Raw genomic sequence first — 140,087 nt, 5'->3', positions numbered from 1 at the left:
AACAATGAATTCTGTCTCGCATGAACATAAGCAGATAGCTCATCCCTGGATAATGGCCAAGGCAAGTCATTTTGCGGCTCAGCTCTGTCAAAGCATTTCAGGACATTGCACATGTAAAAGCAGGTTTAAATTCTTTGCAGGAGAGCCCTGTTTCAAATAAAGGTTTGTCTGACTGATAGTTTTACATTTAGATGCCTGCTTTGGGAGTCAACCATTAAGCCACCTAACTTCTACACACAAGAGCAGAAAGCACTAGATTGGCACACACAGCATGGAATGACACCATATGGGATAAGGTTTCTTACGTACAGCTCCTTCGACGCTTTCCACTATAGGGGTCATGATTTTTGCCTGAACAGAGATATACCGTGGGGCATCACACAGATCTCCCATTGTGCCAGAAGTCTTAGAACCAGTTCAAAGTTTTCCCATTTTTCCCACCTTAAGTGGTCAAAGGGGAATGAAAACTCCAAGATGAATATATCTGGGAGAAAAACAATGCAATGAAAAAAAGTACTGCTGAAAGTGACAGAAGAGTGGATGGATAATAAGCCCAAATAGACCTTTAAACAACTTCCCTGAAGGCAGACTCTGACAAATACAGCATTGTATCAGTCCAGGGGTAGTAATCAAAAAACTCCAGGACGGGTTTGATTACTTCAAAAGGAGCTAAACGAGCCTCTCCTGTGGAGAACCAGACACAGGTCCACATTTTGGAAATGTAAAGAAAAACAGAAACAAAAAAAACCCCAAACTTACAACAACAGTTAGATTTGGGTATCCAGACAATTGCAAATAATGAGGTGCCAAGCTAGGATGAAGGGGTAGCAAGAGAGTGAATACATCTAGGCCAGCCCTTCAACTAAAAGACATCTGACAGCTAGACTGAGACTAGAGAGACTACTGAGCTGCTTGTTCTCATGTAACTGGGAGCCACAAACTGTACGCAGATGGTACTTGACTCCAGCTGGGATGCAACACACATTTTTTAAGTGATATCTTATGCCAGAGACATTCCAGAGAGATTTCTTTTTCTGTATGTGGTGTGGTCCAACACCCAAACATTCTAGAGAGAAGTGAGCAGCATGGACCCTTTCATGAAGGTTGGAGTGCATCCCTGTAGAGCCACTGGTTCCCCTAATTAGTGCCACGTGCCTGTATATCTGTCTCTATGTATATTCCTGCTTCTGTCTGCTGGTCTGTGCACTGTACTTGTGTGGGAGCAAATGTTTATACTCCTGTCCTGTTGTCCCTCCTTCTCTTGCTGCTCCACTGAATATGTGGAACATGGTGGGGGAGAAAGTATTGCACCATATTGGATTGCTTAGATAGAGGAGGAGGTGTTCAAAATCTATAAGCCCTAAGTTCCTAGTCAGATTCTCTGAGAACTACTTCTTAAATTAAGACCATTTTGCTCGTATGTTTCTCATTCACTATATTCTACATAAGCTTAGTTTTGGGGTTTTTTTAATTGACCAAATAATGAAAGGAATACTGGCCTTAAAATCATCAGAAAGTTATTATGAGATTATAAAATGAATCATGCTTTATCATTTTCAAACTATTTACCACAGCAGATCTGTAACATCTTAAAATGATCTAATACCATGAAGTCTTATTTTTCCACACTCAGTTGTAGTAATGCTAATCTTAAGGGCTCAGTGTAATTTTATAGCTGAAATGTAATGAGTTAGATACACATACAGTATTTCCAGCTACTCATCATAACATATGAATGAACAGTAAATGTTAAAATCTATGGCCAGCCTTGCATATTAAATCTGCAGAAGCCTAAATGAATGCTAATTAACTCCTTGACAAATGCTCTCTTATTGCAGTACTGTGGTTGATCACAAACACTGTTAATTTACATAATCACTTTTGTCTCTTTTGTGGCTCATTTTACTTTTTTATTGTTTTGAAATTTCATAACCTTTCAGACTGGTATAAAACTGAGTTCTGACAAGACTCTGTGCTAAATTATCAATAACAGGTAATTTTTCCCTGCTGTATATTAAATATTTTCCCTCGCTTGAAATTTCCTTCCATTTTGCTGCCATTACTTTATGAGATCATCAGGAATTGTTTACTACATCTTAATGAAATATATTCAAGATATCTGTGTAACATTTTAGCCATGTACAAACCTTCTACTGCAGCTTGCTCTAGATGTACAGCCTGCATAGGAGTAGTTTTTAATTAGGACTGCATGCTCGGGTTCCAAGGTGACTCCCTTCAGAAAGAGGCACTATTTCCACTCTCCACTTCTGTATCTAAACCCAGATGGAATCCACTGTCAGCACATGTGGAAGGAGAGGGCGTCTGCTTTATTAACGTCATCAGATCCAGGACCTTGTCAAGTGGGATGACAAGGAGAATGGGGAAAGCGAAACGTTCGGACAGACAAACTTAATCAAACAACACTGACAGGGACAACAGCAGGGAACAGCTCTGGTCAGCCAGACTGATTGGTAAGGGTATGTGGAGTGGGAGGATGCATGTTTCAGCAAGATGAGCTGGACGAGGATCTTGTCAAAATGTATTGAGCACCAAGCTGGACCAGGTGGCAAGTCAGGGGCCATGGAGCAGGTAAGGGGTCCTGGGATCTGGGCAGAGGTGTCAGACAGCCAGGGAGGCTGCGCCGGTACTCGGCCAGGTACGCTTCTGCGTGTGTGCTTGTGAACACAGGGAGGTGGGTGGGAGTGTGCTTTCTCTATTGAACCTCAGCCTCGACAGCCAAAGGGGGAGAAGGAGACTTTGTGTGAGTCCTATACGTAGGTGCTGTTGAAATTGCTACTGGTTGAGCAGCTGCTTCACCAGGCTGGGACAGAGACACTGGGTCTCAGGCTGGGTTCCACCATCAAGGGAGGAGGACACCCAGCCCCAGAGCTGCTGGTGGTAGCCCCTTCTTATAACATCTCTTCACACTGCCCAAGTTGCACAACCTGATACAGAGAACAGTAAGACATGGTAATGTTAAAAATGTATTCCAGAAGACACACTTTTAAAAATATCCACCAGCAATACCTTGCATATACCTTGCCTGAGGGGAAAAGCTGAGTGGTATCACTTATGACAAGAACATTTTGTTTCAATTTGCTAAACACACAAGCCTCTTCCACAAACCCCAGCTACCTTCAATCCAGCTCCTTACACAAAGACAGTATGCCTTCATTTCCTCTATCTTTTCCTTGTAAACATTTCATACAAGCATCAATAAACTGCACCCCAAGTAACCTCTCATTGTAGACAAGAGGCTGCCTGAGTGCAGTCGTTTGGGAAACCTGTTCATGAATACCTAATGGTTTAAGATTATCCCAGGACTTACTTTTGCCAGACTGCAATGCTTCTTTGAATACGCCCACTCTTGCTTTGTTCTGCCACTCCCTAAGATTTCTGCTGGTCATATCACAGAGAGAGGAGGAGGACGAAAGCAAGATAAAAGGTCTCTCATGACCCCTCTGGAGAGTGATGAGAGTCATGAAGAGAACAGAAAGAAGCTGTGGGCATGAAGCAGAGCTAGAGAGCCCATGTCCTTGGGAAGAAGCCCTGAACACAATGAGGATAGGAGAGAGGGATCCTTTACAGCTCTCTGACCCAAGAATGCTCCAAGGTAACTGGGACGATAGTCAAAGCAGGCTTTTCTTTCAAAGCAGGCTGGCTCTTTATTTCACTAAGTGGGGTAACTTTGAACCAGAATGACCATGATTTTGGAGCTCAGGTAAAGATTATGCTATAATAATTATTATTAATGTTGTTATTAGCATACTAAATAATAAAATTCTGATTATTGTGAAATTTGAGCAGTGAGAAGACAGTGGTAGTTACCATGGAGAAGTGAAAAAGCTGGACTACAGAAGCCTACTTCCATGAAGGGAGAGTAAAAAGCCTCTGATCAGAAATTGTATGATATCATTTAACGTCTTTGTAACACGTCATCTTTTTATTCCAACATCTCTGGCAAACTTCCACCTCTCTATATACATAATTTTGTACAATAACTATTATCTCAAAGAATTAATTGCTTGTGAAAAGATCTTCTCTACTGTGTACAATGTTTCCCTGGCATGTGTTGTTGCTAATAAGCCCCATATCATAGACACTATTTTTAAATGGTTTATAGGAGAAAGCTTTTCGTAGCCCCCAAGTATGATGCAAAAACTAATTCACCTTTATGCCTACAGTTTCCAGCTGCTGACTTCCCAGCTGTCACACTTTGTGTAACAGTCATGTGTCACATGAAACATACAACACAGTGGATGCATGATCCCTTGTACCTGAAGGAAGGCACTGTCAGGTATTCCCAAATAAGCGTAAAAAGCTGTCAAACTAATTTAAATCCCTTCATTTCCTTTAACTTTTGCCATTTCTTCTAACTTTTTAACTAACACCTTCAAGCAGTAGAAATTTTGTTCCTTCTACTTTAAAAATCTGTTTTGAATAACGATGGGTATTTTCGTTAAAAGTACTAAAAATCGTTTAAATGTTCTATTAAAACATCTGCCTTGGTGATGGCTTGCATAATTAGTTACAGGTAAAATAAAGTGGGTTTGTTGTTTATGTCTTGTTGGGTTTAGTCCCTTTTCTAGTTTTGTGAAATACAATATTCAGGAGTATCATATCTGGTTTTTCTGTACCATTCACTATATTTCTGCCCTTTTAATAATAATACATAATTGCCCATTATGCAGAATCTTTTCTTAAGTTATTTTATTCCAGTCTTTCAACAGCATCGTATCTTATTAATTTCTCTTCAACAATGACTATACATTGCAGAGATGGTTTCACTGAGCCATTCGAAGTGATCCATGAGTCTTTTTTCTGACTAGGCAAAGATAATTTACTGCCATGGGATATGTAATATTCCTCTCAATACATCATTTTGATTTGCTCACTCACCCAGTTCACTGTGGCTAAGTGGAATTCCTTAGCCTAATCTTACAATTGCAAGGGAAGCATGATTTTGAATTACATAAAACCACTGCAGCCATATGGTCAACTTCTTTTTCTGCTTTTTCAACAAACACATTAGCAAGTCTATTTCATACTGTGGAACGTGGCAGCACACCTACTATTGTCATATTTTCTCTATTACTTTTTTTTCTCTTTGCAGCCTGTTTCTTAATCAAAGGCAGTTGTATGCCTTCCAGATTGTGATTACTAAGCTTCACGCGTACTCTCCTGTGTGTCATTATACAAGCCTTTTTTTCCAGTCCAAACACATTTTAATCAACCAGCTCTTTCCTACCTACCGTGCTGCCTGTGCTCTGAGAGATTCTAGCAGATTGCAGAAATACTACGGGCCGTGCTTGGCATTTCTAATTCTGGAATGATAATTCAGCAACAATTTGGGTGCACATACTGCAGCACAGTCTGAGTTTACTATGACATTTCTCAGCCGCTTCATTACGATGGCCTTAACGTAAAGCCTTTTTGGGAAAGAATGAGTCAGCATAACCCTTATCCAGACATCCACCAAGCACAGAGCTGGCCACCGTGGCCTCCCACAGCCTCTTCCTGGCTGTGACACTGCAGCAGGAATGCTTGTTCTTTATTGTATGTTACTTCAGAACATTATTTGCAAACAAAGCAGCCCTTTCCATAACCAAGTGTTTTACGGTATTTCCAAAGGCAGTTTAGTGTCATAGAATCATCATTGAATGATAGAATCATAGAATGTCCAGAGTTGAAAGGGACCCACAAGGATCATCGAGTCCAGCTCCTGTCCCTGCAGAGGACAAGCCTAACATTCACACCATGTGTCTGAGGGTGTTGCCCAAATGCTTCTTGTCTTCTACCAGGTGTCTTACCTGGCACCACAACTCTAGACCTGAGGCTGAAGCCATGGGCTGGCGAAGGCAAACATTCCAGATGCTGGCTTTGCGCTGCAAAGCCAAACCAGCACCAATCTTGCAAGCAACACATTGCCTGTCCTTTGTCCTTAGAGGCTACGGAGTTCATTCACTGCAGACCATCCATAGAATGGTTTGGGTTGGAAGGGACCTTAAAGTCATCCAGTACCACTCCCCTGCCATGGGCAGGGACAACTCCCACTGGATCAGGTCACTCAAAGACTCATCCAACCTGGCCTTAAACATCTCCAGGGATGGGCCATCCATGACTTCTCTGGGCAACCTCTGCCAGTGCCTCACCAGCATCACATGAAAAAATCCCTTCCTAATGCCTCATCTAAATCTCCCCTCTTTCAGCTTAAACCCCTTATCCCTCAGCCCATACCCGCACTCCACTCCCTCACAGCTTTCCTATAGCCCCTTTAGACACCGGAAGGTCGCTCAAGTTCTCCCTGGAGCCTTCTCTTCTTCAGGCTGAACAACCCCAACCCTCTGTTTTCCTCCAATGGGAAGTGCTCCAGGCCTCAGATCATCTTCGTGGTCTCCTCTGGATCACAGAATCGTGGAATCACAGAATCATAGAATACTTTGGGTTGGAAGGGACCTTAAAGATCATCCAGTTCCAACCCTCCTGCAATGGGCAGGGGCATCCCACTAGACCAGGCTGCTCAATGCCCCATCCAACCTGGCCTTGAACACCTCCAGGGATGGGGCAGCCACAGCTTCTCTGGGCAACCTGTTCCAGTGCCTCAAGACTTTCATGGTGAAGGGATTCCTGCTTATGTCTAGTCTAAATCTGTCCCTCTCCAGTTTACACCCACTGCCCCTCGTCCTATCTCTACAAGTCTTTGTAAACAGTCCCTCCCCAGCTTTCCTGTAGCTCCTTCAGGTACTGGAAGGTCGCTATAAGGTCTCCTCGGAGCATTCCCTTCTCCAGGCTGAGCAACCCCAACTCTCTCAGCCTGTCCTATGTGAGATGCTCCAGCCTAACAGACCCACGCCCTTCCTACTCCTCCCGCTCCCCTCATCCGGCGGGTTCGGAGTGGGGAGTGGGGGCGCCACCGGCTGCCCCCGCCCCGAGCCTCCGGGAGGGGCCCGGCGGTGGGAGGGGCGGCCCCGGGGCGGGGCGGGGCCGGGGCAAGCGGCCGGGATGCGGTGCGGGAAGATGGCGGCGCCGCCGCCTCCTGCAGCCGGGGCGGGGGACGCCTGGGGTGGCGTGCGGCGGCGCTGCCAGCGGCTGCTCTACTGGGTGCCGGTGCTCTTCATCTCCAGCATCCTCTGCTGGTCCTACTACGCCTATGTCACCCAGCTCTGCCTGCGTGAGTGCCGCCGCGGCGGGCGGGGGGGCTCCCGCGGGACGAGGGGTGCAGCCTGGGGATCCCACGGGACGGCAATGGGCGTCGCTGCCCGGGGAGAGAAGCCTGGAAATGCCGCGGGACGTGGAGCATCCCTGTCCGGGGAGAGCAGCCTGGAGATGCCGCGGGACGGGGATGGGCGTCCCTGCCCGGGTAGCGCAGCCCTGAGGTTCCTTCGGGACGAGATGGGCATCCCTGCCCGGGAACAGCAGCCTGGATATCCCGCGGGGCGGGGCGGGCATTCCTGTCCAGGGCGAGCAGCCTGGGAATCCTGCAGGACGGGAATGGGCATCCCTGCCCGGGGAGAGCAGCCTGGAGATGCCGCGGGACGGGGCCGGGGGTGCCGGCGCTCCCTCTCGTTTGCCGGGACCGGGTCTGGAGACCGCGCGGCGGCCCCGTCCCTGCCCGGCGGCCCCGTCCTGCCCTCCCGCCGCCGTGGGCTCCTCTCCCACGCGAGGCGGGTCCGGTTGCACGGGGCGATTCGCGGCCGTGAAGTTCCCCGTCCAGGGGCAGTGGGAACAGGTAACACAACATCCCGGAGTCCCCCTGTGCCGCTCTTCAGCCATCTAGAAAATGCCTGGTTGTTACAACTCCTCGCTCTGCCTTTGGCATCGGCAGCCTGCAGTTTGCTCACAGGTCCCCGTGCATCTCGGCTCCTCCTTAGCGTTAGGCCAGTAATTAATCGCATACTGGAGGCTTGAGTGTGATCCGGCTCTCTGTGTGAATTTGAGTAGACGAGCCCAAAGGTTTTATTAAAAGACCGACTCGCTCGGCTCACTTGAATTAATTCCAGGTTCTCTTGCGGTATATCTTATAGAAAACAGTTTAATCTTTGAATTTTAGAGGCTAATGCATGGCGCACAGATGTTTCATGAACAGTATTATAGCCACGATGCTAAACAATACAAATTAGCTGCTGTTTCCCCCTTCCCCTGCACTGTAGGTGAAGTTCATAGTGACCGTTTGTCATTTAGCATCTGCTTAAGGGATGGCAGTGAAGAGAAAATACCCATCTCAAACTGAGTGGATTCAGGTGTCTGTATAGTTTTACCAGACTTTAGCTGCTCGTTTTAAGAATCTCGGCTCTCTGGTACCTAATTTTGGATTTTATTTATTTTTTTTTAACAGAAGACTGCGATAAAATTATGTCCTACAGATGATTGGCTGAGCAGTTGAGACATTAAGCAAAAAAATGACTGCCAGACCTAGCACCTGTGTTTTGGAGGGAGGTATCAAGATTTGGTGTGCTTCCTGTATTAGAGCTGGGCTTTTTACGTCTTTTTTTTTTCCACTAACGACACTCAGATGTGTTAGTTTTAAGTGCAGTTCTTCACCTCGAAATTGAGACGTGAGTTGCTGTGCCCTCAGGAGAGAAAGGTTGAAGTATCTCCCTCCAGCACAAGGAAGCAAATTGTCTGGAAATTTGTGGGAGAAGTTGACTGAGCAAGCCTGGAAGGGGAGATGAAAGCTGACAGGAGGAGGGCAAGGCTATAGTTAACATCTGTCCTAGTGTACACAGCCCCATGATGCTTACACAGATAGGCTTGATTCCAGCACTACTGTTTGAATCATCTACTGTACTTTTTATTCTGTTTAGTTCTCTGTAACAGATGAAGACTGGGTTTTAGCTTACCTGGCAACGGGTACTTAAGGAAATGGAATGGTTGAAACTAGCTTCAAACTATAAACTATGGTACCGTAATTCCTTGAGAACTGCTCAGAGAAAAAAGGCCTCTTATGGGAGGGGAGGAAGAGGGAATCCTGGGGCTCTGCTAAGACATCTTCTACTGGATTATTTTCCATTGTCAAAGGTTCCCTACCACTGCCTATCTCACCAGTTTTTGAATTCAGCATAATAGTTGTCTGCAACTTCCACTAATTCCATCTTTTATTTATGTCTGGATGTTTTCCCTTGGTTTTGGCATGTTAAAATAAACTTATGTCTTGTCTTACTAATGAATATTTAGTGTAAACAACAGAAGGAATAGCTAACAAATGTGAGAACGAAAGCCAATGGAAGGAATAGACTGTAAGCATTTCAGTGCTTTGAAGCCAGCCTGTCTGCTCAGTGCATCTCATATTCCTGTAGCACTGGCTGCCAAAGAGGATGTGTGTAGCTGCTTATTTTATTGCAGCTTACTGGCATTGATGCTGACAACAAAGTATGGTGAACAGTGTTAACCATTACTCAGCAAGGGCTTTGCACAATTGTAATGTAAATGGTTTCTTTGAGCTTTTAGTAATGAGAAAATATTTCAAATGTCGTATTTTTGAATGGTTTTTGCAATTTCAGTTAAGTGTTGTAGGGGAGACAGTAAATTTTTTTAAAAACAGAAAGAAGTAGTCTAAGATAATTCCTTTAATCCCTAAGGCTGGGTAGTTGCAGTATTGAGTATAATTTTAGAAACAGAAAAAGGAATCCACAACTTTTAGCTGTGGCATTACCACATCTAGAGATCTGTCTCTTTTCTTAGTGGTTTCATCTAAATGCTCATGCTGTTTTAATCTTTAAGGAAAAGGAGAAGAGTAGTGAGCACTAGCAAAAGATTATCTTCTTCCTGCAGATTATAGAATACTGGAATTAAATGTGTAAATGAATTGGTTTTAAAACAACTGACTAAGGCTTGCTTCTCTATTATCCAGTTCCATTAATTTGATTTTGCTAGCATTTTTATCTCACAATCCCTGTCCGGCAGTAGTAGTAGTAGTCTTTTTTCCCTCCATGTAACCTCCTTTTTGGTTAAAATTATTGGGCCTTTAAATATTCGTTCCTTTAAAAAAAAGTGAGTATGTTTTTAAAAACTTGAGGTTACAGATTTATTGTTCTTCCTCTAAAAAAGGATGAGGGAGTAAAGGCGATGTACAACAAGTATACTGAGCTTTCAATAGCTGAAGCTACTAAAAAATCAACCTAGGATATATGGAACAACAACAACAACATGAAGAGCAAACAGATTTTTGTCCGCTGCCCTGTGCATCCTTGCATCTGTACTCTGAAAATGCCTATTGAATTCAGTAAGCTCTACAAATGAAAGAAAAACAATTTTTCTTATGCTTTCTTTCTATGGTGTGTCTCTAATTCAGGTTAGTAGAAATATAAATAATTATCCACTTCATGCATTGGGTAAGGCAGAACCAGTAGTTGTTTGCACTGTTTCTGATAGCTGTTTGCCGGATGTGCTTTTGGCAAACTGGAATGTTGAGATCCGGTTTTGGGTTTGTTTTTTTGTTTTCCTTCCAGTTTGTAATTTGGAGTTGCATGTAACAAGGAAAATGTGAAAACTTGGCAGTGCTGTAGTAGATGTTTTTAGTGAAATTGATCAAGTGTGCTGATGAGAGGATTATGCAGTAAATATAAATCGGTTCTGTGTATTCAATTTTGATCAATTTTTATGTATCACTGATTTTAATTCTGAGGATAATTTGCTTGCTTAGGGAATCCTGTCTGAAAATGCAGCTTAAATTTGTAATTTTCAAGAAAGAAGGTAGATTTGCTGTGAAACAGAAACAAGCAATAAGCATTTCCTGATTACTGGAGTGCAGGGAAAGGGAGGAAATATTCCTGCTTGGTGAGTTAATTGGCTGACTTGGTAAAGCGTAGCTGAAGAGAGGAGTGGCAAGACATTGACAATACAGTTAGGAAAGCTCATAAGCCGCATCCTAGTTTTTGGAGTAGAATGTGTAACTGGGATCTGTCCACAGTATGGAATGGAAAAATGTGAAATGACACCCATGTTAATGATTGTGAAAGATTTTTGCTAACCAGATTGGTTAGTGCTGCATTGAGGTTTTTGACTCAATGTAACATAAATTGAATGGAATTGTAGCAAGATTAAAAACTGCTTAAGTCATCACAGTTTAGAGGCAGAATTAATGCATGCCCTGTAGGCATGGCATAGTGCGATCAGGGTATCAGAAGCGGCAGAGCAGCAGAAAATACGGAGGTAGAAGCTGATAGGGGGGACAAAAGAAAAAAAAGGTTGGTCTCAAGATTTCATCATGAGAATTTGAGCTCTTTGCTCAGTATGTTCTCCAAATGGATCAAAGGATTTGTGGTACTTAACTGCTCATGTCTTGTAATTATCTAGAGGTTACATTTGGCTGTAGAAATACAAATGCATTGTAGCACAGCAGTTGGATGTTGTGAAATACGGGTTAAATATCCAGTCTGTACATTGGCTGCTAAGGTAGCAAAGGAATTTGGTCAAAGCATGTTTGGGGTTTTTTTACTATGTTTTGGAAACACCACAGTTTTTATCATCTTATCCCTGGCTACTTTTATATAAGTTACAGAACTGACCGCTGCAGTAAATTGGGCTTCTGAATTTTATCCAGCAGAACTGCTAGGCATTTCTCAAATTTCATTTGATTGCTTTCTCAGACTTTCAAAGACAGCTGCCATTCCTCACTTCTGAAATGGAACTGAAGTCTGTGTTAAGTATGACTGGTTATCTCTCCATGTAGTGTCTAGCGTACTGCTGATAGGCGTTGTTCCTTGACATTTAAAACATGAATTTAAGTTGAAAACCTGAGGTCTGTGGTAAAGGTTAGATTATTAGATGATATTGTGTTTTCTGTTGAAGATTTAACACTGCTTGATATATAGCAGCTTGGATAAATTTATTTGTCAGGGTATACTCTTTGTTTGCTAAAAGGGATCTTACATACAAAAGGTCATACAACTTCTCTAGAAGTGATCTTCACTCTTCAGCTAGTCCTTGTGACTTAGAAAGTAAATGGGAAGTTTGTAAGGGTGAAAGTTAGATCAGTTCTTGGGCATACTCAATTCAAAAGCAGTCTGTTTGTGACCTTATCTAAAAAGGTGTCACGTAGCCCGTTGCGGCTGAGTAGGTGGGCATCGATGCACTTTCATGAACACATCACTAGGGGTTAAAATGAATTTGCTAACACATTCACAAATACTGTCAAATCCAAATGTATGGGTTAATTATGATGAGTATTTATGCTTACATTAAATCTCCCAGAAATAATTCTGTTACTTTTGTCCTGAAGCAAAGCATCAGTGGCCAAGTCTCCATCCTGTCACTCTGAATCAATGCAAATCACTGCTCTGTCTAGCAGAGGGGTAGATCTTTATTCTAAGTGTGGCTTTTTTTCTTCTGAAGGGCTACTGCAGACAAGAATAGCACACTTGTCACAACTATAAAACATTTCTGTGTGTACAGAGGGCTGAGTTAAACTGTGTCTATAGATCAGTGTTGTACAGCTTCAAATACGCTGTAAAGATAGAATGCATACTTAGTTCTGTGAATCAGATCCATAGTGTTAAACTGTGAAAAACACCTGTTTATTTATAGATGTGGCTGGAGAGTTTCTAAATCAGATGTATCTTACTTTCCCATTCCAAAGTTCTAAATACTAAAAAAAAAAGTATGTAAAATATGGAAGATTTTGCATATTCACTTCCATCAAAGCTTTAAAAATTAATTGCTTTCTCCAGTTTTGAGGGGAGATCACTGTGTTTTGTGTGTTTTGTGGTTTGTTTGTTTTGTTTTGTTTAAATCTAACCGTTACATCTGCTGTTCAGGAACTTTGATTTTGGATTTAGAAGTCAAGTAAAATTTAGTGTTAGAAAACCAAAGCAAATTTTTTACATTAATTTTATCTTCCAAAATAGCTTGGGTTAAGTGATGGCAATGTGCCTTGCCATGTCTGTAGCTACATGGAGATGGATGCCTACTTAATTTTTCCACAGATGAGTAAGAATAAGATTTTAAGAGACAGTGAGCTATAATTCAAGAAATAGGAAATCCCTTTCTATCACTGAATTAAGGTCTGACCCTGTGCAAGGTGCCTGACAATGTGCTTTCTCTTCTTAGCATACTAATTCACTACTGGGAGTTGTAGCAGGCAGTTTTGAGATAACTCTGGTGCCTTTTTGCTTGCCAAGGCAGCATTCCTAACACTACATGTCTTTCTCCCAGTGAGGAAGACTGCCTGTAAGTGTGGGGTGAATTCCCTAGGCTTCTCCAGATGTCCTTCCATCCCGGACTCTTTCCTGTCTTTTGTAACACAACTTTCTGTCCTCAGTCACTGTTGTTTTTCGCAAGCTCAGGCTGTTTAGCATCATTGACTTGTGAACGTGCTGTCCCTGTTTCTGGCTGCCTGTGGCTCAGGGCAAGCAGAGAACAATGTTTCTGGCTCAGGAAATTGGCATCTGTGTTGGCCAAAGTCCTGCATATGTCCCAACCTGATTCCTAATTCTGATGAGCAGAGTCTGCAAGCTGCATAATGAAACAGAGAGGCTCTAATTATGTGATAGGCTGCTAGTGCTGAACTGTAAACGGCATGCTGACGCTTTAGCACTGGAAGGCTTGATGAAATTGGCCCCTGCAGTATCTTAGGCGAACAGAGCTATAACTTTTTAATGACTTCTTGAAGACAGGTCATGGTTTTATAATTATCTCTGTCTCTGAATATAGTGGAGTATCATTCTGTTCCTCTCCCAGACTGCAGAAATTGCTTAACAGTTTGGATCGATGTGTTTATTCTTGTTATTGTAGACATAAATGCTTTTTACCCTTATTATTTGTATGCTATTTGACTACAGTAACTGAATTTCCGACATTTAGGCTGGTATTTATTAATGATGGGATGCACAGTCTGACCTACTTTTCTGTGCATTACCAAGCAGTCAATGTAACCCCTTGGCAGAGAAATGAGAAAACTGTTACAAAGACTGGTATAAAAGATTCACAGAAGACTATATGGTCAAATACTGTTGAATAATATTGCAAAGCTGTATCACTGAATCTACTGGAAAATATAAAGTTTGATTTAAATAAATATATCATGTGCTGTTCAGAAGGTGGTGAAAATAGCAAACATTTCTTGGATCATGTCCAAAATTAGAGGATTTTTTTTGTCTTAGAAAATTATTTTCCATGCACATAAATAGTGTAATTTTAGATTTATAAGCATCTTGTTGTTACCTTAAGGAATATTTGTATCATGGTAATTCTACAAACAGAGGAAGTTTAATTTTTAAGAGAAATTTAAGAATTAGTTTGATTTGTAAGGGCTTGCTTTATTTATCCGCCCCACCAATTCTGCCACATTTGTGCAAAAAAAACCCCAACTAAACAAAAAAAAAACAAACCCACCTTTATTTCCTTTCTAGTACTGTAGTATTGCAAATGCCTGTCCATTACCTTCCCGCACATTATGCTTTCTTCAGGGAGCCTTTCTCCAAGGTGATCTAAAAAGGCACAAGCAGAGTGAGTAGTACTTCACTTTGTGAAAAGATGCGTGTTATGGGATATCTTGCATATTCCTTTGTGTCACTGTCTGAGGGAATGTTTGTTAAGCAGTGTAGCCAGTCTTCTAGTAAACACCAGTTGCAGTAAGCATGGAGAAAAAAGACTGTAAGGTTGAAGATGGTGGCATCTCCCTTCAGCCTTGTCTCTTCTACTTCCATCTCTTACAGTGATTGCAACTCTGAAGCTTTTTAAATAACTCTGAGTTATACTTAGGTGGTAAATGAGATTGAAATGACAAGATGTATCAAAAAACCTGGTTCTCACTCTGCTGGGATTAACTGGACATCTTTGGGAACTTATGTTTTAGCCTTTGTGATCTGCTGTTCCTGACTGGCAGGAACATCTGGCTTCCAAGCTAGACACCACAGAAGATGAAAAGATGGTCCACTGAGCAGGTGTAGACTCTGAAGAGTGCATTTCATCCTGGAAGTGGACTGAAATTTTGAAAGTCTGTAGGCTTGCAGTCAGGTAGAAATTATTAAATTTGTATTTATTAGTTGTAATCGTCCTTTTACCTACAGACATGTGAAAAAGTTAAAAGTCTCAAACACATAAATTAATACATTTTATCCAAGGTAGCAATGTTCCATGCCATTCACTTGCGAGGAGAGAAAAATACCACAAATCGTTGTGAAAGATTGGTTAAGTAGATTTTAGTTTGAAATTGATGAGTCTGCAATCTATGCTTGGCTTTTTAATCGGCAGAGAGTAGTTATTCCAAGAAGACTTGCAAAACTTTTGCACACCAAGTGGAGAAAGAAAATCAGAATTTGATTAGGGCTGGTTATTCCTAATCTGAGAGTTTCGGCACTTTTCAATTTGACATCAGCTCTAAAGATGTCTTTTGTTTATGCTTCTTTTCTGGTGGATGACTGTTTAGTTATAATTTTACATTTCTTTTGCTTTAGTGTACTGTGGCATCTCTGCTCCTCAGAGTCAAGTGTGTATACATGTTCCCTCTGTCTCTAGCAGTTGTCTAAAGGAATATTTAGCTTATCAAGCTCTAAAGACTTCTCTTAGCTGAACTAGAAAACTGAGGACAGAACAGACTTTTCTTTATAGTTCTTATCTAATTTCTGTGGTGGATTTTTGTGAAGGACTTCATAAATGTGGTTATGTACAGTTTTCTGTCATGTAAGGGAAACTTGCTTCAATGGTGAACTGTTCTCGTGGTGGAAAAGTTTTTTCTTGCATCAAATCTGATTCTCTCAATTTATACCTACTGGTATATATACTATATTTGTCCTCCCATCCTCCAGCACTATGAAGAGCCCAGTTCCACCTCCTCAGTGTCTCCCTGGAGGTCCTGTTATGTCCTCCCAAAGTCATGTCTTCTCCAATCTGAACAAGCTCCAGCTGTGTAGGCTCTGCTCAGAGGATGAGGGATGTGGTCCCTGCCAGCGTGGTTGCTCTCCCCTGGACTTGTGGTTTTTGTTGTACTGGGGGCAAAATTCTGGGTGTAGTCTAATGTGTGCTGCATAGAGGGGGATAATTCCCTTCCCTTGACTGACCAGCCATGTCCCTAATAATACCACCCATGAGACCAACGGACGTTGCTGCTGCCTGAGTGCTGCTGCCTCGCATTCAGCTCGCTGCCCGCCAGCACCACCATGGCCTCTTCCACAGAGCTGCTCCAACCACAGTCCCCAGGTTGTATTGTTGCAGGGAGTTGGTTTTTTACAGGTGCAGGACTTTGACTTTGCCCGCAATGAATTCCGTAAGGGTCCTGTTGGCCATTCCTCCAGCCTTTCTGGGTCCCTCTGGATGCCAGTCCAGCACACGAGCATAGCAGCTGGTGTCCCTGGGGTGGTGTCATATGTAAACTTGATGAGTCTTCACAGTTCCAGAGCATTAGTTAAAGTGCTGAGCAGGACTGGCCCTAAGGTACCTCCTTGCATTGTGCAATATATATTGAAATGGTGACTTTCACTCTGTTGACAAAGCTAAGTTTGGTACATCAAATTAGGATGAAATTACTTGCTTTGTGCCTGCTGTTTGAAGACCAGCACTGTGCAGCCATTCTTGCTAGTGGAATAGAAATGCCTATAGCCACTGTCCTCTCACTCACACTTGTAGGTGCCAGTATATTCCACTTTGTAGACTGCTTAATTGCTATGGATAAATATGTGGTGAAGTGGTTTGAGTGGAAGGGGAAAAGTACTGTGAGGTTTTAATCACTTGGGAATTTCTGATCTCTCTCACAAACCTCTTGTTGGGTGGTTAATTTTTTTTTTAATAATGTGACTGAAAATGGAGTATAGCTGTGAGAAAAAAAATTATTCTCTTCAATAAATGTGGTGATACATGATACCAGTGTACTCTACTCCATGCCTGACATACTTTTGCCTTTCTCAGTTTTTTACTCTCCCCAAATCTTATAACCCATGGGCAGTTATTTAAAGAAAGTGTGATTTTTGTTTACTTCTTTCTTTTATGCCTTGGAGATTTAAGGTATCACTGAGTATTGCTGGCAAAGCCGGTTCTGGAGTCTGACACCTCCACCTCAAGAACAAAATATATGTAAACAGTAAAACCTGTACAACCGCAGCTAGATAACTGTTTTTTGGAGGTGGCTTTTCTTGGGTTAAACATGGACAACTTCAGATAGGTGGAGTTACCAGTTCTCAGGAGCTGAGCCTGGGAATGGGAGCAAAAAAAAAAGCCTTATAAGCAACAGGCATTGTCTCCCTGTTCTTGGGATGAGTGTAGGAATCGTAAAACCTTGATAGTGTGGGGTTTTAAGTTTGTATCGTTTGATGAATACTCTTCCCCCTTTGGTTGAAAAAGAGAATTTTAAAAAATTCAGTTACATAATTTTCTATTTAAACATAATGTCTACTCTTTCCTTTCTTCTCATTTTTCAGTGACAATGACAAATATTGGAGAAAAAGGTAAGATTTTTTTATTAGCTGTTTATAAGGGGAATTTATATATCAGGGTAGTATAGTAGTTTACTAGTAGAATTGAGATACAGACCTAACCTGTTTTAAATAAATGTGGAGTTTTGTGTTCCTCAGCTCCTTTTATTTTTCTGCTGTTCCAAAATATTGCTTTAACCATTCCAAATAGAGATGAGAAAAATTAGAAATTTCTACTCTTCTTACTGGCTTTTTGAAGTGTCAACAAAATAATCTTTATATTCTGTTTTTTAAAAATTTTATTTGTAACAAGGAAAGCTCTTGTAAAGCTGAGGCTTCTGAAGATGAGCAAGATGTTTGTGCAGAGTGCAACTTACTTAAATGGGAGGTGATTTTTTTCTGCAGTTTCTTTTTTAGCCAGTGTCTTTGAAGAAACAGAATCCTTCAGATATGTAACGTTTTCAGAAGGTAATAAAACTGCCTGATTAGTTGTCATTAGAGTTCCTACCCTGTGGCTGTAGCATGTTTAGATTGCTTTTCCAGATGCTATTTTAATAATACAGCACAATATGGAAGTGTAAAGTGTGAGGCTGCAGAGCTTTTAGGGGAAGGGTTTGGAGGTTAGGAGACAAACTAAATGCTTTTTATGTTTGTGTAATTCCAGCAGGTTTTATTAAGTCATTGGCAGCTCCTTTACTTTTTCTAAAATGTTAGCCATTTAAGAAACATTTGCTTGAAAAATTTTTTTTCATTTCAGTGATTTCTTCCCTCATATGAGGCATAAGCGTAACTGTGTACTTCAGCACCTGCAGACTTTGAAATAAGTCCAGTTTTTTGCGCTTCCATAGTGTATCAGAGGGAGATGAGTGTGTTGTTGCTCACTGAGTTGTTGTTGCTCACTGAGTACATTGGAATTATCAGCAAAATGCATTGGGGAACATTACATTTCCTTCTGTTTCGCTTCTTAAAGCCTTGGTGAGCTTCAGCCAGTCGGGAGAGATATACCATGGCTGCACTTCTGGCCTGAACATTTTCCCAGGGAAAACTGTGCAAATGGGGCTCAGCCCCATTACAAATGGGGCAAATATCCAGGTGAATCTAGCTATACTAGTTAGTTTTAAATGGGTTGCCTTCAAGCAAGGGGTATGGCATTTGAGGAATTTTTCAGAAGAAGCATAAAACAGAAGGATTTCTGCCCAGGGACCTGCGGGCAACTTTTCTTTTTTCTTTCTTAAGGGAATTGAGATTCTTTAATTGCACTCTCAACACCCACAGACCCAGTGGAGCAGATGGGTAGCCCAGGGTCTCCACTGCAGTGCAGGGATCCTGGTGGATAGGTAATGTGGGAGAATTGACCAGCTGGGACCTGGGACAGATTGGAGGTGGAAGAGTGAACAAGATGACTAAGTCTTGTGCAGACTTTAAAGGGGAAACATGGGGTAATGTCTTTAGGCTAAAATTTATCTGTCTTCCTCCAGTAGTCTGTTTTTATTTTTTAACGTATGAAAAGGGAATTTTCTAACCAGTCACAGTTACCATTATTCTCACAACAATAAAATATAGATGCACATTAGTAAGCGCATAGTGTACAGAACTGATGTAACATGCCCTGTCTTGCCCTCACTTTATGCCATGAATGTGCTGTTGTTTAAAAAAAGATGCTGATTTTGTTCGAGTAGATCAAGGCTTTTTAGAGTTGATAGAAATGTTCTGGTGAAAAAGGGGACCTTTCCTCGCAGATGCTTTTGCAATAACAAGATGTTTTTTCAGTGTGTTGTGCTTGATGTGGAATCCAGTTCTATCACTTACACTGATGAGTTTTTCTTCAGTTTATAGACACGGCATATGGCTCTTCCCTCCTGTGATACCAAAGCTCCTCAGATTTTCTTAGCTTTTGTTTATTATTTTTTAATTGCCTAGTGAACAAGAATAAATATTTACTATGTTGCTGATTGTTGAGAAAACATAAAGCTTTTCTTTTGAGGCAAAATTGCAAAAAAAGCAAGAACATGTTGGGCTACTGTTCCTGCATTTGTACACACCGTCATGCATGTGTCATGGAAAATCTAGCACTGAATAGCATTTTATACATATATAAACATGGGCTAGCCATACGAGGACAGTATTTCAGATTGTGTAGTAAAAATGCACAAGTTTCCCTTTATGATGTTTTTTGGTGATTTTATGAATTTGCAGAAGTTGTGTAAAGACAATTAGACTATGTAGCTTCCATAAAACCTTGAGCTATCTGTGATCTCAGTTCATCTATATAGGAAGGAAATATTTTCCACTGTTGCTGTCCTACCTGTCCTTTATTTGCTGCTTCTCTGCCTGAGGAATAAAAATCCAAGGAAATACTCTTTTCCTGTGCGTTAGATCAAGTTAATCTGGGGATTCAAGTTTTGGGTTTAGTATTTCCTGTAGTGAATTGCTTAGTACAGTGAGAGTTGGGAACATCCTAAGCAGGACTTAAAAAATGCGTAAAGGCAGAGTGCTTGCTAAATAATTATCATAGAATCACCAGGTTGGAAAAGACCCATCGGATCATCGAGTCCAACCATGGGGCTCTAATGGGCTATTAACTGTTCCCCTCAAACTTTCGTAATATATGTAGCCTGTAACACAACTTTCCCCACACAGTCTGTATTTGTTTCACATAATGTTACAGTACAGTATTTTTGTTGCAAAGCTTTTGCAGAGCCTCTGTATTTACATTTGTTAGACAAACTATCTGTGATATGTACAGTATCTGTGTGTAAGTACTATAGTATCACTGGTCTGTTTGTATTAATTCTGTTCCTTTCTTTATTTTAGTTGTGTGCCTGGTTGCGTACCACATATTTTTCATGCTGTTCGTCTGGTCATATTGGAAAACAATCTTTACACTACCAATGAATCCTTCAAAAGAAGTAAGATAAATGTCACTTTTGTTTCTGACGTAGCCTAGTCAAATGCCTGATTTTGTAGTATTTAAATAATTTAAACTCTGATCTGATGCAGATTTACACTGTATGGAAAAATACAGATGGTAGTTGCAGCTTTTTAATAGGAGTAAGAGGTCAGATTGCAAACAGTGTAATGGTGAAGGCAAAAAAATTACACCTTCTCGAAGCTTTAAAGGCTTTTTAAATAGATTTTTTTTAATTAGATTATATTAATATTACTAAGAAGAAAAAAACTCTCCCCTTGAAAAATACGAGTTATTTAAAGTAGCAGCTTAAATCTTTGCATGGGACTATGGTATTTTTATGTGGGAAAATAAATTATTTCCCTCTATGTAAGACTTCTGTCACCTCTTAGCATCTGTCTGTTGTCCTCTGAACTAAAGCTTCTTCCCCATCTGTTTTGGTATGAAGGAACTTGAGAGTTCTGGCATGAGGGCATGACAGATGAGCTGATGCTGGGAAACCACAGTTGGCTAGTCAGGAAGGCAGCTGGTATAGAACAGCTGCATGGAAAAGAGGTCTAAGTAAATATTTACCCCAAGTCGAAATCTGTCTAGTACAGAAATATTAAAGAAGAAGGGTCTATTTGTTTTGCAGAATATTAAGATACAAAACCTTGTTCAGCATAATGTAGCCTGATGATAATTCAGTTCTTGGGGTTTTATATTGTTTTAATTTCACACTCTTTCTAACACATAAAAGAAAAAAAACAAACATAAAAATTGTCAATGGCCTTTTTGACAATCATCCATGTGCAGCTTGGTACAACCAGCACACCTTTTGGCCTCTTCCAACATATGTTTGTACAGAAACCCCACAGTCCTCAGTAGGTCCTATATCATACAGCCTCTGAGGTCAAAAGGAATCATGCTTTGACTGCTCTGAAGTTTGACATATCTGCAAAGCCAATACTTATTTCGGCATGGACTCATGACTCTAGTTCTGTAACCACCATGCCAAAGCAAAACAAATAGCTTGTGGTTTCTACTCTCTGTTGTGCAGAGGATATTTTCTGAATAGTTTTCATTCACTAATAAGATATCTAGTTGTGAAAACAAGTAGATAATTCAAAGTAATTGTCATCTCCCATGAATTTCACACTGCAGTCTTTGCTACAGCCTGGGACAGAGAGGAGGAGAATAAATTAAGAACCTATTTCATTTGGTAATTACATTGCAAAATATATGCGTATATGTATTGTAACTGTAGCAATAATTAGAAGGGTTTTCAAATCCTTGGACTGATGCCAATAAAAGACTTCCAAAACATTTTAACAAATCCTTAGTAATTATCGTGGGATTCCAAAGCCATCATACAATGCTACTGGAGGACTTCAAATGGGATATCAGAAGTATTGCAGTTGAGTGATAGAAAGTAATGTGTTTCTGTGCTCTTTGGATTTACACAGTGTTGCTGGCAGTAAGTGACATTTTGCTGTTACGTGTCTTTTTCCTAATCTACTGGAGCAGTATTTTTAAAATTTAATTAGAGTGTTTTGTAATGTTAAGTAACTGTTTGGCTTCGAGTTTGTAGGTTGACGTCTGTAAATATAAAAGGATGCATTTTCAACTTAATTGAGCTGACTTATCAACTATAGCAAATACTCATTTGAAGACTGAAAAAGAGATAAAAGCTTTTGCACTTTGTTTTCATGAATTACTGCAGCTGGTGCAAACTACACAGCCTATTTATTTCTTTTTGTAAGCTTATTTCAACTTTTTGCATGTATGAAAAGCACTAAAGTTCCAGTTGCAATTTCTCTTCAAGAGATTTTGAGGGACTTGACTTTAGTGTGTGGCGTTCTGTAACTGTGTGTATATACAAGCATTGCATGGAGGTGTGAGAGACGATGGTTTCCCAGGCAGGAAGGTTTTGTAGTATTAGGACTACTCTGAGAATTAATACAAAATGATGGAGCAATAGCTCTGTGTACCTCAAACAGGAAGCATTAAAAAAAAAAAAAAAAAAAAGTATTGTGTACCAAGTTTCTGCAGTGAGAAATCTTGTGAAACCCAATATAAATCAGTTCAGGTGTTGGCAAGAGTGTATTCTTGCTTGGGTAAAAATGAAAGCTGACCTGAGAAGCTCATGCTAAACAGTGAGCCTCCACGTTCTGCTGGAAGATTGTGAGCCTTGTCAGGAAGCTAGAGTAATGCCTTCTCTCTGGAGATGAGTATGGGCTCCTAACTGTATGTTGCTGTCTGCTTTCTTAGTTTTACATGCATGACTTTCACTTAGGAAAAAAAAATATTATCATAATGACTCACCTTTCTGTAGACGTCACCTTTTTGCAGAAGGTTTCTGTTTCTGGTACAGGTTAGAGACAGCCATTATTCCTGCCAAATACAGATTTCTGTTTGTATTTTATCAATTTTGTTTCCTATTTCTCTGATAGAGATAGAGGCTTCAGCATCTTCCTATTTCTAGAAGCTACAGCAACAAAGCTGACTATGTTGCTGTGCTGCAGAAGAGTACAGGAAATTGGACTGCTTCATGTATACCAAGCATCTCTCGGTAGTTTTTACCCTCTCAGGCTCATTACTAGAGCAGTGTTTGTTATTGCCATTTTGGGCAGTGACATAAGTTACCCTTTTATGCAGGAAGATGCTAAAACATAGTCATTCTGTCGTACAGAATGCTCATTTCTTCCTTCTCTCAACTGGTCTCTGAAATAAAAACACATTCTAGTACCTGAATGAAGAGAACAGCAATTCTCCCATGGCAAAGAATAAAGGGGGAAATGCCAGACAGCAGAAGAGAGATAAAGCTGTCTTTTCTGCTATACCAGTGGCATATTTTCTTCCAGCTGAAGACTGACATTTCTAGCTTAGATTCACTAGCTAATATTTGGTATTACAAAAGTAAGTTAACTGCCTTTTCAAGGGAATGGCAAGCTCTTGATCCTCCTCTTGAAGAGTGTCACTTATTACTTCTGGAAGCATTCAGCACTGCATCAATACCAAATCAGAAATAACTTCAATTTTGTCTTCAGTTGCTATAAATTAAATTAGTGGTTTTAGGAACGCTGGATTATTTGCTGTGATAGTTTGTACGTGCTGCTAATCCATCTTTATATAGTGAATACTTGTTTCTCTTTACATCTCTACGGATACTTATTTAATTTGAAATTTGCTAACATAACTTTGATGTTAAAAATTATTCCAGTTTCATCTATCATATTCAGACAAGGAATCCCTACAGAGGGAGCCTAGAGGTGAATCCCAGCAAGAAGTCTTAAGACGGGCAGCCAAGGATCTTCCTATCTATACACGGACAATGTCTGGAGGTAAATAGGTGTTCAGGAGACCAGTGAAGGCAGGTGTCTTGATGTACTACCTCAACTAATAAAAAAGTAAATTTCAAGGGTTTGGGTTGTAGGGAAGAACTGCTTTTCATTCTTCATAAAATAGCAAAGTGACCCAGAAACTGAACTTTAATGTAGCTTTATGCAGCTACATTTATTCAGTGGAGAGAATGTTGGAAAGAAAATTGCTGCATGCAATTTAGGGTTTTAAAATTGATTGACAGTGCCTTGCTAAATGTTTGCAAACTGATGTTAACAAATAGCAGAAGAGGTTGTAACAGTCTTTAACTGCATGGATTTCTTCTTTCATAGGATAAAAAGAAATTAAAAATAATGGATTAATAGTTATCTGCTTGTCATGTTTAACTAGATAGATCATAGAATGAATCTGTTACTGGTCTACTTGTTGGTTGTTCAGTTGCAAGAACAAAAGTTCTCCCAAATTAAACTTACCATACTGATACTCTTAAGTTCATGAGTGATGGCTAGCTAAGCAAATCTGAGAGATAACCTCATGTAGTAAATGAAAGCTGATAAAGTAATAGCTTAAAATAGTTATATTGTTGAACAGTCTTTAAATTTTTCCAGTCTAGTGAGGGTTTTGTTCTTTCATTGATTGTTTTGCAGAGCTGATGGGTTTGAAAGAAAAGCCCCTGATTAGTGCAATTAGCAGAGATTGCAAAAACTGAACTTTTTTGGGTTCGCTTTGCTAGATTCAGCATTCCGAGTGCTTATAGAATGTTTCACTATTTGCAGCTACTTCTGATCATGCTGAAATGCTTTCCTGGGGGCTCTACTGGGCTGAGCTGCTAGTTTATGCAGACTTTGGGAATCCAAATATATAACTACATTGAGATCTAATCTTGGAACTTTTTTCTTTAGCAATCAGATACTGTGACAGATGCCATCTTGTAAAGCCAGATCGTTGCCATCACTGTTCTGTATGCGACAAGTAAGAAAATATTTTAAATAAGTGGTTTTCTGAATAAATTGATACTTTATTAATGACACAAAAGCTTTTAATTTTTATGCATAGATTTTTCAGGTTAATGTTTTGTCAGAGGGGTTTTTATTATTGCTTAGATTGTTTTAGGTTTAGGTTTATTTATTTATTTATTTATTTCTAAGGAAGTCTAACTTATTCTAATTATTTTGATGGCTTTCTTGATGCCAACATGGATTATGTGGTCTTACAAATTCTTTACAAAATGATTAAAAATTATGAATATTAATGAAGAACTTTCCTTAAGAATGTGACCAAAAGTAGCTGATGAACAAAAATTTGCTTCTTTTGTTAGAGTCTGAATAAAGACCACTACCCATCTCAATCTAGTCATGATGTCACTTACATCTTATGCGAGGTAATAACCTTAATATCCTATTTTTCATTGGATAACTTCTAGGTTTTTTTTAAAGAAAGAAACAGCCAAGTTTCCCTATTTTTCTCACCAAAGCTGTAAAATTAGGGTTTTGTTTGTTTAACACACAATGAAGTTCATCTTCATATTCCCCAGAAATCTCATTGCTTTCTAATTTGATCTTTCAGCTGTTCTCTCTGACCTTTCTCTAGTTAGCTTGGATATCTGTGTGTTTCTCCACTCTTGCCCCCAGTGATTTAAATTTCCAACTTTAAGAGAAGGGGCTTCCTCAAAGGTTGATTTACTCTTAGCTCTATGGCTGTTGCAATTAGTCTTCAGCTCATGATTGTGAGGCGGTGATGACTTTCCATTTTGTTCCACAAAACAATAGAGGCACTGAAACAGTAACTGAGCTGAAGCAGTTAGAGAATCTTGATTGTGTTTTATGGGATGGTGGTTGCGTTGAGAGATAGGAACATTCCCATTATTTGATCAGGGAAGAGAAAAAGGGTGAACCGTGTTATCAAATAAAATATGAGTGAAAATTGCAGAATGCCATTAATTCATATGCCTTGCAGGATACCTTAATTTTGTCCTTACCTTGTCAAAATTCACGTGCTTCAATTATATCTGATTTTCTTTTGCGTGTTTTATTACTGATGGTGAATAATTGCAAAAATATTTAGGATTTTTCATACAAGGTAAGTCCTTGAAAACTTCCTGTGCATCTGCATATATTTTATAAAAGCAAAGAATGTATTTAGAAATATACTTAGGTGCATTGCCGAGTATATAATAATTGAAATACCCCAGTTTCTAAGTCTCTGTCAGAGGATAAACAGTAGTTGAAAAACCTATTCAGAATAAGAACCAAATCCTAAAGCTGAAGTAGTAGATTGCATTTTCTTAAATCACTCAGCTCTTGACAGAACAGGCATTTTAAGTTTGGGCTACCTACAGTTTACTCGTAGGTTAACTGTATCATGGGAATTTAAATAGACCTCTTTGTGAAATAAATTAGTTAAACAACTGTAAGTATAGGTATTTCTTTCTATGTGAATAATTTGTATGTGAATAAGTCTGACATGTAACTGTGTTCTGACTCTTGTTTTTCTTTTGCCTTTTGTGGTTCTTGGAATTCTGTTTGGTTTCTTTTTAAGATGCATTTTGAAGATGGACCATCATTGCCCTTGGTGAGTGTACTATTGGTTTTATTTTTTTTCTTTCTGATTTGGTAAAATAAACTTATGAGGGTCCTGTTAGGTAGGTGATACTTAACTATTCCTAGAGTTAGATGCTTACATGAAGTTACTGGTCTTGCAGGACCACTGGAATTAATTACGTTGTGCCCTCTTTTCCTGGTTTTGAGGTATGGAAAGAAAGTTGTCTACAATCTTTCTTAGACCTTTGAGTTAGATGACTCAATATTTTTACAGTTATGATGAGGTAAACTTCTGGTCAGTAAGAAAACTTCTTTTAAGAATTGCATCTTTTCTTCATGCACTCCACTGTTACTGTGGCTCAGTTGCATTGAATGGTGAAATACTACCCTAGGATAAAAACCACATGGAAGGGCTATACTTTGTTCCCCTTACTGAAGCTCCCAGGGCAGCTTGAGAGGGCTTGTTGAAAACAGCAAGTTAGCTCTTTGAGTTTTATGGGCTCATTGTTTCCTTCCTTTTTTTTTTTTTTTCCCCTCCCCTCTCCTCTCCACCCTCCCTCCTTTTGCTGCCATGTTAGCCTGCAAAGTGGTTTTGTTTTCCTGTATTTTTTTCAGCAGCCTTTGAAACCAGTAGACAGACAGGATGGGTATTTAATTTTATGTCAGTTTGGCAGGTATCTTGTGGAAATAAAGGTAATAGTTTATTAAGGTCCAAGTTAAGAGGATAGAGCAGTAGATGGCAGTTCTTCACCACGTGAAACCAATCAGAAAAGAACAATCTCCTCCATTGGACAAACTGAATGGTAGATGGTTATAAGCAGCTGGTTTGATGTTTCTAAATCAAATTTCTGTATGGAGGAGACTCTGTCTTGGAGGAGGAAGGAGTGCTGGGCTCCCCCTGTTTGTCTTGGTCCTGGCTACAGCCTCTGACATATTGTAGTATGATTTAAGAATCTCCCTTTAATTTGCAGCTGCATGGTAGACACAATTGAAATAAATATTTAGTAATAGAAGGTAGAGTTACTTCATACAGATTTTTTTTTGCTGTAGGGGTATCAGCGTGTGAAACTTGATGATGCTTAATGTTAGTAGTGTGCTTCTTAAAAATAAACAAAACCAAACTAAACACAGACATCAATGGTTGAATGCAGAGTAAATTTCTTCTAAGAAAAAAGGCAATTTCCTTTTATAAGCGTGTCATGTAGAAAGCTACAAGAAAAACAGCTGTCAGGCAATTCCTGTCAGAATATTACTGGAAAGTCTCCGTATTACTATTATGATTCAGTATCACACACACTTCTCATAAGCTTTATGCTCTGTTTTGGATTTTTTTAGTTGTCCTTCCTCAGGATAGTATGTGAAAATGTCCTTCATGTAAACTTCAATTAAAGAATAAAAATTGGTTGTATCAAATAACAATTCATAAACTGAGTACTTCAGTGTTTTGTGAAGGGGCAGTGAAACTAGGATATAGACTTCTAGAAATACAAAGTCCATTATCCTTTCATTAGCATTTGCTTATTTTGCCTGTTGGGAGACTCTTCATATCCAAACAACATAACTATACGCAGCTTGAGAGAGTATTTAGATTGTTCATTGTTTTTCATCTAATAACTAAAGGTTCATAAAGGAAAGCTAGAAATGGAGAAGGTATTTGAAAGACATGTCACGCTTCTTGGTGGAGAATTGTCCCTTTTGTTCTCCAAGTAACAGAAATGCACCAGAAGAAGAGGTGTATTATCTTGTTTTATCTTTCCTGAGTTGAGTGGACATCCACAGTTCCTTGCTCACCCTGAAAAAATTAAGTATGTTGGAAGGGACAAGAAAGTTTTGAAGTGTTGCACAGATGCTGATCAAACTTTAAAGATTCCTTTAAAGACCCATGTTCAAGGGGGCTTTGGGAAATATCACATGGCTATTTTACCAACAAAGCTAAGGGTGCACGTCAGTATAATGGGTCAGGCTTAGCTCCCCTGAAAGCATCATTAGGTCCTGCTTTGCTTTTAGTGCTGGGATTTTTTGGTGGGAGCAAGTTTGGTTGGAAAAAAGTGGGAAAGAACTTATGTGATGCTTAAGGGAGAGTAATGGGAATTATTAATCTAATAATCTGCTAGGAGAAGGATTTCTGGGGAGAGGACAGGTAAAAATAACCTAGGGAAAGTAAGATGAAGAGTTTGCAAGGCAGGGGCAGTAAGATGGTAGTCATAAGCTAGCCCCCGGTAAGATATTTTCTGCTTTTTGGGAGGGTTTATTTTAGCTGTCACTCCTGCAGTAATGCTGTGACAAACAGAAATATTTAATGCTAATTGCCCTCTAGTGACTCCAAAAAGTTTAAGTGATGCGGAACTAAAAGCTAAGCAATGCAGAAATAAAAGCATTAGCAATTTGTATGCTAGTGCTCCTGCTACTGATACTATAGATGGAGCCTCAGGCAGGAATGTGGTGGCTTGAGGTACCAAAAATAGAAATGTGCAATTCTAATATTAACAAGGCGCATGAAGTGCAACACCTCAGGGACCATTTGAAACATATCTTTTGTATTGTGAGTAATTTGAAAATAGTTCAGCTTCTCCTTAATTCTGTGATGCATTTTGTTAGCTGAGCTGCAGCTCTCCTTCAGCACTTTTTAATTTTTATTTTTGCCTAGCATTTTCAGCAAACTAACTCTTAAGATAGAAAGGAAATTTCTGCTTTAATTGTTTTTAATGCTATCTGTAATCCAGATTTTAACCTGGGACGTTCTTTAGCATGTGTGTTCTCTGCAGTAGCACACCGTTATTTAGCAAGTTTTCTGTATGTGTATCAGTCTTACTCCTCCTCAAACTGTAAGGCTTTAAATGTAACCACCATTCTTGTGTCTTATCATTTGATATGGCATGTTCAAATAGCATAATTACAAAAACTTGGTGTTTATTTTACCTTCAGTCCTTCGATGAACCATTCTCTTCCAGTAAGAAGTCCTCAGTCTGAGGCTTTGTTATAACTATGAGGAGTACAGTAATTTATGAAAGTTTTTGTTATTTTTATATCATGTGCAAAAGAACAATGAGAAAAAAAGCTGTCTTTGATTCAAGAATAACATTTCACTTTTATTTCTTTTCTCACTAAACAGTGTCATAAAGCAAAAACTTTCCTAAAAGGAATACCATGAAAGTGAAGTAGGGTTATGGTATGAACCTTGCAGCTACATTGCTTGAAATTTGTCATGGAATTGCTGACTTTGACATATTTAATGAAGGGGACGCTTCATCCTGGAGAGCTGTAAATTTACTTTCCAATAAGAAACATGATGAGCTTAGAAACATATATTCTATTTCTTGGTGGGATGGAGCATTGTTTGGTGGAGTTTATTTTTAAGTAGAACAATCTCTTGTGAGTCCTTCTTAATTGTAGTTAATATAGATGCTTAGCTATTGCTGCATGTTTCAGTGGCAGTGCTATATTTAATGTTTAGCCAAGGTGGCATGTTTTCTAAAAACAAACTCAATAACAAAACAAATAAACCCCCTATCCACTCTGAGGATGTATAGCAGCAGCGTACTGTGAAAGCTTATTTGGTATTTTAAGATTTTATTCTGTTCACTGTGTATCCAGCCATTACCATCACTGTCTCCCTGAAGGAAAGAATAGTTGCAGTAAATTGCCCTGTACTTCTAGAAGAAGCTGAAGTTGAGACTTGCCACGCTGTCTTATTTTTTCAGTTATTTTTCAACATATAAATGGATATAGTCTTGTCTTACTTAGCTGATCTTTCTGACAGCAATGTAGATTATTTAAAGAAGATTTAAGGAATTTTTTTCTTTTAACTCAGTGGAATTATGTCAAAGCTAGCAGTGCAATGACAGCTTTGGTTTGTTTCTTAATGCAACTGAATAAAAGAAAAAAGAAGCTGCTTACCAGTAAACTGTCCGTGGGCAGCATTCCAGTGTTTTTCATTTGATGGATGTAACATCATTACGTATTTAATAGAGCTCTAAAATTCATAATACTTAGTAAATTGCCTCTAACAGGAAGCTGCTGTGGTACCAAATGTCCCCTCATCCTGTCTCTCTGATGGTAGTGTATAATAGTTCCTCATTATGGATAAATTCTTAAAAAGTGGGAAGAGGTAAAGTTGAAGCCTGTAAGTAAAAATGTTAAAATGAGGTTTACTTTAACATTTGGATGTGGATTTAAATGTTCCTTATCTTTTTTATTTGCTGTCCTGTTGTCACTGATACAGAAGCAAAACTTTGTTTACATACTGATAGTAACATTTTAGACTAAATGGATTTATTTCTGAATTGGATGAAAGCGAAGTATATAACTTCCTTTACATTCCATTTTTATTTTTACTTCTTTTTTTATCAGGGTGAACAACTGTGTAGGATTCTCCAATTACAAGTTTTTTCTTCTCTTCTTGGCTTACTCTCTTCTATATTGCCTTTTCATTGCTGCAACAGATTTACAGTATTTTATCAAGTTTTGGACAGTAAGTACACTAACATACGTACCGTCTTTTAAGTGTGTGAAGTTACCGCTGTGCAAGAAGTCTTAAGATTCAAGGCTTTACATTGTAGTCTGCTATCTCCAAACAAGAGCTACAAAAGTTTATCTAATAATCACAGCTCTCGCTTTTTTCTGTTTATGATAGGAATAAGTGAAATGTCATAAACTACATTATTTTAAAGCTGCATAGAACAAGTGTGCAATTGTTAATTATTTAGAAAATAGTTTACAAGGGAATTTATATCATATATAGGTTTTCTTAACTTTTTTTAATGCTATGCTACAAAAAGGCTTCAGAGTAATTTTCTAGTATTTTAATTATGATTATCTGCATTCACAACTTAGTCTCTTGTATTTGCAATATTTGTGCCATAATATAACTATTCTGAAAAGGCTAATTGAACAATTTTTGTGACGATAAATTGCTCTTCTCTAAAAGACACTTCAGTGTTCAGATCTAAAGTACAGATTCTTGTGGTCAGTATTTATACTTCCTCCAGAAAGGTCCTGTTTCTTTAACTTAGATGCTGTGAACAACCTAAATGCATCATTATCTGTACCTAAAAAGTGTATAATTCATTTATTTAGACTCCTGTTGTGTGGTATGTTTGTGTCTGCGCTGAATTTGATTTGTCTGAATAAAGAATTATTAATAATCAAATTAAGCAGCTATTTCCTCAATTTTAATAGCATATTTTTTTTATTATTATTTTTAGAATGGTCTTCCTGATACCCAAGCCAAGTTCCACATCATGTTTTTATTCTTTGCTGCAGCTATGTTTTCTGTCAGTCTGTCTTCTCTCTTTGGGTATCACTGTTGGCTTGTCAGCAAGAATAAGTCTACATTAGGTAAGTGGATTTAATGTTTTTCCATTTGACAGCAAAAAATAATTAATAGATGTACACGTGTCACACCCCGACAGTGACAGAGTTGGACACAGAACTGCACTTCGACAGTTAGCTTATTACCTGTAATGTTACAATTCTAGGAGTATAAGCATAAGTCTAGACCAGTATTAGTATCCTATAGGGTTTTTGTGAGGGACTGTACGACCTGTCTGGAGTCCAGTGACAAAGTCTTTATAGATGTTCCCACAAGGTTGCTGCAGGTGAAGTTCTTGCAGACGCTCTGGTGGTCGTAGGGATCAGATGCGTGAAGTGATGTTGATGTCATGGTGGATCTCGGGCCAGCTGAGAGGGAACTTAGTTACGAGCTCCTCTCATCCTTTTATAGTCCATTCACCAGTGATCTGGAGTGATAACATCCAGGGTGTCAGTTGGCCCAGCTCCTTATCTTCTTCAGCTCTGGGACATGACAGGCTGCTTCGCCCCCCGCTGCCGCTAGTGCAACCCCCACCAACATGTGGGGATCTGAAAAATACCTCTAGGGCCACACATCAAGCCACCTCTTAACACTCAAAGCTTATAGTTGCTATAAGTCATCTAAGTGTAATATATATTGGTTTCAATTCATAAATCTTATTAATGCTTATGCTTTCAGGATCACTTCTGATTCTTTGTTCTATGGCTATGGTGTCATGTTAGTGTAACTGCTCTATGTGCGTATTTGCTGTAGTATGCAGGACGGCGACCATGGGCCAGTCTGGTAGGCAAAGGAGTAGCAGAGGCATAACAGCTCCCCACTTGTCATAGAATCATAAAATCGCCAGGTTGGAAAAGACCCATCAGATCATCGAGTTCAACCATTCTTATCAACCACTAAGCGATGCCCCTCAGCACCTTGTCCACCCATCCTTTAAAACACCTCCAGGGAAGGTGACTCAACCACCTCCCTGGGCAGCCTGTTCCAGTGCCCAATGACCCTTTCCATAAAAATTTTTTTCCTAATGTCCAGCCTAAACCTCCCCTGGTGGAGTTTGAGGCCATTCCCTCTTGTCCTGTCCCCTGTCACTTGGGAGAAGAGTCTGGGCTTTGATGTGGCTGCTGACGTAGAGTGGCCACCAGACCTCCATCTTGCTCCTCTCCACCCCGCGAATCAGCAAAGCAGTAGCCATCCTCAGCAGCTCAGAGTGGAGCTCTGTCAATACAGTATGTCAATACAATATGTATGGGGTTACTGGAGAAGGTGGACAGTCCTGTACAGGGTCTGGTAAGAAGTGCCCAGGTCTGACAATGTCCAGTACTGACTCCCCTGTTTTGCTGCTCCCCAGAAATTGTGACCCCAAGAGGCCAAGCTGTTAATGAGTTTATCTTCTTCCTCTCACTTCCTCCAATCCACAGCTTGTTAATAGAAGCTGAATACATTTAAAAAAAAAAAAAAAAAAAAAAAAGAGATAACTTTATAATAAATGCTAGACACACTAATGCATGCTTGCACGAGTGCTTCCTGTTTGGCAGTTCCAGCCCCAGCTCAGAGTCCTTTGATGTGAGGTGTCACCCAGAGCAGTGGCTCCAGCACTTCGTTCCCACCTGTGCCCTCTGCAGAGCCAAAGTTCCTTTGTTCAGTTTGAGTACCCTTTTGTTTCAAAGCTCTGAAAGGCATAGTTATTAATTCCAAGACTTTATCTGCACTGAAGGCAAGGAGAGGCCAAAAAAAAAATCTGAAGGTAGGCTGACTGTGGCCATACTGGTGTTAGTTTTGATCAACATGAATGAGCACAAAGAGCCAATGTCAGAGAGTGATCTGATACAGAAGAACAGGCTTTAAGGCAGTGCTGCTATATTTAGTAGTAAAAAAATACAGAGATCTGAACTGTGGTTTCACAGTTGTGAGTCCTGTCTGCCACATAATCATAGATGCATAGAAAGGACTCTGCGTTACTAGTTAATTTTAAAAGCCTCAGAGAAGGTGGTCTTTGCCTCTAGTATGGAATTGTATTTGTAACTGTATTGAATATCAGTGTTAAAACAGTATTTGCCACCACTTGGGTGCATAGTTGTCTGGTTACAAATCTTAAAAAAATAAGTAAAAGAAGATCTGAGTGCCTGTTCTATACTATATCCTGGACTGTAATAATACTAATTTTCAATACATTCATTACAGTTTCTAAATCTCAAAATGCTTTTCTGTGGACATAAGCTGAATTAGAGTAAGCCTATGAATTGATCTGTTTTTCCCAGTTCTTTTCAGATTTACTAATATGTTGCTGATTAATGAAAAAGTTCGAATACACATCATTAGAAAAAAAGCTTTTTTACTTCAAGATTTTTCTGGGTGTTTTGGGTTTCTTCAGTTTCCTGAAAAATCATCTCTGTAGAAGTTCATATTGGGGAAAAAAATTGGTCAACCTAGTTTAAGTGGAGAAAAGTTTTATTAATGGTGCTTAAATGAACATAAATAAGCGATCTGTTTATGAACTGCTTATATCATTTTTAATGCGAAAAAAATTATTCAAAGGTAACCATAATGCAGTACACTTCTAATTCAATATTCCATGTTTTTAAAACAATCTGAATTACATGCAGGTAATACACCATATTTCCTTTCCACTTGAACCAGTCAGATCACTTTTTCTCTTCATCACATTTTACTTTGGGAAATTGCTTGATAGATGAAACTCTAAACATGTAATTGTTTGGTGATGAAGCCACGACTGCTTTAAGTGTGATTGTGTGTAAGTCATCCTGGGAGCTGTCTTCCTAGCTTAATATGGTTGTCTAAAAGGTTATTGCTGTTTTCCTTCTCTAAAACACCTTGTAATGAATGCACACTACAAGTTGAAGGTTATTTCCAGGAATTTGTAACTAAGGATTTACTGCAGAAGGATGATCTCTGCATGATTCCAGCATGGTTTGTGTCAGCTGTGCTGCCAGGACATAGTTTGCCTACTATATATAGCCAATTAAGAGAATTAAATGGCTGTCGGTCACTTGGTGGAAAGTGAATGATGTTTCTGCTTCAGGCACTTTGCAATATTTGAAGCTATACATAGGTCTGTTCTCCGCAAATTTAGGTTGGACGTCCATGAGGAATAATCTGGGTCTACAAGTGAAGTGCTTTCTTTATGCAGCTGTAAAAACACGCAATATTTTCATACCCTAGGGTTTGAAAAGCTAGTCTTACTACTGAAGTGTGTTAAACTTTTCTTCTTTTCCATTACTCTGTCTCTAGTTTGTTTAGGTTTCTCTTTCTTGAAAACTCTCTGTGGTATAGTCACATGCTGAAATCTTCACATGGCATATCACTCCTTTGTAAAAATGAGTTTCGCACTCTTCCTTGCCTCAATTAGGGAGCAGGCTGGAGGAGAGTTTCACCCTTCCTCTGTGAGCACAGTGACTGTGTAACACTGACTTTAGCTTTCATGGGTGGATTAGTTTTCTCAGTCATTTGGGCAGTACAGCCTTTCTTCTTGAATGCCGGTGTCATCGGTGCAATTGCCTAAACACCGTTGTGAAACTTAAATGTGCTGTTCCTGTGAAGAAATCTAATAGCTTTTTTTCTTTTAAGAGGTATTCAGAGCTCCCATATTTCGTCATAGAACTGACAAGAATGGCTTTAGCTTGGGCTTCAGTAAAAACCTAAGGCAAGTGTTCGGTGATGAGAAGAAGTACTGGTTGCTGCCTGTGTTTTCAAGGTATGCTCAGTTTTTAATGCTTCATGTGTTGAAACTGTTGAATAAGCAGATCCACAGGGTTTCTGGGTGGGTGTTAGTTTTTTGAAGTAAGATAGTAATATTCACTTCAGAAAAAAACAGTTCTTCAAAGTTTTTTTTTGTATGTATGTCACTAATTCTGAATTTTCAGTCTAGGGGATGGTTGTTCCTTCCCAACTTGCCTTGTTAATCAGGATCCTGAGCAAGCTTCCACACCGGGCGGTCTTAATTCTACATCCAAAAAGTAATCTACTTTTTGTTACTCATTTCAAATAGTTGCTATTGTGTTTTTTCTTATGTACATATAAATACAGGCATGTAGAAGATCCTTAGAAGTGGTAAACAAATGAAGCATATCATATTAATAAATACAAGTCAAATTTTAAACATCTAAGTTTTAATTCAGCCAATCCTCAGATTTAAAATTAAATTTAATGGAAATAAGCTTGTCACAGTTCGGTGGCATCCCAGGACCTGAATTTTCCACAGTATCTGTAACGTTCTGTTTGGCATACATGTAAGACAGTTGCCCTGCCTGTGATACAGATGGTTTACCTTGCAAGGCTTTTGGGGAAGCCTGCTTCTTTGTATTTGGTGAAAAGATGCTTCACATAAGGGGTCCCAGCTATCAACACTTGTGCTGAAGCACAAGAAGCTGCATATTAAATGCACTTGCTTTATTTCTGCTGATAATAGGAGTCATTTTCTTAATTCTTATCCTTCATGGCAATGACATCTTTAAAGAGTGAAAAGCGTGCACGTGTTCCTTAAATTAAATAAATATTATAGCTTAGTATTTCATATTGTAACTCTTCAGCGACATTTGTGTAATGAAGTGTGTGATAATGTAGTAGACTTGAATATGTGACTAAGGAATGATAACAGAATTGTATTGATAATCCTCTGTTCATGAAAGAAGTAAATTACGTTTCAGCTCCGTGCTTATTGATGTTTTACATCTCACCCCAGAGATCCATATCTAAAATTAGGCGAGATTTTTTGGAGATGTTCTCTCCATTATTTATCATGTCAGGTTTGTTCTAGTGAATATGGATAGAGTGCATTTGGAACTGAAGTACATGTATTAATGTATGATATCTGTCAAAAAATCAGAACATTTCCCTGTTCTGTGCTAGGGAGCTGATTTTTAGATTGTGCTTGCATCTGTGACAACTACAGGGTAATGCGTATAATGAAAACAGTGTAGTGATTCATCAGAAAAGATGCAAGGTACGGTAGGAAAAATACTGTGCATGACAAACTGGAAGTAAAGTGTGGTGAGATACTGAAAATTTACTGCAGTTTACTACAATGTTTTTATTGGCATTACAGTGAGAACCACCTATTTCCTGCAAAGCCATTGCGCGATTCCCAGAGCCACCTTCTTACAGACACACTGTCTTGGTCAGAAACCAGTGGAAAAGCTGAAAAGGGCAAAGTTGGTAAGGAGTTGATTTATGCTGTGATGATTTGTTTTGGAGGAAATACTGTAAAAATGACCAAGGTCACTTGGGTTTTGTATTCGTGAACCAAAATTCATGAAGCTTATTTTAAACGCATGTTTATAGGCAGTTCTGTTTATGGAGCTGCTGTGCCCTTCCCAATTAAACCTGACCAAGAGATACTGAGAACACTAAGACTAGTATGTGCTAATTACCTTTTAGGCTGAGCCTGATAATTGAGAACAAATTGCTTGTTTTGGAATCTGACATCTTGCTGTAACCGGTGAAAAGCTGTGTAATGGCCATAGGACAGGAATAGACTTGGTAATAGTGGAATGATGTTAAGAGAATTGATAATTAATAATGTAATATTTGCTGAAAGAGATATGAGACCTTTTCCTTTGGAAATACAACCTTTTTTTTTTTAAAGGTATGACCAATCCTGCATTAACCATGGAAAATGAAACCTAGTTCCCCTTAAAAGAAACATCTGAATATATAAGGAAAGGTATGTTAATGTTCTGTGAACTTAATAATGCTATTCCATGATTCTTTAGCACTTGAAGAATGCACAAAAGAAAATTACTAAAGCAATTCCTATTTCTTTTAATTTCTTTAGTGTTTTTTAGTAGTAGCACACGCATTCATAGTTTTAAACTAAACTACTGATTTCTTGATGTGTCATGTTTGTAAAATATTGTTTAACCTTTATACGAATTTCTTTTAGGTAGTATTCCAAAATATTATTCCCTTTCTCTAGAAAGGTAATGAAATTGTGACTATTCGAGCTGTCCAGCAGATCTTTGTAAAGTTGAGTTTGAGAATGAAGTTAATTGTAAACACTGAACACAAAGATCACAGCTTGGTCTACTAAAGCAGGTAAAGGTCCATTAGATAATTGAAGAAAGAGAGATTTATTCTAATATATAGAGCTACTAGGACCTTGTTCTTCTATGCCAGGTACTGGGCATCCCATTAAATAATTTGAAAAGTTCTGCCTACTGAAGACAAAAGGTGTCCATGTGATGCCCTCAGCATTTAGTCACCTCTTGTCAAAAACAGCCGAGTTGTTTTTTGTTTTTGTTTTTGTTTTTTTTTTAGTATTTCTCACATTGATATCTTGCAGCATACGTATAGACTTATGAGAAACATTTAGTAAATCCTGTTAGGTACATAAGAGGAGGAGGAGACCTTAATAATTGGGTTGGGAGAAATGAACACAATTCGTCATCGTATTCATTTTAGTATTTGAAGGTTTCTAACCCCACCAAATCTTACAGAAACCCAACTATGTCATATTTAATGCTGGATAAAAAAATTAACTCCGTCTCTAAGAATTAAATCATAATCAGTGATTTATCATTTTCTAACAACTTTGGAGGAGTCATTCTGGCAAGGTCATTTCCATCTCTGCTGTTGGAAGCACCCTTTTTGTCATCCTGAGAAAGTGTCTTAAGTGGATGTCCCTGATTTGTATGTGACTTGACTTCTGGACATGCTGTCATGGCGGTCAGGCTGCTCTCTGTCACTCCTGGAGGAAGTGTAAGGCATGGAAAGCCATCAGAGAAATGTGATGATTGTTACTAGATCCATCACTCATGGCATTGTGCAAAGCAGATTATGAAAATGGTAGGTCTGCAGGTACAACAAGTGGCCTGTAGCTTGTAGCGAAAAGGTCCCAGAAGTTCAGTTGGATTCATAAGAGAAACCAGAAAATTCTTGACCACTACATTCTGGTTTTGTGTTAGGTGGTGAATGAACACACAGATGGTTCCAGATATAGGTACATCTGAAAACTTAATGATAGTGTGAAGTGTTGAAGTGTTGAAAATGTGGGTGTCAGATGTAAGAGATGAGCAAGTGAAACTCAGCCGTTGTCTCTATTTTGACTGCTGTATGTAGATTTCTTATTTTAATAGACTCTAAAAATCTCATTTCTAACCCTTCATTCAAAATGTAAAATGATGTGCTTCTGCCCTGTTTAATCCAGCAGTTTATAAACAACAAAACAAAAGCTTCTGGAAAAGAATAAGTTGTTCAACTTCAGTTAGTTTAATGTCTTACATGTCATCGCTACTCAAGAGTAAAGCATTGGAGACAAGCTTTAACGAAATAGATTTTTGATTATGTAGCAGAAATGTCATTAATGACAACAGGTTTTGTCAGGTTGGAGTCGTACTTTCAAAAGTTCTAATGCTTTATTTACTTAAGGAATAACTTTTAAACTTTAATCTTTGAACAGTGTGTAGTCTTTATTGGAACTTTGTCATTCACATTAGTCTGAATGTCAGGCATTGTCTTATTGTCCTCAAGGTGCTGAAGGTGATTTTCTTCAAGCTGTTTAGCTTGATAAAAATCTCATGCTCCTTTTTTTGGCTGAGTGGCTGTTTTGGTTTTTTTTTCTTGTAGTCCAGTCTGAGAAAGTAACAATTAGATTTGTTTTTTCAATCTGATTACCCCAGCCCCTGGGTTTTGGGGGGTTGGTTTGTTTGTTTGTTTAGGTTTATTTTTGTTTCTTCTTTTTGTGGGCATCCATTTTGAAGTGCAGCTTTTAAAAGAGAAACCTCCTTCAGCAGGGGTTATGTTCCGAGGAGTATGTGTAAAGGCACTTATAGGGGCTCCTGGAAGTCAGTTTTGCCTCAGACCAGTGCAGGCACATCTCAAAAGGGCAGTAGCTAAGGACTAATGATTTCCTTGGCATGAGTGTAAGTACCAGTTTGGTTGTTCCCTTAGCTGTATCTGAGGTATTTCTATGTGGCACTTAAAAGACTTTCTGGAGATGTAGCAAAAAAGCTGGATTACACTCTGTGTGTATACATGGCTGACATTGAGTTGCTGGAATAAGAGCCCTTATATAAAAACATTTTTGTATTAATTTTTAAAGTACTTTGCATTTAATTTCATTCATTTATTGTCAGTATTTCATTTATATTTGTTCCGAGGGAGTGAATAGGATACCACAACAAAACGAGCTAATTTAATTTTGACATGAAAAATACAGCCCATAGCCCCTGCCAGTGTGTCAGTAATCAGTACTTCTGTCCCAGCTAAGGTTATGTTCAATATCCTGTGTCCTGTAATCCTTTATAGTTAATCAGAGCACCAAATGCTGAGAGTGCCAGATGTGTTTTGCGCTAACGTAATAGAGAATTGCTTTTTCAATGATACTGGTACCTGGAGATACTCGAAAGATAGGTCACTTAATTTCATAAACTGGTAGCCTGCTTGCCATGTGGTCAGTTTTTAATCAGTATCACCATGAAGTTAGTTAATAGCGTAACTGTGAACAGTCTTACTGTGTTCCTCTTCACAGTTGTTCACTTTCCACTTTGAGTTGATGAGACCTGTTGCAATAACCTAACTGTTAGATCTTCTTCAGTTCTAATAATGTATTTTGTGATTAATGTTCTGTTCCAGTTCAAGAAAATGCTGTCGTTGGAAGGAAGATGTATTCTTCCAAATATCAGCCCTGTGGCCAGCTGCTCCTGTCTGCTGTGTGGATGTGCTCAGAAAACAAACTGACAGATGTCTACCTGTCTCCATATTACTGCTTGAAATATGAAACTAAACATACTACTTCTGAACCATGTAAAGAATGTTTCAACTTAAAATTACTGGGGTTTAATGGTCAAGGATGTTTCTGAGTATTAGGAAATGAAAAAAAAAAAAAAAAAAGGGAGCCAGAGTTTACTGTTGTAAAAATTGAGTAGCTGTGTATATGTGGATATTCAGCACAAGAAAAATGTGACCTCCTTATATATCAGTCCATGTTGTTGCCTTGGTTTTGCCAACTCACCTGTTAATTCAAATTGCTTTAAGTAGTTGACCCTAAAATCAAATTGTTGCATTGCTGGCTTTACAAATTGGGAGAACAGCCAGTGTTGTTTACAAATAATTTAGCGACTGGTGGACTATATTTTCTTGAGTGTTTGATAAGCAATTTTTGAACATAAGGAGACCAAAATGTAGCATCTGGGTATTTTTGGAACACATTATTGCAAAAGCTCTGTTTCAAAACAATAGTTTGAAAAGTTGCAGAGGGGGGAAGAAAATTCCTTTGTTAATCGAATGCTACAGTGGGTCACCAGTAAGTGGAGCGATAAAAAGCCTACATTCAGATGCCTCGTAGATAAATGAAGCTGGCCAGCTGGGGATTTTGATGGAAGCTGCACGGGACAGTGCTATAAATTGGGGATTTTATTGTCCCATCTGAAGTTGTTATCCTTTGGGATATCAACTAGTTGTTGTTTTCCTTCACAAAACAAATAATATTGGCACTTAACTTTGATCCAAAAGGCTTTTTACCAACCTGTGTTCCTGAGGGCCACTGTGTTTCAAAATCCTAGCTTCTTATTAATCAGTAGCTGTCTCGTTTCTATTTTCACTTGTTATTTAAGACACTGCCTTTCTTACTGCATAACTTAACACATATGTAGAATCAAGGAAACTTGCTGTTATAACTTATGATATTTGCATTTACTGGACAAGGGATGTTTGATTGCAATACCAAAAAGCCAAGCTGCTGCATGTAGGAAACCCCCCTGGAATGAAGTTAGGAGCTAGCAGATCAGATGATCTTAGGATCAGAGTTGACCTACCAGATAACAAAAGACGCATTATTAACTTTCAAAGTCAAGGAAGTTTCAGCAACATAAATCTGTCTTGTGCCTTTTGTATACACTACATTTAGGGTATCAGTGTTTACATTTAAATGAAAATTGAAAACAACTTCAGGAGGAACTTAGTTTTGCTTTCTAGGTGGCTGGATAAAAAGACTAGTCTGGGGGAAAAAAAAGTGAAAATCTCTCAGACTTAAGCGCAGTTCGGTTGAAGCAGAAAAGAATTTCTGTTATCAAACCTGCATCACCTGGGAGGTCGATTCACAGCAGAAAGATGCCAGTTTATTTTTTAGAAAACTGGCAGCGGACTAAGTGACAGAGTTCTGAAAGCAAAAATCTTACTAACTCTTCTACAGGCAGGTAGCTTTAAAATTTGTTTTTCCTGCATTTACAACCTAAGTGATAGCTGTTGGAGCACAAATGTGGCTTTTGTTTTCTAGTGAGGAAAAATGTATTTATTTTACCTCTCATTTTTTTTTTCCATCTCAAAAATTTTACCAGCCTGAAAACACCTGTTTCTTGCCAGAAGTGCCAGAGTATGGATCCCTTGATGTAGAACACCTTTTTTTTTTTTTAACTAGCATGAAGGTAGCATACAGTTTACATGATGCCTGCAGAAATCTAGCAACCAAAAGTTTTTTGCAGCTATTTATTCAGTGTTGTTCTGTCAGCTTACCTCGTATTTGTGTTTGTTTAAAGGGTAATTTGTCAAGGGATAAGGGGGAGAGGGGAAAATATATTTTTTAACACTAAAAGTTCTCTAGCTGTATAGTCTTGTTTTTTACGCAGTTACTTGCAGGGTGATTTGCCATGGAGCATGCACTTGAAAATACTGAGTAAAAAGTTGAAATTCAGCTTCATTGTAACTTGCTCCATGTTTTTATGTTGTAGAGATTTCACTCCCAGCAAAACTCAATGGGAATGGGTCTCTAATACAGACATTGCAGTCCCTGACCATGTCCAGGTTCTGAGAGTTCTCAGTAAGCCTGGGGATCAATGTAGAGGAAAGGACAGGGATAAGAGATTGAGAAATGCCTGGCTTCTCCATGTCTCAGAAGTCATGTTTAGAAAGCACAACACCTTAAATAATCTGCAGCTTTGATGTAGTCAGAGGCTGTCCCTTTACCAGAAAACCGATGGAGGCATGGAAAACATGCTGATGATGAGAGAAGGAGGAGGGGTAATGATGGTTGCTCAGAGGAAAATGTTCAGCAGATCTGAGCCAGAGAGCTGTAGCCACACAACTTCTCAGGATGGGTATGAGCCGTGCCTCCATGAACAGCACTGTCAGCAGGCTTTTGAGGATTCCTGGCTGTTCACACAGTAAAGAGTATGGACAGAAGTGAGCTAATCATGCTTCAAAGTGTAATTTTTGATATGACTATATTCTTGGCTTTTGGCTCTCTTAATACTTTCTATAGTGAAGTGAAATGGGTAGTTTTTGACATACTGTCAGTGAGCATTGATGCTCTTACAATGCGTGCAGGAGGATTTGTGAATAGGTAAGGGGAGTGAGGAAGCACTGTTGTTTGTCTGCTTACACTGATTCTCCTGTTCTTTGTATTCTTGCTAGGCACTTTACTACAGCCTTTTGTGTAATTTCTGTATTTTTTTCAAAGACTGCTTTTTACCTACTGTACAGTTACTAATCTACTTTTTTGCTAAAAAGAAAATAATAGCCCTGATATTTGTCTAGCAGTATGACTGCATTTCAAGCTTCAGAGGAAGTTGGATGAGTTCTGCAGACTTCCAGATGGGCTTGAGTCCCTAATGACAACAGAGTTAAATTTATTTTCTATATATGTAAACAGTCATATGAATCATAGCCCCCCACATGCATAAGAAGCTTCCTTAATTTCTAGGTTAGACAAATCTGATACATGTCTGCACCAGAAGTGTTTCACACATAGTCTGCATCAGCTGATGTACTGGGAATGGAGTGCTCCAGGGCTTCACAGAGAACTGTTTTTCTTAAGAAAATGGAAAACCTAGATACTGATGAGCTCTTCCCACTGAGCACTTAGGTATGACTGCTGCTATGCACTTTAATTCTTTAATGTGAGAGGAAAAAAAAAATGACCAGTTTAAGTTACAGATGGAAAGCTTTTTAGTGTGGGCAGGGAATGAATGAAACACTGGTACCTATTTTAAACTGTTTGTGTACTTAAAAATCAGGGCCTTCAATCAAGATTTCAGAAAGGTTGCAGGAAGCAAGTTCAGTTTAAGTGCACAATGGTACGTGGAGTTGTTAATCATCATTTGGACTGAGAGTTCTTGCCCTGATTCAGCTGACTGGTGTGCTGGGGGGCAGTATATTTCTATGTAGATTTAGCATATTACTTTGCCACTTGTTCATGTATTGCTCAGATAAATAAATGCTTCATGTTCAGCAAGTCATGTATGCAGTAGTCATTGACACACTACCCTCACTTTTACTGAGTGTACGTGAACAACAGAACAGCCCTCATCTCCACTGCAGCTCCATTAACAACAGAGTTGCTGTAAATGTTCTCCATTGCTGGGGATCTTTGACTTTCACGTATGATTTCTTTCCCTGGTTTAAGTGGTAGAGCCATAGTGGCTCACAAAGCATCTGTACTGAAACAGGGTAACAGGGAACCAAATCTTTTTTTGGTCTTTCACGGGTCTTTCTTTGCTCTCTATAACTACCTGAAAGGAGGTTGTAGAGAGGAGGGTGTTGGCCTCTTCTCCCAAGTGACAGGGGACAGGACAAGAGGGAATGGCCTCAAGCTTCGCCAGGGGAGGTTCAGGCTGGACATTAGGAAAAAATTTTCACAGAAATGGTCATTGGGCACTGGAACAGGCTGCCCAGGGAGGTGGTTGATTCACCTTCCCTGGAGGTGTTTAAGGCACGGGTGGACGAGGTGCTGAGGGACATGGTTTAGTGTTTGATAGGAATGATTGGACTCGATGATCTGGTGGGTCTCTTCCAACCTGGTTATTCTATGATTCTATGAAATGTTCCATGCCTTCATACTGGCAGCGCAGGTACAGCTGCACTCCTTTGGATGCTGTCAAAGGTTAAAAAGGCAGGATTCTTCCCTAAAAGAGGGGTTCTTAAACCCTCCTTACTTTATAGAACTGAGGAGGTGCAAGGACAGGAAGTATGTGACTCACTGGGATGGTCAGCCAGAGTATGGATGACAATTGGTTTCATGAGGGCTCTCTGCTCCCTCCCATGCCGCATTCTTCCAACCTGCTTGCCTTTCCACTCCTTGATAACAGTCTCCCTATGAAAAGCGTTAGATCCACCTCTGGTGCAGAGCGGAATGAGTCTGTCTACACCGAGCCTCTAAAAAACGCAGGAACAGTTATGGAAAGGTGAAAGCAGCTTTTACTTGTTCCAGTTTGGATAAAGCCTGCAGTATATGCTCCAAACTTACCCCATTTTTTTTATTATAAACCCCTTCCATAAATAGCTGCGCTGAACCATATACATTCTCATCCAGATCAAGATAAGGAAAACAACAGGCTGCTGTACTGTATGGGTGTGCAGGGGGTGTCTCTGCTGCCACTTCACTTGTAGGTATCACTTGTTCATCAGTGACATGGTAACAAGACAGGAAAAGCCTTCTGGGGTGATATTCTGAAATACGCATCTGACATAACTTAAGGAAAGATTTGCTTTTTTCTCCCTCTGTAGTTTTTCAGTTGTTCCCTTTTGAAATTTTGATGATCACTCTTTCTCCCCTCCCCTGTCATGTAAGTCTAGATTGAAAAGTCTCATTTGACATCACAGAACGGTTTGGGCAGGAAGGGATCATCTAAAGATCAAAAGATGAGCTGGATGTAACCCTACTGTAAAGATCTACATCCTCTTGATCCCTCTCCCTTACAAGGTTTATTCTTAATAAATAATTCCTTCATTTCTTCAAGTTTTCCTTACAGTGCCCATCACTGGAATACAGCAGCTCAGTCATCCTGAAATCTGACTTTATAGTTTCCAGTATTTGGGGCAGTGCTTACGTGCATCAGCCTAGATCACTGTAATCTCAAGCAGATGGGCCCAACAGTTTGACTGCAGCAGTTGGAGGAGCACGTTGTGAGCCATGATCCCTTTCCCACCTCCTGCATTCTCACAGATTAACTGATTGGCATAACTGGAACAGACCCAGCACTTCCTGGCAGTCACCATTTTATGAAGTCATTTTCCTTTTTTTTTCTTCTGAAAACAGAGTAATTCTTAATTCACCTAAGGTGGCTCTGTTATAAAGACAGAATAAATGATGCATACAGACTGTGCTACAGCCTGAACAACAACTAATCTCTGATACGATAGGGAAAATAACTGGAAATAACCTGGCCAACAGTTCAAAAAGATACAAGTACAAAGTAGCCTAGTGATAAGCACAGTAACAATTAGCCTTCATATAAAGCACTACCATAAATACTACAGGTAAGCTCCAGAGCATGCAAAGGGGGATGAGTGAAAAGCTCAGCTCTTACATGATGAAAGGTAAATAAAAAATTCTTTACTGTGAGGGTGACAGCACTGGACCAGGCTCCCTGGGGAGGTTAGAGAGTCTTTCTCTGGAGCTACACTGAATCTGCCTGGACATGCTCCCGTGCAGCCTGTTGTAGGTAAACCTGCTTTAGCAGACGAGTTGGACTGGATAATCTCCAGAGGTCCCTTCCAACCCCATCCACTCTGTGGGTCTGTAACTGCAACTATGGCTCTGATTTGCTACCCTGTAAAACAGAAAGCACATGCTCTGTAATGCAACTCAAAAAGTTTAGCTGTTGCCATCTCCTTTCTCCATCTCTTTCCCTGGCATTACCCAACACAGTTAATTGAGGCAAGTATCTCCTGGGTGCAGGAAAGACCACACTTGGGCAAGATGATTCTCCTGCTTCAGCAGAGGCAGATAAAGAACCCTCTTCTCTGTGCTGCCAGAAGGAGGAGGAGACAAGCCTTTGCAGAAATCAGATCTTCAAAGCTGGCATCAATGAGTACATTTTATTCCCAACACTGCTAAAATAATGCAGGAGAATCCTCCTCACTTCTCTACCTAGTAAGGCAAAAGAAAAGAAAATAGCAGAACAATATCCTATAAACCAACCAAGGTCCACTGAAGTTCAGATACACCAGGAAATGAACGTCATGGTGTGAATGGGTAAGTACACCAAGACAACCTCTGTGTTTTTATTATTAGTGATGTTTTGTTGAACCTCTACAAACAATTTGGTAGTCAAATACCACCAGTTCTACTGGAGTCTTTTGGTTTTTTTTTTTCACTTGTGGTGTTAATTAAAAAACAATGTTTATTTTATTTAAAAATTCACTACTTAAAGTAATTAATTTATGAGTTAATGTACTGCAATGAACCCACACTATCCTAATCCTTTGGCATTAAGTGAATATTACACTTCTAGGGAAGTTCTAAAAACTGATTCACTACAGAAGAAATCTCTTCCTTTCAGGAATACTCAGCTAGTTTAGGTGGGTTATTAGTTAAGTCAAGATTGAGAAACCAATTGGGAGTTTAAAACAGAGGGACACAAACACATGCTCTCAAGTAAAAATGTCACTTGAGAAAATGGGACGAAAAAATAATTAAAAAACATGTCAGCAAAACAAACCCAGATATACCATTTGGAAGCCTAAATAAAAATGTAGGGGCTTGTTTGTGGGTTTTGTCCTTTCTTTGAATAGCATATTTATTAATATGTAGCACATTTAAAACATACAGCCAGCAACATTTGGCCTTGCACAGCTGTAGCTGTGCAAGGCCAAATGTTGCTGGCTGTATGTTTTACACTTTCAGCTGCCTTCAGTGAAAGAAGGCTCAAAGACGAGCAGCAAGGATTCTGTGCTCACAAAGCTCAGAAAAGCATGTAGAAAGTGAGCACAGCTATCAAAGAAGCTGAACTGATCTCAACACTGAGGGGACCAGAGATGGCCTTTGCTGTAAACAGCTCTATCAATTGAGTTGGTCAGCTGGTGAAACAATGAGTTGAAAGCCTTATCTTCCCAAGCCAGCCACATCATCATGGGAATGTGTCTCTGTGGCTCAGCCTAACACAGAATTTAAAAACTGAGCACCCAGCAAAACTAACTTTAAGGAGAGCAACAAGCTTGACCTGGCTTCAGCAGATGTGTTCCTTCCTGGCAACCAGGCCAACCCACCACCTAGAGGGTAAGCATGCTCTAGAGTAAAGGGAACGATGTTCATATTGCAATTCAACTGTACATACAACTGTTATATTGTGCTTTTGTTGTGATTTCAGTATATTGCTGTATCACTTTTCTACGTAAAAATCATTAAAAAGGTTAAGTTTGGCACTGGAGCATTAAGTCTTCCTCATGCAGAATACCTAGCACCTGGTCAGAGTACTAGCTCTTCACCTGTTTTTCTAAGTGACTGCAAAGAAGGACTACGCAGAGGAGTTTTATAGAGCTGAACAAGTACTACCACTCAAGAATACTCACCCAGCACAACCAAATGCAAGATTTCTTAAGCACGAATACTTATAATCTAGGATATTTTTTCTTGGAACTATTGAAGGAAAATACAATAAAGCTGTACTACAGAATCATAGAATAACCAGGTTGGAAGAGACCCACCAGATCATCGAGTCCAACCATTCCTATCAAACACTAAACCATTCCCTTAGCACCTCGTCCACCCGTGCCTTAAACACCTCCAGGGAAGGTGACTCAACCACCTCCCTGGGCAGCCTGTTCCAGTGACGCTTTCTGTGAAAATCCTCTTCCTAATGTCCAGCCTAAATCTCCCCTGGCAGAGCTTGAGGCCAATCCCTCTCGTCCTGTCCCCTGTCACTTGGGAGAAGAGGCCAGCACCCTCCTCTCTACAACCTCCTTTCAGGTAGTTGCAGAGAGCAATGAGGTCACCCCTCAGCCTCCTCTTCTCCAGGCTAAACAACCCCAGCTCTCCCAGCCACTCCTTGTAAGGCCTGCTCTCCAGCCCCCTCACCAGCTTTGTTGCTCTTCTCTGGACTCGCTCCAGAGCCTCAACGTCCTTCTTGTGGTGAGGGGCCCAGAACTGAACACAGGATTCGAGGAGCGGTCTCACCAGTGCCGAGTACAGAGGGAGGATAACCTCCCTGGACCTGCTGGTCACGCCGTTTCTGATACAAGCCAAGATGCCATTGGCCTTCTTGGCCACCTGGGCACACTGCTGGCTCATATTCAGTCAGCTGTCAACCAACACCCCCAGGTCCCTCTCCTCCAGGCAGCTTTCCAGACAGACTTCTCCTAGTCTGTAGCACTGCATAGGGTTGTTGTGCCCCAAGTGCAGGACCCGGCATTTGGCCTTGTTAAACCTCATGCCATTGGACTCAGCCCAGCGGTCCAGCCTGTTCAGATCCCTTTGCAGAGCCTCCCTACCCTCCAGCAGATCAACACTTCCACCCAGCTTAGTGTCGTCCGCAAACTTGCTATCTGCCACATCAGTTTCTATGACAAGAACACCTCAGAAGATGGGTTTGATTATGTAACTATTTCTGAAGTACCCTGTCACTTAAGGCACTGTTTAAGGTTAGTCCTCCAGCATGAAAATTAATACCATCAGTGCTGTGCAATTAACAGAAACACAAGTTGTAACCCAGCAGAAATAATTCTCAGCTGGATTTTGAGTTAAAACTCAAAACAAAGAAGGCATCAAGTATCTTGGCTTTTTGCATGTCCTTTGTCACTGGGTCTTCTGACCCCAGTCAGCAGTGATCTCACATTTTCGCTAATCTTTCTTTGCTCCTAGTATCCCTGTAGAACCATTTCTTGCTCCTCATCAGATTCAACTCCAGATAGACTTTGCTTAAGCTAAGCCCTACACATTTAAGACAATGTCACCTGTCCCTACTTCTACCTTTTGTATACTTTTTCTAGGTTTGAACTTAGTCAGAAGCTCCTCATTCACCGATGCAGGCTTCCTACTATTGGCGTTTGATTTGCTCCATGAAAGAATGAAACATTCTTGAGTTTGAAGTAACAAGTTAGGTATGGTAACAGCAAGTTCTTGGATGTCAGAGGTTATAGGTCATCCCCAAATTCATATGGGGAAACCTCAAATACTCTGAATATGTTCCCAACCTATTTTCTTCCACCTTCAAGATCCTTTTTGCCTAGTTTCAATAAGTAAAGGGGATTAAATGCTTAAAACAAACAAACAAATAAATAACATTTAAAAAAAAAGTGACAGAACAAAATTCCTAGAACACTCATTTGACTCCAGTAGCCAAACATACAAGTGAATAAGAAAGTTCAAATAGAACAGTCTTTGATATTGAACCTCTTCTGACAAATCTCCTCAAACAGCAACACATTTTAAGTGGACTGGGAAAAGCACAAGTCTGGAAAGAGAATTCTTGTCTCTGAGCAAAAAGGTGTATGTCTAGACAGCTGGAACTGTGCCCGCACATTCATTTTTGCAAAAGCAATTAAAGCTGTCCACTTCGGAAACAAGATTCATAATTCAGGCTCTGCAGTTTACAAGTAACCATCCTACACATAAGAAGAAATTACTTTTTTTCATAATCTCTAGAATTCACCATTTAAATCACTCCTTAATGGAAACGAAATCTAATTTTGCCACAGAAAATGAATGATGCACTGCTGTCTCCCTAGCTGTAATCAACTCCAAACAGACAGATCGCATTGATCAGACCAGGAGTTCTCACACAGAATAAAGCATAATCTTTGCTTCATACTGATCAGTGGCTTTTGAGAAAAGCTTTTTTTTACAAGAAAACTGAAGAGCAGAACTGCTTAAAGTCAAATGCCTCTTAAGAATTTTAGACTAGGGCTTGAGCAAACTCAGCCTGGTCCTACAGACTGCATGCTCATTAGCAGCTGGGACACGAGACACACCCATCATGTGTCTTTAGCTTCAGCTTCTTCCAAATTCGAGTCCATGCTCTGACAGGTTCATGATAGGAAGCAAAGCAATGGACAGTATGTAGGATGCTCAGCAGGCGCTTCAAAAGTCTGAACCAAAACCTTCACTGTAGGCACATAATTAGAAGGCTCTAAAAACTTTTCGATTCACAACTAAAACGTTGCTTCAAAACAAAACCCCAAAGTTTTTCAAAGAGTCATTCCCTTCAAAAGTTAACCACAGGTAGCTGTATTGGCATGCTTCAGGCAAAGCTACTAAACTTCAAAGCAAATGCATCACACTTCAGGGGTTCTTCATTCCACCGGCATGCAAATTTTCTATATAAGCCTACAGTTCAAGTGTGACAAGACAGATTGATGCCATAGTAAGAATCTGTCCTGTTTTCCCATTCCATCACATTCTTATCTTCTTATTAAAAATCAAAAGATAACCAAGTTAAAATAAGTCACCATCATCTAATGCACAATGGTATTAAAATAAATTACTAATGGGATTTGGGTGCCTGAGTAGAAAGGTGTAATCATACAGTCTTGCAACTCAGGTCAGTAGGAATTAAGTGACTGGAAACACAGAATTCCAGCCTAGAAGTGCAGTCAAGGAGCAGTGAATTATATCATTTTATAAGCACCGGGAAAAGAGCTATCATGCCTAAACAAAACAGAATACAGAAATTAACTGACTAAACACACACATTCCAAGAAAAATTGTGCAACAAAACCACCAGTCTGTTGTTATGTAACAAAACATTTTGTAGGCCTTTATTTACAAAAGCTTTAAAAACAAATACCCTCTCTTATGCAAATTACTTGTTTAAAAAGGACCACCTGGTTACATCATTGTGGCTCAATGAAAAAAGGTGTTCAGTTTTTTCAGTTCAAGGTAAAACAATAATTTGGCGGACATCTAGAGATTTTTATACTGCTGATTTCCATGTCAAACATGTACACATATACATGCGTGCAGGCACACATAGGTACATAGTGTCACACATTCCATCATTTCAGGCTAGTATTTAGCTATTCAATACCAAAAATCCTTCCTGCACAAACACTCTGTGCACATGCTATGCAGAGTTAAGAATGTACTTTAGGGTCCTTTAAAACAATATATATAAAATATATTGCTAAGATACACTCAAAAATAAACTAGCATTACACTCCTCAGGTAACTTTATTAGCTAGAAGTAATTTATATTTTGTTGTTTTACAACAAGTATTTGTAACACCTGTCTTTATAGCAGCTACTAAAAAAGCATGTTTTAGTTGTCCTAATTCAATTAAATAGTTTTTTTGCAGATCTTTGGGTTGTGTCTTCAACTAAACTGACTTTCAAAACTCATCAAATCAAGTATATAATAAATATGACTTCATAAAAAATTTGAGGTGTACATTACTGGAATAAAAGCTAGGAAGTTAATAAAGGGAAGCATGCCATTACAAATCTCTTACTATTCCAATTTCCTTCAACTAGCATTTTTACCATTAAGCTGAGAAAGTCATAGCTGTTCTTTTCCTGAAGGGTGTAAAGCTGTTATGTGCAGGATGTGGTGAAGACGACTGAACACTAGTAGAACAGCAGTTACTATGATTTTAGCAGTGCGTTTTGCTTGAACAAACAGAGGTTATGCAGCAAATAATTCATGTTCCATGGTTTGAGATACCAAGGAAATACAGCATGAAGCTGCTGAACTTGGCAGATGATTGTTTTCTAGCTGAAGGCAAAAAAACCCCAAAACTTCAAATAGAGGATCTGAGTCAGAGTCGCTCTCTAAAGTGCAAATTTGATGGTCCACAATCTTGAATAGCCAAAACGCCTGCATAGTGGAAGGAACAGACATGAATAGAGAAGTTAGTTGTTGTCAGTGCCAGTTAATTTGGAGAAGGGAGGAGAAATAGACAAAAAACTAGAAGATCAGTATCAGTAAGTTTACCAGACTATGATTTAGCTTTCCCCTTCTCTCTTCCACACTGATCCTATACATACTTCTTAACAAATGGGCTAGTTACAAGGCCAAAATGTAATCCAGAAAAATTTTACGTATCAATATTAAGATCAAAATCTGTGATAGGAACAGTCAAGTTTAGTACATAGAAAGGCAGAAAAGAAAGTGTGCTGAGAAAGGGGGGAAAAAGCCTTATTGTCCACGGGGTTCAACCAGAGGTAAAATCTATATACAAGGATGTGGAGGTCAAAAAGGTGGCCTTTTACTTCATGTCATGACTGTTTGTTGGCTTCTTCTTCATATGCGTTTCCTGTGCCATTTTGTACATAAGATGATCCCGAACCAAGGCCGTATAAGTGGCCACAATATTTGGCATCATCAATGTGATCTTCAAAGAACATCTAAAGAATTAAAAGAGAAACACAGATCACTGCCAAAGAAAAGGCTCAGTTTAAAAAGAACTATAGAAAGGCTTTAAAACATTACTCTTTTTAGCATAAGATATCAAACCCCAAGGTACAAAACATATAACACCACAGCCAAAATTATCAAGATGTGCTATAGGACATGATTTTTTAAAGTAAATCTCTCAAGGAACACAACCAGTTGTCCTGTGACCCTTTCCTGATGAAATGGCCAAATGCAGTGCTTTGATAATTTTGTATTATCACTTATCACTCACAATTCTGAAGTGCAACAAAGATTTCTCCAACCGACTTCTACGGAGTTTCTCACAACAGGCATATGCTTATCATCCATCATTGGTACCTATACTCTACCTATTCCTCAGTGGGGATGTTTCATCATAATTTGTCTTGAAATGGTAGTATGTACTGATTTATAAAGATGGCAGAGGGGCAGAATGTTTGAGCGCAAAACCCATTACGGAGTTTAGAGAAACGCAGAAAGATGCATTTCCAGCTAGCTCCTCACAGAGTGGGGGCTTAATTTAAAAAGGAACTGCAAAATTTAAGTAAATTTTGTACTAAGACCACATGTACACCTTACAAGTGTTAACTGCAAGCAGAATGATATTTTCATATTCTAACTTTCAGACTTAGGTTTTCAAGCAAAACCACAAATTATTCCACAAAAAAAAGAAGAAAAAAAAAAAAAGAACATACAAAAATTGAAGAAAACTTCACAGCAACCCTGGACATCCCAGTGGTTGGTCAACATTGGAAACCTAAAGGAGCCATAAGCATGCAGGAACAGGGCAGCCAATATTCAATCAAAATGCAGAGTACTTAAATTTTCTCCCTTTAAGCTTTGCTTTTAGCATGCAGTCTGGATGGAAAGTTCTGTAGCATAGGAACTGAACACCTCAATTAGAAGCTTTAAAACCCTCAACAGTTCAAAAGAAGAAAAAAAAAAGGGATCAGGTAGCAAAACACCAAAACAGCTCTACCACTGTATTTAAGTTATTTCTGATTGCAAGAAAAAGATCAGGAACTTCATCTGGGACTCAAAATCAGAGAAAGTTGCAACTCTTTCACAGCAATTAATAACACACTAGTGACACACTTACTAAAATGAAGTTTTTTCACTCAGAAATAATTTGTTAGCTCTACTGAAAAGGCTTTAAGAATGCACATTAAATATATTTATTTCTGCTAACTAACATGTTCTTATTTAGAAATGCTGTATTTGCAAAGAATCTCTGAAAATACTAAAAAATAATCATAATCAACCTATCTTTGTTGGCTTAATTAAACAAATGCTTTGCACTATAAAACCTCAAAGATTTCTACTAATATGAGTTTTCCATAAACTCATGGTGCTAATTCACCATGAAACAAAAAATGCATCTCATTAGACAAACAATCATGGGTTTGAAGCTTTTCTTCTAGAAAACAAATTTTAAAGGCAATATCTTGGGCATGACTATCATATAATTCCTTTTTCTCTTTATTTGCTTAGGATTTTGTTTCAAATTCAAGAGTGAAAGGTTAACAATATTGCACAGAGAGCAGTTAGCAGCACTGAGATTGGATCATAACAGTAACACAACCCCCTCTATTGTATATGCAGCCCATGACCTGCCTGACAACTGCAACAGTTCCAGCAGAGGCAGAACAGAGTGTTATGATGAGCAAACCAGCTTCAGTCACAGCATTTATTTTTCATTTGCTGTGTCATCAGTAGTTGTCAGAAACTCACGGCCATTTTTAACTTTACACAAAAGGGTGGATTACAGAAAACAGACACCTCAGCATACACTACTAACGCTTATTAAAAGGTGAGGTTTGCTGTTGCCATGTTTTAACATGGTAAATGACACTGAACTGATGTCACAATGGCATGTTCAAATGCACTGGCATTTGACCGGTGCAACTGCTTTCCAGAAGCACAGTATTTCAACATGTGTTTGTTCTGTTACTGTAAAATATTGTAACATCTACCCCTGAACTCCTTCAGAGACCTCCTTAAAATACAGCAGACTTATCAGAATCAGCAATTCCATTGGACTATGACAGCACGTTACAGTCATGGAGATAAAACAAACACATCCACCTACTTCTCTCATTTTGAAAAAGGCCATTCCTGTGAGTAAAGAATCAGATCCTGCCTGATGCTGTGGTCCTATCCTTTCGAGCTCTAACTGCTCAGCCACTTCTTGTAATCCACCCTGAAAAAGAAAGCATTTTTGTTAACTGCTGGAAAAATTAAATCAGAAAACTGAACAACTATATTTGGGTGAATCTGTTACAGAAGTCATAAAAGCTCAGGTATATTCTAACATTTGCACAGTAGCTGAAACTGTCATTATACTAGATAAATATACACCTGGAGATTCAAACTTTGGGTATCAATAGCAGCATTAGAATATTGTGTCAATATTGTTTAAATAAAGCAGTATCTGTGACCAACAAAACCACTACTCCTTCACGTTACAAGCTTCTCCAGTAACCAGATATTATTACTTAAAACTATTCCTTCAAGATGGTGAAAGGACCAGCAATGCTGACAAACAAAACCAGGAGTTCCTGTACTACTCCTATTCGAACAAAAGTTTAAAAGGCAAAAATGTTCTATACAAGAATTCAAACACTTACAAGTGAGGCGCCCATATGCCTGCGTGCATGAAACTATCTAGGTTTCCTTTGGAAAAAAAAAACAACCAAGCTTTTTCTTTCCACTTACCTTTCCACAATTAAAGTTGAGGGTTTTTCCACTTCACAAAAACTGAGAGTACCCTCAGGTATCTAGAACACTACAGGTACTCCAGGAAAGTGTTATGCAGCAGGCATTTAGAAATCAGGTGATAAAGCCAAAAAAGGAAGAAAGTGCCAATTTCATCTCTGCAAGACACTCTACCTCTCTTTAAAGTTTGTTTCATTAGTTGCCATAAGAGAATAGGGGAAAAAATCCACTGTCCTACAACTAGTTTTCTAAGATACTAAAATCCAATGGTATAGCCATCTTTTCTGTTAGAAGTGTATGTATTATAGATACATCTAATTTAACATACTGCTTAAAATGAATAGATTTCTCATGTACAAAACAAGAACAATTTAAAACACTAATTGTCTGCTTTGAATGTTGATACATGGTTTAAAAAGAACAGTCTGAAGCTGTACACATCACTTCAAAGCTGCAAATCTGTCTGCTCTTAGAGATAAATCATCTCCCATTTTGAAGCATTTTCTTCCCAATAAGCTTGTAAGAAATTATCTCCTTAACTGCAAAGTAACTAAATAAACCTCTATCAGTGCCTCCTAAAACGGTAATAATCACTACATGTAGAAGCAAACCCACCAGAAGTTGTTTTGGTTTTACACAGAAAACAGGATAGATATGCTATACTTTAACTGTAATCTTTTAATGCTGTAAGCTACGCTGAATCCATAATTTTGTAAATCTTTATTTTTTTTTTTTATCATTAAGCTTTAAAGCTACTGGAAACAAAGAATGTGCATGTGCTTTAGTCTAACATCTAGAAAGATAAAAAAAAAGCGAAGACAAAACCCCTAGTGCTGCTGTAAGCTTTGCAATGCAAAAATGTCACACAGAGGCAATACTTTTTTTTTTTTTTTAAAAAAAAAAAGACTGCCTAGTATCCAAGTTCACTTTTCCTAGCACTCTTAAGCTGTGTCTAGTACAGGAAGAGAAGCAATAAGAGGCCAAAGTGTAACAGTCAAAGTTAAAACCCAGAGCAGTAAAAATAGTCTGACCTCAAAATCAGACCTAACATTATGAAAATTCCTATGAATCTTAAGGAAACAGGTTTGGGTCTGGGTTTTGTTTAAAAAGATGGAAAATACAGTAATAACTTTCCCAAGTAACACCTACAAACTAACATGAAAATCCATTATCAGTATGGCTAGTTTTATTCTAGCTTGAGCAGCAGGAATAAAGTCTACAGAAGTTTAAGATGAGCGAGTCTATACACTATACAGTTAAACACTGGAGCAAGCTTGTTTTCTCAGTGCTTGGATACAACTTTTGAACACTGCAAACATCCTAAGTTATTTCATTTACACTCTCAAAAACATGCTGAAGGTCAGTGGGCGTGGGGGAAAAATCAGCATCTCACCATGTTCACCACTTTCCAACTCTAATAATCAGCTCCAAGAGTCAGCAACAGCAGTCAGGCCCACACTCCTTCAAGGCACCATTTTCAGCTCTTAAACCCTCCACTTCCTCATGCTGCAAATTAGCAGTGCCTCATCATTAGGTTCAGCTAGCTGTAAGATTATTCTCTCTGAATAACTTTGAAGAAAAAAACACTCAGGAATAAATTAAATAATACTTATACAGCAGCTGCAAGCTCTGGAACGTAGACTCAAATCAAAGTTTACAGTAAGAGCAGCCTACAGAGAAGTTTTGAAAATAGCACTTTTAATGATACATATCTGCAAATATATCGCATGCCACTTGTGTGGCACTTCTTGCTCTATAAATGCAATAATTATAGAGTAAAACCTGGCTGTGTCTGAGACTTAACAGCCTGTTGGGGTTCTCTTTCAGGCAAGACTTTAGCACGCCAGACAAGAACATTTAACTCTTGGAGAAGGACAAATTCCTGCCAAATTTTCAGAGATTTGTCTTTCAAGAGGTGACAATGATCTACATGATCACATGGCCATACTTAACAGCAAGTCCAGTTCAAACTCGTGTTTCACGGCACTGACAGAGTTCATTGTTCTGTACAACCTCCCAATCTTAAAAGCAAGTTTCCAACAAAGTCTATAAATCTACATTACTTACGAGTTGAGTTGCTACTACTATCAAAACGTTTGCAATTGTCTACATAGGAAAATTTTTAGAAAACAAACATGAGTTTACCTTAATATCTCAGGTAAGCTCCCAATCTGCATACCATTTAAGTGCACTCATGTCCATTTGAGTTAAGAGTAACACACTGTGAATCCAGAGGCTACTTAATTCTACAAAAAGATCATCAAACAGCTTCCAATCTTCCAGCATATTCTTCTTCTCAATGCCAAAAACTCTTTTTGAGGGGTGGGGGGTATAGGGGGGAGGGAGGAGGGGACCTAAAGCAAGTCAGCAAATTTCATATGAAAAATAACTTGGACAAGTCAATAAAGGACAACTGCACAGCAGGTCAGTTCACTGCAATTTAATAGAGCTTGAAAGTGACAGAGATTAGGAAACAGCACATACATTTTTAGAGTCACAACACTTGCTTCAGCTGCTCTCAGTACAAGCCCACCAATATTTCATCAATGGTAAATTTGGAGGGGAAAAGTAGTCTGCATCCCTTCCCCTCCTGTCAGTATCAGCCTGAAGGTTGGGTGACGCGAACAAGATTTATTGCAGTAAAGCTGACCTACATATGCAAAAAAATAAAAAACCAAAACAAAAACCCCTGTTCTTAAGGTTTGCTGAAGTAAGACCTGTGGAGGTTTTGGTCTTCCAATAAATATTAATATCGCTAAACAACACAGGTTACACACAACTGTGTTTTAACAAGATGACAGGAAACAAAATCCCTTCATCTCCAAACCCACTGGAAAGGTTGTTTCTGGAATGGTGATGTAATGTTATTCCATCATCTTTCCCATGTCACTAAAGTCAGATTATTTATTACATTCTTGGTAACTGCATTGCCACGACTAAGACACCAGATGCTTTACTTTGCTTCACAAGGAGTGAGAAAGTGAGGGGGTTTTGCTTCGGAATTCCCCCTCAGACCTCCTTTTAGACTCCTGAAGTTTACAAACATCTCATTTTTGGTTCTGGTCTCTATGGAAAAAAACTGTCTTAAAGATCTTCTCTAACACTCAGCTATTTGCCCAGCCAATTACACCAATAAACACTCTAGATGAACACAAGTAGAGATACTTTTCACAGTAACTGGACAGTAGATCTCAATTTTCAACAATAATTTGATTTACAGAAGGATTTACACACCTTACCTCCCACACAAGTAGGCTAATACTTAGAAGTGACACACTTTTACTAGTTTATCTCAAAAGAAACAGAGGACTACATAGCCCATGCAGACAACTAGTTGAGCACGATGAAGTGGCAAGCCATTCCTTAGTTAGGATTTGGTTGTACTGCAGTGTCCTTTTTCCTGCAGGTTCTCATTAACAAGGCCTAGAGAATAGAGTTACTTTCCATGATAGCAGCAAGTCATTAATTGCCTCAGATGAGCGATGCACCCCATTCCAGCAGCAGTCCAGACTTTTACAGTGCTTTGGTAAGTGCAGCTGTTAACAATCCCTGTAGCGTCTTTCATTTGCTGTCTTCCCCTTCACATACTTAGTTGCAGTTTCCATTCATTCTCCAGTCCAATAAAGCATTCAAATTTTATGCCTGGTAGAGTAAGCCAATTAATAACCCAGCTGGCCTAACATGAGAGATTAGCTTCGGGTACTGGATTTTTTTCTATAAGTCACATGTTGTCCCTGAACATATGCTGTTGTTTATCTTTCCTTATGAGGCCATGAAACAATTCTTCGCTCCATTCCTCTTCCCAAGACACTTCCACAGCATCGTTGTTGCAATTACCTTTGCCAAGACAATTGCAGTCCTTTACTGGACTGCACAACGAGGAAATAAGAGCATATGAAACCCATCAATTCTTATGGCTCAAGAAGCAAACTGTCAATTCCAAACATGGGTTATCAACTGTCAACTAAGACTGGGCACTAAAAATACAGTATCAACATGCTATTTTTACCTGGTAAAGAAAAAAAAAAAAATCCATGTGCGCTCCTGCCTGCCTCTATCAATAGCCTTAAATATATAAAGTTTGAGACAAGGCTGTTCAATGGGTATTATCAAAGCAAACTCAGAAAATAAATACTGAAAATAAGTAATTTTTAGCAGAAAGTACTCTCTCTCCAAAGCCAAAATTCATTCTGAGCCATTAACAGACTACTTACCTTCAGATTCTTGCAACTCTTCATGAGATATTTTACATCATAGATGACAGGGAAAAACAATCGCAGTATTTCGAAGAAGTCCAGCTCTTCTTCAGGTAAATTAGAGTTTGTCAGGATTTTGATTAGATAGCCGAAGTCATATCCACTGCAAATTAATAACAAAACCAATATAAGCAAATGACTTAGAAGCACTTCCTTCTCACTTTTAACATCTAGACTTGATTATATATCAACAGGACATTTTGCTTAATTTCAATGCAATTTAGACTGATTCTTACAAAAGGCAATGTCAGTGTAAATAGCCCCATTGCAGCTTTCAAGAAAACTTAGTCTGAAATTTAGTCTTAACAAGGCCAAATGAAGAAGCAAAAAAAGATCCGCCTAGAGGAGCTTTTCCAAATTCTCAAGCAAGGTCGGCTGCTGGGGCTTCATCCGATAACAAGAACTTAAAAGAAAAAGACTATCTAGCTGGTTCCTTTCACAGATCTGAGTTTCTGACTGCAAACTTAATGAGACAAAATTCTACCGCTCTTGAAATCCAGAGGACTCAAGAGTTTCCAGAGCCAATACATGTTTATGCCTGGAGGTTTTACTCTCGGCAATGAAGGAGAGCAAACCGTCTTTCAACTTTCCCAATTAAATCAGCACAGTCAGACAACTGAAAAAACTAGTATTTTGTAGACTATTGCTCCTTTTGGAGGCAAGGAAAAAGAAACTGAGGTTATATATAAACCATGTATGTAGTGGAGAGAAGAGTTCAGAGAAAACTTCTTTCTCAGTAGCTTAAATGAAGAGGACATAAAAATGAAGTGTGGCAGTACAAGGGGAAATCATGCACTTTTGCAAAGGATTAAGAGACGAAACAGAGGATTTTAAAGCACAGGAATGACAGCTGTCAGGTATTAAGCAGGACTGAACACCATAACAAAAAGCATTGATGACTAGTTATCCTTTTCACTAGGAAGGCAGAGATCACAAGCCAAATTATTCATCATCAGATCACAATACGATCCCTTGTATTTGCAGAATTGCTCATGTACATATACATTGAGCTAGACAGCGGACTGATACATTACCTTATTTTATTAGGTTGCAATTGAACCAGATCAGTTCCTAGATTTTATTGACTTGCAATTTTTAAAATGTCCATACTATCAATGAAGATGAAAATACACAGGAAGGCTGCCTCTGCTGAGGGCTGCATCAAATTTGCTGCTTCAGGAACCTTAGTGTAAATACAGCTGAGAGACAATTCAAGTGAACAAGTAGCCACCACAGAGACTCCAAATTCCCAGTTTAAGACTTCATGTTTGTTCTTGGTTACACAAATACCATACTCAAAATCAGGAATTTTGGAACTTAGTAAACATTAAGATCCTTAACTGTGAGACGAGCAATACAGAAGACAGTTAAGAGCACTGGACAACTGATCATGCAGATATTTCACACTGATGGAGACTGGTGAATTCTGATGCAGGCTCAAGGCATTAGATTGTATATCTAGTGAAAAGAGGATTGCTTTTCGTATCTTTTGTATACAATGGGGTTCTCCACATGATGTTTATCTCATGATTTACTAGACAGGATGGGGAATTAAAAAATGTTGGGGTAGCCTGTATCAGCATGAAGCTCTCTACAGGAAAAAAAAAGAAAAGAAAAAAAGCCACATTGGCAAAAAAAAAAAGGCTGTTGAGGATTAAGGAGATTTACTCCTGTAGATTTAGAGCTCTTATTGATGCACTGAATTCCTGACATCTCTCATCCTTGTGGCTCAAATGAAACAGACATATAAACACTTTTGAAGTGAAGAAAACAACGTTCGTGCCTCTCTGCCTCAAAAATTAAGTATGTTTTTAACTCTCTCATTAAAAAAAAAAGATGTACATGACTGAATTTCTACAAAACAGATGCTCTAAACCACCTCCAATTTCTAATTAGAAGGAAGTACTAGAAGAAAAGTCAAGATTTGCTTACTATGTGTATTGGGAGGGAGCAAGCTACCATAAATCTGCAGTTCTGAGGAATAATTTTATAGATAGGTAGATAGATATTCCCCACCTCCCCTCAGACCATAGCAGATTCTTTCATCCTAGAATCTTCAAACAGAAAAGGGAACAAGATATCTGAATACTGGTTTTAATCAGCATGATTACCCTTCCATTACATGACAGCATTCAGTCAGATACCTGGGTCTGGACCCTAAGCATGGGTTTGTTTTTGTCAGCTCAACTAAATGGCCTCTCACATTCCTTAAGTTCCAGCCGCCTACACTGTGTCCTCGTGTGCTTGTAACAATCATCACAAACTACACTTTATGTAAATGTCTTGATACTGCATTGTGATCAGTAATCCTTTTAATCTACTTTTATGGGGTAGTAAAGCTCCAGTTATCCAAGCTTACATAGATATAAAACCTGTCGCTCCAATTCACAACTAAGATACCTATAGTTCAAAAAGTTTTGAGTGACCACTACTGAATGCTAAAAGAAGGGTAAGAAAGTCAACAGTGAGCAATTATGTAATTACCCACTCATTAAAGAAATTCTTTTCTAATCCCGTAACAGCCGATTAGCGGTTGGTTTATACCCTAAAGCACACAAGCTTCCTTCTTTCACCATGTATAATATAATCACATGAAGTCACTAAGTGCAGCAGCTAGCCACAATCCCTCAAGCTATACAGCAATATAAGCACTCTTACAGCCACTTCTTTACTTTTTTTTTTTTCCACTGAGTGTGGACAGCTGCAAGCAATAAGACCATGGAAAAGATCAAAGGTACTTGTATTTCTCTCTTACTACCCAGAAAGTATTCAGATAGCCAATTAACCATGAACCCTACTTGAGCACAGTCTCTGCAAATCAGAACCTGACAGGGCTGAGAAAACTTTACTTTGTTTTATAACTGGTTAACAGAAATGCACCAACAGATTAGATTTTGCTAAAATCAGTTAGACAACTGATTCAGATACAATAGCTTGAAACTTTCAACCTACCCAGAAACATTTGTTTTGAGGCATGTTTGCACAGAGCCTCCAAAGGTAGATGGAGGTTGCACAGAGGTGGTTACTCAAATCTTCAGCAAATCAGTCAGTTGAACATCCACAAAACCAGTGTTTGAGCTGTTCGGTTTTATAACTTGTTAGATTGCCAAGCACCCATAGTTCTCTTGACTGTGACAAGAATCAGAAATCCAGGGCTTCCCCCTTCCCTCTCATCAACTCAAATACATTTTAACACACACAAAAGATCTGATGGAGTTGCAGTATGAGAGAATTGGCGACAGTGAAAATGTTTCTTTGCTCATGCCTGGTAGAACTGCAGGTCCACACAGATTTGCCAGCAGGCCAGGATGTCAAGGCAGCTACATAAAATGCACAGATAAAAAGCAAACAAAGAAAACTATTTGAGAAGCTAAGAGTTTAGGAATAAACTACAAAGGACTTCAAGGAAATAGAAGACTGGGAAATTAAATAAAATGTAAATATAACCTCACACTCTAAAGACTAATCCCCCTCAGCCCACTTTGTAAGACACAATTTTAAGAGTCAGTAGTAGTTACAGCATTTTAAGGAAGCAGAAGCATGGACAGCAACTATCAAGCACGGCTTCTTCCTGTAATCTACTTCCCATAGTACTACTTCCTATAGTATTTCTTAAATACTGCATAGAGAGCCTACACGAAAAATTTTTAACTGAGCTGTCCCACTGTTTGAGTTTCCACTGATGGAACATAACTACAATCAACCTAAGATATATTTAGAAACAGCTGTTTACTATTCACATTTTGTGACCCACAGTCATTTAGAGCTTTGTGCTATCTCAGCTTCCTCAGAACTTCACCCAGTACTGCAGGGATCTGAGCTCAAGATAATGTCAACATGCTCTGTCAAACACAAAAGCCTTTAGATACTCTCTGACTTCAAGCAGAGTTGTGGATAATCAGTGTTTGTCAAACATTTGCTGGAACAGCCATCTTAACAGGACTTCTAAAGACATTTACAGTGAAGTCCACAACAAAAACTCATTTTAGCACAGATGAAACTGGACCTAAAGCCATTCCATTATTGCCCATAGTTTATACCACACTTCAACCAGCATATTGGTCAGGAAACACACCAAAGCAATATCATTACGCTTTAAAAAGAATCCCTAGTGTAGAAACAACTCAGGTTATTCTTTTGCTAGGACAGCTGGAGGCTGGAGGCCAGTGACAAGTGGGGGTCCCCAGGGCTCAGTACTGGGTCCAGCCCTGTTCAATGTCTTTATCAATGACCTGGATGAAGGCATCGAGTGCACCCTGAGCAAGTTTGCGGACGACACTAAGCTGGGTGGAAGTGTCGATCTGCTGGAGGGTAGGGAGGCTCTGCAAAGGGATCTGAACAGGCTGGACCGCTGGGCTGAGTCCAATGGCATGAGGTTTAACAAGGCCAAATGCCGAGTCCTGCACTTGGGGCACAACAACCCTATGCAGTGCTACAGACTAGGAGAAGTCTGTCTAGAAAGCTGCCTGGAGGAGAGGGACCTGGGGGCGTTGGTTGACAGCCGACTGAACATGAGCCAGCAGTGTGCCCAGGTGGCCAAGAAGGCCAATGGCATCTTGGCTTGTATCAGAAACGGCGTGACCAGCAGGTCCAGGGAGGTTATTCTCCCTCTGTAGTCAGCACTGGTGAGACCGCTCCTGGAATCCTGTGTTCAGTTCTGGGCCCCTCACCACAAGAAGGATGTTGAGGCTCTCGAGCGAGTCCAGAGAAGAGCAACAAAGCTGGTGAGGGGGCTGGAGAGCAGGCCTTACAAGGAGTGGCTGGGAGAGCTGGGGTTGTTTAGCCTGGAGAAGAGGAGGCTGAGGGGAGACCTCATTGCTCTCTACAACTACCTGAAAGGAGGTTGTAGAGAGGAGGGTGCTGGCCTCTTCTCCCAAGTGACAGGGGACAGGACGAGAGGGAATGGCCTCAAGCTCCGCCAGGGGAGGTTTAAGCTGGACATTAGGAAAAAGTTTTTCACGGAAAGGGTCACTGGGCACTGGAACAGGCTGCCCAGGGAGGTGGTTGATTCACCCTCCCTGGAGGTGTTTAAGGCACGGGTGGACGAGGTGCTAAGGGGCATGGTTTAGTGTTTGACAGGAATGGTTGGACTCGATGATCCGGTGGGTCTCTTCCAACCTGGTGATTCTATGATTTTAAGATTCTATGACAGCTTACATTGGGCCCTTAAAAGTTATTAGACAATACTGGAAAAACACTGTTTTGTAGCTGCAGCTCCTTCTACATAGCAGTGTCTGTTGATGTACCCATTACATGCCTTTCCCTATCTTCTCCTGAGCCATCCAAGTTATTTTACTGTAATCAAGCTTAAATCACAAATATGCATATAATGGTCCATAATAACGGATTTAAAAAGCTGAAACTTAATTCACTAACTCAGCCTTTTTAGTTATTATGACACAGTTCATGGCACTCTTCTTACAGGATTTTACCCCAGGGTGCTACCCTAGCAGCAAGACAGCAAAAGTAAGACTATTTTGGAGTCATATTGTGATTCAAGACAGCTGCAAGTGGAAGATGTAGGCAAATTAGATAACAAGCACACTCAAAAAGAATCCTCTTTTTAAAAAACAACTTGTTTTTCTTTTTTCCCCAACCCCTTCCCTGCTTTTGGAAAGTCAGTCTAACACTTGCTTTCTAAAAAGCAAGTCAAAATGTTGAATCCTGCAACAGGCTCTTATATGCACAACTTTCTGCTATTGTTTTACATGCCCCGCTGAAGCAATTCTTATTTTTCAGTTGGTTAAGAAGAAATTCTTAGATACCTTATTCCATGTGCCCTTCTACCCTCCAGCTTCCTCTAAGATTTAATACTTAAGGATGAAGAGGTTGGCTTTTTCCTTATTTTGTCACCTACATATTACCACCCACCAATGCAGCATTGTGATAAACAAGAACAAAGCCATAAGGAAACAATTAGTCTCAGCTTAAACATTTGCTCTAACTTGGTTGACTTACTTAGCGACCAGCATTTAAGATGTCAACTTAAGGGTACTACATAGCAATAAGCCTTTAAAGTTACTGTTGCTTACGAAAAGTGCAAGTTCTCTGACACATAATTAACTATGAAAGAACTACTGCATAAATGTCTAAATATTAAAATTTATTGATGGTAAAAGATCTTTTCTACCTCCACAAATTCACAGAGATTTGGCATTCACATTTGTATTTCTACTTGGAAGATGAGTTCATGTGAGGAATAAATAATATAATATATTCATTGCTACAGGTAGAACTTAGGCTTATCAGCACTATCCTTCTAAACTGCACTATTTTCAGCTACCCAGGAGATTTACAACTAGTTTACAACTGTATTTGAAAACTCTCCACCAATAATTATGCAGTCTCTCCTATGAGACAAACAAGATTTCCTCAAGAATTGCTTAGGAACAGTTTGCTTTTATCATGCCTACTATTATTACTTGCATGTGTGCTACTAAAAGATACAGTGCCATCTGCTGGCTTAGGAGTTTCATGTTTTTCTGGTTTAAAGTTTACTGGTTATTGCGTAAACACAAAAAATAAAAACCACCAGTACGACCCTATATGCTCTAGTCTTCTAATACAGAATGCTGCTATAGTTATTACAGTAGAAATAGTTTTCCAAGCCTTAAACAACCAAGATATGTGCTATATAAACTATCAGACATACCACACAACATGAGACATGGAATCCAAGTTCTAGAATAATCAGTATTGAAAAGCCAAATAATTAGCACAAAGAATTTACCTATGAAAGGAAAGCCACTTGACACCTTCACACAGTACGACCCCTGACGTCATAAGCAGTTCTGCAAAGTACTGTGTCTCAATTCCTTCTTCTTCATGCTTTTTAAACTGGATACCAGATGTCGTTAACAGTTCAATGGAGTCCTGGGCATACATATCTTCTCTAAACACAGAAGAAAGGAAAAAATTTCAAAATCTTAATGATTATAAACCTGGTAACACTTTTTTTCCACTATGCATTTCACACTATTCACTAGCACAGAGCTGGATTAATATGACTTTGTTCCATGTTAATTACAAAACCATCCATTCTTCATGGCTTTTATTAACCTTCACAAGCATTTCACAACTCCCAGCAACCTCCATTCTTGACTCCTTCATAAAAACATAGTTCGTGTTCCTCTTCCAATCACCTGGAACTCCTTTTTGTTAATCTAATGAGGAAAGTGAATGTATGCATGGAGGTACTTGGCAAATAAAATCCATTACTTAAACTGTGACAAATTAAATATAATAGTTGAAGCACTCTTGTCAATATCATAGAACTAAGAACAGTACACTCCATATTCCAGGGCTGTTATTAGTTCTGTAGGTAATGTTTTCCACAGATTTCTTGGGATTTAAGCTTATATAAATATTTAGATGCATGCTCATCAAAACTTCCTACTTGGTACAACTGGAAATTGAATACTTGCTCCATGTAGTCAATCCTTAAAATTCAGGCAGCCTAACTCCCCTCACCCCCCAAAAAAAGTCAAAGTTGTTTGTTTAATAGCCATATTTTGGACCTAGAATTTAATGTATGGGAAAAATTCTCCTTTATGTCATGTTTGACCGCCTCTTGCCCCTGTATTTTTTCCCCTTAATACCGCTAACATTTTCGTAAACTCTTAAGTATTTTGCAATTAAATGAATGTGATGTTTTTTTCCCCCTAAAGTTCAATCTATGTCATCATAACAAAGACAGAACGGTTAAATGAAAAAAAACGCAAATGTGGCTCTACTTAGATAATATTCCTATTACTGTCCACAACATACTATTCTACAAAGTCTCTTCAGTGTATATATTTTTCAATTTCAATTAAAAAACAAGACAAAAAAAACCAGAGAAGACAGTCAATAAATCAAACTTGACTATTAGATTCAGTCATAGACTTACATCCCTTATTCCTAATAGCAAGTCATCATTCACCAGAACATAAAGATACATTCTCAAGTTGTTCCATCCATTTTCTGCCCTCCAACACAGCTGCTCATTAGTTCTCCAGCTTTAAGGCATCAGCTTCCCAACACCTGTCCTTTTCCATAATACATTAAAGAATCTATACCAAACATGCCTATTTTACAAAAAGAAATTTTAATTCTAGGTTGTTGCTCTGCATTGATCAGGTGGATACTTAGGGTAGAGAAATATTTATGCTCTTTAAAAGCATACTATAACAAGACCTGGCTGGAACCACATACAAAAAAATTACCTTCCAGGAACAGCCAACAGCTGTTTTGCTTTAGGAGCAGAACATTTGGCACACTGCCACTTCCCAAAAGGAAGTTTAGAAACAGACAAAAATAAGTAATCTCTCCATCCCTGTAAAAAAACCCGTGCCTGTTGCATGCAGCACTAATACAGCTTACCTTTTTGAACAAAATGTCCCAGCAAACTAGTAGCAAGTTAGTTAAGTGACTACCTAGACCTTACATTACTAAGCTGCATCTGGCATAAATGGATGGAAGATTTCTTTTGTTTTCAGTTGCCTGACATTATGTAAACCTTCAAACCTCAGAAAATTAGTAATACATAATACAGGCTCTTCTTCCCAGGTTACAGTTTAGAAGTTATTAACTCATTCCTCCTCCTCTTTCCCCCATGCTTAGCAGGATTAGTATATCCTTCTACTGAGACAACGGATAACTTCCACTCAGCACTTACTTGGCCAGGTAAGTTTAGTGACACAAAAAAGATCGAACCTGCGCTTACTTTTCTTTCAGGAGGTACCTCAAACAAAACTAAAACGAGCAAATCATTCCTCAGACCAAAGTGATTTGTGACAAGCCACAACAGCACTGCTTGTTTAGAAAAACAGAAAGATTAAGAGAAAGAGCAGCAGTTTTTTCTTAGTAAGAACTTTGGATACTTTTTATCTGCAGAAAAAAAAGGTCTGTTTTCTAAACCTCCTTTGTAGGCTGCAGTTGTAACTCAGGTAGATCAAGCTTTGCAACTATCAGCTTTGAGCACAGCTGCCAAAAAAATCTCAAGCTTTCAACATATTTATGTCTGAGAAGTGTTTGCACTGAAACTCAATTCAGGTGATATGAAAACCTAACAAATCAATTACTTTTACTTCAGAAAAAACATCAAGATATTAGTAACTTTGTCAACTACCTGCTAAAGATACAATTAGAATTGCAGAGAAGTATCTCAACTCCCTGGGAAAGCTGGGTTCATACTTAAGGATTTATCATTGATATGAATCACATTCTGAAATAAAAGTTCACAGTCTGATTCCAACAGACAATAAAAATCAGCTTGCTTTTCAACCAACACTTCACACACACAAAAACCCCTCCACAGCAGTTATGCTGTGGAATCAATAATCCCTTTCAATCCATTATAAAAGAAAATTAAAATGCAGTAGCTTAATGGAATAAGTCGCTTTGAAGACATAAGAGAAGCTGCTGCAGTATTAAAAGAGTTGACAGTATTTTATCTAGAATGTTTTCTAGAACTCATTGTGAGGATTTTAACAAGAATAATGTTATTTTAAATAGGACAGAGCACACTCACTTCAGAATTTGCTGATAACATTTGTCATACTTCTTTTTAGCCACTTGGAAAGCTTTAAATTTTTTCTTAATGTTTGTATTTTCCATTAAAAACAAGCAAAGAAACAACATAAAACTTCTATAACAACTAGGAAGAGTTAAACTAAGTTTAGGAAGAAGCACTTTGAAATCTTATATATGAAAATACAGAGCTAACTATTGCACTAGTGGAAATGCATCTTTGTAAAAACTGTGTTAGAATTGCTCAGTATTTTTGACCAAATTACCAACAGTAAGACTGACTGCACAGAGATGAGGGAAGTAATTGCACGTTTGGCTGACAAAAGTTTTCCTTGCAAGGTATCTATGGTATTCCAATCACAAGTAGAGTTGTTACAGCTTTCACAATCATAGAATAGGTTGATGTGGAAGGGACCTTAAAAGATCACCCACTTCCAATGGATCAGGTTGCTCAAAGCCTCACCCAGCCTGGCCTTCAATACCTTCAGGTATGGGCCATCCACAAATTTTCTGGTCAACCTGTTCCAGTGCCTCACCAACCTTTAAAGTATAGAATTTCTTCATAGTATCTCCTCTATATTTACCTTCTTCCAGTTTAAAACCGTTACCACTAGTCCTATCCCTGCACTCCTTGATAAGGAGCCCTTCCCCCTCTTTCTTGTAGGTACCCTTTGGATACTGGAAGGCTGCTATAAGGTCCTCACGCAGCCTTCTCTTCTGTAGGCTAAACAAGCCCGACTCTCTCAGCCTTATATGTCCTCATATGGGGAGTGCTCCAGCCCTCTGATCATCTTCGTGAGTCTCCTATGGGCCACCATCATTGGTACATTTTCAGTAACAGTATGTCAGAAACACATATTTACTAGTACAGACATTTAACACTTACGTTAAATTAAATTTAAAATTAAATTGCCAAGTTGAAGTTCCTGGAGGGTATTCTCCTTGCTCATTCATAAATGTCAGTCCCAATTGAATTATTTTTAACAAGTCTACATTGCAGCGTAATAACTGGTACTGATAGTCTGCGTTGCTTCTGAATTCACCAATAGGCCTTGCAACTACTCCGGGAAATTCCGTGTCCTGTAAGAACACAATTGAAACTTAAACAAAACACATCCATAAAAATATATATTGCTTATTTTCATAAAACATTTTTCAAGCATCCAGCAGTTTCATAGCTGAAGAGCATTGTATAAATTTAGCTTTTAAAGTGGTAATAATTTGGGATCCTAATGTTCATGCAACATTAACTCAACATTAAGAATCCATTGTTCTTTCAATTAAAATGGATAAATAAGTTTATAGTTTTAGTTTACTAACAGAAAATGAAATTATCATGGCTTTTATGATAATTGGCTAGATAAACATAAAATGCTCACTTACCATAGCAACATAGTTATACTTCCGTATAACTTGACGAATTTTCTTCATCTCTTCATCCAAGTTACATGCCCAAACTTCACAGATTCTTTGGCTATGGTCTACGGTAGCTGCTGGCATAGTGGGGGGCTTCAAATACCATACATCAAAAGTAACAGTTGACTGAGGGTCAGTTTCATAAAGGGACCTTTAATGATTTATTTTTGATTAGCCTAAGAGACAGAGAAAGTATCAAAAGTAAGTTTTCATTCTTCACTCATCTAAAAAAATATGCTTAAGCATCAGGATTAAACTTCATTACTTAGAATTTCATCAAAAAAACCCCAAACAAACAAACAAAACAAGGCACAACACATTCCTCAAATCCCCGTGAATTTCAGCTAGGGAAGTCTAGATTACTACCCAAAACTACAACCCGTTGATTCTGCCAGTAGCTTTCTTGCACTAACCCAGCCAGAACAGCAAGGCACGCTAGTTGAGACATTAGAGATACCTGAGCCCACAAGCGCTACTCCCCCACGGGTTAGAGAAGAACATTCCTGCGGATCCCACGGCTGCGCGCAACGCGAAGCGGCAAAGTGACTCCGAGCGTCACGCCGAGCTCGGGGACACCGCGGAGGCCAAGCGGCCGCTCGGGCGGGCAGCCTGCCCGGGCACGGGCACCTCGGGCAGGCCGCACCGAGGCGGAACGCGGCGGGAAACACCGCCCGGCAGGCTCGGAGTCCCGCCCCAGCCGCCTTCCCGCCGCCTCCTTAGGCGCCTCAGGCCTGGAGAGCGCGCCAAGGGCCCCCACACGGGTGCAACGGGGAAGGTACCGCCCCGGCTGCCTCCGCTCCCGAGCTCCCCACAAAGGCTCGGCGGGGCCGCTCGGGCACGGCCGCACCGAGCGGGGGCGGCCCCGGACACCCCGCGCTCCCCCCGCCCCGCGCCCACTCACGCTCTCGGCCGGGCGGGGCCGGGCCGGGTCTGGCGGGGCCCCGCGGCGGCCCCCGACGCGCCGGAGCCGCCGGTGGCCTCCAGAAACGTACGAAGCGCTGCCCCCGCCGCCCCGCCACACAAAGCCATTACATCATCGCCGCGCCACGGCCTTTCCCCCCTCACCTCTGACCGGCGGCGGCGGCGCGGCCAATCGCCGCCCGCACCGCCCCTGCTTCAGCCCGTCCTCCTCCGCCCCCCCAGGCCGCACGTCACGGGCGCGCGGCTGCGACGCGGCTCGGCGCGCGGGAGGGGCCACCTCGCATGCGCGATGCCCGGGGTGGGGGGCGGGGGTGCTGCCTCTCCGCGCACGCACGAGGCAGGGAGAGAGGCGCATGCGCGAGACCGGGAGTACCTTTTTTGCGCATGCGCGGCCAGGATGCACCTGACGCTCTGCGCATGCGCAAAGCCGAGGGGTCGCGCTGCCCCGCCGCGCACGCACGAAGCCGGGAAGGGGGGGGGGGGGGGTGCGTGCGGCCCCGCCGCGCATGCGCGAGGCCGGGGCCGCGGAGGCCGCCGCCGCGGGGAGGATGAACTGGCTGTTCCCCCTCGCCAAGGGCGGCGGCTCCTCCTCGCCCGCCGCCCCGTTGCCGGCCCTCACCAGCCTCCAGCAGCAGAAGCAGCGGCAGATCGAGTCCCTGCGCGGCGCCCACGCCTCGTGAGTGGCTGCGGGGTGGGAGGGGGGGGGGGGGTGTCGGCCCCGCATCGCCCGGCTCCGGCGGGGTCTCCTGTCCCGCAGGCGCGGCCGGCTGTCCAACCTCACGAGGTTCAGCAGGTCCTGTACCTGGGTCCAGGTAATCTGTGGTTTCAATGTAGGATGTGGAGGAATGATGTGATTCAGAACAGCCCTGCGGAGAAGGTCTTGTGGGTGCTGGTTGATGAGATGGTCGACGTGAGCATCTCCCATAGGAGGACAGGCTGAGAGAGTTGAGGTTGTTCAGCCTGAAGAAGACAAGGCTCCGAGGAAACCTTATAGCGACTTTCCAGTACCTGAAGGGCCTACAAGAAAGCTGGGGGGGGGCTACTTACAAAGGCTTGTAGTGATAGGACTAGGGGCAGTGGGTATAGAGTGGAGAGGGGCAGATTTAAACTAGGCATAAGGAGGAATTTCTTTACAATGAGGGTTGTGAGGCGCTGGAACATGTTGCCCAGGGATGGCGTGGATGCCTCATCCCTGGAAGTGTTCAAAGCCAGGTTGGATGGGGCGTTGAGCAGCCTAATCTAGTGGGAGGTGTTCCTGCCCATGGCAGCAGGGTTGGTACTGGATGATCTTTAAGGTCCTTTCCAACCCAAACTATTATATGATTCTATGACCTGGTAACGTCCGCTTGCAGCCCAGAAGGACAACCATATACTGGTCTGTATCGAAAGAAGCATGGCCAGCAGGTCGAGGGAGATGATTTGAGTATTGTGGACTATTGTGTCCAGTTCTGGAATCGTCAACGTAAGAAGGATATGGAGCTGTTGGAACAAGTCCAGAGGAAGCCATGAAGATGATTAGAGAACTGGAGCATCTCCCATACAGGGACAGGGTGAGAGAATTTGGGTTATTCAGCCTGGAGAAGAGAAGACTTTGGGGAGACCTTATAACGACCTTCCAGTACCTGAAGGGGGCCTACAAGAAGGCTGGGGAGGGACTTTTTACAAAGGCATGTAGTGATAGGATGAGACGGAATGGCTGTAAATTTGGGGGGGAAGATTTAGAGTAGATATTAGGAAGAAATTCTTCACAATTAAGTTGGTGAGGCACTGGCACAAATTGCCTAGGGAAGTTGTGGATGCTCTATCTCTGGAAGTGTTCAAGGCCAGGTTGGATCGGGTCATCCTGGTCTGTTGGGAGGTGTGCGTGCCCATGGCGAGGGGATTAAATCTGGATGATCTTTAAGGTCCCTTCCAACCCAAACCATTGTATGATTTCAGCCCATCCCCTCCCAGTGAGGTCCAGCTGGGTCTGGTAAACAGGAACCCACAACACGTGGGATGCCGGAGCCCAGTGGGGCATGATGCTGCACTCAGAAACCTTTGGCAAGGTTCAGCAGCAGCGGGGGCCTTGATGTGGGTTGCCCAGGCCGGGGTTCAGAGGCCATGGCACCTTGCGACACTGGCCGGGATGTCCGCTAAATGACTTAATGGGTTTTACAGGTCTTCAAGGAGACACAGATTGCACCTGTTGGAGTAAAACCCTCTTTCTGGAAACTGGGGGTAAAAGCATAGTTCTTGGAAAGTTAAGAATAGAACGTGCTCTGTAAAGGATTTCTGCATCGCGGTGGTCGTCAGTAGTAGCGTAGCAGCCCTACTGGCTCTACAAACTCTCTCAGAGTACAGAGTACTCTCTCAGTACAGTGCTAACTCACTTATAACTGGCTGTTCCTTAATAACTTTTTCTGTTTAGATGCTTTACTTGTTTCATAGCCACACTTTTCACAGCAAAACTCCTGGAGTTTTCCTGAAATATTCCAGCTTGTCAGCGTGCTGATCACTTTGGCTTAAATTATAGCATTTTAAAAGCATTTGTCTTTCAAAATGAGATCCAGAATTGATATATTTCAAGCTACGTTTTCAGTGAGCGTATAAGCATTCATCACGATTCCTAGGATGTCATTTTGAAGCGGAATGATAGATGGCTCCAAAGCAATCCAGAAAAAAAGAATGTTTTCTGTCATGTCAGACTAGGACTAAAAGAGTTGCTTATTTTATTTCCAAATTTAATCATTGCAGATAACTTGCTATCCTAATATTTTGAATTAACAAGCAGGAAACGTAAGTGCGGTGGTATTGCTAAGTATCGTTGTTTACTTAAACTGAAATCTTGTTCAGAGCCAATTTTGCAAATGTTTTTGAGAGGTGGCTCATTTTTGTAAGGAGCTGTCTCTTGGGTGTGCAGCAGCTTACTAAACTAGTAGTTTTTGTTGGGCTGGCTGTACTTAGCCTTTTATTTCTACTCTTTTTTTTCTCTGCCCTGGATAGTTCTCCACCCCAAGTTAAGTCCTCAAATAAGATGATCTTTTTTTTTGTCATGGTCAGGTTGCTGAACTGGTTTAGTAGTTGTTTGTGCAGGCACCTGTTCAAGGATAGGCAGAGAGGGAATGGACCCTGCAGGCAGGAATGGAGATGGGGGTGGGGAGGATAGCTGCTCAAATGTAAATTTACAGCCATGTAAACAGTCTGCCTCATCCGTCTTGATGATAGGTGTAGAAAACCCAAAAATTAGACAGGAGAAGGAATTAATTCTGGCAACGTATGCAGTTTTTGTAAGGCATACTTATTACAGAATAAATCTGGTTAACAGTGTTTCAAATGTCATGCTTTTATAAAGGTGTGTGTTCTTATTCACATTTTAAAAAGTGCGAAGGTTTTTTTGGGTGGGACTGAATTGCTTGCTTATAGACTCAGCAGCAGCACAGATCTGTAGGATAGGAATGTGCATTAAGCATTGCCACAGAATTATTTCCTTAGCAATGATTAAATAAATGTAATTCTGGTGATTGTTTTGTCTGATAAGTATATTTTGTCATTAATTCATGTGTATCTCAGCTGCTTCTCCCTGAAACACTAAAAATAAAATTTTTGGCATGCTGTCATTACCTAAATTAGGTAAGTTTGGTTTGTATTGTCTTAGGTTGTAAAAACCCAGATTAATTTCATGAAAATAGCTAGTCTCCTGTTTTTGGGATCCCTCACAAATTAGGAGCTTGAAATCAAGTTTTTGTGTTTAAAAAACAATTTTCTTACATTTACTGTTGTTGTAGCTGAAGTTGAGAATGCATCATTTTTTCAGTGTTCTCATTCCAACTTGAAAAAGGGCGAACTAAGATTTACTGTTCAAGGTGTTGCTAGAAGTAGATTATAATGGTTTGAACAGCTCAATGAGATTCAGGATTTCTTGTTTCTCTCTCCCTGTTCTCTTCCTCCCCAGTTCCTATAGATTGTGCATATGAGTGGAACATAAATATATACCCTTCTCAAAAGGATTTTGTTGCTGGCTATTAAAATGCCTGACAGATGATTACAGGGCAGGAATGCGTGTGAGAGATTCCAGGGAGAATCCTTCAGTTAAGAAAGAGGAGGTGGTTATTTCAGTGTGTGTTGTATCACAGTAGGGCCCGAAGCTCTAATATGAAGTCGTCTTTGCTGAAGAAGCCTGACAGTTTCTTCAAACAGTGTGTGATTCACAGGGAAAGAGCAGATAGCTAGTTGTCTGTGAAAGGAATAAGGTCAGGCTGCAGAAAGCAAGGTGCATAGCTAGGTTTATGTCTTATTCCTTTTATGCCTGAATCTGTGAAAACTAGTTTTAAGTTCTATAAGTAAATAATGCTTTGCAGGGATGCAAACCACTGGTAGCACTGCACTTAACAGACGTTTGCAGATAATGTGTTCTGGGGTTTTTGAGGGAAGCAATTGTGTGGAGTGTACCTGGCAGCTGGTAGAGGCGCATTTCTGAAGTTGGATGCAAAGAGTTTTTTTGGGAACACCTGGCTGCTATTTTTCTCAATTCTGTGTTTTCCTTCTCTTTATAAGGGAGCCATAGAGAGGCGAGAGAAGATTATTATTAACCAGGTATAGACAGGAAAAATACAAGCAAGAGGAAATAAATCTGCTTTTTGAGTTAGTTTTGATTGAGGCATTGTAAAATGAAACTGATTTTCTGCTCTCCTTTCTTTCCCAATCCCAGCTTAGTTACGTTCCTGTTGTTCAGAAATCCTGCTTCTGAGCTGTCTTCTACTCCTCCTTCTCTTCAGAATTATTAGAGATACCATCTTTCAAAACAGTCTTTCTGCACATACAAATTGTAGAGCGCTTTGAATATTGAAGTCAACTTCCTACTAAGACAGCTGATTTATATAGTTTTCTCAAGAACTTACCCGTTACAGGAGAATCAACTTTGGATTTAGTCTTAATAGATTTTGTAAAATACACATTTGATCACTTGGTGGGGGTCTGTGTCTTGAGTGTTGTTGGATTACGGAGCTTTCATTCTTGCAACTAGCTCTTCTCCAGATAATTCTTGAAAATATCTGTGCAAGTTCATAGAACTTGATACATGTGGAAGGAAACTACTATTAAATAAGTTAATCTGTTAAGGAAGAATGCCTAGTGTGATCTGTGTTCCAAATATTGATTTATAGGCAGCATTGCAGAGCAGTACTTAGTTGTGAACCAAGTTTAATGCTTTCACAAAGTAAATGTTTTACTAGATAAAATTCAGTATATAAAAAAAAATTACTGACTTGATGTCCGAAATTATGCCAGTAAGTGGAGAAAAATAAGTTGAGATTGTTGTCAGGTCTTCGAGTACCACAATTTCTCCTACTGCCTTTCCATTGCTTGTGATCATCTATGAAGTTCAAAAGTTGAATCTGCTATTTTTTGGTTTAATCTTAACATTCAGTGTAGCATTCTGAAGCATATTAACTTATTCCAGCATTTTCAACTGTATTCTTACAAGGCTTTTCAAAACTAAATTAAACACAAAGGTCTGAGGTCGTGTCTTCTTTTAGACTTCAGGCTGTTGCATTGACCATGAATTGGATGATAACAATTTCTCTTCTTTGACAGCATTGCAGAAATTCAGAAAGATGTGGAATATCGACTGCCGTTCACTGTAAACAACTTGACAATTAATATTAACATGTAAGTAGAGTGAGATATCTCTATGCACATCTTGAAAATTAAAACTGTTCTCAAAAAGAAGTAGTAATAGAACATATGTGGTACCCATCTCATAAGTAATTCCAGGAACTGTAACCTGGATTTGGTTAGTAGTTGTAGTGATATGAATAAAACTAATTCTGTACAAGATGCAGGTGCTCAGCTGGAAGCAAAACTATATTTTGCTGTGCTCAGCTTCTAAGATACCTGTGTAGTTTTAGCTGAAAGTAAGTAGGAGAAAATGCTTGAGAGTTTCCGATGACCTCAAATACCCTACAAATGAAAATAAGATTACTTAGTAATGTACTGATTTCCTTTAACGCATAAATCTTACCCAAGGAAGCATCTCGATTATAACTTAAGTAATTTGTTGTAACATTTCCTGTGAATTTACATTGGGAGTGCTTTTGCTCTGGCAAATATTGATGGTATTCTAGTCACAAGTTTTTTATTACTTTAGCCTGATAACTTGCCTGATATTCTTGGAGGTTGCACTGCATTGGCTTTGTAGCAATAACATCTGTATTAGAAAATATTCTTGTTATGCTACAGCTTTTTCTTTGTCTGAGCACATAATTTCTTCATTGCTAGACTACAGTTTTGCCCAGTAAATGCTGTCTTCAGTTCCTTGGAAGTCTAATATTCTAATCTGTCTTACTTCTAATTTTGTAATTTAATAATCCTTTTGCGTGCTTCCTACACTCTTATTTTTCTCTATAACTCTTCTTGTAGAAAAGTAAGTTTATGTAATTAATAGTTCTCTTCCTTTGTATAGGAAACCCTCTTATGCTAACTTTATCATGAGATGAAGCTGTAGTAATGATTACTCTTGTACTTGCAGCTTGCTTCCACCTCAGTTTCCTCAGGAAAAACCAGTCATCAGTGTTTTCCCACCTGTGAGACATCATTTAATGGACAAGCAGGGAGTTTATGTGACTGGTCCATTAATAAGTAATGTATGTATAATTTGTAGCTTCACCTATATCTACTGTTAATAGCAGTTTTAATATGTGTCATACTAGATTATTGCTAATGCTTCTGGTAAGAGAGTAGTAAAGATCCTTATTCTCTCTTAAGCTATGTTTTGAGGGGTCTGAAAAAAAATTCACCAGTGTTTAATGTACTACTGTTTATTAATGTACTGCTAATGTTACTGAGTTGAGTATTCCATTTATCTACAATTATTTTAAGTTATGATGGCTTAGAAAGTTCCTGTTGCTTCTTTTGTTAGTAGCAGTAGCACAGTTCTTGTTTCTTTACAGTGTATTCCAAATAACAAAGAAGGGTGCTTTAAGACTGTTTTGTAACATAGTTCTTCCCACCCTAATCCTATTAGAAAGATGTCAGGGTTTTAGCTCCAATATTCAGGATTTTAATATGCTGATCTTTTTTTTTTATTCCCTTTTCTTGCCAATAAGGATGTGGTAGTGTTTTTCGGGTGGTGGTGAAGTTATGAAGTTATGACTTCTTCAGAATGCAATTAATGTTTTTTGTCACAAATCTTGATTATTTTTTTTTTCCTCTTTCTTTGTTTTCCCAAATGTAGCTTGGTAATGAAGGTGGGTTTTTAGTGTTGTTCATCAGAAATGTTGTACTTGATCGATTCTCGAGTGGTAATGGTATATGCAAAAGACTTACAATTTCTATTCAGTTCTGGGTGGCTTTGTCACTTTATTTGGAGCTTATGTTTACACAGTTTACATTAGCTGTTATGTCTTTGAAGTAGCTTCCAGCAGTGCCATGTAGATTTCAGAACTGTTGGATTCCAGGCATGATTTTTCTTTTGCATTGGGTTTTTTTTTTTTGTTTTTACTAGTTTACAATGCACTCTGATCTTGGAAAAATTGTTCAAAGTTTACTGGATGAGTTTTGGAAGAATCCTCCAGTGTTAGCCCCAAGCTCAACATCATTTCCATAGTAAGTATCTATATAAACATGATGAATGGAACAGTGTGTTTTAACTTACATTTATAAAAAAAGGTGAAATCAAGGAATAGGAATAACGTAGTGGATGTATGGGGTGATGTAGCTTTCCTGCCCTTGTACAGTTTCATGAGTGTGCTTGATAGCGTGGTTGTTTAAGAAGAAATGCTAGATTTCATTGGAGTTACTATGTCACCATGCTGATGTAACCTTATGTGCCTCTGTTTTCTTGAAAAGCAATAAATGTTTGCATTGTCAGATGCAATCTTGAATTTGCTGTAGATCATGTTCTGAGCAGTTCTGTGTCTTCATATCCTATTAATAACCTTCCAGGCTTAGAGGCAGCTTCTGTTGAACAGCTGTGCAACAGAAATTATGCAGTTTAAATAATTGTGTTAAATATGCAAAAGTGATCTGAGACATTACCGTTTTATCAGTACAGCTATGGTGCTTGTGACTAACAACACTGGGTTTAGGTGCAACTGCAGGTGTGAAGTTTAAAAAAGTAATTTCTATTATTTAAAAGTAATTACATTTGTGTTGCCCAAGCTGTTAGGTGCTGTACCATAAATAACATCTAATGTACGACATAGATGCATTTCTCAGGACTTTTAGATGGAGAAAAATTACATCTATGTTTTATAAATTTTAGAATTAGTTTTCTTATAATCAAGAGTGTGAGTGCATATTTGGCTGCTCTACAAGAATATAGTTTAATGGAGCTGTATATTATGTTGCAGTGTAAGACAAGGTAGACTTACTGTGTTTGAAGAAGCTGAGAACATAAAGTGCAAAGCTTATGATAATTTAAAAACTCAATCTTACATCTCGTATGTGGTCTAGTAATTATAATTCATGTGATAAGAAATATGCTATAAGTACTTAGTTGCTCATGGTTGTGGGTTTTGGTTTCTTTGTTTATAGCATTTTCAACAAACCAGCTGGAATGCCTCCTTATGCTCCTCAGGGGTTTCCCTTTCTTCCTCCATACCCAACTCAAGAAACAAATAGAACAATGGCAGCCGTGCCTGTTGCTGAATCAGTTTCTTCAAGCTACACTACAGACAAGCCTGCTGCTCCCTCTTATGGCTTGATTGCTGATCTGCCATTACCTGTTCCAACAGCTGAAGCCGTGCTTCAGGTCTGTGTGCTGAATTTTGCTGCTTAAGCTGTCAGACGCTGGGTAGAAGTTCACTTGAGGCCGCACTGGGCATTGCTGCAAAACTTGAGGGAACAGACTGATTTGCCTCCAAAATTTACTCATCTTTTATGACTTGCCACCCCAGACATCCCCAAGTATTTTGTTACCAGGGGTGAGTTGAGATGTTTGTTTGGGGACTAGTGCTACTGCTTCTTACTGCCTTTCTTACTTTTCTTGTTGCTGGCAAATATTCATTTCCAGTTTTAGATTAATCTAGTTAAATATCTAGAAATTGCTCTTCAAAAATGTATTAAACATTTCCAAACTGCTTAGGTTGGCCAGAATGGATTTACTTACAAGATGCCTGATGTTCCTGATACATTTCCAGAACTGTCAGAACTAAGGTATGTTTTCAGAAGGTATCGAAACATTCTATAGTCATTAAAAGGAAATTACTTCTGGTCTGTATCTGATTTTTTGTCAGGAATCTTTATGTATCACTGAAAGGTTTTTGTAGAAATTATAAATAAGAGAACTACCACTTAGCAAAGTTGTTCAGTCAGGAAGTAAGCCAACCTTGTACTTAAATGTATTCCTTGTGTAGGATTTCCTCACCGGGAGCAATACTTCAGTATTTAACACCTGGAAAAAGCATTTACTTTTCCTAGCTGTTGGTGTTCTGCTGTCTTCTGGGGCCTTGCCAGTGACTTAATTTCTATTAATAAAATCAGCGTACCTTTTGAAGGAGGGAAGGGGACAGGGAAATGGACTTGAGATTGATTCACAAAATACATTCTCTTAAATTCAAAGGACTGTAGCACAGGGTAAACAATGGACTACTTTGAGCAGTTCAGCATGTACAGGGGGATTGGGTTATGTAAATCCAGGTGGTAAGTGTGCCAGTGCAAATCACTTCCGCATCTAAATACTATGTACTCCTATTGCACAAATAGGAGTAACAGGCTGCCCAGGGAGGTGGTTGAGTCACCTTCCCTGGAGGTGTTTAAGGCACGGGTGGACGAGGTGCTGAGGGGCATGGTTTAGTGTTTGATAAGAACGTTGGACTCAATGATCCAGTGGGTCTCTTCCAACCTGGTGATTCTATGATTCTATGAAATATTTTCATGAAAAGCAATATCTTGTCACAATTCCAAAATAAATTTTTAGTTATTGTTCCCAGCAATTTGCTCAGGTCTAATGAGGCAGCCTTCGTAATCAGTTATCTGGTATTGAATAGATTACAAATTAGCTGTTAATTCTGGAAGAGTCTTAGGAGGCTGGTTTCTTTCTGATCTCATATCTTTATGGTGGTGTCATAGGTTAGTGATTGAAAAACTGTCCTTTCAAAACAGAAAAAGACTTTTGGCAAGGACTTCTGTTTTTTTCCCCGTTGACACCTTCTTAAGAGCCTGTTTTATTTAGCTAAATCAGATGAAGGTTTTGCAGCATCCTTATTGAGTGGCAGAAAGTTAGGGGGTTGCAGTGGAAGAGTAATTTATTTAAACAAAACATTCTACTCATTTGGCCCTTCCAAGAAGACCACATTAAAATTCCATGATTCTTCTGGTGGTAGTTGAACTGAAGCAGAAATGATAGTGCAGCTTTTCTGAATAGCCATATTGGGTGTAAGTGGAGGGTTTCATTTAGTGGCCTTTGTGATAAGGGGCCAGGGTCTGCCCCTGTGCCAGACACAGATAGCTTGGCAGCAGACCCACTACAAGGCGGCCTCGTTGGTCAGTGAAGTGGGTGCTTTGAAAACACATTTTAAAAAGAGCAAACTCAGTGGAGTTGGTGAGGCTTGAGGGGAGGGGCAGAAAAGTATGAGAATCCTGCAAGCACCAAGGTCAGAGAAGAAGCAGGAGGAGGTGCTCTAAGTGCCAGAGCAGATATTAATCTCTTGCCTCTGAAAGTTTTGGAAAAGACTGCAGCAGAACAGGTATTTCCCTGTAGCCTAAGTAGAGGACTATTCTGTAGCAGGTATCTGCACTGCAGTGCATGGAGGACCCCACATTGGAGCAGACAGATAAGCTTTGAAGGAAAATGCAGCCATGTAGAGCCCACGCTAGATAGAGCAGGCTCTCCTGCCAGGAACTGCAGCCTGTTGAGAGAGACCCATGCTGAAGCAGGGAAAAAGTGAGAAGGAAGGAGCAGCAGAGACAAACTAGTACAGACTGACTGCAACATCTGCAATTCCTCCCTCTTCTGCACTGTTTGCAGCATGGGAAAGTAAAGGAATTGGGAATGAAGGAGTGAAGTTGAGCCTTGGGGAAAAGGAGGTGAAGTGTTTTAGTTTTTGTCTGTTTTTCTCACCATCCAACTCGTACTAAAATTGGCAATAAATTAAATTAGTTTTTCCCAAGCTGAGTGGGTTTTGCCTGTGAGTGTAATTGGTAAGCAGTCTCCTTGATTTATCTTGACCTACAAGCTTTTCCACTATGTCCTGTTGAGGATGGGGACTGAGAGACTGAGAGCGAAACTGGGTAGGTGTCTGGTAGCTGGCTAAGGTCAGCTCACTATAGTAGCATTAAAAAACACTTTATAGAGTTAAGGCTTGAAATGGGATATACTTCATAACACATTCCTTTTTAAGCTTGCTGCTGCAGGTAGTAGAGCCCACAATCTCGGAGAAAGGGAAAGAATAAATTGTGGTCAAGTGTCGTGTACCTGTAGAGTGCCAATAAATGCCTCAAACTTTTGGCAGAAATGAGTAACATAATGTTTGCTGCTAGCTTTAAATCTGCTTTCTTTCTCTTTAAATGTAGTATATCACAGCTGACCAATATGAATGAGCAAGAGGAAGTGTTACTGGAACAGTTTGTGACTCTACCACAACTGAAGCAAGTCATTACTGATAGAGATGAGTTAGTGAAAAGCATTGAAGAGCTGGCAAGTACGATGTCAAAACATTTGCATCTATGGCTGTGTTCTATGAACTGAATCCTTTAAAAGAATTAGTAATAGTGACTTTGTTTTACAGAAAAAAACTTGTTGCTGGAGCCTAGTCTTGAGGCAAAAAGACAGACTGTGTTGGATAAAGTAAGTGAACAACAAAATCATTTTCAGAAACATTGTTTGTAATATTCTGGTTTTTTTCAGGGATAAAACGTTCTTTTTCTTCTTTCTTCCAGTACGAGCAACTCACACAGATGAAAGCAGCCTTTGAAAAAAAGATGCAAAGACAGCATGAACTTAGTGAGGTATAACCTCTAGGTTATTATATCCTTTGAGAATACCTCAATAAAACTGAAGTTTTGGTTTTTATCTTTATCCATAAAGAATATTCTTCTGGTTAAACTCATAATTTTATATGAAATGGACTCACATTAAGTATGAAATAAAATGGAATGAAGTACCAAACAGGTTGGAGGCAGAACGGTGTTGAGATTGCACTACTGTTTTTTGGGAGTTAGGTTTGGTTTTTTAGCGCTACAGTAAAAGCATAGCCGGAATAAAGGAGTGTGGTGAGCATTTAGAGTTGTTCTTAAATACAGTCCTGGGTCAAACAAGTTTTAAGAATAGCGTGTTCTTTAAAGTAGGCTTTTTTAATTAATGGTACCCATTTAACATAATTAGCTTGTAAAACTACCAGATAATGATGGTTAAGACCATTGCTGTAGACATTTGTGTGATTCACTGGATGTGCTTAGTTTGGACAACGTGTTATATATACTGTCAAACTTTACACACTCTAAAGCACAAATAAGGTCAAGTCCTTACTTCAAAAAGAAATTTTGGGGAAGGAGAATTATTTCTTAGTATGTTTACCAGGGTATGTGTTAAAAGGTGATTCTTTCTGCACTGAAATCTCTTCAGTATTTGCAAGACTTGTTATCTGAGAATACAACAGTCCATCAAAATAGCATGCATGGTACCTGAATTTGAAAATGCTAAGAAATTAACAGAATATGAAATAGCAAGCAAAAAGTTTTGTGACAGCAAACTGAATGATTTCATTGATGATCTGAGTGAATTAAATGTTTCCTCATTTGAAAATTAGAATAGCCTGACTCCTAGTGCCTCCTTTCTGTGTGATATAAATTGGACCTAGGACATAATAACCAACTGCTGTATTACCTTTTCTTTTTTCTAAGTTAGATTTGCTGATTCAATTTAATGATGGTTAGGAGACTGAGAGCTGAGGAGTTGCAGCTGGATTTTTGTGTAATGCTCTATTTTCATATATTGATGTTCACGCTGCATTACCTGCTATCTCCTGTTATCTCTCATCAAAATTTCCAGACAAGTCTTTTTACTCGTACTGTGGGTGAATTTTATCATCTTCTGTTAGAGCAAACTCTCCTTATTTTGCACAAGATTAATTCTGCAGGAAGTTTCTGATTACATTACAGTTTCACAATACATAAGTGAAATATTTTTTGAGGGGCGGTTGAAGGTAGTCCAAGCATTTAAAATCTATAAATATCATAATTTTGCAGTTCTCGTCCTTTCCAGACTCCTGATGAAAATGTGAATTACATCCTGATTAACTGCCCAAACATATAAGTGGAAAAATAATTGTGTACAACAGAGAAACAAGGTTTGAGGTTTATAAGAATAGAAGAATGAGTATAATGGTTTAGATTAGCAACCCATCTTCTCGTTGAGTAGGTGATTTTTCCTTTCCTATTTTCTCTCCACAGTAATTTCAAAACTATTTAAAAACTGAACAGTAAGGGCTTTTGTACCTTTTTATAATTCTCAGGTTCACTACTGAGCTTCAAAAGTAGACCCTAATTATTGAAGACACTTGAAGCACTGGTATACATTTGGGAGAATGATTGTGAATCAAGTCCTAAACAAGCTTCATATGGTCACTTAGGCTTTTAGTTAATAATAATGCTCTATTCACATATCACATTATATATATAGTCATTTATCTTCCTTGGAAATGTAGGGTTTGGTGGACAGTTTAATATTACATAGGAATTTTTATTTTCTCAGAGTTGCAGTCCAAGTGCTCTGCAAGCCAGACTTAAAGTAGCTGCTCATGAAGCTGAAGAAGAATCTGACACTATCGCAGAAGACTTCTTGGAAGGCAAAACAGAAATAGATGACTTTCTTAGTAGTTTCATGGAAAAGAGAACGGTATGTAATATGTAAGTCATTATAATTGAGAGATAACACATAGTGAAGAAATTTAAGACTTCGAGTTTGAGCAGTCCTGTGATGGAGCACGACCTTTGTAACCGCCAACAAAAGAAAACTACATCCTTCAGTGGCTTCAATCTAGAATCAGTTTAGAATATAGTCTCTGTTCTGAAGGCATGTATTTTTAAGGCAGGAGAACAAAGGTCTCCTGCATTACATGCTGGTCCTATGTTGATGCAGATATTTTGTGTCACTTTCTTCTATATCCAGTATAGATATAGGGAAGATAGCCACATGGACAACTTTAAATTTGGTAAGTCGACATAGAATCACATGTTGCGACCTTAATGTTTAGTTTATTAAACTTAAATTAATTTTTCTGTTGATGGCTATCACCAAATAAGTAACTGAGGTTCAAAAGCCACCTTCGTTGCCTATGCTGTGACAAAAGCAACTTAATGGGTAGTGTACCTCCCTTTAAAGATGCCTAATAAATTAATTTTATAACATAGGAAACAATTATCTTTGCTTGTAAGCAGTTGTGGGTAGAATAACATTATCAATACATGCAGTTGTTCAGCCTGCAGCTTGGAAGGGAGGTGATTCCCAGGATTTTCCTTTTTTAAAGAGATTGCAAAATAGCTAAATCATTAAAGAGAAACTGTAACGTGCACTGTAAAAAATCCTTTCAGAATTCACTCTTCCTGTGTCTTATCTTGTAGCTCTGCCACTGTAGACGAGCCAAAGAGGAAAAACTTCAACAGGCAATAGCAATGCACAGCCAATTTCATGCTCCGCTATAGGTAAACTGGTGATTTAATATTTGTGGTAAACTTTTTTTTTTTTTCAATTTATGTCATTTTCACACACTTATAAATTGCTAATTGCATATGAATTTGTTACAATGCTTACTGTTCTAACAGTGCTTTCTGTGGAAATGAAGTATGTACTGCCTCTGTTTTTAGTGGTATTTAAAACATAACTTCTGGAGGAGTTAAAAATGTCTAATTATGGAAACTTGTCTTTACAGACTTCCTGCAAGCTACATCTGCCAAGAGAATGAGTGAAAACCCCAATAAAGCACACTTTTTAATAACTATTATTTGCAAATAAGCATTTCATCTTGTGTGGTTGTATTTATAGAAGAGATTGTATACAGAGTTGGGATGGATTTTGTACAAATTAGGATGTCTCTTTATATTCTCATTGTACTCAAGAATCCTATTGCAATCTTTGCACTAATTTCTTGTATTTATTATTGATAGTTCTTATTATATTTAAGTTCCTGCTGCTATACTCCATTCTTTAGAGATTAAATACCTAAACATGTAATTTTGACTAGCTTTTTACATTTTTATAAAAACATAATTCATATCTTTTGTATTTTGAACTTTAAACATAGATTTGGCTTGATCTGTTGAAGAGTGTGAGATAAATGGTGATAGGGCTTTGGAAACCGAAGAAGTTGATAATTTCATATTGTCAGTTGATTCGCAATCTGTCTTTTCTTGAAGCCAAAATGTTTAACGATGAGTTTTTTTTACTTTTACGTAATAATGCAAACCTAATTGTGGAATTGGATTAAGCAAAGGGTATACTGGAATTGGAATGAATGATCTCTGTCTAGATTTGGTATGTTGCTCAGTAGCACTGATGCACTTGATTTCAGGAGTGGCTTGGTACCTATCACTATAATTAAAGACAATTTTCATCTAACAATTTCATTTTCATATTTGTTTTTACTTAAAGGAAAAATAATCAGGTCACCTTCAACTTTATGTTTATTCAATATGAGTATGTTCATCATGTGAGGAACTCAAAAGTATTTACAAAAAATAGTTCTGAAACTCTTTGTGAAGTAGCAGTGATTTTTTCCAAGTTTTAAGGAAGAAAGATAGTACTATGCCTGGAGTTGCATAGTGTGTTATATTAAGGCCGGTGATAGAGTTTGGAAATGAGACTTAGTTCTGCCCTTTAATCACTGAATCTTACCTCTGGTGCTGAGTTTTTTAGGATGGGGATTATCTGGTGAGAATGGATGTGACTAAGTGCGGTATTCCATAGGAGAAAAACACTGCTCTTAAATGTATGTTTTCTCTTGCTCTTGCAAAAAGACACATTCTTTTCCTTAACCTTGTCAGTGCATTAGGTTTTCATAGAGACAGTCAAGTTCTGGAAGAGCAGAAGGAATTGTACAGTTCTGAGAGATAAATGAGATAAAGCACTGATTAAGTAATCTACCAGGAATCATGCTTCTTTCTTGTGGGGAAGCAATCTGGAGATAAACCTCGTAGCCAAGAGACTGCCTCTGTGTTACTTACATAGGGTCACAGAACATCACAGTTTCTAGTCTCAAACTAAAGCACATCAGTCCAAATGAGTTCTTTTTCTGCATCCTTAATCAGTCCTAAACTCTGTATTCTTCTAGAAAATGCAGTAAGGTATTTCTTCTGAGTTGAAGAAAGGTGAGTAAATGTACAGTTACAAAAAACCATGTAAGTGCAAGAAGTCTGTTCCCCAGGGTAGTGAATCTTCAAATAAAGCTTTAGTCTCAGACCTGTTATACTTTACAGCGCTATGGTTGACTGACTTAAGCTTTATTCTCTGAGCAAGTAGACTGTTCACTGGTATTTGATGACATTTTTCTTCGTAAAGCTGGTCCAGTTTCTAAGATTAGATGTCCCAAGCAAACAGAACTATAGTCCAAATCAAAGAAGATGCTGAGGTGCCTGTAAAAGTAAAGAGCTAAGACTGTGGTCAAGCAATAATTTTAGGGTATCATCTTGCAAAGAAATGTTTCTACTGACTGCATAATACTGTTTGTCCACTGACACAGCACTTCTGCTAATGTGCTAACTAAAGGCCTAATTAAAAATGAGATCACATAGGTTTCCAAGTTGTTCTGGACTTCGGTGTCTGAGTTACTGTGATGTGTGCAGCTCTGGAGAAGAGTCCAGATTAGATAAAAGTCATCAGTGTTACCTTCTTGGCAAACTCTGTTTTTGTGCTGAGTGTACAACTTGTTTGGAATCTTTTTCTGAGTATCTAGCTAATGAGCTTAAAGAATAGACACACAATCATGTACAGGGCTACTTTTTTTTGTTGTTTCTTCCTTGTTAGCAGAGAAGGAACAGATGACCAAACACCTGGTGCACTTCTTGTGTTGGGATAATATCTTCTGTATACATTTTTGCAGTGGCATGGAATGACAGACTTCTGTTCTCGTCTGGCTCCTCCTGTTAAATATTTTGTAATGTATTATGGTGCTCTTCTGTGGCTGAACTGTTTCACCAGGTTACCTCCGTGGGATTTGATTCCTAAACCAGTACAGTTTCTCAACACTTCAGCTTTTCCGCTTATGTTACTTCTGTGAGCAAATTTACAAATTCAGGACTTCTTCATGGTATCTTGATGATAATTGAAGAAAGTCTAGAAGAAAATGTCGCTGTTCAGTATAAGTTCTTAGTACAGTGGGTTTTGTTCAGGTTTGTCAAAGTTAAAGGTCCTCTCTTTTCTTCCTTTCTGTTCTCTCTATCATATCATTGTTCCTGTTCTTAGAATTTATTTCGTGGGGTGTTTTTTAGCCCCTTCTGCAGTCACAATCTCATCCCCTAGAAAAGACACACAGAAGTCTTTGTTAAATAATGGTGTCCTGGGTTAGCTCCAGGTCCCTTAAGTACAAGGCAGCCTGCTGCTGGTTTGTTTTGTGGGTTTTTTTTTTTTGGTTTTCTGCGCTGGTTGTGCCAGTGTGAACATCTTTGCTTATGAGTAACCGTTGTAGTTTCACCAGGATACTGCTGGGGACGCTCTACCAGAATTAGATTTTCTGGTTTCTAGTATGCTAATAGTTCACTGTTGGGCACATTCCTTACTTTATTTTGCCAAGATGTGGTATGTAGGTGTAAGTACAGCTTCAAACAATTCCCTATGACATATAAGAGAATGGCAGCAGCTGTTAGATGCATATTCTAAAATCTTTTTAAATCTGTCAAGTGAACTCAAGCAATCTGGAATAATAGGCTACACACAGTGACTGGTTGCTGGAGAGCCTTGCACTGTCATGCTTATGCTGACATGTTCTGCCAAGTGGAAAAGTGAAATAAATGAGGAAGAAGCACAACACTAAGGAGATTACTTGTCTCTGGCATTGCAGTAGTTTGGGTAGTAGAGAGTGAGGGTACATTCTGTATTGTAACTGCTAACTGAGTCTGGGTTTTGCCTGATTTTAACATCTGATCTTACTGATAAATGGTTTTTATAGCTCAGTTTAGGCCTTTTGTTCCTCCTGACTCAAGTGAACACTTAAATCCAGAACTGAATTCTGTGTATAGCAGCTCTAATTAATGCTGTTGCAGACCAGAGAAATTTTTAAATGTAAGTCAGAAATTAAGTATAGTTCACTTTAAAACAATCTTGTAGCTGGTGGAAATGGTATGTTCTGCTGGGGCTTATAGAATAAAATCTTCCTAGTTTTCACTGTGACCTGCTAACCTTTCTGAAAAATGGGGATTGTTTGGTATATATAGTGATGCTAGCCACCACTACAAGCAGGAGACTATATAATTAAGTTAGTTCTTTAATAACATCTAATGATCTACTATAGTTCTGTTGTGTGCTTTGTACATACTTCTGCAGCTTTACCACTTTGGACCTTGACCAAATGCATAAGTTGGACAGAAACAAGGCTAAAAGATTTCCACGTTCTTACTACTCCCTTCAAAGATAAATCTTTCCAAAAGAGAGATTAAAGAGACCTTTAGGTAAAACTGAATTAAAACTCTGGCCACAAAGTTAAGTCAGTTATCACAGCCTTATTGTGCAGATTTTTTCTGAACAGCTAATACTGTAGTATGTTAAACTTGCAAATAAAGGTTTGGGGATTTTTTTAATATATCTTGTAATTGTCTGACTTGGGGATGTCGTTCAGCATTGCAGGACTTGTTGGGTGGATACAGAATTGTGTTGGGAACATGCAGGAAGGTACTCAAGGACAAACTTCTTGTGTGTAGTGATTTGAGCTTTTCCTGTTTAATCCTTTCAACAGCAGTAATTCCTGCAGCCACCTTCACTAAAATGGGCTTTGAAAACACATGTGGTATCTCTGGGCACTGCTTATGTGAATGCCTTGTTTTGGTTAGATGAAATTTATATGTAGTAATAAGCCTCAAAGTAAGCTTGTGTATCAATACTAAGGGAATACTGTAACATAAAGCACCATGTTCTTTTAGTCCACTGAAACAGAATAAATTAATCTGAATAATCTTGGCAACTAGTAGACATAAAAATTAGTCCTTCCCTGAATTCAGTCACAGTGTTTCTGGTGGACCTACAAGGCTTCCTTAGCTTCTTTCCAGAATGATCTATATTAAAAGATCACTAAGTTTTATTTTAAGATTTAACGTCATTTGATTTTCTGTCTCGAGGTGCCTTACTGTGAATTTAAATAGTATAAGTGAAGCTGAATGCCTTTCCTTCTCATCACTCCACTTTCTGGCATTGTTTTTGGCATCTCTGAATTCGGGGTTTGCAGTACACTTGGCCCTAGATCTTTGGCAGATCTTTCACTCGTCTTAGTATTAGTGCTGTGACTTAATTTTAACTTACCCCACCACATGTTCCTCCCTTCCCAGTGAGCTGTCAGTGATTTACCTCTCCTTGGAGGATTTTTTAGTCACTGTGGTGTTTACCTGTCTCTGCATTACAGAGCGTGTAAGGGTGACCAGCCAACCTAAATGCCACACTCAGCCTTCAGCCTACGTGCAGAAGTAGCCCAATACTTTGACTGTGATGTTTGTGATAAACCTGGGGACTCTGTGCACACATCAGGGCAGCATCCACATAAAAGCATAAAGTTAACTGGTCAACAATGATGAAAAGCTTATCTTCGTTGCTAAGGCTGCATCCTTGTTGCTGGGTTTTAGTTATTATTGGTTTGTGTCATCAAACATCTGTGCTATGTAAAGTGGTGCTCTGGCTTGCCTATGTCTTCAAAGAACACAGCTCCCTGACTGCTGAATTTACAAGTTTCCTTCCCTGCCTCTCTTCTTTTACTTTTTTTTTTTTTTTTTCTTTTAATGATATCCTTTTGTCTGAGTTGTGCCCTTAAACTTATTTCTCAGCTTTTCAGAATCCATTACCAGTTTACCACCTTTGTCTTGTGTAGAGCTACCAACAAAAAGAGCTAGTGAATGTTTCCTTTCTGTTCTACAGATGGTGATCTTTTGTAGAGAAAACTTCAGCTGTTTGATCCCATTGCCTTCAGCGTCCTTTAGATGCACATTTTCATACTAGAGAACAGCCTGAACCTAATGAGGCTAAAATTACACCACAGAAATCTGTAATACTCTTCTAATCCTTTCTTTCCAGAAGTTTATGTTCATGTGTGTCCTGTTTCAAATTACAATGGGTTCATGCCAAATTTGCAAGAATTTGCTGTAGAGGGACAATCCTCACAAGGCTACAAGAAGTCAGTGTAGTTCAGTGTGGTTTTTGTCATCCTCTTTGTTTTGCATTTCCCCTGCCCTCCTCCCCAAAAAAGAGGGAGGGGGAGTGTAACACATTCCTATATAGTTAATTCAATTGACAGGAGCCTCAGTTATCAGTTGTAGATTCCTCCACAGCTTTAAACTACTCGATTCAAATATCCGAATAGGGAAGATACAAAAATCTCTTGATATTGGTGACAAACTGCCACTTAACTAAAAGAAAAGCTGTCCTACAAAAATATGGGGAAAGCAAACCTTTGTTTCATTCACTAGTGTGAAATAACATAATGCTAAGTGACATAAACATTTATTTGGAAATGTTTCTCATCAGGCTAATAGTGCCACAAATGCACACATTACAATGAGAACAGCAGTTGCTAACGCAAAATACCAAGGACTGAAAGACGCATCACCGAAGGCTGTTAAGTAAAGGCTTAATATAAAATATTAGTATGTTATAGGTTAGTTATAAAGCTAGTTACAAGTAGTTGCATAAGCGGCATGAAGACAGTGCTTTGAATTTGTATATATTCCTGTTCTGCATTTATTTCTAGACATGTTTAATAGGACACAATAGCATCACACACAATTTTACATTTTAAGGGTGGGCAATAATATTGTCCATTTTCAAACTCCTTTTTAGGCAGAATATTTTTCTCTATTTTGTTTTGCTTGCTAACTTCGCAGCATGTTTCTTTAATTTGAGAAAACCTATTCAAAATCTCCTTTAATACCATAATTTTTACAGGCTATGTTGAAAATATGAAACATTTTCTAAAACCACAATTAAAATCTGGGCTTTCATTTATTAAAAATTCATAAAGATTAAAAAACAGAAGGCTAGATTCTCAATAGTATAAATTATAGCTGTATTTATTTCAGCTGAGTTACAGTAATTTATTAAATTGAGGGTCTGGCCCTTCCAGTATAACATTAAGATAAATCTTGCTGTTAGGAATTGAATTATTTGTTCAAAGACAGCAGCTGCCTTGAGAGGGTATTAATAATAGTGAAATTTACCTACTCATTTTTAATAATATTAAGATCATAGAACAGAATGATAAGCCATTCCATAAAAGCAGACAGAATTATAAAATCTAAAGCTTCTAAAGTGAGGTATAGTTATGTAATTTAATTCTGCCTGTAAGTTTGTATTTGAAGGAGAAGTATGAAATGCAATCAAAGTGAACTTACATCACTACCACTTTGCTTTACTAGAGTTCAATACCACATTGTCTCCAAGCAGGTAAGAGCAGCCATATAAGATAATTTTTTAACTGATTGCTTTTAATTTAAAAAAAACCCAAACAGACACAAAACCAAAACAAAGCAAAAAAATGAAGGAAAACCAACAACCACCAACTTGGAAGAATTACATCCTCGTATGGAAGCGTTTTTAGTGAGTTTCAAAATATCTCAAGTTTTAAACATTTCTCAGTGGTTTATTTCCATACTTATCATTATGAAAGCTATTACTCCTACTCTGAGAAACTATGAAAATTCTTAAACCCAACAAGATTAAACTTTATGTTGTGGTGAATCAGTCTACTTATTAAATTAGCATTTTTCAGGTTGGCAAGTACTAAAGAGGAATTGTGTGAAGATAAGAAAAAAAAAACCCTTGGTTTATTTTGAACAGTAAAGTTTGAAAAAATAGTCTTTCTAACAAACAGTTCCTCTATGGGCCGAACTCTCCTTTCATTCTGGATTTGGAGTAATACTTTCGTAAGTGATTTATATAAGTGATTTTGGAGTCTGTGTTCTCGCTACTGAATATGGACATCACTCCCACTTGAATAAAACATTTCAGAATAGGAATCAAAACAGGCAGGAGGACGTGGGGTTTTATTACCTTAAAAATTTTACCTTTGCATCTTTTGTAGGCTGTTTAGAACAAGGGCAAGGTATAAACAATCAAACTTGAGAATAAAACAGAGGACAGCGTACACTGCCTAGTGTATCTTTGTTTATAAAGGGATGCTTTACCATAAAGGCTGTGTAAGTATTGTTACATTCCTTGAAGTTTTACTCACAGAAACTACTGAATTTTCAACACTGGTGAAGAGTTGAGTAAAAATGGGATGCGTTCACCTACAGCAGCTTAAAAGCTTACTAAAGGATGTTTTTGCAGGATCAAAGTTTCATTTGTCCCCTAGGCAAGCATGTCTATTTGTTAGATTTACTTTGTCCTAAAGGATTCTAGTAGGAAGATATATAAAATAATTGTTGGAATTCAAAATTTAACACCTATGAAAAAAAAAAAAAAGAATAAACACATTACGTCTGAAGGTGAAAGAGCTCTACAAAAATAAGTTTTGACTCACTCACCAGTAAAGTTAGCACTAATGAACCTTCAACCTTGTTCCTATGTGTACTTTGGAAATTCACGTCTTTGAAGAAGAAATATTATTTTGTATAATAAATAAAATAGAGATGTTCAAAGTAAGGAATAATTATGTACAGCATTGATAAAGTTAAAACAAACACCACGTTGGCTTAGCTAAATGTAACAGCAGATATTAACTTTCCTTAGCATCGTATCTTAAAACTGATAATGGCTTGTTCTTCTTAGATCTTTACTTACACAATTGCACAGTTCCCTTTCTTTGGATTATTTCTTTAGGCCACAAACCACTTCCATTCCTCATCTGATGAAAAGATGTCATTCCAGACTATGAAAGACATGACTTCATCTGAATCCTTGCTGTTGTGAAGGTATTTTAGATTGCCAGAAATACAGCCTCATCTGAATCCTTGCCACTGTCTTCACTAGGCAAGCAGCTCCCCCCACTTGGGGACCTACAGCTTAAGTCCTCCACACCAGATTCTTGATCACTGTTAGCTGAGAGGTCAGGATCAGAGCTTTTCAGGTTGTCCTGTGTCAAAATCAGGGCTGAATCTTCCTCATCTCCTTGTGAAGGACTCCGAGATGGGAATGATTTCAGATCGTTGCTGTACTCCTGGGGCGTGTTAGCTAAGCAGCTGTTGGAAGTAGAAAGACCTAACTGTTTGCTTTGGTCTTGTTGCTTACTCTTGACTTTGTTATCATATAATTGTGATTTCTGAAGATTTGCCAGTCTCTGAAATAAACAAAAGAATATATATTAACCTGGACACATTTAGGGCTCAGTAATCTTCTTAGGTGTCTATGCCTTTAAAAAAAGTAAATAGAGAGCCCAGCCCAGTTGACACCCTTTGAAACTGCCTGTTTGCATTTATAGAGTATGAAAAAGGCACAGTTTATGAGAAACTGATGCTGAATTACAGCATCCTGCAGAGTTACAGAAGAGTATAAAATTTCTTTCAGGAGTAGTACACGTACACAAACACATGTCAAGTTTTGACCCTAAAGAAAAAGAGTTCATTGTTGTGTCTTAAATGCAAAATATTCATAGTAATTTACGTGAGCACAAAGATGACAGCTGAACATCCTCGTGCTGGAAAAGGAAATAAGATGTAGGGGACTGTGTGCAGTGCATGGAGTTTGTTTTCATTTACCATCCCTCAAGTCTGAGGCATCAAGGTGGAATGTTTTTTACCTCTCTTAAGACCTCGAGCTCTTCCTCCAACTGCTGAGTTTCCTCCTTCACTGCCATCAGATAATCAGTTACTGACTGTCGAGGATGCAGCCCCTTTTCAAAACGGTTGTACATACCACTCCAGAACCTGGAATTGAAAGAAAGGTCAACAATTTCCTCATTGCAATTTCCTCATTTGGTGAGGTGGCTTCAGAAGACTTAAATACACCTTAATTTTTTCTTTTTCTTTTTTTTTTTCTTAACACACATATTCATGGAATTATAGAATCCCTAGGTTGGAAAAGAACTTTGAGATCATCAAGTGAAACTGTAGCTATCTACTACTAAATCATATCCCGAAGCACTTCACCTGTCTTTTGAATACCTCAAGGGATGGTGACTCAATCACCTCCCTGGCCAGCCTGCTCCAGTGCTTGATAACCTTTTTGGTGAAGAAAGCTTTCCTAATGTCCACTCTGAACCTCCCCTGGTGCAGCTTGAGGCCATTCCCTCTCTTTCTATTACCTATCGCTTGGGCAAAGAGACCAACATCCACCTCTCTCCTTTTAGGTAGTTGTAGACAGTGATAAGGTCTCCCCTCAGCCTCCTCTTTGGGCTAAACAACCCCAATTCCCTCAGCTGCTCCTCATAAGACTTGTTCTCCAGACCCTTCACCAGCTTCGTTGCTCTTCTCTGGACACACTCCAGGACCTCAGCGTCAGTGAGGGGCCCAAAACTGAACACAGTATTCAAGGTACAGCCTTGCACCTTGAATTCAGGGTGCTGAGTACAGTGACACAATCACTTCCCTGGTCCTGCTGGCCACACTGTTTCTGAGACAAGTCAAGATGCCATTGGCCTTCTTGGCTACCTGTGGCTCTGCATGGGGTTGTTGTGTCCGAAGTGCAGGACTTGGCCTTGTTAAACCTTAAGGTTGTCCTGAGTGATTCATCCATGGATTATTCATCATTAGAGTGCATACACATAAGTTCATTGAATATTTAGTAAGATCTGTGGTTCATTTGCATTGACTCTGTCCTGAAGATGCAACTCTCTGGACATACACAGCTTGGACCAATTCTAGTACACAACAGAAAGAAATGTGAATGTACCTTTGATCTACATCCCATGGCTGAGGGTGGTTCACTGAATGCAAACTTCTGCTGCATTATTTTCTTGTTCTGCACTATGGGCTTTAGAGCAATGGTACCTAACAGCCAAAGATAAAGGCAGTTTTTCATAATCCCAGTTCTTAACTATCGTTTAAATTCCCATGAAGTCAACTTTGAAATTCTGTATGGTTGGTTTTATCTTGGGTTGGGATAGGGGTGAGGTGCAGCTGGTTAACAGATTCCCCCCACCCCAAAAAGAGTTAGAAAACAGGAGTAAAGTTTAAATTGACATTTTAAACTGATCTATGGAAATTGCATGGAGCATGTTGGCAAGTTCTTTTCCTGTTCTATGGAATTATTTGACAAACCCTTAGTTAAACAGCTGAGTTGCCTTTTCATTTTCAGGAGGAAAGGACTCTAACTGTAAGCCCTTAGCTTACTCTACCACTCCCCCTGTCTACTATCTTCCTGGCAATACATGGCCACAGCCAGACTCTGAGCATGTAACTGCTTCACCAGACAGGTTAAGTAAGCAAGAGAATTGCCCTCAGCCACAGCTGTCCAGCAAAGTAGCTGACTTATTTTAGAAGCACATGCATGCTCCTAGGTGGTTTATTATTCCTACCCCAACAGTATAATATGTAAGTCAGATTTCCCCTTACGTTTATCATCTGTTAGCTCACATGTGGAAATTGTTATGCACCCAAGTAATTCCAATAAAATCAAGAGGATCACTCATCCAGTGGAGGATCTGCAGTATCAGTACTTCTTTTAAAAATTTCATTATCCTAAAGAATATAATTAATGACTATTTTAAAAATTGTTTTAAATTGAATGTGACCTGGAACAGTAGATCAGAAAGAATTTGGTTTCTGTCATTTAGGATATTTATTGACTTTTTAGCAGGTGCTTTTACTTGCAATCAGAAAACAAATTGCATCACAATTTTCATTAATTTCTAATCAAGCTTTCCTTCAATTTGTTAAGATTAATGGCACAATTAATTACTCAAGTCAGAATGTCAATAACATTTATAAAATTATGATGTTTTGATACAATTTGAAAAAAAGTTAAATATCAAGTAAAACTTACTGTGTAAACTTCAAGGTATAATAATAACAAGGGGAAAGTCTGCTTTTTGTTTTACCAAACCTTTGTTTTAGCAATGAAATTATATGATCTCTTGAAATGTCTTTTCTTATTTTTGACACCAATTGATCCAAATAATCACCACAAAATCTTGGAATGGAAGATGTTTAAGCAACTTTACTATTAGAAATGACAGACAAGAACAGAACTGAAAGAGCCATTTCTCAGTGGAAGAAGTGAGTAACTGTGAAATTAGGGCACACAACTATCAATATAGCTTTAATCTTAAGCTTCTTTTCAGACTAATACTCCATTGTGGAATGCTGCAGAGGTATCGGCTGGCTATGAGCACGCACGCAATGACCATATTGCATTTGAGACTGAGTTCACTCTCTATAAACTGTCTTATGGAATGAGAAAAGCTTAAATACATAGGTGCTCTGTTCTGTACTAACACATCCTACAATTCCAAATAGCAAGTTATACTACCTACTTGTACAAGAAGTTGTATGGAGCCATCCGTGGGTGCAGGGTCCCTTGGGTTTGGCTGTGATCTGATCTATACAAAGGATTCAGGTAATCAGCACGATTTTTCCACAATTGAGCCCACAATGAATATGTTCGTTCTTTGATTCTGAAAGAGATATATTAGATTCAAATATATTAAAGTCTTTAATACAATTCAGGCATAGCGAAAGCTTATATAAGACAGTTGGTTGGATTTTAAGCAGATTGTGGCAATGAAGCTTCTCTGCATTTGAGCAGTGAAAAGGACCAAATGGTAGCAGCAAACAGTAGGTCCCACCTTCCTCTCATTACAACTGCGGACACAATCCAGGTACATGAGAAAAATTACAGCTACCATAATGCACCTAAGAAGCCTGTGCCACAGAACACAGACACGAACATCAGCGCCTCCAGGAATCATATTATTGCCACTGGTTGTGCCTGAGGGCAGGTAGATTAATACGTAATTGCTGTGGGCCAAACAGTAGGGCAGTTTGCTGACTCAGTCCTAGGGAGGATTACCAGACAAAAGGGCTTTTCATAAGAAATTATCTGAGACATCAGGACTGAAGGGTTGGCTGGGATGCCCATGAGATCCAAAGGCAGGTTAAACCACGGAATAGTAACTCTTAAACTGAGACCTTAACTAGAGTTAATATCATCTTGTATTAGAGTTATAGGAGCAGCTTGTTTTTTATGTTGTTAATGCTGCAATACAGGTAGGGACACATGGTGAAACGGCTAATGCTCTTCTCAGTTTTCACTAATCCCTGTCACGCACACCATGGATTACACTCCCAGCAGAGCCACACTGCAGAGGATCAACTTTTTTTTCTGTAGTAATCTGTGTTGCCAGAACATGACATCTAAGAAGTCTACGCTGCACCTTACAAAAGCACTTCTATGTAGACTGGCAAATATCTGACTCCTCAATACAGTTAACACCCACAGACCCCACACGTAAATATACTATTCAAGAAAAAGCTTTCATACTTCAGCTCTCGTCTCGCCTTCTGGCTGTTACACAGGAAATTCCCAAACTGGCAAGAATAGATATGATGCTGTATGTGAATGAGGAATCTCTCATTGAATTCAAAGGCACAAGGAAACTGTTCCATTAACTGCCAAACACACTCGATGAACTGGTCAATAACAGGGGATATCTCCTTTGGATCACCATCCAAATTGCCATACCTGAAACAAGATAAGATACATTCAGTTAGAACCTGAAATCCTCTAGAAAAACTGAATTAACACCAATGAAAACAAACCCCTCGCTTTTAGCATACAAGTTACATCACAGGCCTTAATTTCTAAAATGTCAACTACTGGTATGCTTTTTACTTAAATGATGCAAGACTCATGGGGTAGAATGAAGGCAGAATTTATGAAGTATAAAAAAAACCCCGACCATTTAAGCGTGTCTTGTTGCCTTACAGCAACTATTAGGTGGCTGCTGCATAGCCACATTTTACTACTATTAATATAAAGTTACACCACAGTAACATAAGTCATCATAAGAATGACTGCAATGAATTTAAAAACCTGTCCTAGACTGTCACTCAGTGGTTGATCATTCCGAAAACCAGTAAACTGAACTGGAGAGGAATAGAATTACTTCGGCGGAAAAAGTTTAAAGCTGCCCTCTCTTGGTCAATTTTTAGAAAGTGAGAAATGTTTAACGTGCTACTGTGTATGTCAAGTAAACATCAAATTTTCTATCTATAAAAATGTCTGTTGGAACTAGTTGCAATGGTTTACCCTGAAGAACAAAAACCTGAAAATAAAATACACATAGAAATAAAAAATATTTTGTAAGTCTCCTTAAGAGGAAGCAGCATTTTCAATCATGTATTCTGGCTATTTTGTGTGTATGCCAACAGAGTGGTATTCCACAAATATCTAAAATTTAAGCCTCTAATTCCATTATTAAGCTTCACAGAGAATATAGCAATATTGTACTGCAAACCAGAGCTATCAGCAGTGACTACATTTCATAATACTTTCCTCACTTACAATAATAGACATCTAACAGTATCAAATTTAATGCTATAATTCCTGCTAGAATTTCACAGGTGTGTGGAGCTGCATAGTTTTCCTGAAAGTTTTGGTTGTTCTTTTGAAACTAGAATATAAATTTATGTTTGAATCAAGCAATATAATATAATTAAACTCCAATGTAATATTGTATTGAATATTTTTACAGAAACTAGAAAGAAATACAAGAAAGAAGGAAAATGTGGATATTTGTCCATATTTAAATACATAAAATCTTCAAACATTTTCATTACATTATAGAGTTTATATAATGGATGTACAAAATATCTTGTCCAGATAGATGACTTTCCACTTTCCTTTATCTGACATTTCTGAACAAATCTTACTGGTTTTGTTAGAACACTGCATAATAGGAAGAGTATATTTTACTTAATAGATAACTCACAGACATGCCCGAGATTAAGTTCTGTCTTGGAAGACATAGATTTTGTTGAACGAAGATTTAGCTGGGAAGTCTTGGCACAACTGAAGGATCTGCTAGAGTCCAAAGGGATTTTGCAAGCCACATACATACTACTTTGCTCTCATATGGATCTCTCAGTGCTCCCAGCAACTGCAAGACCAGCACTCAGGATTCCAAACAGCAATCTTGGAGTGCATATATGAGAAAATATTGATATGAAAATATTTCACTTTGATTCTTGCAGGCAGCTAAGTTATATAGTAGGAGAAAAGGGTATGGCAGTTGCCTGAGGGTATTTGGTTGATTTCATTTGAAAGGCAAAAGGAAATAAAATTGGAATGGCAGTGGATACTGACTATATAAAAATATATGTAGAAAAAACCCACCTTAGTACCATCTTACCTGTGGTTAAATTTATGACCAAAGGAAACCCAGTCTTTTTCAATTAACACCTAAAATGAGAATATTACATTCAGTGTTGTGGAGCAGAGCTGACACATTTGAAGCATGCAGGAGAGTGGTGTAAACAAGCAGTATTGGAATCCAAGTTAATTCTTAGAATAAGAAGAAAAGTGATAAGCAAGAATGATGTAAGCAAGCAGTAGTAGAATCCCAGATAATTTTTAGAATAAGCAGAAAAATAATGAGCCATGAACACTGCTGCCAACTCAAGAAAGTAGCACTCTTTGTGGACGCAGTTAGGATGCTGCTATTTCAGCATAATTTCAATTACCTTGGTGTATCGTTTTCTAAAATAGAAACTAAAACCATTTCAAACATCTTTTTAATGTGTGACCAGAAACTTGATAAGCATGCTTTCTTGACTAGTGCTGATTTGCTTGGAAAATGAACAGGCTTTCTGACACAGTTACTCATCGCAGCCTAGGGAATACACATTTCTGACACTCAAAATTTTACTGATCTGTGAAAATGAATACAGATTCTTGCTTGCACAAAAGCTCTTTGGGCTGTGAGAAAGTTTCTTGGTCAAGGTTAGGAAAAAAAATAAATGAGTGCCCAGCTGATCCCCACCTTTGATATCATTGCATACAGAAACTGGAAGACACTAACTTGGACAGATAAAAACCTTTCTCGCTACTTAAAAAGAAAAAGATATATTTATCTAAAGTTCATTTTCTGTTAAAACCAAAAAGATATTGATCTTAAGCGATGCCATAATACTTTTATTTACTCTGTGAAAGCAACCCGCTTACCATGAATCCCTTCATAGTTCTGTAATATGGATCCAATAGAAGGCTCGCTACCGAGCAAACCTGGGCTGTCCTATCCCAGCCATCAGAGCAGTGAACAAGAACACTCACACCTTCCTCAGCCACAGCCTAAGGATATAGAAAAAGTCAGAAATTTCACAAGCAGAAAGAAAGGCAACAGTAAGAGAGGAACAGTGAGGCAGAGCAATAGAGTATTATGGAACTGGGAAACCTTGTTTATTTTTTCAGTCTGCCACAAAGTTCTTGAATTATGTTGAGTGTTATTCCTCTCATTTGCAAGTCTTAATCTCATCCCATCCCATTCATTATGGTGGTTGCAACATTACCTATTTATGCTCCAGTACAGGAGGATGTGGGATCCATTTAATTAAAATACATCAGTCTATCAGAACAGACAACTACCTAAAGCAGATTAAGATGCTGCTAATGCTCTAATATGCATACCAGCAACAAAGCAGCCATATTTGCAATACAGTTCTTAATTTCCCTTCTTGACAGTAATGTCAATAACAGCACTGTCTTCTTTTGATGCCAGTGCTAGCTTGGCTATTATTACACTATACTGCATTGCACAGTGATGACATACTTGTGAGGATTTATGGGGAAGCCTGTGGTAGTGGTAAACTTCCATATCTAATGTGCAAGATTGTATCAGTATCTTTAACATAAATAACTGGGCAGAGAGGATGCCATTTTATACATAAAAACACAAGGAAGAGATCATACTAAGTTCTCCAGCACCTGGAGAACTTGAGGTTTTGGTTTTTTAAATGCTAAGAGTTTTGGCCTTTGTAATTTCTAAAGAGAACTAAATTTAGAAAGTAGAGAAATAAAAGAGGTTAGGAACGATACTGCTTAGAAAAACAAACATTTAAGTTAAGTTTGGGCTTAACAGGGAACGAGAAATAATAAATTCTCTGTGTTAATCTCAAGAGACAAGTAAATTCTGCCAAAATAGAGCCCTTGTAGGCTGGAGATAGATAACTGGGAACTGTACAAATAAGAACAGGTCAAAATGCATGTCTGAGGAGACATGAAGCTAGCAAGTATATAAACAATGGATAAATTTTTTGGACAGTATTTTAAGACTAGCTAATGAAAGCTAGTAGGGCTGGAAGAAATGAAAGCATGTGCATTTATCCCAGAGCTGCTGTTCAGTTAAGAAACTACGGTTGCTGCTGTGCAGGAAGAAGCAAAGCAAGAGAAACAAGCAATTATTGAGGAGGGAAATCCATGGAGTTTTATCCATATAGTCGTATGTAGTAGGCCATGTGAATAAAAATGCCTAAAAGAAATTGACATAGTAACCTTAGAATAAGAACTGAAACAGAAAATGGCAGAGCACAAGGAAGGGGGTAATGAAATTTAAACTTCTGTTGGTAGATGATAAATATCTGCATTATGTTGGATGGGATCAGGGGAAATAATTTCTTACCAAAGCCAACAACTGTTTTCTCAAACAGTTCCCAAGTATGTAAGAATAGGAGCTGCTAGAGAATTTGGCCGTAGTAATACATAAGAGTTGGTTTAGGAGGTAAATTTAGCTGGTCTCTAAATTTAGAGGGGATAACTTAGTAGCTAATATTCCTCTATTAGAATTACCATGCAAAGAAGTAGTCCTCAAACAGAAACCTTCAACAAAGAAAATGTCCAGAAACCAGTGGAGGAGGCAGGGAAAGAGGGAAAGAAACAGCAACAGTCACTGCTGGGGAGTAAAGTAAGAACAATGAAATACCTGCCATAACAAGATACAGCTAGTAGAGGCTTTAGTACATTTGAATTCTTCACTGAAAAGAACACAAAGTTTTTTTTACCTTATTAGCAAAACGTCCACACAACAGCACCCAAGAATCATCTTGCTTCATATATGAAGCATTGCAAGATGGGTTTTTTTTTCAGACACAACATCACTGAAGATAACAGAATGTACCCTCAAGCAGAGAATTTAATCCTCACTTTCTGTATCTGGTCAGTTCAAGTTTTGTTCTCATTTTACATACTTTTACCTTTGCAATAAAAATTCCAGCGTCCATAATGGCTTTGATATGCTTCAGCCAGCCAGAATTTTCTAGGCCCCACAGAAAATCACTCATTGAAGGCGATTTCAGCTCACAAACTGTAAAATATGATAGATCTTAAGTGTTCAGTAATAATAGTCCCTTAAGCTTTCACTGACTGTTCAACCTAAGTGTTACCTCTTCAGATAGCACCCGTGTAAAACCATCTTTTGCAAAGAATGGCTACTTCCCAGTCAAATTTAAACACTGGAAGAAAGCACGTTTGATAATCTACAAGCAGTTTACAAAATACATCCTTCTGTGCAGCACAGATTTTCCAAAATTGTGTTGGGAGTGAAGTTTTCAAACACCTGAGAGAGGATGTCCTGTTGGAAACAGAAAGCGTATGACTTTTGCTGTCGGACTGGGAGATGGCCACCTAAATGGTGCCACAGCCTCCTATTCCCAACCACGTTTGGTGATGAAGCTCTGTAAGAGCAGGTCCACCAAACCTACCCTTCAGCATCACTAGCAATGATGGTGTTTGAGCTAAAGCAATTCGCTCAGTGGTTCTCCATCCCTGAACAAAACCTTCTTAGAAGTTCACTGCAGCTGGGAAGTATTCTGCTGATGAGGAAAAGCCATAATTCATCAAGGAAAATGTTTTCATGAAGATTTTCCTAAGTCTGTGCCATGTTTAAGGGAAAAAACAAACCTCTCAGTTTTTCCAACATAAAGTTTCTAGCCTGCTGTATCCAAGTGTCTATTTTTTTAATATTACAGATTTTGTGACAACAGAAGAAAAAAAAAGGACAATCAGAAACTACTTCAAATATCTCAACCCAGCAGCAAACAGTCAACAATATTTGGTAAATCTATTTTCAAGAGCAAGTTACTAAATTTGCCACATAAATAGATTACAAATTTATTTTGATCCATGTAGAATCATACACGTATGACTTGTGAATTAATAATGTCTTAGGAAGTCCCTTGTCTCTGGGAATCATTAAGTCTGATAAATTTTTTTAGCTGTTATGACCAATGGCAAAACTTTTGTTTCCTTCAATGTGAGTGGAATTTAATATTACAAGCCAGATTTGGATTTTATACCACATCAGAATGTATCTGACAATCTTAACTCTGTTTAATTCAGAGGCAAAAGAGCCTAGTCTGTCCATACAGAGTCTTGAAATCTTTGTACATAAGGCCTCTTCCAGATGGTTATTTTAAAAGTAATTTTTGCAAGACATTGCATAGATAGGTGCACTGACAGCAAAGAGCTTTTCTCATGATTAATGGTCCTGGGCAGATGGAAGCATGACCAATTAGTAGCTGCATTCTGGCTGAAGCTGCCCTGTCTGTTTACAAAAGCTGAAGGTAAAGCTGAAATAGTGCTTTGCTCATTCCCACTACCAAATTACAGTCAATATTTACCAACCACTTCACTGAGCAAAGTTCAGACTGTCCTAAAGGCATACACTGTATATTTCACATGATTTTGGCTACTGATCCAGACTTTAAGAGTGAGTTAATTTATTAATTCAATTATGAGGCTTATCCTAAGGCGAAAAGGCACGTCCACCTCAGCAGAAAAGGTACCAAAGTATTGGAGAAATAAGACCTGCTCCACTCTCTCTCTGCATACAGGTAAATCAAGAGATTGAGAGCTCACAGCAATCCAGCTCCCTTCCTCAGGAGGAGAGGAAGAAACAGGACACGTGGTGGAAACCAGCTCTTCCACCAGCAAAAGTACCAGAAGGGGATGCTGGATCAGTTGCCCCATTTCTGGCAGGATGACCATAAGTAGAGGAAAGAGTAAATGCTGCAGATGAAAGCCTCAGGCTCTCTTTCTGGCTGATCTGTCACTGAAGTCCAAGGATCAGAGGGCTGCCCTCAGCAACAAGTGCTCCTGGTATTAGAGGAGGAGAAGCTCATATTTGCTGTTTAAATACATACAGGGAGCATGCAAGGTCATCATCTCAATGCACAACAAAGGAGGGGTCAGGTCTTGGTTGGCCCCTGGATGTACAGCAAAGCTAACCCCATCACAAATGCCAAATAGCAGCCTCAATCAGCCCTTGAATCTTTGCTGAGAAAAGTCCTCATGCAGCATTTCCTCCTAATATTAAAAACTATTTCTAGGAGGCTGTGCACAGGATCAAAATTATCACAAGGATCTTCACATATCTCTACCTCTAAATGAAAAAAACAATACTATACTAAAGCAATATGAGGCAGTAGAGACAAAAGTAGAATAATTTTTCTTGTTCTGAAGGAAATTCTAACACATTGAAGCACATTTTACTTGAAGAGTACAGTCTATTCTTATTATCCTAATAATTAATTTTATACTGCTGATATGCACTGCCAAAAAGTAACATTATACAAGAGTAAAAACATATTAAATTTAAAATAAATAAAATTGCTAGAATTAAAGTCAGTAAAAATCACAAGCTGAAACCAAGTATTTTTTACCTACTCAAATAAGTTATTGAGGTTATTGTAAGGATGAGTATATTTCTTCAGCTTTTTCCTAAATAAATGTCATTGAAATGAACACATTCCTAATGTTAAGTGCATTCTCTAATGGAAAACCAAGTAATCGAGTATTGCAAGTTATTTAAAGTTGTATTATGAAAATAATCTGCAGTCTCATGTAAAAAAAGTCCTCCAACCTTCACTTCTTAATTCCTGCAACACATCAGACCCTTTATGTCTTTATGTCCTCTTTTCCATGCTGTACACTTCCAAGCAACACTACAGCCACATTTAACTAAAACCAGTTTTCTGTTTTCATCAGCCTTATTTATTGCTTCAAACATTTTTATTACATCTCACAACAGATCATGAGCAGCAGACATATTTTTTAATGCCTGTAGTGTAATGTGTTTTACCCAGATATGTTTAAGTACTCATTGATGAAAATTTAAAGCCATATTAAATTTATATCATCACTGTCCTTGGAAGCCTTTTTGATTCTGTTTCCTTTTGTATGCACACCTCAGATAATAAATAACCTTTTAAAGGCCACAAGGAAAGCAGATGAACAGGCAATTACTACAAATGGAAAAAAGATAAGAACTATGCAGCCCCTTACATGAGAAAAAAAACCCTGTTCATACCTTGACAGTCATAATTTCTTTTTTTAAAAGAAATACTCAAGTACTTGAAATCATGTACTGCACTTCTCTAATTTCTAATCTTATCAGCCATGTTGTTAAATATGAGATTTCAACATAGCAAATATAAAACCTATGAAAAAAGCAGATGTTTTGAACATATGGCTCATTTAAAAATAGATGCTAAGAAGTTATGCTCCCCCAAGCAGCCTGAAGTGTTAAATGCATTAAAAGTCACCTTGTTTAATGTCAGTTTGGGCCATGGACCTGTCTCATGAACTTTTGGCTCAAAAATAATACACAGCACTGTCCCATACAGCAAGGCTGGTTGTTTGCTATTTTAACTTTGATGGTCTTAAGCTGAACAAATAAAGGGACAGGTTCATTCACCTGATCTCTCTCCTAGCCAAAGAAGTCTTTGTAGTGAAATAAAAATCCTTCTCTTTTCCTTCCTTTAGACTGAGGAATTATGTAAAAATATGTCATGAAGAGACTGACTGTTCTACCTGCACCACACTTTACTGCTAGTTTTCATAAACTGCTTGTACTCTCATGGAAAATGTAAGCCCTTCCTAGATCCAAAATTCACATTTACATGCAGACTATGGAAACAGATGAAGACTAAAAAGTCAAGAATAGCTAGATCAAGCTGATCCAGGAGGTAACAGAAAGTGTTAACGATATACATGAAGTAAATACTGAGACTCTGTGGAGTGGAGCGAGCAGTAGTTACTATTGGCTTGTTAAAAAAATCAACAAGCCACTGAGGGTCAAGGATGGCTTATTTATTCTTACACTTTTCCCAGAAGGCCTCTAAAAGGTAATGTAATCCAAATATTAAACATCAGTACAGATGTGCTCATTTATACTCTGATCAGTGTTTCTAAAGCAATTATTCTTAATTTCCATGGGATTATGAAGGTACTGAATGGTTACGCCTATTGACTGTGAGTTTCATAAGTAAACCTGATGTGACATGCTGTATATAGGGCATGAGTAAGTTTCCATTACAATTCGTAGTCTAAAATGCGTAATTACCTTATTGACCATACACAAAAAATTCAAATCATAGTTTTTCAGCAGTTAAAAAAAAATCCTGTATTTTTCACTAGCATCAAGTCAGCAGTAAGGTTTTTTTTTTCATTATAACATCAAACTGTAAAACAAAAAAAAAGATATAGTAGCAGTAAGTTGCATTGAAGCCAAATTAATTTTGTTACTGAAGTAAATGATATATGGATTTCGCTCATGAAACTAGGTGTTTGCACAATTAGGAAAATATCACTAGCTGCAATGATGCACCATTGCATGGGTCAAATTAGCCAGCAGGCAGTTGCATGCATCACACCAGGCAAAGGTGTCTTTCCTTTAGTTTTCAATAAAGAAGAGTATTACCTTCAAGCATTTTCTGCAGACTGTTTCTCATGACGTGGATGTTCTCAATGCCTATGAATTGAAACTTGATGTTGGAGTAGTTATCTTCATTTTCATATCCCTTCCCTGCTGCTCTGTTTGCCATTGCATTGAGCTAGAAAAAAAAAAAAAAACCACAACCAGGGAAAATTGGATTAAATTCAGTAGCAAACAGATCCTTTTCAAAACAAAGCTCACAGTCTACTGCAATAAATCAGAGTGATTTAAGTTAGGCACAAATAGGAAGCATTTATCACAGTGTCAACACAACAGGTTAGGAACTGGGGATCTGTTTTGCAGCCTACTGCAGGGCACTGAGAATCTGGCCTCTATTTCACACATTTTGAGCGTTAACTTCATTAGTGAGGTTAGGCACAACAAATATAACTTGGGAAGGGCTCCTTTGCAAGAGTGTAAAGGTTTGGGTTTGTTTTCAAAAGGCTATTCTGATTTTATTTTTGATCAGCATTATATTTACTAGCAGAATACACCCAGGAGGTGGCAGTGTCTTATCTGCCACGTTTTATAGAGCATCTACACCATAACATTGCTCAAATTACTGTGTTTTACTCTTCAAATCATCCAAAAGTTGATATAGCTTCTTCTTTAAAGCTTGGAATAATGAAGAGAGAGTTGTAGTAGTTTTTCCTAAGTGTATAGTATCTTAGCTCTGGTTGTATAAGACCACAAAAGATTTGAATTAACAAAATTACCACAAATATTTTCATATGCAATGTAGCACTATCAAATATTTTGTTGTCCTTCAGCAAAAAATACATTCAACTGGAAGCTGGTTTTTTATATTTGAATCTGTTACTTGCCTCCTGGCCTGAGAAAGTCGCTAGATGCTTCTTTAGTTCAGTTTTCCCTAGCATAAAATTAAAGGGGGTTTATGTTTATTTTCCTCCCTTTTGAGATTCTTCGGGGGAAAAGAAAACTGTCTGCTAAGCTCCTTATATCAAATTTTGATCTCCAGGCTAAAAGTTAGAGCTGATAGAAATTAATTAAGTACTTTTACTTTATTACCTTACCTGGGGTTTTTCTTACTATTACTTATTTCCTCTAGCAAAATCTCACTCTCCAATAGAAAGAAATTGTCTTTCTGTATGACGTCCCTGTTCGTCTATGAAACGTGCACTGTAAGGCTGGGGAGCCCTTGAAATTCCCAAGGCTTCAGGAGTAACAAAGGAGTCCATGTGGCAGAACCTCCACACCTCCAAGCACAGCAGCTTCCCCTCAGGTAAAAGCTATGTTTTAAATAGCGATGGATATTGCAAATCCACACTGGAGGGCACCAAGAAAGCTTTGAGAGAGACCTTATCAAGCATCAGGCAGACAAAAAGTGACTCATTTTCATTGCAGTGAGCCAATGTTCACGAAAAAAAAATTTAAAAAAGTATCTCTTAGGCACTGCCCTGGGAATACAGGACTATGTGGATAACTGTTTCCCATTTAATTCCCAGCATCACAGGAAGTATTGTTGATCTGTTGTACTTTTGTGGTCCCTTCTGAAATTCACAATAATATAGTTCAATTTTCAGCTAGTGGTATCATGGGATATACAAAAATGTGTTTCCTCCACCCCAAACACACATTCTCCCTATATTCAATTTTAATTTGGAGCCAAATGCATGTGATTGAGTAGGACTGATTGTCTGCTCCAATTTATCACCAATTAAGACTAAAAAGTCTAGTTTTTTAATGCCATATCTCAAAATACATTTCCATGGACTAAATTTGACCTCTTAACTTTCAAAGGAAACAGCTAAACACTAAAAGCTTTTTATACCATCATAATTTCATTTTAGATACATAAGAAAATGGATAGGCAAGACCGCTTTTCAGTTCTTTCATTCCGTCCAATTTAATACGTGAAGATATTAAAGATATTTCACACCTTCTAGTGCATCCATTCCCATGATCTGAATTTGGCAACAGAAATATTAACATTTATAATTATTAACAGTTAACATTTGTGGACCACCTAGGAATTGAAACATGACATAAATTTCATGATACAACAGAAGGAATCTAGGCAAAACCCCAGCATTTTTCATTTACTCAAGTCTTGCGTAAAACTTCCTTTAACTTGCAAAATGCAATTCAGGAAGAAGTGCAGGCAAAATCAATTTTCTTGTACATCAACCAGCAGTCTGCTGATGTTTTGATTATCAGTGAACAATAAAAAAAAAAATACAGCCTGTGAACACATGTCTTTTAAGGACACAGTCCTCAGTGTGACTTGCTGGAAAGATACAAATTATCTGCTGAATCCTAATCTTTCTCTTTTGAAGCAGACATCAGTGCTGTAATACAAGCAAAATGAAGCAGTCTTTCTGTAATAGCGCATAGCTCCAGGAAGAAAGATCTGTATGCATGAGTCTAAGCCACCACAAACCCTGAAACCCTAAATGAAAAACATTTAGCCCCCAGCTGACCTAAACCTCAGTATAATAAATGCTATTAACTGCCTCTGCCACAGAACAATTTTATCACAGAAATCCTTTATTAAGACAGTCTGAAATAGCCCTCTTTAAGAGCAAATAAATACAAGGTTAAATTTGCAAGGCTTTCTGACACTCATTTATTTTAAATATTGTCAGTTGCCAAACTTTGCAGCTGCCACAATATTTACTAACAAGTTTTCCACATCACCTACCAAAATTCCATCTGTTGCTTTTAAAGTAGTTGTAAAGCTCTCTAAATTGTGCCTGTCCTCACTTAATCCCAGTGAATATTAGGAGAAAACCTCTAAAGGAAACAGACCTCACCTGACAGATTTCCTGGCATCTTCTTTAATGTACAGGATAATCGAGTCCTGTTTTGCTGCAATGAGTTATAGATCTAATTTGTTTTACTCATAAGCAGTAAGCTTCTGTCAGCACACAAAGGAAGGAAAAAATTAAGAAAGACAGTAGCCTAAGTAAAGCTCTGCATGTGGTCATCCCAGTATATTTAGATGAAGTGGAAGGAAAACTTTCTTCTGCAGTCAGAGCTTTTGTTTTTAAGATTATCAAGCACACTGAAGGACAGCATATGAGCATTTGAGAATGCTGAACTGAAGGGCCCACAAATAGTCAGATTCTTTACAAGAAACCAGTTCTGATGAGAGAATAGACAAGTAGGTTTTTAGCCTCCTAGAGCAATAGGAAACCTTGCACAAGACTCAATATCTTACATTTATGTTTGTTAAAGGTTTCCTAAGGAATGCCAGGAGCAGTTCGCACTGATACCTATCACCTTCTGCATGCTCTAGATTTATATAAGCATCAGGAGCTGCAAAATTTTAAAAAGACTCTATGTGGCACTTAGGATCACAAGAGCTTTAGGAAAACAGTCCATTCTTGCTGTGCAAAGAGAGAGAACTAAGAATCTGTGTATACAAATTTCTTTATATCAAAACCTTTTTTTTCTAGAGAAGTTCAATGAAAACAGCCTTTGCCTCCTGCCTGGTTCCTGAAAAAGCCAGTGTTGCTGGAAATATGCAGTCGTTCATGACTGAGCAAGTTAATTTCAGTCTCCACTTAAAGAACAGGTTTTTTTCACTGCACACAGGAGGTGTCTCACCAAAGCCACTTACCAGAAAAGTTTACAGGATGAGACCTTCCTGTTATCACCTTGGAAAACATCATTAATAGCTAAGTCAGTAAGTGCTTAGTAATAAATCCCATCAACGAGCAACCTCCTGAATTAGGGAAGAGTGCCAATATCAATGGCCAGGAAATGCTAAACTACAAATATTATCTCAAACAGAAAACTGTTAAACAAGTATTATTTAGGCAGCCAGGTCTGTACTTCCTTTCCAAAGCTGCTTCAAACACAGCCATACGAATCCTTTCCTAGTACTCATCACGATTCATTTTCCTAAGGACCACAAGTAAGGTGGTACTATCCTTGTCTTTGCAATAAAAAAAAGAGAGCCGAAGGACAAAGTTGTCACCGAATTACAAACTGCAACAAGACATCCCAAGGCCGTGATTTTCTGACCGCTGTCTCCCATTACAGATGTGAGTGCCCAGCACTTTCCCACCAGCCCCCAGGTCTTCAGAGAGCTGTGAACCAGAAGGTTCCTCATTTCTGCTCCAGCTCTGCCAGATTCGCCCTTCCTTGCTCCATTCCTCCTGTTTCTCAGCTTTAGCCACCTTGCCCTTTCAGGATCAGTCACCAGCTTCAAGATGCTGAAACAGCCTTCTTTTCCTCAAGCCTTCGCTCTCATTTTATCTTTTCCTCCCCTGTATATACTAGGGATTTTGTGGAGATTTGCCCCTTCAGTTTCTCTTCTTCAGATCCTTTGGTAAGTTCAGTAGGCAAAGCACTGATAATATGTGAAAGAACATATCCCTGCTCCCACCTCCAAGTACTACTGAAGCTTGTCTAGTCCCCATCACCTTGGGATGTTTGCTTGCTCGCTGAATTTGGACATGCTTTGTTAGCTTGAAACCTCTTCTAGATCATTACTGAGTTTCTGTTTCTGCACAGCATAATTTTTCTAAAGCTTTTATCTGGGCTGAAGATTTTAGTACGTTATAAAGATACGGCAGCACATATGAGATCACTATTCACCATAGTTCAGATTCTCTCTTGAAAAGACAAAAGTGCTGGAGATATTCAAAGGTCTCCTCAATTCTTGTAGCCTGAGTAAATTTAATTTCCTCTTCACAGGTTGTTGAAATTTTCCCATTTGCAGGACAGAAAATTTTAGCACAAGCAGGCAGATGTTTGCAACATTACAAGCGATAATACAGTAAATACAGATTTATAATTGGAATTATTTTTCAGTAACCTCATCAGTAATATAGTTACCTACCCTGATAAATCCTGATTTACCTGTGAAGCTCAACAGGTGCAACTAAGATCAGAAGTACAGTCAGTCACTTGGGCTGTGCATCTTCCCTAATGTATTCAGCCCAAATTCAGCCTTGCGACACGCAAGAAATTTAATGTACTTACTTTGGGTCGAGTGTCAACAACATATATGAAATCACTTCCTGGATTTGCTTTTCTAATGGCCTGCAGCATCTGTTCATCCTCAAGGCATCGAGCACTAAAGCCAGATAAAGGCTGGCTGCTTCTGCATATGGAGGCCTGCAGAAAAACAGACAAACAAAAAACCCCAATATAGTTACTAAGCAGAATTATTTAGCATCCAGACACACTTACAAAACCAGTTCATTACATGTTTGCATAGGGGTACAGTTACGTGGGAAGGGCAGAATGGGTAAATTAATCAGATGTTAATAAATAGCACTTTTTAAAAGGCAAGAAAATACTAAACCCCATTGGTCCAAGTCTAGTCTTGGATCCAAGTTTTAGAGCTATTTTAAATATAGTATTTCCCTGATGTGGAACAACTCCTGAAACGTAGTCTCTAGAGTACAACATTGCAATCACAAGAACATTGATATAACATAAAGAATGGGTCCTTTTGCACTGTCGCTCACACTTATCAGTTATGATAGTGAGGATACCTAACTTGCACCAATACATGCTTTACTAAGCAGCCTGAGACACTATGAGTCCAAGAGAAGGCAATACATATCGTGCAGTTAGAGCACTGGTGGTGGTGTGCTTTTAGCACAGCCTCTGGAGAAAGACCTTACTGCATGGGAAGTGGGTCAGGCAGCCTGATGTACTGATGAGTACGGCTATTAATCAGTGCTATTCAAGAAGGCAAGAGAGTTTCTCTGTAGACCCACCAGGAACAGACCTCTTAATGGAACTGGGAAAGAAGAAACAGAATGTGAAATGGGTGAGCAGAAATGATTTTATTTCTGCTAGGCAGAGGCCACCAGATCTTCAGAGGGTAAGGGGCCAATACATGCACTTTCTAAGCAGTGAACATAAGCATAAACTGAATCTGCCTGCTGAAGGTTGTGACCCACGCAGACTGCCCTACAGATTATTTACTACTGTGAGAAGGGAAGTGCTCATTTTCAGGCAAGTCTTTGAGCTATCAGTAGTTAGTAAAATACAGATCTTTAATACAGAAACCCTGAATTGCATGAAAACCTGTTCATACTTCATTAATACTTACTGCAAACAGATTACTAGTTCTCTAGAGTCTTGCCTGCTGATAAGCACACATTTTAGTGATTTAATTTATGCTTATACCTCCTTTGCATGAAGTAAAAAGTACCTATGAATGTGTCCACAATCTGTTAGTTTAACAGAAGGAAGACATTTTTCCCTTACTCATAGTGTACCATACACAAGGCAGGTAAAGACCTCAAGATTACAGTTACTTTTTGGGTTGTGGATGAAGGTTAGGATTCAGGAAATTATGAGCCCACTACATTATATCATTCTGGGGGCCCAGAGTGCTAAGGTATGTGCTGGCACCAGTATGAGAGAAGGGCTTCTCTGTCAAGTTAGGCTTGGGGTTAAGATCCTGTTCAGCCACTTTTAGAAACAGCTGTATCGCCAGAACCACAAAATAGGAAGATAAGCTGACCTAGTGACCGCTAGATATCATAAGTGGGAATCACTGCCCACAACATCCATCAAGAGATCACCTCCTGCCGGCCAAGGACAATTGCTTAGTATAAGCACATGTCTACAAAATTTCTTGGGCTATGTTTAAGAGTAGAGCAAGGGATAAGGTCAAGTGTTGCTATTGCACCAACTCTGTAGATAGTTCCACAGTTTGATCTTATAATATGTGCACAGATCCTGTACGACACAGAGAAAGGTGTCACATCATCATCAAACTTGCCAGTACTAAGGAACTATGGGAACATTTGGGGGTATGAAGGACTACATGAGTGGCACCCGTCTCCCCTGCATGCAGCAGACTTCTTCCCAACCTGCCATTACCATAGCTGTTCCATATCTACCATCACAAACCTTACCCCGCTACTGCCCATTGCTCTATCAGCTGGCAACCTCCAAAATCAAAAGGAGGTATTTCCCCCAGCATTCCCAACCATTTTTTCAGCCTTGCTTTCAGGCTGTGGTGGTTACCAGATGCTGAATTGCTCTGTTCTCCTCCCAATCACCTGCTAAGTTGTGTGCTACTGGCCTTCACTGTCCTGCCACCCATGTGTCAGGACCCCTTGTACTACTCCGCTTCCTTGCAATACGGGGATTACAATTTTTTGTGTTTACTGGATGATGAAGCTGGATTTAAATGACTGCATTAAATGCCTGTTAATGAATTAACCATAATTCCAGTGTGTGCCTGTATGCACAAACCACATTAACCAGACTGCACGAACCCATCTTCTTTACTGTATACAATAATCACCGATTTCTTCTTGTGAAACCTTACTGGAAGAATTACAAAAGCAAAGCTAAAATAAGTAAATGCTTCAAAGCTACAAATTCATACTTACATTGTTGTCCTTGTAGTAGTAGGAAAGGGCTGGGAAACGCCTTCGGCTCCGAAATTTAGAGCTCCCTACTATGATGTGTGCAGTCGCAGACTTTGGTACATACACTTCTGTAGGATAGGAGTCACAGACCTGTGAAAGGAAATTCTGTTTATTTGGTGTACAAAATACAAGCAATATCAGCCATCTCCGCAGCAAAACTAAAATACTAAGGAACTCTGATCTCAGGGAATATTCCATCACCATTGTATACACATCACTGCAATTTGTCAATACAGTCTTTTGAAGTTTTAAAGCATGGAAAAACTGAAGAAGAAGGGTTGAAGGGCTGTTTCCAAATGTTAATTCATGCTTTGTTGAGAATAAACATGTATAGCATACATTTGTACCAGAAAAGATTCATCAGGTACAGCAAGATTTTATATACAGCTACAATTTCTTCTGTAGTAGAAATTGGAAGTAAGGATGGGAGTGGGTGAAGGTCTCAAACACTCCTCATTTATGATAGGAAGGGACTACAGAGTCAAATTTGTCTAGTAAATCTGATCATAAAAAAAAAAATTAAAAAAATGGGCACCTGGAGAAATAAATTAGTCTGTATGAAATGAGGATACCAAAAGCCAAGTAGCCCTAATGATGCCTACCACTTCTGAAAGGAACCCAATAAGCCTACAGAAAAAAGCCCAGAAGTTTCTCTGGAGACAAGTGAGACCACAAATGGGGTCCTGGTCTAGCTTCCTTCTCCTGATATTGCCTGTGACATTCTGGCTAGGATCAAAAGGATGTCCAGTATCTCCCTGGAACTTTCTGAGATGACTAAACAAACTGGGATACCCATGAAGAAATTATGTTTTGAGAGAATTAGACATATGTAATTAAGGAGAAAGGAAAAGAAAGAAAGGGCTTATGGTCACAGACACTGCTGTGGTGAACTGGGGTTTTATTCAGAAGGACATCATATTTCCTACACTATATCTCAAAAAAGCTCAAACATTTTTTCCACGTGTTTTAACAAAAAAGAAAACAAACCCTGACAGCACACTCAGTCTTCTCTGAGAACTTCCTTAACATGCGTATGCTTCAGCAACAGAGCCAACAAAGTGCACATGCAAACTTGCTTCAAAAATACTTTGGTTATGATTTCTCACAAATAATTAACATTCAAGGGACTTCAATAATAGAAGACTGAATTAGACAGGACAGTATGCAGCTACGAAGAGGTATAACCTGTCAAGTGAGTGTGAAAACCACTAACAGTGAAACAGAGGCTTCAAAAGGATTGCGAGGATAGCCGGTGAGGAAAAAATATTGCCAAATTCACTTTTTAAAGTATTTTTTTTCTTAAAATTACTGTGTAGTAATTTTATATAACTCTACATGTCAGGAAAATTATTATTCAGACATTTAACATTATGTATGATTTAAACTTCTCCCCAGGAAGATAAGCACTAATGTGTAAAAACGGCTGTGTACAAGTTTTCTGTGCTTACTTTCCACGTGTATTAAACAAAGGCATATCCTTTCCATGTGCCTTTTTATGTGAAAGAGTGGAACAACTGCACCCTACTACATGTGTGTACAGCACTGAGTGCAAAGGAATCCTGCACATAAGCACTTTAGCAGTCCACAGTCATACTGGTGATTCACTTCACAGCCTCTGTAACAAAAAAAAAAAATCACAACTCACTCCATAGTCTCTGTTTACATCACTAATCTGCCAATAATCGTTTGGAATACCCATCCGATTATATTCTTCATTGAGGTCAACAAACTTCCAGCCTTGTTCTCGTTCTTCTTTATCTAATTTTGGATTGAATGAGAAACAATACAGCTCTTCATATTTCACTGAAAAACACCAAGCAAACAAAACAAAACAGTAAACCACTTCAAACTTCTCATCCGGAAAACATACTTCAAACCCAAATTTTGCTATTGTTGTTTATGTAGTTTCTCTTTCAAAATAGTACAGTTTGCTATACAAAAGCCCACGTTCTCACTTTTAACTATCTTCAAGTATACTTCGAAAGTATTGCTGTTCTGTTACTTGCATTTGTTGCAGTGCTGGAGGTTTTTTTAGGAACATCTATATTCATTCTAATGAGCATCTTAACCCTGGTGACCAATGGAAGCCAGACAACATTGCCATTAAATGCCAGCTCTCACTGATACAAATAACTACTCCAGATATAGCTTGAAATTAACGTTCTTGTTGATATTGTTATGTCATGAGGGCATGTTTCATCCTGTTGCTCCAAGTTCTTTAAAACTTTTTGACCAACAGAAAGCTTTAACTTCACAACTGAAGTAAATTAAATCATAAATTGAGTCCTTTGATTTCATAGTTCCACACTGATACAGGTGCTTCAGGATATAATTTGAACATGATCAGTGAATTACAATGTTACACTTCCTTATCTAATAATCTGTACCTAATAAGCAGAATATTAAAACACTACAGTAAGGCACTTAAAGATACAAAAATAACAACAACAAAAACAACTACAATACTACTACTACTAAGGCTTCCACCATTTTCAACAGTCTTTACTTTTATTTTGAATATGTCTTCTAAAGATTTGTTATGTTTTGCTTTTTAAAATCTCATTAAATTGATTGTACACACACGCACACACACACAAAATGATGAGCATAAGGAAAGAAAACTTCATGTTAACTCTGTCAGGAAAGTACTGAAAGTCAACAAAGTCACAAGTAAGGAGAAAGGAAAGAATGATTTGCACATTGTCTGACAGTTTAAACTCTTCCTGCATTTTCTAATTTCAAATTTCTGTCCTGGCACAGATTAGGAAGTCAGTCTGGTTTAATTCTCATCTGCTAATATTAAATCTCAGCATAATCCATAAAACCAATCTGAGCTCTTTTTAATAAAATGCTTTGAGTAGCAATCCAAGCTCTTGTTTTCACTATTTGGTTGTCAGAAACATCTGGATTTTCTTTCTAACTGCACCTGTTGCTCACAGGTATATGAGAAGGCTTTAAAAAGCCACCTATTAAAATATACCCAGGTTACTTAGGACAGAAGTCTGACTCAATATTATGAGTATTATTACATGATGGTATGTATAGGTGGCAACAAAAATGTTCAAGTATTAATAGTCAGTGCCTTAAAGCGCTGTTAAAAAAAATAATAAAAAAAAATCACATCTCACTCCATAGTCTCTGTTTACATCATTAATCTGCCAATAGTTGTTTTCGACCTTCACCAATCTTTCATGGTTATTTTGCCATAAGCATTGTCAGTCTTGCTATTATACCTGTAATAACTGTATGGTCAGATTGTTTCACAAAATGGCTTAACTAAGCAAAAAAAGCCAAATTCAGCTGACAGCTTGACCTTATTAAAATGCTATTAATAACCAGCAAGAATAAAATCAAACACAAATTTGCTCCTTTATTGTAACTAAGACATCAGATGGCATGGAATATATTAAGCCAGTACACAACATTGGCTTCACTCAGGTTTGGCTGTGGTGGAATGAATGAAAACAACATGCAGAGAAAGGAAAACAGAGCCTGAACAAGTGAGTTTTTCTCCTCATGAAGTAAAGTGTACATTCTAATTCTGAATAACCGTATCAGCAAAAGAACATACAGCTTTGTGTCCAGACAAAACAGCACAGCAGACCACTTTCAGGGTATATTTGGTTTAACTTGCAATTGGAGCCTTCTGATTTTAAATGAGCAAGATTTTATCCTGTCTTACATGAAGACTGGATAGTTTACTGGAGCAGGAAATCTACTGTGCAGGTGAACTATGGAAAGAGCTAATCCTGTGGTGCTCTTGTTGCACCTTCTTTATTCAACCCTTCTTGTCCATTGCAGTCTGCCACTGAAGTTGTACTTGGGGTCCACAGCTATTCTTCCCTTTGTCATTCTATATGCGTGTATCAAAGTGTGATGTTTTGGTGCAAAGCACTATGCAGACATCCTCCTTTTCCAGAATCATGTTCCTTCCAGCATGCATAAACACATACTTGCATCTGAGGTCCACAGAATTCATCCAGATTTACATCAAGCAGAAACATTGGCTGAATTTTTCTCATTGCTTTTATACTTCTCAGATTACTTTCATCATGCATCGCCTTGCATCACAGTTACAGCTGTGACAGTCGCATGTTACTACTACTAGCCTCATATGGAAGATACTCTATAAGTTTCATTAACTGTGCTGGCTGATCATATGATTTTTTTACTGTTCTGAAGAGTAGATAAAATTGGTGTTCTCCTAGCAAGATAAAAATTAAAGCAAATGTTGTCGGCTTTGTAGAGACTGTGGTAAATATTTTCTTTGCATACTGTTAAAATAATAGCAAAGGAGGGAGGTTTGTGTTGTATTACTGCAGTTATCATTTAAGATAAACAATCTAAAAGCTTTGTCAGCTGCTTCTTAGGAGAGCAGCTATAATGCAGAGCATCAGATGTTGGATTTCAATGCAATACTTGGATTTTCATTTAGAAGAAGAAAGGTTTCAAAAAGATTTTGATCTGAATTTAGGAATATTAAAAAAAGGCATGTTCAAACCGTAGAAAAAAACAGGTGGAAACACAGGCAGTCTAGTGGAATAAATCTACTACTTGCTGTAAAACCTTTCACTGATTTCAAGAAATTTATGAACAGCACAGAAAGGGAAAATTCAAATCTTTACATGTCCACTAAATATATTATTTTTTTTTCACCGCAGGAAGTTGAAGATCCCTGGATTTAGAGACTTGTCAGTATTTTCCCAAATTCACACCTACACAAGGCATCCATTGTAATATATTTTGTGGCACATGATACCCCAGAGTATTATTTTAAACAGAAGTTAATGTCATACTTTATGGAATGAACTACTTGTTATAACGTGCTTTCTTCATTGCTCCATAAATGATTCTTTTATTATGCTTGTCTGCTCAGAGAACTTTTCTCTCGTAACGCCTCTAATGAAGTCTTTTTTCTTAACTCGCAGATGACAAAGACAGAGTTACATTTCTTCCATTGTATTCTCCCTCCTCAGGATGAGGACTAACTTTTGTGCCAGTTTTTTTCCCATACCTGGTCGTGCCAGACGTATCAGAGATATGTAAATGTCATGGCAATCTCGTTCCTGAGGGATTACCAACTGGATGACCTGGAAGTTCTTGCAGCGGATTAGCAATGGGCAACCAGTAGCAGTGGTGGCCTGCTTCTCAATAGAGGAAATCTGGCTGTGAAGAACCTGTGAGAGAATTGAAAACAGTTATATCAAGTGCTCTAAATCTTTTGGAAGAATTATTTAGAATGACATGGAAGGGTAGGCAAAGTAGTTTCCACTACTGTTAGAGAAAATCCACACACACATCCTCTTGTATTTTGGTCCTGTCTCCAGCTTCAGCCTCAAGCAGCGCCTGATACATCACCTACAGGCAACAAAGCACTGAAGTGTCTCAGCTGTTCAAACATTAGCCTGGTCATGCTGTCAAAGCTCTTTGTTTGTTTGCTTCTGCGTAAGTTAGCTTTTGACAGAAAAGGAGCTCTTTTCATTTATCTGTCTAGTGAAAAGATGAACCAGCGTCAGTCAGATAAGGCTAAAATGTTGGGCCTCCTCATTGGCAGAATGGTAATCCTAATATAATTTTAAATACTGCATCACATTACAATAAGAATCAGGAGGCAGTAGTGCGACCAAAAGATGATGGAATTAATAATTAGTACAGAAGTAGGCAAACAATTCATAATTAAGTGACATAAATGACTCTCACATGGTATGACATCACAGCTATATATGTACCTATCTATGTATGCAGCATATGTTATTGGCCCATAGAAACACATATCTCAAAATGCTACATTATGCAAATAAATAAGTAATTAAAACAAAGTCACCGATCCAGCACAAGCAATTAGGTTGAGACACAAGAGCTGACTGAGTCAAGGTAGTAATTCACACTGAAAACATTTTTCCTCAGTTCTGCCTGGAGTATAGCAGCAACTCTGTAGTTTACAGCAGCTGTTCCTTGGTCAATCACATCTGATATTTGAACCATGAAGGTCCTTCTACTCTTCTTGCTATGTTGCAATAACCAGAATCCATTGAAAACTTTCAAAAATTACCAGGCTGGAATTTCACATGCCCTGAAGTTATAAAAGCATTCATATGAACTAATTACTATGTTTAAACTGTTTTACAACTTATTTTCAAATCACCATCAATAAAGTACAATGCACTTACAGACAAGTGAAAAAAACCAACAATTCATACCCAGGTTTCTTTACGAGTTTCAGAACCATTCTCCACGAATATGACATGGGTAGCTGTTAAATACAAGGTTCCCAGTGCAGTTTTTCTTGATGATAAACGATCAAGTAGCCGAACGTTTTCCACCTGTGCAAAGAAATGACAGAGGGAAAAAAAAAGTAATAATTAGGCTATTACATAGCCTTCCATAGTGAGATCTCAACATCCACATTTGGTGCATTATGAAGTCAGTTCTTTTCAGTACTACATGAAATGACTATAAAAAGAGCATAAATATATGAGAAAATACAGTTATATTAAGTGATCTATTCCCAGAGCTACCTTAACGTTAATTTTTCTGCCTCTTATGGTACCTCTGTATCCAAAAATCAGTTAGCAAAAACTTCCAAAGACAATTTCTCACTTGAAGTCTTTCCTATTATCTCACCTTACCAAAACTCTGTGCTAGAAGGGCAGGAGCTGGCCTTCAGCTGTGCTGTAGCTCCATGTTGCCTACTCAAGCCATTCCAGAATTACTAGCGATACATAGGAAGCCAGTTAAAAAAATAATAATAAGCAGGAGGTGACAGAGTTAGAATGTCTTTCTTCAGTGGGCCTCACTCAGGCTCCTGGGCAAGTCTCTGTTGATATTTCAAAAAAATATTTCAGTGTTTGTCTTTACACTCCTATTTGGGCTAACAGCAGTGGTCACACCAGAAATTTTTGCCCTTCAGTGACTTTTGAATGGGAATTACAGACTTCATATCCACTGTTCTTCCTTATTGGACAAAAAATATACGTTCTCTCTTTGCTACACCCCTGACAATAGGCAAATCCATAACATATTATTGACTTTAAGAAAACCAACTTGTGACTTGCACACTATTAATATTTTGTATACAGCATGTGTCAGAGGCATTCGATTTGATATTAAATGGGATAAAAGCTGCCTAAAATAATTAACAGTATGTCACCACAGGTTTTGTAGGTTTCCTACTGCAACATTTTTAAAACTAGTTTTAGTAATTTTTCTTAGAAAAACATACCTAGCTCATGGATAAATCAAGGAATGCTGATATTCAGTATCATAGAGCTTGGAGTAAATTATCAAAATGGTCTCTTCTGATTTTATGACAATGGAATTGTCCCAGAGCACATGTTTTTCGTACAAGCAGCAACACAGATCTATGCAGCCAGCCCACTGCTGGAAAATTACTTCAACACACTGGCTAATCTTCTCTACATCCTCCCTTCAACTCTTCACTCAAGGCTTACAATTTCTTTTATATAGTTAGTTATTTTAAGGACTCGAGGCTAAAAACTGTTGAAGAGATACATCCTCATTAAAATCAAAAGGGGCCAATCTTGTGTTTGGAGTACAGAAGCTGACTTCAGTGTTGCTCTGAGAAAATAGAAGAGGGAAGCAAAAGCAAAGAAAAAAGTTAAAGAAGGCTTTATCACTTTTGCACTGAAATAAATGTAATTTGCACTAATTTCATGAAAACCAGAATTGAGTGCAACAAATACGAAGAAAAAAGAATAAAGGATCAAAATCAGTTTGACTTGTAGTAATGCAGTGATTCCATATTAGATTGACTGAAAATAACTAAAATGCTCTCAGAGATGCAGAAATTGTTCCACTGAAATTACACCAGACACGGAATGACACCAGCATCTAAGAATTACATGTTTACATTGTGTATTCCAAAGACGTTACACGGTTTTAAAAACAGAAATAAAGAAATCCTTGAAACCAAAGTAAGCCACTTCGGTGGCAAAATGCTTACAAACAAGTCTTCTTCTTCAAGGGCAGTTATAATCTTCTTTAAATAAAAATAAAACAACTAGAAAGCTTGGATGAAGTCTTTTCCCAGGACCATCTACTTCAGAGGTCACATATTGGGGTGAGGAGGAATAGAAGAAACACAGCATTGAGCCAGTAAGCAAAAGAAGAGATATAAAAGAGCTGTGATTACAAACAATGAACATGTAAGCAGTCCTCTACTCTAAAAAGAACCCACAAATAACAATTAAAATAATAAGGCTTGTCATAGAATTGTAGAATCATAGAATCACCAGGTTGGAAGAGACCCACCGGATCATCAAGTCCAACCATTCCTATCAATCACTAAACCATGCTCCTCAGCACCTCGTCCACCCGTGCCTTAAACACCTTCAGGGAAGGTTGAATCAACCACCTCCCTGGGCATCCTGTGCCAGTGCCCAATGTTTGGCCATAAAAAGTGCCTACACTCCAATCCAGCCAACAAAGACTCTGCTGTACAGTGCTTTGGAAGTGCCACCAATGGCAGATGCACCATGGGTGAACAAGACATGTCATTCCTCATTTACTTTCTCTGTGCCACACATACTGTCACAGATCCGTCCCCCACCCTCTCATTCTCAAACTGAAAAGCCCTACTTATGTAGTTGCCACCTTTATGGAAGCTACTCCAGCCAAGCTGTTCCACACTGCTGATTATCTCGCAAGAAATCTATTTCTTGAGAAGAGGCAAAAAGTGCAAACTGGATTCAAGATGTGGGTGCACGACAGGTTTTTGTAGGGTAACAGTCCTGTTTGTTCTTGATTCAATTTTTAAACCTTTTCAAACATTACTTGCTTTTTTGTCCTCTGCTGAATATAGTTGGGGATATTTTTTTTTAGAAATTGCAATTGTAACTCCAAGTCACATCTGCATACATAAGTTAAGACACCCCCATTTTCTGTCAGGATTTCACCTATTTAAGGAAAGCCTGAAAGTAGCTTTACTAGTCGTTTTTGCCAAGTTGTTCTTCACGATCCCTTTTGGCCTGCCTTATTTTGTTTATATATTTAACTTGTTTATGCTTTCTTTCTTTCATTCAGGCAAAATTTCAACTTGAATAAAGCCCTTTCACTTCTAATAAAAGAAGTATTTTTAATAAGAGACATCCTCATACTCCTTCACCCTGCTATTTAGCTATGCAAACGTTTTTTTAGTCTTTTAAAGCCTTTTTCTGGAAGTCAACTTGCAGCGAGCTTCTGTATTTAAACAATTCTCATGATTCCTATAAACATTTTAATATTTGGCTCTCTTTCTTTTTAAACAGTTTTCACATCTTTATGTAGTTTTTTTCTTTGAAGTTAAACATCACCATGGGAGATCCCCTCCCTCCCTTTTTATTTTTTATTTCAAGAATACTGCATCTAAGTATGCTAATTGCTGTCACAGACAGGTTTGAGCTGTATTTTGAACCAAATATTTGTGTCATTGCCTAAGACCAAGTCCTAGAGTTACTTAGAATTACTTTCTTTTTTTTTAAGATAAACAAATAGCCTTTGTATAAGCAATCATTTACAAAACTTAACATTTTACTCAGAATCAACCCCCTAGCCCATTTACCCAACCTGAATTTAGTAAATGATGCCTCCCCGCTCTTATTGTATTTCCTGCCTTCATTGCTTTGTTTGATCTTGTTTGGGTTGCCACAAGTAATGTCACAATTTAGGCAGGACACTCCCTAGTACAGTCCTAATATTGTACTACAGTGTTGTATCGCTACAGTTCTACTTTCCTTATTTAATCTTGTAATTTCAATCTGTAGGGACTCCTTGCTTTTACGACATAGTTAATCTACGAGATTTGACTTTTAAGTATTCTTCAAGGCAAAAAACTCTGCTCTTTGACAAGCATGAATTTACCTGTCTTTCTCATGTAATTTGTCACTGATACTAGTCTGTTGCATTGATTGTTTTTCCTTCCACTGAGTTTCTAATGTGCCTATTATATCAACATTCTCATTTATAAGCAGCAACCTTAGTGTTGACATTTTTTCCCCAGACTTTTAATGTTTGTACAGAAACATATATTTAGTCCAATTGTCTATGTTTCTTTGATCTGTTTAAATGGAACTGTTGACAACTTCTATTGATTTTAGGTTATAGAGTTTCTTCATACTGACAGAATTTTTTGTGACACAGCAAAACATCCAAAAAATCATACATCTTCCACATTCTAACAAGAGCTCAGTTTCTTTCAAATGCTTAAGTGTGGATAAGTACAACTCAGAATGATCTCTCCTACCAAGATCAACAAGGAAAAAGTACTGTTTGTGAGATGATGCTGGAGACTGAATTTTTAGCTAGCCCTTATTCCTGTTGACATCAATGACTACAGTAAGAGTGAGCTAAAATTAATGAGAACCTCATAATTTGGCTCAATAAAAATTAGCACGATTCCTTGATTAACCTTGCCTAAGTCTCATGTGACATATGTCAGTCTGTGATGGTAGCATGAGAAAAACAAAGCAGGTTTACTAATAATTTACCTCAAGAAACACTTCATCACATCTATTATAATGTAATTTCTAAATGGAAAGTTAATTGCTTAAGTCTAAACTCTACCTGTATTCAAATTCACAGTTCTTATTTCAGATACGAACAGCCTCATATTCGCAGCCCCTGGTCCTTATAGGGGACTTCAACCACCCCGATACCTGATGGGAGGACAACACAGCAGGGTATACGCAATCCAGGAGGTTCCTAGAGCGCTTTGATGATAACTTCTGTTTTCAAGTCAAAGGCACCAGCAAGGAGAGCTGCTATGCTAGACCTTGTGCTCACTGACAAGGAGGGACTGGTGGGGAATGTGAAACTCAAGGGCAGGCTTGGCTGCAGTGCTCATTAAATAGTGAAATTCAAGATCTTTAGGGCAGTGAGGAGGGTGCAGAGCAAGCTCACTACGCTGGACTTCAGGAGAATAGATACGTCCAAGCGAATCCAATGGAAGTCCATGAAGATGATAAGAGGGATGGAACACCTCTCCTCTGAAGATAGGCTGGGACAATTGGGGTTGTTCAGCCTGGAGAAGAGAAGGCTCCAGGGAGACTTTATAGCAGCCTACCAGTGCCTGGAGGGACCTACAAGAAACCTGGACATGGACTTTTTATGAGGGCATGTAGTGATAGGACAAGGGGTAATGACTTTAAACTGATAGAAGGTAGATTTAGATTAGATACAAGAACAAAAAAAAGTCTTTACTATGAGGGTGGTGAGGCACTGGAAGAGGTTGCCCAGAGAAGTCTTGGCTGCCCCATCCCTGGAAGTGTTCAAGGCCAGGTTGGATGAGGCTTTGAGAAACCTGATCTAGTGGGAGGTGCCCTTGCCCCTGGCAGGGGGCTTGGGATTGGATGATCTTTGAGGTGTCTTCCAATCCAGACCATTATATCATGCTATGATTTATAGTGAGTAAGTGGCATGAAGTGCCTTTGGGAGCAGCAAGGTGTGAGAATACAATGAAAGACTTGGTGAGGAGGAACTATAAACATGCTCAAGGGACCTTGCAGCTGGGATGTAGAAAAACTCATTGCCTAGTCTTGGGTGCTTAACAAGCAGAACCTTTTGTGTTCAGGTAACGCAGGCCTACAAAATTCAAGGCCATCCTAGAAAACATGCTTGAGATTCTAGTCCTACTGTGAGAAAGATTAAAGCACTGTGGAAAACTACTTTGCTTTCCCTTGATAAATACAGGCAAAGTGGCAGGCTGCACTCACACTTTTTCTAGCTAGGAATAAGCTCCGCAGTGCCTGCGTTCCTGCTTGCATTTCTTCTGCCTGGGGGCTGTTTCAGAGTTGCCCCGGATCATGAAGTAATGGAAATGAATGTATTCTTTTCATTTTATTGGTGTCTTCATGGTTGTTCCTGTGCTCTGCCTGAGTTCGGCGCCACACAAAAGGTGTCTAAGCTTTCAGGAGCTTCTTCTAAAAACTCTGCATAATCCTCTGCATGGGTTTACATGGTGTTTCTTCTCCCTGGTTTCCAGTTACTCAAACTTTCTGAAAAATAGGGTAAGTCTCAATCTTAGATTTTATTCTGCTGATCAAAAGATTCATTGAAGGAGCCTTCTTTGTTCTCCTACCAATCAGGAAAAGAAAGTAAGAGAGTGTCTTTAAATGGTCTAGTGGGAACGGGACTACATTAATTTCCACAAAAGAGGAACATACACTGTCATAGCGGTTTGGAAGAAGCTGAAATTTTCTATCTAAAAAGTAGCTGCATGCTGAGAAATCAGGATTAAAAGCAAAAAAAAAAAAATTTTAATACCAGAAAGAGGCATTGTAGTAATTCATCTCCTGCTTTTTCTCCAAAAAGTGCTCCATTCTTTCACCAAAACTACTGCAGACTTTATTGGAGAATGATGTATGTACTGACACATAAAAGGAAAATGCATACATACCATGCAGATGTGCTCCACCTAACATGAACAGCTGGTGGGAGAGACCAGATCAGAAAATACCAGGTAAAGAATAAAAGAGAAGAAAACTGGCCTGTAAAGCCAAGCGCTGGAAGGTGTAAAAAAGAAAGCATTAGCCAAGCCAGGCTAAAGTGGCATCTAAGTAAAAACTTCAATTTATTTGAAGTTGTTGCCTCCATCATTCGTTTTTGCCTGATGACTGTGGTTGTCTAGGCTTAAAGAAAAGAACTGTGAAGAGATTTATTGAAACAATTACAACGCTTACATGGGGATAAATAAAGTTGGCCAGAAACTCTATTTTCAATGCAACACAGATGACATAAAAAAGGAATCAAAAATAGAAGTTAAAGGGAACACAGATTAAGAACAGATGGAAGGTACTTTTTACTCAGAGAATAAACATGACTTATGAACAAGGTTGCCAGAAGGTCATTCAAGAAAAAGATGTCATATTAGAGAAAAGCGTGGGTCAAAGCTTTATTCAGGCAGAACTCCCACCAGTTTCAATGGAATTCACACATAAGGCAGAATAGCAAAGGTATAACCCTGAAAATGTTCAGAAAATTTGATGTGCCAGAACATTATTCCTAAAATATCTGTGTACCCTAATTTTTTTTCATTTTTAGTATAGATTACTTCTTGAATAAGTTCAGACTGCACGGCCTATTTGCAAATGCTTCTTAAATGTGGTAACTTATTTTTACTTTTTTAAGATGTATCAGTATCTCTAAATAAATGGCAGCATCATAAAGCAATGCGGAAGTTACTGCTACTTTTTCAAGCTGTTTATAACTACACATGGGAAAGCTCCTTCAGATGGAGTATTAATTTTGACTGTGAACTCAGACTTGAGCAGAGAAAGGAGAGAGAAGCAAATCTGTACAGCAAATTTGTCAGATCGGAGAAACCGTGCGTTTGAGTGAAACCTCTGCCCCAAGCCTCTCCACATCGCTTTTCTTCCTGATGCAACAACACTCATGTACAGTGGGAAGATGCAATCTGACACAAAACTGTCTCTACTGTAGTATTTTCAGATACAAGCAAGTCTTAAATCAGGAAAAAAAAACATCTCAAAGAGCTTTATTCTCACTACACAGGTTTGGGGGTCTCTGTTTCCTATTACCTAAACCTGAAGTAGAAGGCACTTTAACTTCTAGTTCTGCCATGGCCAAGCTGCCCATTACAATGACCACTGAGAATCATGAAGGAGAACACAAGTGGAAAAACCTATCTGGCAGCCAAGAACAAAATAGCTCTGCTCCCACCTGTGACCAAGAAGTCCCCACTCCTTTAGGGGGAACCATTACTAATTTTTTTAATTCATTATCACACAAAAAAAACCCAAACCAACAAACAAAGAAAGGTCAGAAAACCCTCCAAGAAAGGAGAAAGCTGCTAATTAAAGGTAAGCAAAGTATGTCCTAGCTCAGGCCACATCCTCAGGAGCTTCTCTGTTGTTCGTCCAATTAAAATTCATTGTTCTAAACAAAAGCCTGTCAAAACAAGTTCCAGATAAAAGCAGATCAAGTACCTTGAAATTTGACTGTAAAAAGGAGTTTCATTGATTCTTGAGGGTAAAAATTCACCACTTCCATAATGGTCTATGCTGCTGAAAAGGTTGACCCAAAGCAAACATGGCCCAGCCCCTATTAGGTTAGCAACACATACTTAGTTCTAGAAAGGCTTCTTGTCTGTTCAGGACTTTGTCTTCCCTTGGGCTCCTAGACCACCTGGGGATTTCAGCCACCCTCCCTACTCACCTTGTGATGTTATACATGTGAGTAAAAGCAAGAAGAAACTGAATCCTGGGAATCAGTGACAGCCCTCTGACTGGCTTCAGCACTGCAGGCACACAAAAGCTATGGGAAGAGCTTGTGCAAGCCAAAAGCCTGAGCCTAATGAGAAAAAAGAAGCACAGCTGGAATGGTTTGAGGCCAAGTGGAATATTTGAGCTTTCTTCACCCTGGTTGACCCCAGCTATCCATGTGTTTAGCATAACTCCTGAGAGTGAAAAATACAACATGCAAAAGACTAAGTGCTATTATAATTTTTTGACACAAAGATAGTACAGTGTTATATTCATTAAACAAAATATACAAGAAGCAATCTTTTTGCATAATCTTGGAACAAGAATAAAAGAAAACCAAATTGCCAATTGATGCTGCCATTTAATGTGGTTTCTATTCTCTTTCAGAAGAAACATGAAAACTGAAGCTGATCCATTTCATTTTTTTATATTTCCATCTCTGAAAAGATTGCCTAAGTGCAGTAAAATAATGCCCAAACAATCTGTAACATGGAGTTGGGTGTTTGCATATGTCAAAAGAATCAACCTAAACCACCAAAATGATTAAATTTAAGTAAAGATATCTGAAAGTCTCCCTTGTAAAAAGTTTCCTCAGAGCAAACTTGACTGGATGGGGGAATATATTCAAGAAAAACCTACGCAAGTCTAATTTACTGAAGGAGTAAATTGAAACTGGAATACTGGGAAAGAGCTGAAAAAATTATAAGGAATTACTTGTAATGTTAGGAAGACAGTGAACAAATTACCTAATAATTTTGGATTTTAAAAACCCTATTGTCTGCTAAGATCTATGAAAAGTGGGAAGTCGGTACCATATTATCAGACAGAGCTGAGCAGCAGTTGTATAATGGATGCAGTGAACAGTAGCTTATGACAAGTGTATGTAGCATTGCAATATGGTGTCAACATTGCAACACAAAGCTGTTCCACGTGTTCCCTCTTTTAGTCCACATTAGATCTCATCTATCTAAAAAAGGAGAAGAGAGCAACTGAGGAATTTTACAACCTTTTTGTGTGCTCCTTAAGACCCATATCCAACAGCTTTAATTTAGGGAAGAAAATGCTTCTTCAAATCAGTAAATCTTACTACATTTGCCAAAGCTACTCAGATTTAGTTCTGAAAAAGATATAGAGAAAATTATTGTATTGCTCACAGCAGTATACCATAGTAGGGAGAAAGAATTCTGCACGCAGCCAAGGGACAATGAAAAGAAATGAGGGTTAAAATCCTCCATTTGATACAGGCTGCTTCATTGCGTCTTCAAAATTATACCTGGTTCAGCAGTCTATTTTAGAGCAGCAGTACCTGGCCATTCGAGCTGTGCAGGCCACAAAAGATTTGCATTAAAGACGGTTTTGTAGGACTCCCTTTTCTCAAGGTATGGATCTAGCTTTCTCAGCAGAGTACACCTGCACACCAGGAAATGGCAGTGTGTATTTTCTGCTGCAAATAGATTGTTCCTTTAGCTTTCAGACACTGATAGATCAAATACCACCCACTGGAGTCCATTAACAGCAGGCTTAGAGATTCCAGCCCTGACGACTCCAAAGCTAAACTTTGCAAACCCTCTGCTCCAACCTCAGTCTCCTACTACGCACAAACAGAAATCAAAGAGTACCCTGCAGACATGCTGTCTTAATGATTTTCAGTACCATTTTAAAGTGCAATAATTTTGAGAGTTATTTGTTTAGACAAGGATACCAAGACAGCAAAATAAAGTATGTGGCTATCCATGTTTTTTAGAGCTTGTTTTATGACTTTATCCAGCTGCCTTTTTATTGAGGGTCACATTGAAAATAAGAAAGTCTGGCACAGAAAATCCAAAGGATGACTGCCAATTCTGAGTTTAGGAAAATATATTATTATGGGCTTAATAGAACAATCCAAATAAAAATAAATAAATACAAAACTAGAACTCTAAAAAGAATAGAAAACAAACCTATAAACCTAAAGAGAAAATATCTTTCCAATTAGTATAATGAATCAGTATATGGGTCTCACAAGGCAGAAAGTGCCTCCTTTCCACTCACGCAATGTGGGAAACCCAGGGTATTTAGAGAATGGTCTTCTTTACAAAAAAAACAACAACAAAACAAACCAAATACAAACAAACAAACAAACAAACCCAACAACCAACACTACAACCAAAACAGAAATAAAGTGTATATTCGAAACAGGCATATGTGTGAAAAGCAAGCTTCAAAGGAGAAAAAGCATCCAGAACAGAAGGGCCCTAATGCTAAGGGTAAGGTAAAATAAAGAAAAACAAGTGAAAATAGAACCAGAAACATAAAAGCTAAAATGCTAGATCTTGTCTTTTCAAGTCAGAGGAATCTTTTATTGCCTTAAATAACCTTCGGATTAGGACCACTGGCTCCATCGGTGTTTGTGCTTCAGGACATACATTTGGAATCATATCCCCAGATGAATCATGGTTTCTCCTTTACATTGTCTGTTAGTTAGCATTCTCAATCAGATGTTTTGGTAAATTTTGTAAAATTAGACTTGCACTGCTAGTCTGACCTACTAAACCAGCTCCCAGTCTCATTTGGCAAGTCATTTACGTCTCAAAGGTCAGTATGCTCCTGGGCTCACTGTAGATTAGATATAACCAATAAACATTGAATTAACTATTATTTAAATGGTCAGTTGTCCTACAGACTCTTACTATTACACAGGCACAGATTTTGAGATGATGAATATATGACATGCTTTAGCAGATTTACCTGTTACACATGACACTTCCAATGACCAAAGATTCAGAACAGAGAGATGAATGAAGAGGACCAAAAGTGATTTTCTGTTTCTTCACTATACATTCAAAAGAATGTATATTAATACATCAGTATGAGATTATGACTCACATTACAGAAGTGAGAAAACAGATCTAAGAGTAGTGAACAGATGGAGTTGATTATCATAGCAGAAAATTAAGAAGGTATTAATGCTATTTAAGTTTCAGTATCTTATTTAGGTAACCAAGTTAGAAGCTTATGCACATGAAAAATAAATGGTGAATGGAGACTGTGAATCTAGTCTAATGAGATTCTGGAAATTCTTTGACTATGTCTATGGAGCCTCTGTTCTTAAATTATATACCTAAAATTGCAGCAAAGGAAAAGATAGGTGCAACTACTAGGAAATGAAGTAACTATTGATGAAAATCTCTTCTGTTTCAGTATGAAAAATTATGACTTCCAAAGTTTTTCACTCTGGATAAAAAGTTTTTTGACTGTTTGAAAACTGCAGCATTTCACAACTTGAAATTTCACCTGATATCTAATTTGATAGATTCCCATCCCTTTGACAGTCCTCCTCCCAGACAGTTGGTACCCTAAAAATACCTTGAGCACCCCAAAGTTAAGAATTGAGACTTCAAACACCAAGAAAGGGGAGTTTTATGTGGGGAAAAAAAAAAAAAATTCAGCTTTACCACATGGAGACCAAATAGGTGTCCTAACAGTGAACTAGGCTGAATTACCTGAGTTTCCAGGTTCTTGGATAGACAAGATGAACTGAAGTTCTAAAATCCACAGCCAAACGCACATCTACCAGAACTCTGAGATGTGCTGGTTTGGCATGGCCTGTCAGAGCTGCAGGACATTGACTGTGGACCCAGGAACCAATAGCTAGCTATGGTTAAATCTTCAGATTGCAGAACTGAAGCAGAACTCAGCAGTCTCCTGGGTAGACAGCCAGGAAAACAGGTAAATTTTCATCAGAACCCAGCTGATGCTTTCACAGAACTTCAGCCTTCTATGACTCATTTTGGTCTGGAAAATAAGAACATCTCAATTTAGAATTATTTAAAAGTTCCTAATGAGAAAAAAAAAATTATAAGAGCTGAATAATGGAAAGAAAAGTTGGACTAGATGATCCTCATGGATCCCTTCCAACTCAGGACATTCTATGATTCTAGGAGTCCACCAGAAACACTCCAAAAGAAGGAAAACAGCAACACTACAAACTGACAAACCTGGGAGAAAGAAATAAAAACCCAAATAAGTGAACAAGAACAAGGAAATACACCTTAGGGAATAAAACAGTAGACAAAATCTTCCAGTACAACAAGACAAAGTCTGGTATTCATATATGTATACACAGTGGGAATGAGTCAAACTAAACCCATGATACGGGAGAGGAGGAAATCCAAGACTCAGAGAACAATTCTGGCTGTGTAAGTCATTGAAATTACACTGTAATATTTCTTTTTAGCAGGAGTTAGTTTAATTTTACTAATAATGAAATTATGTTGAAATCCACCAAAATCAAAGATACCTCTGGATTTCCTCTAGTTCCAAAAAGACATGTTAAGTGACTTAATTGATAGAGATTATGAGAAAATTTAGATGGATAATCCCTAGCTGGTTTGTAGGCCAGTCAGGTTAGCTAGGCAATATGATCTACGAGTGACATAAACTGTAAATATAATTTGTATCAAATTTGTAGTCCATACTGTAATCAGGCTGTCAAATATACCTAAAGTTTAAAAGTCAACAGTTGTCTAAGGTAAATTAGGAAACCTTGCCTCACCCTTGAGTTGGAATTTAATTAAACTGGCATCATGAATGCACAATAACCATGCTTTATGTGACCACTTGATCATTTTCTGACTAAATATTTTGAAAATAATGGCTGTTGCAAGATTTTGTTTAGTCTAAACTGACACAAATAAGCGTGTGCCTTTATTAGTCTACTTCAAAACAAAAATTTTAGGAGCAAATTCCAAACTGAGATTTTAAATCCACTCCCACATCACCTAGATATCTTATGCAGCTCCTATTTTAATTTTATCCATCTCCAATCTGGAATGCCAAACCACAGAATGCTTTTTCAGTGTACTATTACAAAGATCACTTGCATTAAATTTATCATTTGTGCTTAGTGTTCCCCAGCACAAAGGCAGAATAAATGGAACCCAAATAAAAACTTAATTGCATTCTAAATAGGGAAGATTTATTGACAAGAAAATATCTATAACGCACAAAATCAGAATCAAAAGTGTCTAGAATCAGAGTAGATGTTTTGATGCTTTGAGTATTAGCAATCCAGTAGAATTACATGTTTGTAGTCATTAAACCTGTCTAGCCCCAGAATAGGCTAAACATTTCCTAATCATCGTGTAAACTTAGAAAACAGTTATGGAATAAGAAAGTATCAGCTAAGCTGTAAGGTTCAGTGTTCTAAGCTGTGTACTTAGAATAAAGAATAGAAAAGTGGATACTGTGTACCTTTACACTTCAAAAGCAGAAAATCCACTTGGCACTCAGAAGAGGTTGCAGTAAAGTGTCTACTGTAGGCTAAAACACCAATAAATGGCAAAGGCTCTGCCAGCCTCACCTTCTCTGGTTTTTGTACATAGCAAACTAAATAAAAGTTTAGCCAAGAGCTTGGGCCGCTATAGTGAGGTATGTGCAAAACTCCATTCCCTGGCTTGTAGTAAAAACAACCAGCCCACATCCTCAGGTGATTCCTGATATTGCCTCAGGACAGCTGCCACCTTCCTACATCACTGAAATGAAATGAAACTTTTCCAAAAACAACAGTAGCCTGAGAGTATCAGGAGAGTATCCTCTCCTGTCTCAACTAAAGGCACACAGAGAGCAACGGTAGAAAAGCCAGCTTAGCAGGTGCAGATTGAGCAATCCAGCAGATGTAGTTGGAGAGTAAAGATGAGACCTGCTGGGTGCCATTTTGCCACTGACCTAGATAACCACCTGGACAATTTTTTTGCCATTTACATGTGTCATGTATATAAAGTGGGTGTAAGTGATGTGGGTTTCCGGATGGAGACATTAGGAAAATTGGCTTGTATTATAAAGCTTTTTGAATTAAAAGGAAGAACTACGGAAAGGAAAATAATCTGGGGGGGGGGAAAGGAAACAGAACTCACTTATACATGCTGGAAACTTGTTTTGGAAAGTAATACATCTGGTAGACACATTTATCATTATCATGAGAAATGGCTGTGTATCTTAAATTCTGCCTGAGAAAGGGATTATTGAAAGGAAATACATAACCATAACAAAACTAAAATGAAAGCACTCGAGCAACTCAAGTCATCCCAAGTATTGTGTTAACAAGAGATAATGAGCCAAATTAATTTCTGGGTTGACTGCACTGAAGACAGCTGTTACATCAGAGATAAATCTGATCTATTCTTCATTATAAGGCCACTCAGTAGGCTTGCTGTCAATATACAAGTACAATGATATAGAATGATGGTAAATAAAATAAACTGTAACTGATTAGCAATAGTGCATTAAGTTCCCCTAGGATGTAAACATATCTTCAGAGCTCTTTATCTTTCAGCCTGCGCATGGCCAGACATATCTCTACAAACATTAACAAAATGTGCTTCTAATCTGTGTGGAAGCACTGCTTATTCATTTTTTTCTGACTGCTATGAGCAGACCATCGCTTTTTGGGTTTTGGCAGTTATCCTAAACTATCTTGCTGCTCAATCCATACTCATGGCAGACAGTGGTTTTACTAATTTACAATTTTAAAAAGATTATTTGAGTTATACATAATTCTATTTAGCAAGAAGTGACTGTTAGCGACTCTTAAATATACTCAAATTGCAACCTTCATACGTAGGACGACATTTATCATTACTCCATATGTATGTATGTATGTATGAGCACACACCATGCATGCACTCTGTGTTCTACCAATAGTACAATGATAGAACAATAGTGTTCTTGGCTATCCAGAAGGTCGAGGGAAGACCCAGAAAGTCTAGGGAATACAATTTTCAAAAATAACAAAGAAAACCAATTTTGTCTATCAGACAACTGTCAAGAGACCTAGTTTCTATTTCTGCTATTGACTTGCTATGGAAAGACAGCAGTTAAATTCTTCATAACTAGACTTAAAGGTATTTTGGCTTTTGGTGAAGGACTAGAGAATGTATCAATAGAAAAATTACATAGTTATGTCAACTGCATGTGAAAAGAGTTGCGTAGGTGGCTACACACAGTCTGTTGGGAAAGAACCAGAATAGCTTCTGCAGTGGGAAATCCCGCCCAAATCCTGTGATGCTCCCACAAAGCATATCATTAAGGTGACCCAGAGGACATAATATATTTAGAGTTATGAAAAAGCCTTTGACAGTTAAAGGTTATTAGAGAAACTAAGCCACCACGATACTCAGAGAAAGGTCCATTCGCAGACAAAGCTGGTTAAAAGGCAAGAAGCCAGGTCAAGGGCTTAATGGTCTCTTTTCAGGATAAAGAAGAGTCAATGGTGAATTACTACAAAATCTGGTGCTGAGAATAGTTTTATTTAACTTTCTCAGTTACCTGAAGAAAAGAAAAAACAGTCTTTGGACGATCATTAGATAGCCAAATGCTTTATCTGTGGAACAGAAACTCCAGGAGAGCCTTGCAAAACCAAGTGAATGGGCAACAGAGCTACAGAAAAGCTTCACCACAGACAGAAATAATGAAATGTACCTACAGGAAAAACAACGTAAACCACAAACTCAGAACTGATAGTTAGCATACAGGAAAGATGTCTTGAGATCATTGTAGACATTTCTCTGAAATTATCAGAATCTGTCGAGTTATGATTAAGATTTACGGTGAAGGCATGGATAAGGTGAACATGGAACTGTTATTCACCAAATCCTCAAAGCCAGAAGCAGGGAGTATAGAATGGCACTGCAAGATGGTAAACAGTCCACGTTGTGTAGGGATGGGGTCAGGAAGATCAAGGCGCAGCTGAAGCTGAACTTGGCAAGGGAAGTGAAGACTAACAAGAAGATCTTCTACAGGTATGTCAATCAGAAAAAAAAGGTTAAAGAAAACATACCCCCACTAACAGATGAAAATGGTGACCTTGTATCAACAGACGAGGAGAAGGCTGAGGTACTCAACGACTTTTTTGCCTCATTCTTCACTGACATCTGCTCTCCTCACCCCTCCTGGGTGAATGGACAACAAGATGGGGACCAGGGGGGGTAAAGCTCCTCCCACTGTAGGGGTGGATCAGGTTCGTGACCAACTAAAGAACCTGAACACATTTAAGTCTATGGGACCTGAAGAGATGCTTCCCAGAGTCCTGAGGGAATTGGCTGCTGCGTTTGCCAAACCATACTCCATTATATTTGTAAAGTGATGGCAGTCAGGAGAAGTTCCTAGTGACTGGAAGAAAAGCAACATTGTCACCATTATTAAAAAGGGTAGAAAAGATGACCCTGGGAACTACTGACCTGTCAGCCTCACCTCTGTGCCTGGGAAGATCATAGCTCCTCCCAGAAACTACGCTAAAGCATATGCGGGGAGGTCAGGAAATGTGACACCAGAGACTTCCACATGCTGCATTAAGAATATCCTTATGTTCACAAAGCTGTACCTTAACTACTTTTACATTACCGGCATTGGAAGTAATTTAGCATTGAAATCCAAATTATCAAAACCAAATTCAATAAAAACAAATCTAAGTAAACCCAACATTGTTCTGGTGGTTCATATTTAGCTGAGGTTCTTTGAACAAACAAATCAAAGATATTAATTCTGCTAGGTAACTGTAGGTACACTGACTTGTCAGTGTATTTAGGAAGATGTGAAGTATTTCAATATTGACTCATGTTGAATGTCCTGGGTTTTCTATGTTTATATAAGAAATTCTAAAGGATTTTTGTCTTACTTTTACCTTTAAATCTTGCCTTCTATTACAGCTTTATTATATTAGAGACAGAACTTTTATCATGGCTGTAGAGTAAGGGAATGCCAAGAATCAAGACTGCAGAATCACCTAGCACTGAGTAAGATTTTCAATGTCTTGAGTCATCAGTACAGTGCCTTCCCACAACTGTCAGATGCAGAAATGGGTTTTACATATGCATAGTAACATTTTAAGGACTTACTTGTAGAAAAGCTAAAAGATAGGCTTCCATTGCCTGCAACAGAGATGTGCCTGGGCCTTCCATTCACAGGAAATATAACCATTTATTTTTAGGATTTTTCCTACCCTTATTAACATGTTTTCATTGTTTTCTTCATTCACACTTTCAGCATTATTCTGCTAATGGTCAGAGATCTCTGTTCAGACAAATTTCACTGATCCTTTCCTACATGCAGTAGGATATATTCTTACTATTCTGATGTTCTTCCTTCCCACAAAGACAGATAATACATTATGAAATGAGATGAGAGGAAAAGCAGTTATTAAAAAAGCCTATCTTCTTACTATATTTGCAGGTTAGCCCCTAAAGGCCCAAAATTCTAGATGAAGTAATTAGAGGCCCTCATCTCATATTCATGTCATCATATTGCTAATAAACAAATAGGTTCAAATCAAACACAAATAAACTCTTAATCTAAGAGATTGGGCACATAGATAGATAGATAGATAGATAGATAGATAGATAGATAGATAGAAGGATGGATGGATGGATGGATGGATGGATGGATGAAAATATATTCCATCCTCACTTAAAATTTACAGATAGCTCTGGTTACTTTTTTAATGATTATTTTTCTGTGTATCAAAACTGTATCCTCGTTTTTAGAACAAGATAGTAATTTTTTTTTTAACAAATACAGGCCTTGTGCTTAGAAAGCTATATACAAAGAATGATTACACTGGGAAAACGTCAGTATACAAGCCCTAAACAAATTCATCAGCGAGTCTGGAATACTGGGGTAAACTAAAGGCATCTGGATGCCTATAGTTCACGGGCAGCGTCTGCATTAACGGGAAGGGCTGAACGAAAGGAAATGAAAACGTCCGACAAATCCTCAGCCCACGTCGCAAAGATTTCAGAGCAAAATCGCTAAACCCCTCTAACACCCCCCCACCACCACCCCCCCACCCCCCCCGCCTCAGCAGCTCCAGGGCACGCAGAGGATGGCACCTGAAGCCTCCTTCCAGCACCAGGCTGGGGGAGATGCTCCGCGGGGTCCCCCTCTCCCCGCAGCCCGGGACCCACCTTGGGCATCCTGATGTGCTCCATGGCGGCTCCTCATGCACCTCCCGCAGCCCCTCGACTGAATTCTCCTGTCAGACCCGCTTTTTTCTTTCTGGTTTTTTTTTTTAAAAAATATTATATTTGTTTATTTTTTATTTTCCCTTGCGTTTTCCGGCGCAGGTGGGAAGAGGAAAGGGAGGATTTATCCGGAGCGGATAGCGTGTCCGTGTGTGGATGCTGGCTCCACCCCCCCGGCAGCTGCCATGCTGACCGCGGCGGGGATGCTCCGCCGGGATGCTCCGCCGGGATGCTCCGCCGGGATGCTCCACAGGGATAATTAGCGAGGATGCTCCGCGGGGATCATAGAATCATAGAATCACCAGGTTGGAAAAGATCTCTTAGATCATCGTGTCCAACCATTCCTACCTGCCACTCAGCCATGTCCCTGAGCACCTTGTCAATCCGTCCCTTAAACACCTCCAGGGATGGTGTCTCAATCACCTCCCTGGGCGGCCTGTCCCAGTGCCCGGTGACCCTTTCTGTGAATTTTT

The 140,087-nt window shown here is 38.8% G+C and overlaps 4 protein-coding genes across 6 annotated transcripts; 2 read left to right on the top strand and 2 right to left on the bottom strand.

Annotated features, from left to right (window-relative positions):
* The first annotated feature begins 6,984 nt into the window (after window positions 1–6,984).
* ZDHHC2 (zinc finger DHHC-type palmitoyltransferase 2) lies at window positions 6,985–40,152 on the top strand. The gene is made up of 13 exons (XM_069855979.1): window positions 6,985–7,171; window positions 17,352–17,378; window positions 20,160–20,254; window positions 23,456–23,576; window positions 24,477–24,546; window positions 26,113–26,145; window positions 30,465–30,585; window positions 31,319–31,451; window positions 35,011–35,137; window positions 35,307–35,399; window positions 36,488–36,597; window positions 37,028–37,105; window positions 40,015–40,152. The coding sequence occupies exons 1-12, from the start codon at window positions 7,003–7,005 to the stop codon at window positions 37,066–37,068; spliced, it is 1,140 nt and encodes a 379-aa protein (XP_069712080.1). The 5' UTR covers window positions 6,985–7,002; the 3' UTR covers window positions 37,069–37,105; window positions 40,015–40,152.
* Window positions 40,153–50,820: 10,668 nt separating this feature from the next.
* On the bottom strand, window positions 50,821–71,511 carry CNOT7 (CCR4-NOT transcription complex subunit 7). Of its 3 annotated transcripts, none has more exons than XM_069855958.1 (7): window positions 71,426–71,511; window positions 70,328–70,536; window positions 69,831–70,024; window positions 66,165–66,326; window positions 59,393–59,537; window positions 54,553–54,663; window positions 50,821–52,435 (listed from the first exon to the last, which is right to left on the bottom strand). In XM_069855958.1, the coding sequence occupies exons 2-7, from the start codon at window positions 70,442–70,444 to the stop codon at window positions 52,307–52,309; spliced, it is 858 nt and encodes a 285-aa protein (XP_069712059.1). In that variant the 5' UTR covers window positions 70,445–70,536; window positions 71,426–71,511; the 3' UTR covers window positions 50,821–52,306. The 3 variants fall into 3 exon arrangements, with proteins under 3 accessions (XP_069712059.1, XP_069712057.1, XP_069712058.1); XM_069855956.1 differs by lacking the exon at window positions 71,426–71,511 and adding an exon at window positions 71,262–71,413; XM_069855957.1 differs by lacking the exon at window positions 71,426–71,511 and adding an exon at window positions 70,818–70,948.
* Window positions 71,512–71,783: 272 nt separating this feature from the next.
* On the top strand, window positions 71,784–86,819 carry VPS37A (VPS37A subunit of ESCRT-I). The gene is made up of 12 exons (XM_069855955.1): window positions 71,784–71,957; window positions 76,856–76,930; window positions 77,790–77,904; window positions 78,765–78,865; window positions 79,796–80,012; window positions 80,346–80,416; window positions 82,775–82,902; window positions 82,990–83,048; window positions 83,141–83,209; window positions 84,954–85,097; window positions 85,823–85,903; window positions 86,131–86,819. The coding sequence occupies exons 1-11, from the start codon at window positions 71,788–71,790 to the stop codon at window positions 85,901–85,903; spliced, it is 1,230 nt and encodes a 409-aa protein (XP_069712056.1). The 5' UTR covers window positions 71,784–71,787; the 3' UTR covers window positions 86,131–86,819.
* A 7,207-nt stretch (window positions 86,820–94,026) lies between these two features.
* Window positions 94,027–139,662, bottom strand: MTMR7 (myotubularin related protein 7). Its single transcript, XM_069855954.1, has 14 exons — window positions 139,558–139,662; window positions 121,604–121,726; window positions 120,418–120,580; window positions 117,049–117,206; window positions 115,365–115,493; window positions 112,984–113,118; window positions 108,016–108,148; window positions 103,511–103,620; window positions 101,487–101,612; window positions 100,675–100,724; window positions 98,805–99,005; window positions 97,798–97,938; window positions 95,125–95,251; window positions 94,027–94,665 (listed from the first exon to the last, which is right to left on the bottom strand). Exons 1-14 carry the CDS (start codon window positions 139,579–139,581, stop codon window positions 94,306–94,308), a joined length of 1,980 nt encoding a protein of 659 aa, XP_069712055.1. The 5' UTR covers window positions 139,582–139,662; the 3' UTR covers window positions 94,027–94,305.
* Window positions 139,663–140,087: the final 425 nt, after the last annotated feature.

Source organism: Phaenicophaeus curvirostris, chromosome 4, assembly GCF_032191515.1.
Source record: "Phaenicophaeus curvirostris isolate KB17595 chromosome 4, BPBGC_Pcur_1.0, whole genome shotgun sequence".
Taxonomy (NCBI): domain Eukaryota; kingdom Metazoa; phylum Chordata; class Aves; order Cuculiformes; family Cuculidae; genus Phaenicophaeus; species Phaenicophaeus curvirostris.
Note: the sequence above shows the minus strand (reverse complement) of the source record. Positions and strands in the feature narration are given on the sequence as shown.

What these genes read in the sequence shown, in the direction of transcription:
- ZDHHC2 (XM_069855979.1), top strand. Translation starts at nt 7,003, where the DNA reads ATGCGGTGCGGGAAGATGGCGGCGCCGCCGCCTCCTGCAGCCGGGGCG. An exon ending in ATTTTATCAAGTTTTGGACA is followed by an intron (nt 30,586 to 31,318) that starts GTAAGTACACTA and finishes TATTATTTTTAG; the next exon opens with AATGGTCTTCCTGATACCCA. An exon ending in TTGCTGCCTGTGTTTTCAAG is followed by an intron (nt 35,138 to 35,306) that starts GTATGCTCAGTT and finishes CTGAATTTTCAG; the next exon opens with TCTAGGGGATGGTTGTTCCT.
- CNOT7 (XM_069855958.1), bottom strand. Translation starts at nt 70,444, where the DNA reads ATGCCAGCAGCTACCGTAGACCATAGCCAAAGAATCTGTGAAGTTTGG. An exon ending in AGTATAACTATGTTGCTATG is followed by an intron (nt 70,025 to 70,327) that starts GTAAGTGAGCAT and finishes GTGTTCTTACAG; the next exon opens with GACACGGAATTTCCCGGAGT. An exon ending in AATTTTAAATTTAATTTAAC is followed by an intron (nt 66,327 to 69,830) that starts GTAAGTGTTAAA and finishes TTCTGTGTTTAG; the next exon opens with AGAAGATATGTATGCCCAGG.
- VPS37A (XM_069855955.1), top strand. Translation starts at nt 71,788, where the DNA reads ATGCGCGAGGCCGGGGCCGCGGAGGCCGCCGCCGCGGGGAGGATGAAC. An exon ending in TTGACAATTAATATTAACAT is followed by an intron (nt 76,931 to 77,789) that starts GTAAGTAGAGTG and finishes TTGTACTTGCAG; the next exon opens with CTTGCTTCCACCTCAGTTTC. An exon ending in CCAGAACTGTCAGAACTAAG is followed by an intron (nt 80,417 to 82,774) that starts GTATGTTTTCAG and finishes CTTTAAATGTAG; the next exon opens with TATATCACAGCTGACCAATA.
- MTMR7 (XM_069855954.1), bottom strand. Translation starts at nt 139,581, where the DNA reads ATGGAGCACATCAGGATGCCCAAG. An exon ending in GATACGTCTGGCACGACCAG is followed by an intron (nt 117,207 to 120,417) that starts GTATGGGAAAAA and finishes GGTGTTTTTCAG; the next exon opens with TGAAATATGAAGAGCTGTAT. An exon ending in ACTACTACAAGGACAACAAT is followed by an intron (nt 113,119 to 115,364) that starts GTAAGTATGAAT and finishes GTTTTTCTGCAG; the next exon opens with GCCTCCATATGCAGAAGCAG.